This window comes from Mesoplodon bidens (assembly GCF_964165515.1).
Source record: "Mesoplodon bidens genome assembly, chromosome: 1".
Lineage (NCBI taxonomy): Eukaryota > Metazoa > Chordata > Mammalia > Artiodactyla > Ziphiidae > Mesoplodon > Mesoplodon bidens.
The window spans coordinates 125008366-125152544 of NC_138176.1; the positions used below are offsets into that span (position 1 = coordinate 125008366).

General features: G+C 36.9%; 2 protein-coding genes and 1 pseudogene across 3 annotated transcripts; 2 read left to right on the forward strand and 1 right to left on the reverse strand.

The window, feature by feature from the left end:
• Positions 1 to 17050: 17050 nt before the first annotated feature.
• Positions 17051 to 30931, reverse strand: LOC308627405 (vacuolar protein sorting-associated protein 45-like; annotated as a pseudogene). Its single transcript has 2 exons — positions 30923 to 30931; positions 17051 to 18900 (listed from the first exon to the last, which is right to left on the reverse strand). The product of its transcript is annotated as a vacuolar protein sorting-associated protein 45-like (transcript).
• Positions 30932 to 41576: 10645 nt separating this feature from the next.
• LOC308625380 (transmembrane protease serine 11E-like) lies at positions 41577 to 90076 on the forward strand (the record flags this gene model as incomplete). Its single annotated transcript, XM_081249498.1, has 10 exons — positions 41577 to 41659; positions 46821 to 46945; positions 59046 to 59167; positions 61596 to 61663; positions 65142 to 65305; positions 80496 to 80534; positions 82032 to 82209; positions 83053 to 83312; positions 83920 to 84062; positions 89915 to 90076. 10 exons carry the CDS (start codon positions 41577 to 41579, stop codon positions 90074 to 90076), a joined length of 1344 nt encoding a protein of 447 aa, XP_081105624.1.
• A 26232-nt stretch (positions 90077 to 116308) lies between these two features.
• On the forward strand, positions 116309 to 143529 carry LOC308627462 (transmembrane protease serine 11F-like; the record flags this gene model as incomplete). Its single annotated transcript, XM_081253656.1, is given in 8 exon segments — positions 116309 to 116468; positions 118332 to 118451; positions 133254 to 133455; positions 137670 to 137840; positions 137842 to 137927; positions 139151 to 139293; positions 143371 to 143496; positions 143500 to 143529. Coding segments are annotated over 8 exon segments (1038 nt in total).
• Positions 143530 to 144179: the final 650 nt, after the last annotated feature.

Here is a 144179-nt window from a genome sequence, read left to right on the forward strand (position 1 = left end):
CTCACAGATCTTCTGTCTTGAAAGTCACTGCTAATATCCCCTTAGCCTGATCCAGCAATCTCTTTCTGATTCCTTTTATGGACTCAGATCTGTAGCCAGACGGCCTGTGTCTTAATCCAGCTACACTATTTACCAACTGGGAGACTTGTGGTACATTATTTATCTTCTCTAGGCTTCTGTTTCTTTATCTGTAAAATTGGGCTAATACTTGTTGTGAGTGTTAAGTGAGCTAAACATATAAAGAACTAGTATAGTGCTCAGCACACTATAGAAAGTTCTCAGTAATTGGTAACCATTATTGCTGTGGTTGTAAATTTTTCTCATTCATTTATTCAGTAATATTTATTGAATTCCTACTACATGCTAGGCACTGGAGCTATAGAGAAAGGGGTCTAGTCCCTGTGTTAAAGAAGATCATAGTCTAGTTAGGAAAATATACAGGGAAAGAGAAAATAATAATGATGCAAGATGAGAAATACATACAATGAACCACCAAAATTGACATTGGACCTAGATTTACTGATATGGAAAGATATCCATAAAATATTGTTAAATAAAAAATAGATAAAAACCCATTTTTATTACATATTCTATTATTTTTCCTCTAAGCAATGCTGAGCACCTGAAATGTTTCAAGTACATGGTAGGTACTGGGAATACAGAGGTGAGTAAGACAGACATACATATGGAGTTTGTAAATTTGGTGGTGGGGAAACTGATACTGAACACGTAATTCCAAGTAGTATGCCTGTTATGAAGTAGATGTAAGAAATGCTATACCAGCTTTTCCACAGCTAAAGTAGATTAGAAAATCACTTCTCTGAAAATGTAACGTTTAAATTGATATTTGAATGATAAATACAAGGTACTTCCATGAAACGCTGGAGTAAAAGTGGTCACAGTGGAGCGAATAGAATGACAAACTCTAAGGTGGACAGAGCATGGTATGTATAAAGAGGTGAGAACTCCAATGTGGCATGAGGAGAAAGAGGTGGGGAGAGTGGCATATAGTAAATATGGAAAGGTAAGTAGCGACCAGATCTTTCCTGGCTTTACAGGTTAGAGTAAGGGTATAAAATCTTTCCCTAAAGGCAACATGAAATTTTAAAAGACTATTAAGGAGAGGAAAGGTTTGAATAATCTACAGTTTAAAAAAGATCATTGCCCGCATTGTGCAAAGTAAGAAGGGGCACAAACACACATAGGGAGGAGGATATATAGCAAAATGTGTTCACTTGTGGGCACAAAGTGAATATCTGGGATAGTAACAGATTTGACTAATTTGATTCTCTTTAAGCTTGTTTTCTATATTTTTCTGAAATATCCACAATGGATCAGTATCATTTTTTTAATAATAAAAATCAATAAAACATATATTAAAAATGCTAATACAATATAATAGGTGCTAAAGCTAAGGAAAGTACAGATTAGGAAGGACATCTAATCTAGACTAATGGAGAACACCTACCTAGAAAAGGTGAAAGATGAATTAACTGCTGAGGGATGAGTCATTCAGCCAGACCAAGAAAGGGAAAAGAGATCTTCTTAATCAAAAGAAGAGCATTTATAAAGATATGTTGATTAAAGGGAAGGTAGATCAGAGTGCAAAGTATGCCATGACCAATGATGTGGCTGAAGAGGCAGGCAGGGGAAAGGCATTAGATATTATGCTAATAAATTTAAAATTTATTCTTCAACTGGTAAATAGTAATTGAAGAAATTTTAGCAAGAGAGTGACATGGTGAGATTGGCATTTGAGAATGATCATCCTAGCAAGAAGTGGGATAATGTACTGCATGAGAACAAGATCAGATACAGAAAGACCGATTCGGAGTTTGACTCATGTATTCAATAATAATAGTATCAAATGCCTCATAGGTAATAACTATTAGATCAGGCATTGGAGAAACAGTGGTAAAAAAGGGAGCTCCAAGGTGCAGAATGGTTCATCAAGAATGTTTCCTCTACTTCCAAGAAAGCAAGTTAATGACATTTTATAGTACATGCTCTTAACAAAAGATCCTTTTTTCCCCCTTTCTTCTTTTAAAATAAGATATTTTATTATAGGTACTCTGTCTTTGGTGTGTTTTTATTTGCTCTTCTGAATCCACTGTCCATTCTTCACCCCTCTCTACCTTATTCTTATTCTTCTCTATGCCTTATTCTTATTCTACCTTTGTCCTAGGAGGCAGACCTGTTTAGACAACATTAATAGATTCTTACATCTTCTGACTTCCATTTAGTTTCAGCCAATAGGGAGGCATAGCAGTAAATCAGGGATGCGGGAAAGGATGAGGTAAGGGTACTTACCACCTGGATCCCTCCCTGCAAGTTTGCCTTCTGTGTCCCTCAACTGAAGGTCACTGCTCATCTCAAGCCAAATCACTCTATGTGAATCTTTCTCTCCTTTGACTTCTGGCCTAGGAGCTACAGTTTAGCTGCTACAAAACCGCGGGTTCCTACATTATACCTTATAATTCCCCCACATCCACACCTTAGAAAATAGCCCCTTTATAAACAATCCTCCCTGAAAATAATCTATTTAGTTGTGCCATCTATTTCTTCTTGGCACCCTGATTGAAAAAGAGTTAGTTCATTGTCTAATCCATGACTGATATTTTGAAACTTCACAGTAGAGTCTGACTCAGCTGTACTGAAGGATATCGTACAGAAAGCTTGGACTTGAAGAACACTGAGCTCAAAACATTGTATGAGGGAAGGTCTAAAAGACACGACTTTGTGTAGTTTCCCATTGGGCAGGAGGTGGGTGTTTTTGGTGGCACATGAGTTATGCTTGGTGCAGACATCTTTAGAGCTACAAGCATGTCTCTGGATATGTGTTAAGCAATGGAAGAATAGATTGTAGTGAATATCCACTATGGTTCTATTTTATGCCAATAATTTTTCTTTTAATCTTGTATTCATAAAATAATCTGGATTAGGACACTTGCTAATTCAGCAAGACTTTTATTAGAACAAAAGAGTATGATAGGACATAAATTTACCTGTCTGGAGACTTCCCTGGTGACACAGTGGTTGAGAATCCACCTGACAATGCAGGGGACAGGGGTTCAAGCCCTGGTCTGGGAAGATCGCACATGCCACAGAGCAACTAAGCCTGTGTGCCACAACTACTGAACCTGCACTCTAGAGCCCACAAGCCACAACTACTGAGCCCATGCACTGCAACTACTGAAGCCTGCATGCCTAGAGCCCATGCTCCACGACAAGAGAAGCCACTGAAATGAGAAGCCTGCGCACTGCAATGAAGAGTAGCCCCAGCTCGCTGCAACTACAGAAAGCCCATGTGCAGCAATGAAGACCCAACACAGCCCTAAATAAATAAATAAATAAATAAATCTATAAAAAATAAAAAAAAAACACCTGTCTGTGCATGAAATCCAAAATTTTATGAGTAATTGAGTTGTCGTTTTTTTTTTTTTTTTTTTTGCAGTACGCGGGCCTCCCACTGCCATGGCCTCTCCCGTTGCGGAGCACAGGCTCTGGACACGCAGGCTCAGTGGCCATGGCTCACGGGCCCAGCCGCTCCACGGCATGCGGGATCCTCCTGGACCAGGGCACGAACCCGTGTCCCCTGCATCGGCAGGCGGACTCTCAACCACTGCACCACCAGGGAAGGCCAATAATTGAGATTTTGACAACACTCACCTTAAATTAAGGCAAGTAACCAGGGAAGTAGCACAGGTGCATTCAAATTTAGTAGAACACCAATATTTGCAATATTTATGGTTTAATCATGTTCTTTTTATCATGATATGGTATTTGATATGACTATTGAAGCGACTATTCATATTTAAACTATTGCCCCTTTTCACATTTTCTTCACCCATACTAGGAGTCCTTAATAATGAATAAGAATGTTAGAGTTAAAAGAGAAATTATTGTCTAGTCTCTTTAGATAATCCTAATCCTAATGTCGTAATACAATATCCTTTTTTTTGCGGTACGCGGGCCTCTCACTGTTGTGGCCTCTTCTGCTGCGGAGCACAGGCTCCAGACGCGCAGGCCCAGCAGCCATGGCTCACGGGTTCAGCCGCTCCGCGGCATGTGGGATCCTCCCGGACCGGGGCACGAACCCGTGTCCCCTGCATTGGCAGACGGACTCTCAACCACTGCGCCACCAGGGAAGCCCAATATCCTTTTTGAAAAGATTTCACCTAGTCAAAGAATAATTGGTTAACATGACATATCAAGCTTAAAAAACCCTAAATGGGACCTTCTCAATACCTGTCTTTCCCTACAATAAGCAGAGTTTCTTAAGAGGTCACTCTTTTCTGACCCTTCTGAATGATGCATGAGTATACCAGGAAGACAGTCATAACAAATCTCTTGGCACTGAACCTTCCTTTTCCTGCAGCTCAGTGAGAAGGAACTTTGCATAGCATCCTATATGACGTGGCAAAATTGTTCTAGTATTGGGTTATAGTAACCTTTTCCCTGATTAAGAGTGGAAAAGAAGACAGTACCATGTAAAACTTCCCACGGATTCATAAGAAATAACTGCTAGGGCTTCCCTGGTGGCGCAGTGGTTGAGAGTCCGCGTGCCGAAGCAGGGGACACAGGTTCGTGCCCCTGTCCGGGAAGATACCACGTGCCGCGGAGCGGCTGGGCCCGCGAGCCATGGCTGCTGAGCCTGCGCGTCCGGAGCCTGTGCTCCACAATGGGAGAGGCCACAACAGTCAGAGGCCCGCGTACCGCAAAAAAAAAAAAAACAACACACACACACACAAACAAAAATGGAGGGGTAGTCCTGCCTTCAGAAAGGGTACTGATATTTAGATCATGTCCTTAATGGATTCATTGATAAAGAACTTCTGCATTTGATAGTACAAGAAGATTGCAATTAAACTTTGGAAACGTAGGAAGGGTATAAGTGCACAATAGAATACTGTATGGGTATTCAAAATGATGCTGTAAAAATGAATTTGTTGACATGGGCAGATGTTCATGATATATATACTTAAGTAGACAAAAAGACTAAACTGAATGTGTGAGTTAGGATAGCTTTGGCAGCAAGTAACAGAACATCCAACTCAAAATGAAGTTAAAATGATATATTTATTATTATAATTATTAGATGTGTTAATCCAATTGATCTAGTCCAGAGATAGGGCAGGCTTTACGGTTGGTTGATTCAGTAACCTAACAATGTTATCAAGGAAACCACAATAGGCAGAGTTTGTTTCTCTTTGCTCTATCACTCAAAATATCTGCTTTATCCTCCAGCTAGCTCCCCAAATAATTGTAAGATGGATTCCAGGTGCCATTTGGTATAACTACTTGATTCCTTATTAACACTCAGATGGCGAAGAAGAGAATGGCTATCACTTGCTGTAAAGACTGAAGAGGAACCTTTTTAGAAGTCTCTAGCAACCACCTCCTCATTTATCATTGGCTAGAATTGCATCATATTCAGATTTCTAAGCTCATAGTTGGCAAAGGGAATGTGACTCTCTTTAGACTAGTCAGGCTCACTCACTGAGCTAATAATGTGATGAAGTATAATGAGAGGGGAGACAAGGAAGGAGTGGCTTGGCTATATTTGAATGAAAACTTACTCTGGTTCAACCACACAGAATGGTTTCTTAGAAGTAAAGGGATAGTCAAAAGTGGCATTCAGTATGGGAAATTGTTTCCAGGGTTGCTTATTACACTGATCCAGCAAGAAGGCACTAGCACAAAGACTTTGATTACTTAAGAGGAGAAATTAGAAAAAACAATTGTATTCCTTTCAGACTGAACTTTTTTTGTTGACATCTTACAAGTGTATAGTGTATTTTATTCAAGTCTCAGTACTATTTACTCGTGCTGTTTCTTCTTCCGGGGATGAATTTTCTTTGTATCTTGGTGAAATCTTAATCATTGGTGAGTCTTTAGCCTTCCATAAAATCTCTGCCAAGCAGAATCAGTTGCTCCATTCTCTTTCCCCTTAACCCTTTGTTTCATAACACAGGTGGAGCTTCCATCCCTATCTGCCTCTCCTCCTATGCCCTCCTGCTTGCAAAAAGCAATTAATCATTCTACCTTCTAGCCTCAGAACTCTGTATAGTATTTAAACATAATAAATGTTTTAAAGAAATATGTGTATTAAATGGATTAAAATTTAGTTTAATTTTCATAGTCAACTGATTATTTTGATTACTCTATCATTAAGACTATACTCTCTCAGTATTCAAAAGTTTTGTTTATTTTTTCTTTCTTGTTTCTCAACAAAAGAATGAGGTAGTGGTGGTGACATTGGCATTTGTTTTGAAATCATCTTGATTAGGTGAATAGGATGTGAGACTAATTTCCCACTGAGTAATTCAGAAACAAACACACCCAAGCAATGGTGAAATCCTCTAAGGCGGAGATAGAGGGATAGGCCTTGTCCACGCAGTTAATCAGGGCTGAGGAATGGAGTCGAATGAGAAAACAAATGAAGAAAGGCCTGTGCCTACCCTTTCCATGTTCTTCTACAGATGTATAGTCCTGCACCTCAAGTTACTTAAGCAAAAGACTGTCCTATATTTGGACTTTTTCTTTTCCACTGTTAGCCCTCCTTTCTCTTCCATTTCAGGTATATATCAGACACAAAAATGCTGTAGAGTGACTCTTGATACTGGATGTTACCCCTTAAATCTTTTTTAGACCATGAAAAAGTGGCATAGCAGTTCTGACAGACTGTTCAGGTGTTCAATTTTTAATAATTTGTATCTCATACTTCCACATATTCCACACAGAGGGCAGATCTCATTATCACTTGTGTATTTTGTTATAACTTTATTAGGCCCAAACAGAGCCACTAATAGGTAGGAAAACATATTACTGTAATAAATTAGGATTTGGGATGGTGACCGGAAGTTGTGGCTTTCAGAGACCAAAATAGCCTTTTTTGTGATCTTAGAGGAAAACCAATAGTTGTTCACTTAGGGCCAGTTTTAAGCAAGCAGAACATTGTATCTCACAACAATATTTCTGGTAATTTTGTAAATGCTTTTGAGTGATCCTGCTGTACTAGGCACTGTGCTAGATGCTTTGCAGAATAAAAGATAAATAAAACAAAGTTATTTCCTTAAAAGAGACTGCAGTATCAGTTAACTTTTCCATTCACTGTAATCAAAATCATTTGTAACTTCCAAACAGAGACATATGTGCCAAACACAACCTGCTAGAACTTATTTAAATAGCTATTCTAGATTCCACAGTTCAAGTTCAATTAATTTAGCATCACTTAACCTCATTTAATTTGGACACTTCTAGTATTAGAAAATATCTTCTATGCTATCATCCATCAAATTATTAATATTGTTAAATATCTACTCCTATCTCTTTTTTAGAATGAGGCTTACATAAAATTATAGGTAAATTTTAAAAAGAAACCAACTAAGACTTTGTATCTTTGGATGTTGAATAGTGAACTCCTCCTCTAAAGCAATTTAGATAATTTACATATATAAGTATGTGTGTGTGTGTATATATATATATATATATGTATATATATATATATATTCTCCTTATGATTAGCTTTGTAGATTCAAAAATGGCAATACTTTTGGTCTTGAATTTAATGACTTATCAAACATAATTTAAAGCTGGAAAACCACCAATCTAGAAGGTAAAAGTGCACTATTAAATTATGGTAGTTAACTCAGCCTATAAACTAGAACTAGACTCATTTGGCTCAAATCCAAGATTAGACACCAGTGTGTCACCTAGGTTAAGTTACATAAGTCCTGTCAACATAACCAAAAATAAACAAGTGGGACTACATCAAGCTAAAAAGCTTTTGCACAGCAGAAGAAACAATCAACAGAGTTAAAAGGTATGAGAGAAAATATTTTCAAACCATTTATCTGATACAGGGTTAACCTTCAAAATACATAAGGAACTCCTACAACTCAAAAGCAAAAATACTAGTAACCTGATTATAAAAATGGGCTAAGTATTTGCATACATTTCTCTAAAGACATACAAATGGCCAACAGATATACAAGAAAAAAACATCACTAATCATCAGGGGAAAGCAAATCAAAACCACAATGAGATATTAACTCACACCTACCTGGATGGCTATTACAAGAGAAAAATACATTGATTAGAATGTCAGGAAATTGGAACTCTGTGCACTGTTGTGAGAATGCAAAATGTTAAACTGCTATGGAAAAAAGTATGAGGTTCCTCAAAACACTAAAAATAAAACTACCACATGACCCAGCAATCCCATTTCTGGGTATTTATTCAAAAGAATTGAAATCAGGGTCCCAAAGGGATATGAGCACTCTCATATTCATTGAAGCACCATTCACAGTAACCAAGACATGGAAACAACTTAAGTGTCCATAGTCAGATGAATGGGCAAAGAAAAAGTGGTATATAAATACAACTGAATACTATTCACCCTTAAAAAAGAAGGAAATTCTGAAATGTGTGACAGCACGGGTAAACCTTAAGGACATGATGCTAAGTGAAATAATTCAGTCACGGAAAGACAAATACTTTATTATTCCAATTATATGAGGAATCTAAAATAGTCAAATTCATAGAATCAAAGAGAATAGTGTTTTCCAGGGGCTGGAGGAGATAAGAAGTTACTAATCAATTAGCATAAAGTTTCAGTTAAACAGATGAATAGTCTCTAGAGATGTGCTGTACAGTATTGTACCTATAGTAAACAATAATTTATTATACATTTAAAAATTTATTAAGAGGTAAGATCTCACATTAAGTGTTCTTATCATAATAAAATACAATTTCAAAAAATTACATAAATCTTTGTATCTCAGTACCCTTTTCTGCAAAATGGAGATGGTAATAATGCGTATTTTATAGGGTTGTTGTGAAGATTAAATCAATGAATGTGTGAAGTCCTTAGAAGAGGCTATGGCACAGGTAAACATGCCATAAGTGTTACCTATTACTATTTTTACTTGAGTGTGTGGGCCTGCTCCTTAATTATACCAGTAGTCTCCCACTGTCTCCCACTGTGACACAAAGTGGCTTTGTGTCACTTAGGTGGCTTCCATGTCCTGGCTATTGGAAATAGAGCTGCAATGAATATTGTGGTACATGACTCTTTTTGAATTATGTTTTTCTCAGTGTATATGCCCAGTAGTGGGATTGCTGGATCGTATGGCAGTTCTATTTTTAGATTTTTAAGGAACCTTCATACTGTTCTCCATAGTGGCTGTATCAATTTACATTCCCACCAACAGTGCAAGAGGGTTCCCTTTTCTCGACACTCTCTCCAGCTTTTATTGTTTGTAGATTTTTTTGATGATGGCTATTCTGATCAGTGTGAGGTGATACCTCATGGTAGTTTTGATTTGCATTTCTCTAATGATAAGTGATGCTGAGCATCTTTTCATGCGTTTCTTGGAAATCTGTATATCTTGTTTGGAGAAATGTCTACTTAGGTCTTCTGCCCATTTTTGGATTGGGTTGTTTGGGTTTTTTTTATTTTTTTTATTTTTTTATTTTTTGCGGTACGCGGGCCTCTCACTGTTATCCCCTCTCCCGTTGCGGAGCACAGGCTGCGGACGTGCAGGCTCTGTGGCCATGGCTCACGGGCCCAGCTGCTCCGCAGCATGTGGGATCCTCCCGGACCAGGGCACGAACCCGTGTCCCCTGCATTGGCAGGCGGACTCTCAACCACTGCGCCACCAGGGAAGCCCTGTTTGTTTTTTTGATATTGAGCTGCATGAGCTGCTTGTATATTTTGGAGATTAATCCTTTGCAGTTGCTTCATTTGCAAATATTTTCTCCCATTCTGAGGGTTGTCTTTTCATCTTTTTTACAGCTTCCTTTCTTGTGCAAAAGCTTTTAAGGTTTATTAGGTCCCATTTGTCTCTAGGAGGTGGGTCAAAAAGGCACTTGCTGTTATTTATGTCATAGAGTGTTTTGCCTATGTTTTCCTCTGAGTTTTATAGTGTCTGGCCTTATATTTAAGTCTTTAATCCATTTTGAGTTTATTTTTGTGTATGATGTTAGGAAGTGTTCTAATTTCATTCTTTTACATGTAGCTGTCCAGTTTTCCCAGCACCACTTATTGAAGAGGCTGTCTTTTCTCCATTATATACTCTTGCCTCCTTTATCAAAGATAAGGTGACCATATGTGCGTGGGTTTATCTCTGGGCTTTCTATCTTGTTCCATTGATCTATATTTCTGTTTTTGTGCCACTACCATACATACTGTCTTGACTGTAGCTTTGTAGTATAGTATGAAGTCTGGGAGCCTGATTCCTCTAGCTCCGTTTTTCTTTCTCAGGATTGCTTTGGCTATTCAGGGTCTTTTGTGTTTCCATAAAAATTTTGAAATTTTTTGTTCTAGTTCTGTGAAAAATACCATTGGTAGCTTGATAGGGATTGCATTGAATCTGTAGATTGCTTTGGGTAGTATAGTCATTTTCACAATATTGATTCTTCCAATCCAGAAACATGGTATATCTCTCCATCTGTTTTGTATCATCTTTAATTTCTTTCATCAGTGTGTTAAAATTTTTCTGCATACAGGTCTTTTGTCTCCTTAGGTAGGTTCATTCATAGGTATTTTATTCTTTTTGTTGCAATGGTAAATGGGAGTGTTTCCTTAATTTCTCTTTCAGATTTTTCATCATTAGTATATAGGAATGCAAGAGATTTCTGTGCATTAATTTTGTATCCTGCTACTCTACCAAATACATTGATTAGCTCTAGTAGTTTTCTGGTAGCATCTTTAGGATTCTCTATGTATAGTATCATGTCGTCTGCAAACAGTGACAGGTTTACTTCTTCTTTTCCAATTTGTATTCCTTTTATTTCTTTTTCTTCTCTGATTGCTGTGGTTAAAACTTCCAAATCTATGTTGAATAATAGTGGTGAGAGTGGTTAACCTTGTATTGTTCCTGATCTTAGAGGAAATGGTTTCAGTTTTTCATCATTGAGAATGATGTTGGCTGTGGGTTTTGTCATATATGGCCTGTGCTATGTTGAGGTAGGTTCCCTCTATGCCTACTTTATGGAGGTTTTTTGTCATAAATGGGTGCTGAATTTTGTCAAAAGTATTCTCTGCATCTGTTGAGATGATCATATGGTTTTATCCTTCAATTTGTTAATATGGTGTATCACATTGATTGATTTGCATATATTGAAGAATCCTTGCATTCCTGGAATAAACTCCACTTGATCATGGTGTATGATCCTTTTAATGTGTTGTTGGATTCTGTTTGCTAGTATTTTGTTGAGGATTTGTGCATCTATGTTCAGCGGAGATATTGGCCTGTAGTTTTCTTTTTTTTGTGACATCTTTGTCTGGTTTTGGTATCAGGGTGATGGTGGCCTCGTAGAATGAGTTTGGGAGTGCTCCTCCCTCTGCTATATTTTGGAAGAGTTTGAGAAGGATAGCTGTTAGCTCTTCTCTAAATGTTTGATAGAATTCACCTGTGGAGCCATCTGATCCTGGGCTTTTGTTTATTTGAAGATTTTTAATCAGTTTCAATTTCAGTGCTTGTGATTGCTCTGTTTATATTTTCTATTTCTTCCTAGTTCAGTCTCAGAAGTTGTGGTTTTCTAAGAATTTGCCCATTTCTTCCACGTTTTCCATTTTATTGGCTTATAGTTGCCTGTAGTAATTTCTCATTATCCTTTGAATTTCTGCAGTGTAAGTTGTTACTCCTCCTTTTTCATTTCTAATTCTGTTGATTTGAGTCTTCTCCCATTTTTTCTTAGACTAAAATTAGTCTGGCTAATTTTGTTTATCTTCTCAAAGAACCAGCTTTTAGTTTTATTGATCTTTGCTATTGTTTCTTACATTTCTTTTTCATTTATTTCTGATCTGATCTTTATGATTTCTTTCCTTCTGCTAATTTTGGTGGGTTTTTGTTCTTCTTTCTCTACTTGCTTTAGGTGTGAGGTTAGGTTGTTTATTTGAGATTTTTCATGTTTCTTGAGGTAGGATTGTATTGCTATAACCTTCCCTCTTAGAACTGCATTTGCTGCGTTCCATAGGTTTTGGATCATCGTGGTTTTGTTGTCATTTGTTTTTAGGTATTTTTTGATTTCCTCTTTGATTTCTTCAGGCATCTCTTGGTTATTTAGTAGCCTGCTGTTTAGCCTCCATGTTTTTTTATTTCTTACAGTTTTTTTCCTGTAACTGATATCTAGTCTCATAGCATTGTGGTCAGAAAAGACACTTGATATGATTTCAATTTTCTTAAATTTGCCAAGGCTTGATCTGTGACCCAAGATATGCTCTATCCTGGAGAATGTTCCATGAACAGTTGAGAAGAAAGTGTATTCTTTGGTTTTGGATGGAATGTTCTATAAATATCAATTAAGTCCATCTTGTTTAATGTATCATTTAAAGCTTGTGTTTCCTTATTTACTTTCATTTTGGATGATCTCTCCATTGGTGAAAGCAGGGTGTTAAAGTCCCCTACTATTATTATGTTACTGTCGATTTCCCCTTTTATGACTGTTAGCATTTGCCTTATGTATTGAGGTGCTCCTATGTTGGGTGCATAAATATTTACAATTGTTATATCTTCTTCGTAGATTGATCCCTTGATCATTATGTAGTGTGTTTTTTGTCTCTTGTAATAGTCTTTATTTTAAAGTCTATTTTATGTGATATGAGAATTGCTACTCCAGCTTTCTTTTGATTTCCATTTGCATGGAATATCTTTTTCCATCCCCTCACTTTTAGTCTGTATATGTCCCTAGGTCTAAAGTGGGTCTCTTGTAGACAGCATATGTACGCTGTTGTTTTTGTATCCATTCAGCCAGTATATGTCTTTTGGTTGGAGCATATAATTATTCATATGTATGTTCCTATAACCATTTTCTTAATTGTTTTGGACTTGTTATTGTAGGTCTTTTCCTTCTCTTGTGTTTCCTGCCTAGAGGAGTTCCTTTAGCATTTGTTTTAATGCTGGTTTGGTGGTGCTGAATTCTCTTAGCTTTTGCTTCTTTGTAAAGCTTTTAATTTCTCCGTCAAATTTGAACGAGATCCTTGTTGGGTAGAGTAATCTTGGTTGTAGCTTTTTCCTTTTCATCACTTTAAATATGCCCTGCCACTCCCTTCTGGCTTGCAGAGTTTCTGCTGAAAGATCAGCTGTTAACCTTATGGGGATTCCCTTGTGTGTTATTTGTTGCTTTTCCCTTGTTGCTTTCAATCTTTTTTCTTTGTATTTAATTTTTGATAGTTTGGTTAACATGTGTCTCGGCATGTTTCTCTTTGGGTTTATTCTATATGGTACTCTCTGTGCTTCCTGGACTTGATTGACTATTTCCTTTCCCATGTTAGGGAAGTTTTCAACTATAATCTCTTCAAATATCTTCTCAGACCTTTTCTTTTTCTCTTCTTCCTCTGGTACCCCTATAATTCGAATGTTGGTGTGTTTAATGTTGTACCAGAGGTCTCTGAGACTGTCCTCAAGTCATTTCATTCTTTTTTCTTTTTTCTGCTCCCTGGCAGTTATTTCCACCATTTTATCTTCCAGCTCACTTATCTGTTCTTGTTCCTCAGTTATTCTGTTATTGATTCCTTCTAGAATATTTTTAACTTCAGCAATTGTGTTGTTCATCACTGTTTGCTCTTTAGTTCTTCTAGATCCTTGTTAAATGTTTCTTGTATTTTCTCCATTCTTTTTATGAGATTTTGGATCATCTTTACTATCATTACTCTGAATTCTTTTTCAGGTAGTTTGCCTATTTTGTCTTCATTTATTTGGTCTTATAGGTTTTTACCTTGCTCCTTCATCTGTAATACATTTTTTTTTTTAGTTTTTAGTTTTATTTATTTATTTTACATCTTTATTGGAGTATAATCGCTTAACAATGGTGTGTTAGTTTCTGCCTTATAGCAAAATAAATCAGTTATACATATACATATGTTCTTATATCCCCTCCCTCTTGTGTCTCCCTCCCACCCTCCCTATCCCACCCCTCCAGGCGTTCACAAAGCACCTAGCTGATCTCCCTGTGCTATGCGGCTGCTTCCCACTAGCTATCTACCTTACGTTTGGTAGTGTATATATGTCCATGCCTCTCTTTTGCTTTGTCACAGCTTACCCTTCCCCCTCCCCATATCCTCAAGTCCATTCTCTAGTAGGTCTGTTTCTTTATTCCTGTCTTACCCCTAGGTTCTTCATGACATTTTTTTTTCTTCTTAAATTCCATATATATGTGTTAGCATACGGTATTTGTCTTTCTCTTCGTAACAAATTTTTTTGTGCTTTCATTTTTTTTTTTTTGATGGGTGGTGCTGTATTCCTATCTTACTGGTTGTTTGGCCTGAGACATCCACCACTGGAGTTTGTAGGCATTTGGAAAGAGCTGGGTCTTGGTGTTGAGATGAGGACCTCCAGGAGATCCAATTGATATTTCCTGGGATCTGAGTTAGTCCAGCAGTTTGGACTCAGAGCTCTCACCACAGGAGCTCAAGCCTGACCTCCAGCCTGGGAACAATATCCCACAAGCCAGTCGCTGGAGGTTCTCCCCATCCCCTTAGGTGTCCGTGGTCCCCTATCGGTGCCTGGTAGGTGACCTAGTTGTCCAAAAAGTATTTGAGTGCTTATATTTCAGGTGCTCTGTAGGTCCTAGGGATAGAGTCAAAGAGAACAAGATAAAGATTTCAGCTTAAGGGCTTTCATTCTAATGAAAGAAATTGACAATTAAAAAGAAACACATATATAAATAATTTTAACAATTAATAAGTACTTTGAAGAAAAGGCAGGCTAATGGGATGAAGAGTGATGGGGGATATTAATGGGACAGACTGTTCCATATGGAATGGTCAGGACTCTTTTGAGGAGATGATATTTGAGCATAGATATGAGTAAAGTGAGAGAGTAAGTGCTAGGAAAATCAATGAGAAGAAAATTCTAGAAAGTGGGAACAGCAAGTATAAAGGCCATGAGACAGATCTGAATTCAGGGGTTCAAGAGCAAACAGAAGGCCCATGTGGTGGTAACGGGAAATGACATCTATATTTGGAAATGAGGTAGGAGTAGGCAAATAATTTTGGTTTAATAATAGATATATTCAATGAATCAACAAAAATGATGGAACATTTTGATAAAAAATACCTCAAGAAGTATAAAATCTTATAGAAATTAAGGGACATAATAGATATACTTGTAAACAAGATTTTAGCTTTTTGAGTAGGACTTTTTCTGTTGCTTATAATTGAAAAGAAGAGCTAAGTAATACCCTTCATATGAAAACCTCCAAAGAGATGCCAAAAATTGGGGTTAGTCACTGCCCTCCACCAAGGGTAGGCACACTGTGAGGTAAAATAACCTGCTCTCCTAACAAGAACCAGCACTCAACTCCTCATATGTATAAGGAGAAAACTAGGGAGAAGAGTGGTAAGAGCCAGCAACTCCTGAAGATCACAGACCTCAGAGGAAAAGGTTTCTCCTCTTCCCAAGGGAAGAAAAGAGATTATTCTCTTCTATTCCTGAAGCCAAATGATGGCTGCCCATTGGGAGAATCATATGTAAAGAATGTTTGTGTGTGTCTTCAAGAAGCAAGAGAGGTCCACCTGGAGCTGCTATGGCAGAGCCCTGTTGTGAAAGTCTTCTTGGGGAAGTTAAGCATTTGCCATCTGATGTTTAAGCACCACCTGTGAACCAAAGACAGCTGCTCACTTCTAGTCTTCAGATTTTTGAAGAGGAGGAGCTCACTGCATTAGCTCACATTAACAAGGAAGTAAGGGACTATGGTCTGGAGTTTGTTCCTGAGAGGGAATACATAGCCCCCTCTATCCCATGCTGGTGTTCTGTGGCTCTTGGAGGGTTCAGAAGATGATGTCAGTGGTTACCTTGACTATGTGGTTATTTACTTTGAAGCAGCATAGACAAAAGGAAAGGGGTAGGATAGCTGCTCAGTGAGGCGAGGGAGTCAGGAGCAGAATCAGTGTCAAAGCCCAAAGTGGACATGGTTACTTTTCCCTGAGGGATTCCTCAGTGATTGGGAGGCTAGGATAAAGCTGAACACCATCCAAAGAAAATCAAGCACATCATCAGCAAAGAACTCTCAATAACAGAATCTATTAGCGGCAGACACAACTGGATTGAACCAGAGAAAGACCTGGGATGCTTTCCCACACTGACACATAGATGATTATGTAAAATTTCTACTACCCTATCTCCCCTGTTTGACCACAAGCTAGAAGAAATAAGCAGTGAGGAGGAGGAGCCAGACCTCCTTCCAACTTCTTTACTCCAAGCAGCCAGCATCATAGTTTATGCTTGGGTTAAGGGGAAAAGGAGGTGATCATATTTATATCAGATTCACTATTGATGTTTTACACTAGACAAAAGTTTAAAATTAGACTATAATTAATAGAAAATGATCGTATGTACCAAGATTTCTTTAAGAAATATGAAAAGGAGATTTGGCACATCATGGATAGAAGCTTTTATTGGAATAAAGATTAACCTATTGTGCATTTATGCACCTATTGAGATACATTATACAATTCATCAAACTATGAGACATAATAATGCAAACTACACAGGAGCTAATAAGAAGTCAAAGTGCACTAATCTAAAATCATAATCTCATGGGGTTTTATGTTACTTAAAAGTAAAGTTTCCTCCCGCTCCTCAGTTTTGATAAAGTATCGATATTGTCAATTGCCTCTTTGGTGTAACAAAGTAAATTAATCTTCCCTCAATCAGCAATGGATAATCCTAACTCTCCAGACCTTTGTCTAGGGTATGAACTCAGAATCTCCTTTTCTGTTCCTATAAAGATCTTCTGAGAGAAGTGATATTTAGAAATGTTCATCTAAGGAACATAGTATCCCTAGTTAAGGTAATTCAAGTTCTACCTTTGGATCAAGTTAGACCAAAAAGTTTTTTCTTTTCTATAATGAGAATTGTCTAAGTTTCTGTTGTTATCCTTACTGCCAGGAAATTCAAAGCCAAATTGCCAGCTCTATCAAAGCAAGTATAAACAATATAGAGAGATAGCATATTTGCATTTGTAGTTTTTCTTGAATTTGATCCTTATTTTATCAATATATTTATACATCTTGGGGTGTCTATTTGTAAAGACATAGAGTGTAGATAAATAAATTCATATATCAGGAAGAGTTTGTTCAGAAGACTGAAAGGTGATCACTCAACATGAAACTGATAAATCTTTTGTGGGTGTGTGTGTGCTATCAAATACAAGGAATACATTTATTTATTTGATAAAGACAACATGAGAAAAGTAGGTTGGAATGGGCTCAGACTTATTCTCAACTCACCACTGGCGTCTTGGTGTCTGTGCCAACAGTTCAGGAATCAGCAGGCTACCTGGAGATGGTTTGTAACAAGAAGCACAAAACCCAAGTCTCTTCTCCAACACCCCTCTGGTCAGTGGAGAAAGCCTGTAGTGAGGCAAGAGGGGAAGTTGCACCATTCTTCTCACCTCTCCATCACCATTTCATCTTCTGCTTGCTAACCTTGATGTAACTTGAGAGCTGTCCTTGCTTCGGCTGTGCAGTCCAGAAGCCAGAACTTCCTCTAGGAAACTTTTCATGTTATGCACAGTGGGTCCCCCCAGGACAATCCTCACTCCAGGAGTAGTACGGTTCAGGTTATAAACTGTTAGAGCCTCTTCGTAGGTGGCCCCTCCAATTATAAACACAATGATGTCCTGAGGTCTGTCTCTGAGTGTGCTGGGGCCTAGATAAGGATACAGGTTTTCCTTGAGCTTTCCTTTGATGAGATGGTCCAGGGTCTCATGTAAGAAAGGCTGATGCTGAGTATATACATTTTCTACTCCTTTCAATCCTTTGAGGAACTGTTTGGTAATAGCTGCAACATCTTTGGGGCTGAAGAGGTCACTTCCTCTGACCCGTTTACCACCATATTCAACAACTGTAGACACAAGCTTTCGATACTTCTCAGAAACACCTTTATTCCTAAGGTCTATCATAATCCTGGTAGGCTATTGCTTCTGTGTCACTCATAATGTAGAGCATAAAGCATCACCAGGCACACAGCATCAAACTCTGTCACTTTGGGGTTCTGCAGGAGCCTCTTTACATTCTGGAGAGCACTAGAATTGTCATTTTGACAGGCCAGTTCTTGCTCAACCTCCGAAACCTCCAGCAGATTCCACTCACTGACCAAACGAGACAGCTCTCCAACCACTGTCATGTGCTTTGATACAGTCCCAGACATCTTCTTGAATTGTCGGTAATTCGCAACAAAGGTCTTCACATCTGCTATTGATTCTAGTTTTTGCTGTTCTTTTGGTTTCTTCCTCTGAAAGTCTTCCATGAGATTCTTTATGTTGCTACCAATCTCAGCAAAGTTCAGGTACATATTGTTAAGTGTAGAATTCATCATTTTCAGCAGATAGGAACACCTCTCTCAAGTCTTTACTGATCCCTGGCACTCTGGAAAGATCAATCCAATTGTTGTTTATGCCCAGTAGTTCATGGACCATGGCCTGATATGTCCACTGGTTTAGCAATGGGGTGATGGCATCATCGCAGCGATCTAAAATAAGTAACAGTGGAGGAACCTCAGTCCGCCGGAATTCAAACAGTTCATATTCTTTAGTTATCACTTGCTTAACACATTCTGCAAGTCTCTTTGCTGATGAAAGCTGGTAACGAATCATGGGACATTTCTTCAGAGATAAAAGGAGAGCTGTCAGTCCTTGAGTTGCTCTGGATAGTTGGACTGGATCCCAATTTCGACCCTGACAGCAACCCAGAATATTGAGGGAAAACAAATGTGGATTCACAGCAATGTAATCACCATAAAATTCCTGAACCTCAGCCACAACTTCCTGTTCATCAGGTTCAGCTAATGACTTCACATCACTCTTGCTGATCACATTACTGAAATAAATAAAATATATACTGTATTTGGGTCTTTGGAGCTCCTGAATCAGATAATCCACATTCTCCTGCTAGTGTGGGAGGGTCTCCTGCAGAGGCAGAGGGTGGCTGTGGCTCACCATGGGGGCAAGGACACTGGCAGCCTGATAAATCTTAAAAATGTTTTTAAAAGACTAATTAAAAAAATGTTTTAAAATTAAAATGGGTCCAAAAATGTTATCATCATTCACTCACTAGTTTAACGACATTAACTAGTCTATACTGTATATCCCAATACATTAAACAATAAAGATTGTTTTAGCATTGTTATTGTCTGTTAATTGTAAAAACCATATCTCTGGTTTTTGCTATATGTATCACTATGTATTGTAAAACTTAGCAGATCCTCATGTCAATGGCCAGGAAAACTATCCCTAGCATCATGGAGATAGTTATAGCAGGTGCAAAACATCTTATAGAGGACTTTGTTTTCATTTTATAAAACTTTATTTGATTAAAAATTTGCCTTTTCTGTGTACACTGGAATGCTTTATTCCCTATGCATTTTACAGAGTTACAATCTCTCATTTTAAGTATTACCCCAAAAGTAATTTCAGAAAAAAAAAAAGGTTTTGTGAAACTAAACTTGACTTTTAAAAAATCATATGGACAAACAACTCTCAAACAAAACTGGATTAATAATATTTCTTGCCTGTTTAACTACATGACAGATTTCTTGTCCCAGTCCCCTTTCTCAAAAAAAAAAAAAATCATGTGGAAACTAATTTAGAGAAAATATTCTTCCCTAAAGCAGTTAAGGGAAAGGGAAGGGCCAGAAATTTCTTTGGCAAAAAATTCTATCCATAGCCATTTTTGTGTAACTGTTTTGCTTCAATTCAGTACACTCTTTGGAGGGAAGGCGAGATGTTGTTCAGAGTGAGAGTGGTACTCTCCAACTAGCTGAAGTGCAGGAAGTCATCTACAGCCTCTTCCCCATGCTTGCGGCTGCATCCTGGAACCAACTCTGCCAACCCTATGAGTGCAATACCAGGTTAAAAGCCAATGCTAGTTTGGCTGAGATGGTCTCTTCCACTGCAAAACAATGGATAAGATGGGACTGAGAAACAAACACTACATGATGACACTCAATAAAAAAGGTTTAGGGGAGATAAAAAAAGGATTTCAGAGACAGGGACAGGTAGGCTGGTGAAAAACAAATCACATTTTTGCTAAGAAAATTAGATAAAGGAGAGTGACAGAATGGTGATAGCTTGTTCTTCAGAGGAGCTCTGCATGCTCTCATTTTGCTGAAATAGAGGCCAAAGGTCAATTAATTATATTAAGCTTCTGTTTTCTCAGCTTAAACAAACTAAGGTTCATGGGTACCTTCAAAATAATACATGATAGGAGGAAATGGATCCACAAATGACAATACAGCTATGTTTACTCTGATAACTAGCTCATTCACTAGTTTAACATTGGTCTGTTTGTCATGTACAACCCAATAAACTGGCCAATGAAAGGATTGCTTTAGCATTACAGAGATATAATCTAGGTATAACTTTGAGGGTTTCCGTAAATTAATCAGATTACTATCCTTAAGCATCCATGCATTGATATTATCAGGCATAAAAGAACTTGGTTCAAGCCCGGGGACTTGAACCACCCATGACTAGCCACAATGGCACTATACCTCTTTAGCATACTCATCCTTGTGGCCATCAGATGCTTCATTGCTATGACATTGCTAAATATGTAAAGAACTATGGAATAGTTTGTTGGCTGGTAAAACTGCCTGTGGTCTAGTTGCTATTTTACTAGTTATGCAATGTGACATATCTACTGTGGGTTTCTAAGAGACTCGAATCCACAAATATATTCCTCCTGACTCTGCTTCCACATTGCACAGAAGGACACAGGTAAGACAGATTGTCCTATCTCAGAAACAAAGAGGTTGATAGGGCTTCCCTGGTGGCGCAGTGGTTGAGAGTCCGCCTGCCGATGAAGGGGACACGGTTTCGTGCCCCGGTCCGGGAAGATCCCACATGCCGCAGAGCGGCTGGGCCCGTGAGCCATGGCCGCTGAGCCTGCGCATCCGGAGCCTGTGCTCCGCAACGGGAGAGGCCACAACAGTGAGAGGCCCACATACCACAAAAAAAAAAAAAAAAAGAGGTGGATAACCCTGAATATATTTTCTTCACACCATAGTTTAGGGCAAAGGATTGTAGATAAAATTTATGATTTCAGAAAAACAGTATAAAGAAAATAAATATTTGAATGAAAGGCAAAATTTTGCTCTAAGATACTTTTTTTCCCTCTTAGAGATCAATTAATTTAAAACTGATTGACTTTGTTTTTGTATCCCATAACTCTAAGAATAACGTTTTTTTCTTTTTTTTTAATTTTGAATTTAATTTAATTTATTTTTTTTATACAGCAGGTTCTTATTAGTCATCAATTTTATACACATCAGTGTATACATGTCAATCCCAATCGCCCAGTTCAGCACACCACCATCCCCACCCCCCCATGGCTTTCTCCCCTTGGTGTACATACATTTATGCTCTACATTTGTGTCTCAACCTCTGCTCTGCAAACCGGTTCATCTGTACCATTTTTCTAGGTTCCACATACATGCGTTAATATACAATATTTATTTTTCTATTTCTGACTTACTTCACTCTGTATGACAATCTCTAGATCCATTCACATCTCAACAAATAACTCAATTTCGTTCCTTTTTATGGCTGAGTAATATTCCATTGTATATATGTACTACATCTTCTTTATCCATTTGTCTGTCAATGGGCTTTTAGGTTGCTTCCATGACCTGGCTATTGTAAATAGTGCTGCAATGAACATTGGGGTGCATGTGTCTTTTAGAATTATAGTTTTCTCTGGATATATGTCAGTAGTGGGGTTCCTGGATCATATGGTAATTCTATTTTTAGTTTTTTAAGGAACCTCCATACTGTTCTCCATAGTGGCTCTATCAATTTACATTCCCACCAACAGTGCAAGAGGGTTCCCTTTTCTCCACACCCTCTCCAGCATTTGTTGTTTGTAGATTTTCTGATGATGCCCATTCTAACTGGTGTGAGGTGATACCTCATTTTAGTTTTGATTTGCATTTCTCTAATAATTAGTGATGTTGAGCAGCTTTTCATGTACTTCTTGGCCATCTGTATGTCTTCTTTGGAGAAATGTCTATTTAGGTCTTCTGCCCATTTTTGGATTGGGTTATTTGTTTCTTTAATATTGAGCTGCATGAGCTGTTTATATATTTTGGAGATTAATCCTTTGTCTGTTGATTCATTTGCAAATATTTTCTCCCATTCTGAGGGTTGTCTTTTCGTCTTGCTTATGGTTTCCTTTGCTGTGCAAAACTTTTAAGTTTCATTAGGTCCCATTTGTTTATTTTTGTTTTTATTTCCATTACTCTAGGAGATGGATCAAAAAAGATCTTGCCATGATTTATGTCAAAGAGTGTTCTTCCTATGTTTTCCTCTAAGAGTTTTATAGTGTCCGGTCTTACATTTAGGTCTTGAGTCCATTTTGAGTTTATTTTTGTGTATGGTGTTAGGGAGTGTTCTAGTTTCTAAGAATGACTATTAAAGAAATACCTTGAGTGCATGAAAGTTTCCATTCAGTGGATAATTTTGTATAATGTTTCATTCCTCCTTCTTTCCCTGTTATTCTTCAAATTTCTATTAAAAGGTAAGTAATATTATGAAATTTGATGACACACACTGTTAATGCTCTTTGGGTAGGGTGAATGAAGGCCTTTTATATAGGAAGGAAATCGTTATGAAAATATTTTGACTGACATCCACTCATCCTCTATTTACATATCCTTAGTCTCTGGTTTTCTGGGTTTCTATAATTTCTAGCTTATATTCATAGGGTTTTAAAAAAATTCATGAAAGCCCTCTCATTTTTTTCATTTACATGTTCAGGTATAAATAAACTTAAGTAACAGGACCATATGAAGGATTTATTTGAGTTTGGAGTCTGGATTTTGGTAAAGAGAAAGAGTTATGGGGTTCTGTTAAAATAAGTCTGACAAGTCTTGGCCCAAAGTCACTCTGAGGAAGAATATGTCTTCCTTTGAAAGCAAGAGTATAATCAATATTTTCATAAAATATCAATATGAAATAGAATATAGTATGTCAAGCCAGTATTAACATTTCATTAATGAGTATTTCATTTTTTAAAGGCTATATAACAAGAACAGATTAATCTCATAACCTGAAAGTTTTTACTTCATTATTGTTTCTTCTTTATTTCTGGCTAAATTGTACTTTCAAGTGAGTAGACAGAAACATGATGCTATATATTGAATAACTTCAACTAAATATCCATGCTATTCTTCAGTGTTAAGTGATCTCTTAGCTAGAATAAAAAGGGTAGATGTGATGCTCTCTCCAGTCCCAAGTACAGTGTGCCCCAACGTAGAGGTTTCTTGAGTTACTGTTAGAGAATGATTCCAATTCTTAGCAGCCTAATCTCACACTTCAGTATGGATCTCAACTTCTACATCTGTTCAGATGAGCCATTGGCTAAATGGCTGTGTAGTAGTATTCAGCAGTGTTTATTTGTCTTCTTTATGGTGATTTTTAGGACTGGTCATACATACCCCCTTCCTCCTCCCTCTCTATTTTCCATGCATATTTTTGAGAGCCCATATGTCTTAGGAATAAACTTATTGTCTGTTAAGAATTCACAGTCTACTGGGGTTGGGATAAAAATAAAAAAAATTCTAGTACAATATGGTAAGTGTTATGATACCATGAGAACACAGAGGAGAAACACCTAATCTAGTTTATGGGGATTAGGGGAGGCAATTTAAAGATTATACCTGACACAAATACACAGATATTTGCATATACATGTGTCGGCAGACATTTTAAAAAACTAGATTATTATCATTTCAGAAATAAGGTAGTAATGCTTCAGTGTTGGCTGATATGCCTGTCTCTACCATAGTAAAAGAAACACACTGTCTTAATTGGGGGTTAATATTTGCAAACTACTTGACTTTTCTAGTAGAACGGTGGCACATAATTTTGAGGTATTAATGCTTTTCTAATCTCTGCTGTATTTTCAACAGCTGACTTATAGTAAATATCAAAGTAAAACTTTTATAATATGCATGGTAGAGTGGAAAGCATGTCAGATTAGTTTAAAAAAAATAGATGTTAGTCCTACATAGAGGCATTAACTATGTGATTTTGACCAATTTAACTTAATTAAACCTCAGTTTCTTCATTGGAAACATGAAGAAGCTGAGCAAGATGATTTAAAATAATTTTTTTTTCTAGATTTAAACATCTGATTTTATTATAAAAATCTGGTTTATATTAACATTTTGAAATCATTATAATCAGAAGACAATAGATTTTAAGTTCCCACTCCTAGGAAGTGTTTGTATTGTTGATGTTCTCTCCCTCCCTATAAAATTTGACTTTATCTTACTAGTCACACCGTTCCCATCATACTAGCCAAGACCTGTCAGACTGGTTCTAGTTAGATCATCAGTGACTTCTTTCTTCACCTCAATTTAGCCTACAAAGTTGCTGATAGAGCCTGGATACACACACTTGGTGGCAGACCTCGGTCTCCACAGGAACATTCCTTGCTGGTCAGCAATGTATCGGTGAGTTTTCTTCTCTTTTCCTTTGTCTTAAGTTAACTTGTTTAAAATGGCATGAACCACACCAAGGAATGTGTAGATCTCCAATTTATTATTTGCTTAATGTGGGAAACTATTTTTTGATATTTAACATTAAATTATGTCAAGAAATAGGTTTCTCTTCTTTCTATACTAGTGTTCCCTGTCCTCTTGTGACCCATCCCAAACGTTTATGTACTTTCAGAAGAGCTCAACAAAAGATAAAGGCACATGGTGTTTGACAACTGTCTTTTAGTTTGTTTTGTTTTGAGAAAAATAGAATGTGTTTTTAGCTTGGGTTTTTTTTGTCCCAAATTATATTATATTGTATTATATATTATATTTAATACTCAAAATTATACATGAGAAAAAATTCTAAAACCATGAAGATCAAACTTACACTTCTTTCTGTAAGTAAATAGTATAAACTAAAAAAATATATATGTTTTAAAAGAACAAGAAACAATTTAAGAAGACAATGTGATTAAATTATTATAGTTGGATTTTTAAAATAAATCCAATGATGTACCTGGCCACAATCAACTTCTCTAATAGAGAAGTCATAATTATTCTGAGGTTGTTTTCTTTAAAAGTTAGAAACTAAACAGTAACAAGATTTCAGTGTACCAGTTTGGGCTCTGAAAATAATTTTATCTTCATGTTAAAAACTCATTTTCTCTGATTGAGATATTGGCATGCTCTTTTTTGTTAATTTCTGTTTTGAGAAGAAAACAGTTTGAAAAGTATAAAGCTTCTAATGGTATCTTAATAGTGAAAAACACTCAGGCTCTGTAGTTGATAGGAAGAAAGTTCTACATAGTTCTCATGAGAAATTTAATACTCTCTATATTTGTTGATGAATCAACTAAGAGCTACAGACATCACAAATTAAATCAGACTTTTCAAGGCTTCCTGCCTTCTGCAAGTACTTCTCTATAATCCATGATGGTTTTGTGTCCTACCCTTTTTACCTGGATTATCTTTAAGAATATTACTATAGAAAACAGTGCTTTTATTTAAACATATAATTTCTATCAAACTCAAGATTCTAAATTGATTTCAGGCTTTGTCTACACTAAATCTGAGTGAGTCTGGAGTTTGTGTAGGGGAGTTATAATTTGGAGATATTGGAATGAATTTTTCTGAGTATAGTCTCTAATTTGAAGCAAAGATGTTTTCAGTCTTGCTTCAGAATAGATGGAAGATACCTCTCAAGGAAAAACAAACAAACAAAAAACTCCTTCCTGATCTAAAAATTGTATACAAAGTGGAGCATATCGATGTTTGAGTCGGCCTAGGAGATGTTCAGAGAATGGGCTAGAGTGAAAAGGGATTAAATTTATTAGCACATTTGCTGGAATAAGTGTACCAACAAGAATGCTTTGAAAAAAGAGGTATATTGAGATATATAGGCAATTTCTTTTTAAGGCCATTTGCTCATAACTGGGAAGGCATATCAGAAACATGTGGAGAGTTTTATCAAATGGCATGTTCCTTCCTCTTTGACCAAATTTTTGATAGCCCCTTCCTCACTCTACCTGTTCTAAATGAAAACCACTATGTTAGAATTTAAAGGTTAGAAGAAATTTGGACCAGGTAAACATTATTCTTCAGATGCTATCGTTTTCTTCAAACTCTGATTTTATACTATCCTTTGAATATGAAGAAGTCAACACATTAATTTTATAAAAACACATACAACAGAGGGTTAAAGAAGACTTTTTCCAGTATAAGTTTATAGGGAAGAGATTTGAGAAGAGAAGAATATATTTATTAAATAGATTTATTATTGATGGGAACGTCTGCCAACTCTATTCACCAGCAACCACTGAAAACCAGCAACCACTGACAGCAGACCAAATTTGTAGACATTAATATCTACACATGTTTAGATAGATGAAGGTAAACTGAGTAATATTCAAATGAAACAAAATGGACAACTTTAATTTTTAGTTGGTAGGGTAAGTATTATCTCTCAACATGTGACCCATGGACCCCCTCCATTAGATTCACTGGGTACTTATTAAAAACAGAAAAGTCCAGTTCTCATCCAAGAAATTCCCATGAATCTCTGGTTGAGGCATGGGAATTGTATTAAAAGTTACACAAGGTAATTCTTATTTACTGTACAGTTGGAGAAGAACTGATACAGTACAAAGCCATAAAAAAGGAACTTGTAAGATAGAAAGAAATTAAAGTGGAAATGAAATAGGTCAGTTTTTGAAGTGATAGCTCTTTGTTTTATTTAAACTGGTATAATTATACCTCAATGGGAGGTGTTCTCTCGCAGTTTACGTTTTCCTCCAAGGGAGAAGAGTAGTCATTTATGCAACATAGTGATGATTAAGGAAAAGAGGATAATTTCAGAATGTCTGGAAAACTGAAGGGAGGATACAGACATAATTTGGGTAGTTTGTGTAAGACAGGGAGGGTGGTCTTATTTGGATTAAGAATCTATTTGTTTACAGGGAAAAATGTCAATGTAAAATTAATCTATTGTAGCAACCTCTTCCTTTTTGCCCTGAAATTAGTCAATAGATAATGACACTGAAGGGTCCCTCTACTGAGGTGCAGGTCCAGAGTTGCTTTATGATAGTGCTCCAAGTGTTTAATGCTGTGCCTCACTTCTCCTTCAGCTAAGATCAGTCCTGGTCCATGTAACAACTTTTAATGAGTTCTCATTGTGTACTAAGTTCTGTATGGAAGAAAACTTTGTTGAGCACCTATTATGTATTGCACATTTTGTAAAATGCTTTCTGATTGAATTTTGGCAATACTTTGAGAAACCATTATTGTTATCTCTCCTTAAAAAGATGAAATAACTGCAGCTCAGATGGTCCAGGGTTAGTAAGTGTTGGATCTAGAACCTGACCTTGGCATTTCTGGCTTTAAAGTCTATGTTCTTTCTACTGTAACACACTGTCTTATCATGTGTGGGAAGCTAAAAGAAGAGTCTTTGGAAAGTTTGCCCTCTAACAGAGAAATGGAAAACGTGCACACATGCATATACACACACAGAGAAAATGTGTATGTATGTGTAGGCATACATGTTTATATAATGTATAGGCAGAGAAACAGGTCAATACAAGTTAATATGAAAGAATGCACTTATGCTGAAGGAGGAAGGGTGGTGGTATAATTTTACTTTCATTGACAGGTCTTTACAAATGTTTTGAAGAATGCACAGACTGCCATTGTTTAATTTTCTCAAAACTGTCTCTGTTTAAACAAGATAAGAACATGACCTAACTTTTCCACACTATCTCAAAGGTGATCAGTGACTGAGAGTACAGCACTTCAATTTTATCCTCACTGTTTTCTAAAAAAGATCGCAACCTTTGCTATTGTGTGAAAATCAAGTTCATCTTAGTGCAGCATTTCATGGAAGGAATTCATCAGTCTGTAATAATTACAACTGTCTAGTGAACCTTTGTTATTTTTTCATTAGTGTCTGCTTTCCTCCAAAAATATCATTGCTTCAATATAATAAGGGAATAAATAGAGACATTCAAGAAAAAAAGTAACATTATGTGCTTCCTTGTCAGCACTGAGATTTATAATTATGCCTGATGCTTTTGTGCTTGAGGATGGGGCTCTTGGGCAGTTGTGGAGCAGGTCTTCTAAGATGGTCGGTGGTGAAATGAGTGCTCTGTCTGCATTTCATGGCTTTATCGGGGTTAGATTTTAGAGGAACTCTACTAAGTACGTCTCAAAGCACACTCCTCTGGACATATTCTCATCGAAGATGGTGGATAAGAATTGTGAGGAATGTTCTCAGGGTTTCAAGCATAATTTGGTAGGTTTGAAATGAGCGGATTAGAGGGTAGGAAAGTTTTAAGAAGTTGAGAAAAGAAAATGGGCTGCAGAGATACCAGGTCATGCCAGAACCTGCAAGCCGAACCTTCTCCCAGGTACATATATGGCCTGCATGGTTGAGCAATTTCTGAGATTTTTAGAATAGTAATTCTGAGATGATAGAACTAAGTTTAGGGGAATCCAAAGTATCAGTCACCATTAAATTCTATCTTGTAGTCTTTCAACCTTTTATCTGAAGATGTCAGATGATGTCTTTTGTTTGAAGCTGCAAAAGCAGATACAGAAGGATTTAGCACTCTGTTTAAAGTTGAGCTATGAGTCAGTGCAGAACAAATAATAATTGCTATCATTTGTTTCACATGTACTGTGTGCCAACTACTGTTCTAAAATAGCATGTGCATTTAATTTTTATAACAAACAATGGTTATATTATTATACCCATTTCACAGATGAGGAAACTGAGGCTCAGACAGTATTTGCCCAGAGGTGATAATGGCAGAACTGGGAATTAACCCAGGTCTATCTGACTCCCACCCATGCTCTTAATCAATGCTATATCATCCCCACAATTCCTCCTTTATCTACCTAGGTGATGCTACTGCTATGCTGATTTAACTGTCTTATTGTGTTAAAAGATATAAAAGTTATATTTACAAGGAACAAAGTTATTATTCAATGGATAATCTTCTAAGTAGACCTCCGAGGCTTGTAGACAGGAAGTATCTCTGTGTTCTATAAATTAAGGGATACCACAGTCAAAGATTAGGTAGTTTTCATGTGGTCACAGGAATGGGTGAGTCAGTCAATACTAAAGCTCGAATCTGTCCTCCCAGTTCACCTGTGTACCGATTCCAATGTTGTCAAGTAGAAGAGTTAAACCAACACAGGTGTCTACTTGATCCAGGAAATATTATTTTTACTGTTATTACTATTACCATTTGAATTTGTATAGAATTATATGGACGTTTAAAAATTGGTTATTGCACATTAAAAGCTTAGCAGGTCACAGCAAAATTCAGAGAGGGTATATATAGTAGGATATATATGTATATACACATATATAATGTATGTTCTTTACACATAATTCTAACATATATTCTTATTTGATACCTATCAACAACTGTGAAGCAGACAATTTTAATATTATCATGATTTCACAGATAGGAAAACCAAAGATTAGGAAGACTGAGATTTCTAAATCTCTGAGTAAGTGATTGGTAGAACTGGAGTTTGACATACATTTCTAACTCTGGCCCTGAACTTTCTAATACTTCCTACTGCCTCCATTACATCATGATCCCTGGAATCACAAGTGTTCCCCTTGGTTAAGCAGAGATAACTTTCCTTTCTCTTTAAACAATTAGCTTAACCCTTGTGTCTCATCTTTTCCTAGTCCAGAAAATACCAAAGATAATAAATAATACATCTAAAATACTTCAAACCAATCTTTCAAACCTTAGAGTACATTCAAGTTGTAATTAAGCACTTGGATATATATTACTGGATTCAACAGCAAAGCTAGATTTGGGATTCTTTTTTTTTTAACATCTTTATTGGAGTATAATTGCTTTACAATGGTGTGTTAGTTTCTGCTTTATAACAAAGTGAATCAGTTATACATATACATATGTTCCCATATCTCTTCCCTCTTGCATTTCCCTCCCTCCCACCCTCCCTATCCCACCCCTCTAGGTGGTCACAAACCACCAAGCTGATCTCCCTGTGCTATGCAGCTCCTTCCCACTAGCTAGCTATTTTATGTTTGGTAATGTATATATGTCCATGCCACTCTCTCACTTTGTTACAGCTTACCCTTCCCCCTCCCCATATCCTCAAGTCCATTCTCTAGTAGGTCTATGCCTTTATTCCCGTCTTACCCCTAGGTTCTTCATGACCATTTTTTTTCTTTCTTAAATTCCATATATATGTGTTAGCATACGGTATTTATTTTTCTCTTTCTGACTTACTTCACTCTGTATGACAGACTCCAGGTCCATCCACCTCACTACAAATAACTCAATTTCGTTTCTTTTTATGGCTGAGTAATATTCCATTGTATCATCTGACACCAGTCAGAATAGCCGTCATCAAAAATTCTAGAAACAATAAATGCTGGAGAGGGTGTGGAGAAAAGGGAACACTCTTGCACTGTTGGTGGGAATGTAAATTGATACAGCCACTATGGAGAACAGTATGGAGGTTCCTTACAAAACTAAAAATAGAATTACCATACGACCCAGCAATCGCACTACTGGGCATGTACCCTGAGAAAACCATAATTCAAAAAGAGTCATGTACCAAAATGTTCATTGCAGCTCTATTTACAATAGCCAGGACATGGAAGCAACCTAAGTGGCCATCAACAGATGAATGGATAAAGAAGATGTGGCACATATATACAATGGGCTTCTTAAGTAGAGTTCTAAATCTTTGCACAAAACTGTACACATCATGGCTGACCATTGGCTTGATGTATAGATTCTTAGAGCTAGAAAGGTCCAAAGGTGAGTAGTTTTACACATTTTCTTTACCAGTTGAATCCCTTTCACACATAAGGCTAATGCAAACCCCTGCTGTGTGGAGCAGGTTGCTCCGGGTGGAGTGGGAATAAGGCTTGGGAGCCTCACCTGTTCCATCTTCTCCTTATCCCCTCAGTCACATGAGGCAATTTGAGGGATTTTTCAACCTGTTTTGAAAACAAATTAATTCCTCATTATGAAGGAGGAACAATGACAAAGTCAACATTTGCTGTGCATGTACTGTGTACTTGGCATAATGCCAATGGCATAATGCCAATTGCTCTATAAGTGTTATTCCATTTAATCCTTAGAAGAAACCTATAGTTAGGTTCTATCATTATCCCCATTTATGGGAGGGGAAACGTAGATTTAGAGAAGGTGAGTAACTTGCTTGGAGCCATCTAGCTAGTAAGAGGTAGAGCCAGGGCGAAACCCAAGCTATTTGACGCAAAAGCCCAGACCTATATCCACTAAGCAAGAAAATAGAAGTCATTTGCTTAAAGTTGTAGAACTTTTTACAATGAGATCCTCGATGAAAACTTGGTCTCCTTATTTATTAGTATCAGATTTATTACTTGTATCTCTAAATTGTGCAGCTAGAAAATATTAAGTAAAAATATTTTATTAAGTAAATATATTTCTTGAATGTCCTCTTCTCCCAAAGGTAATTACATAAAAAATCACAATTTACCTTGATTGCAACTAATCTGTTTTGCATATTGCAATAGTATCAGCTTAGATATGAGTGGCAGGAAGCTTAGGATAAAGTGGCTTACATAAAATGTCACTTTATTTCAGTTTAATGTAAAACAAGTCTGGAGATAGTCAGGTAGGGGCTGATAGGGAGGTTTACCAAGTAATTAGGAATCTAGGCTTCTACTGCTGTGCTGTCCCATCAATATGAACATATATCCTCCCAATCATGGTTTAGTATGGTTGCCAGAGCTCCAATTAGCACATCAGGATTCTACCCACTGGAATAGAGACTCCATTGGTCAGAACTTATATTCATAGGGAGAGTCATGGATAAAGGACACTATTCTATTTTCCAGGGGGCCATATGCTCAACCAAAAATCAAAGGTTCTATTATTAAGGAAAATATTTGGGACAGGCACCTATGAGTCTGTAGCACAGATATGCTTAGTTTGAATGATGAGAGGTATATCTTGTTGTGATGAACAGTAGGCAGATGAATATATGGGTTGGAAGTTTAGACAAGTGATCTGTATTTATAGATTTGGTAGCCATCAGCATTTAGATATGAATTAAAGACATGGACATTAGTGACTGAAAATATTTAGCCCTTTTGGATAAAATAATACTTTAAAAAATAAATTTATTATTTTTGACTGTGTTGGGTCTTTGTTGCTGCTCATGGGCTTTCTCTAGTTGGGGCGAGAGGGGGCTACTCTTCGTTGTGGTGCGCAGGCTTCTCATTGCGGTGACTTCTCTTGTTGCGGAGCATAGGCTCTAGGCACACGGGCTTTAGTAGATGCTGTGCATGGGTTCAGTAGCTGTGGCTCATGGGCTCTAGAGTGCAGGATCAGTAGTTGTGGTGCATGGGCTTAGTTGCTCCTCGACATGTGGGATCTTCCTGGACCAGGGCTCGAACCCATGTCCCCTGCATTGGCAGGCAGATTCTTAACCACTGCGCCACCTGGGAAGCCCTAGATAAAATAATACTTTTATAATTTTATAGTATTTGCACAGTAAATTCTACCTTATTCTAATATGAATCTGAGCATATTTCACTATGTTATTATTAAAATGCCAATATATTAAAGTATAATTAAGTAAATATATTTATATTAAGTAAATATATAATGATCAACTTCACAAATTTGTGTTCCATCCATAAGTTAAGACTCAATACTTCCATTATATTATAGGTCAGCAACTGAGGCAGGAAATTCATTAATCAAGAAATCCCTCTTGGGCTTCCCTGGTGGCGCAGTGGTTGGGAGTCCGCCTGCCGATGCAGGGGACACGGGTTCGTGCCCCGGTCTGGGAGGATCCCGCATGCCGCAGAGCGGCTGGGCCCGTGAGCCATGGCGCTGGGCCTGCGCGTCCGGAGCCTGTGCTCCGCAGGGGGAGAGGCCACAGCAGTGAGAGGCCCGCCTACCGCAAAAAAAAAAAAAAAAAAAAAAGAAATCCCTCTTTTGGAAGAATAATACAAACACTAACAAGAGTTAATACGTTTCTAGTTGTCCCTCATTGCTAAATTAATTCAGATAGGGTTTTATTATATACAGAAATTTCTAGATTATCTGAGGGATTCTTTGTGTATGGCTTACAGTACTTGCCAGGGAAGCAGCAGCCAGGAGGACACCACACAGTCTAACACATGTTGCAGCTGGCACACTCCAATTTTAAGGCCCATCAGTGGCTTGCACAAAATGCAGTTTTACAAGTCTAGGAATTTTAAAACTGGCTTAGGATGCAAGTAGTCAAGAAACTTAATGACTTCCTCATATGAAACTTGGATTATTTCAAATAACTTGCAGACTCTTAATTTGACCATTCCAAATGATCTGGCATGTAGCCATCGGAAAAATAACATGTGAAAAATTATGTTAAAGTTGATTGTTTAAAAATGCTAAATTTTAATTATAATAATGTTGAGCATTTTTAGGTTATTTGAGGCATGGAAGGCGAGCTTTGGTGGAAACTAAAGAACAGCTAGATCAATTAAAATTCTCATTGTTTTCTAACAAATGAAGAAAATGAGAGCATACTTCACATCATTTAAGTTGGGGGTTACAGGATGCTGGAACTTCCGTGACGTTGAATATGCTCTCAGATTTCTCATCTGAGAAACTTAGGACTTAGATGAAAGGACTTAGTCTTTCAATAAAAGTTCTAAGATGGAGACACAGGTCACTGGTCTTCCAGTTCAGAGTTATTTCCACCATATCATGTCAACTTTCATAAGAGGCATCTAGACAAAGTCATGAGAAAGATTTGGTAGAAAGATATCTAATGTTACAAAAAATTTCTGAAAGGCAGTGTTATACATTAGCAGCTTCAAGAGTGTCTCTAGCTCAGGTTTCTCAACCATTTTTTCTTCTGATACAACAGCCACAACATAGTCACACACTCCCTGTTAATACTTTTTTTTCTTCCACATTTATTTATTTATTTATTTATTTACTTACTTACTTACTTATTTATTTTTGCGGTACGCGGGCCTCTCACTGTTGTGGCCTCTCCCGTTGCGGAGCACAGGCTCCGGATGCGCAGGCTCAGTGGCCATGGCTCACGGGCCCAGCCGCTCGGCGGCATGTGGGATCCTCCCAGAATGGGGTATGAACCCGCGTCCCCTGCATCGGCAGGTGGACTCTCAACCACTGCACCACAAGGGAAGCCCTTCCACATTTTAAAGTGCATACGATTCCCTATGACTAGCTGCAACGGTGTCTCTTGTCAACATTTCTGTGGGAAACTGCTGCTTTTAAAATTGCTTACTCAGATCATTTTGACTTATTATCTTGAACTGCAAAGAGTGTGAAGAAAATAAAGCAAATATGTTAGTGTAATTAAGTGTTAAAGTAGCTCACTTTATAATTCTATAGACCCATACCTAATTACTTAATAATATCTTTAAATTTTTTGCACCCCATCTATCTGTGACTGTAAATTTCTAGACGTCAGGCAGAGTGCCAACCTAAATCTCAGTTTGTAGTTTCCTGTGCTGCATCATATCTGGCTGGGAACTTAACAAAGAGCTAGATGATAACACAGTGGAGATCAGAGACATTCGTTACAGTTGAATTGTCATTAATAGTTATATAACACACGTGTCCAATAAAAGCCTGATGATACCATATTTGTAATCACAAATTCCTTTTAAAGTAGGTGGGATGAAACATATTATCACTTGAGTTTTATTGTTAGTTAAATATAGGAGTCGTTAAGCTATGGGTTTTACCTGGGTTAACAGTCAGTGGTAGGGTTTTCTTTCATTCCCAATATTTATTAAAAACTTACTATTGCACTAAGTAATACTATGCTTATTAAAAACTTATTATGGTACTAAGTAATAACATATTTTTATGTCTATGATTTCAACTTTTAGGTACTTTATAATGTGAAAATGCCACACAGAGCCATTTCAATAATTCACAAAGTGTTGTCAGATATTTAAAAGAATTATCTTCTAGTTTGGAATAAATAATTTCATACTGCTTCCCCCACATAAAATTTCTTTTACTGAATAGTCATTGGTGCCATTTTCCAGTATTGAGGGGCATACTAAGAGTGTTATAAAACAAATTTTTGTTTCTATGCTAAGAATATTGTGGAGAATAGAGTTCATGATATTACACAGTATTCTTTTTATTAGAATCTAAAAGAATTGTATTGCGGCTAAGTAATTGCTCAGTTTTAATCTTATGGGTGATATGAAGAATGTACCTGAATAGAGTTTAGTTGTTTTCTTGTTTAGTTTTGTTTAGTTTTACTTTTGAGTTGGCTGCTAGAAAGCTACAAAGTTTGTTGGCTGACTTAAGGAAATATCTAGATAGGAATTATGATATGTAGTTTTAGTACTATTCTCATTTTGTGTTTTCACTTATGTTTTGCTTTATTCTTGCATCTCTATGTTTAATTTAATACCATATCTATAAATGTAATTTAATACTATATATAATTTAATAATTATGTAAATGTAAATATATATCTTTATAAGCTACCTTAAATCAGTCTAGAACAAGGTAGAATATAAATAAAACATTTAGAATAAAAACAATGGGTTTTCCACCATTTGTCTTGGTGCATTAAAAGAAAATGGAAACAGTTGTCTGGTAATTAGACTACCACCTTGTTATGATTGTAACTTCTCTTTGAGACCTATTCACAGTTATTATGGTAGGGAATGCACACATAATTCGGTCCAAGGGCCTGGCTGATGCTATCAGACACTTTATAGGTATGTTTGTATAACAGTGGACACGACAGCACTAGGTTATTTGTAATTTATTTTTTGAATTGTATTTTATTTATTTTCTTATACAGCAGGTTCTTATTAGTCATCAATTTTATACACTTCAGTGTATACATCTCAATCCCAATCTCCCAATTCATCACACCATCCCCCCACCCCCCGCTGCTTTCCCTGTTTGGGGTCCATACGTTTGTTCTCTACATCTGTGTCTCTATTTCTGCCCTGCAAACCGGTTCATCTGTACCATTTTTCTAGGTTCCACATATATGCATTAATATACGATATTTGTTTTTCTCTTTCTGACTTACTTCACTCTGTATGACAGTCTCTAGATCTATCCACATCTCAACAAATGACCCAATTTCGTTCCTTTTTATGGCTGAGTAATATTCTATTGTATATATGTACCACATCTTCTTTATCCATTCATCTCTCAATGGGCATTTAGGTTGCTTCCATGACCTAGCTATTGTAAATAGTGCTGCAATGAACACTGGGGTGCATGTGTCTTTTTGAATTATGGTTTTCTCTGGATATATGCCCAGTAGTGGGATTGCTGGATCATATGGTAATTCTATTTTTAGTTTTTTTAAGGAACCTCCATACTGTTCTCCATAGTGGCTCTATCAATTTACATTCCCACCAACAGTGCAAGAGGGTTCCCTTTTCTTCACACCCTCTCCAGCATTTGTTGTTTGTAGATTTTCTGATGATGCCCATTCTAACTGGTGTGAGGTAATACCTCATTGTAGTTTTGATTTGCATTTCTCTAATAATTAATGATGTTGAGAAGCTTTTCATGTGCTTCTTGGCTATCTGTATGTCTTCTTTGGAGAAATGTCTATTTAGGTCTTCTGCCCATTTTTGTATTGGGTTTTTTTTTCACACACACACAAACACACACACACACACACTGTATTTTATTTTTACAAGAGATAAACTGACACCAAGCACTGTAAATGGATGACTACAACAAAAGCAACAATGATTGCACTTACCAAACATGAAACATACTCATACTATGTCATAATTGACATTCAGTCCAGTAATCCTCCACTGTAACAGCTCCTTTACTTTGCAGTGAAAATTGAATTGTATATTGAATTGAATTGTATATTTGAATTGTATATTTTTTGCCTCTGAGTCCTTGTGGGCTTTTTTTTTTATTCAAACAGAAAGTCACAAAAATTATAATCATCCTCATCAGTTCACTCAGTCCCATGTAATTTTTTTTCATCTTGATCTTTTGTTAGCACTTTTATGAATTCATCAGTTTTCCATCAGAGTTCTGAAAATGCTTATTCATTCAGTTCAGCAATATAGTCAGTTACCAGAAACCTGTACTGGTCAGAGTCTTTTCCATGAATTCCTTGAAGATGAAACCCTTTTATAGGAAGATATTTGCAAAAGCATCACAGTGGGCTGTTTGTTTTTTTTAATATTGAGCTTCATGAGCTGTTTATATATTTTGGAGACTAATCCTTTGTCCACTGATTAGTTTGCAAATGTTTTCTCCCATTCTGAGGGTTGTCTTCTCATCTTGTTTGTGGTTTCCCTTGCTGTGCAAAAGCTTTGAAGTTTCATTAGTTCCCATTTGTTTATTTTCATTTTTATTTCCATTACTCTAGGAGGTGGATCCAAAAAGATCTTGCTGTGATTTATGTCAAACAGTGTTCTTCCTATGTTTTCCTCTAAGAGTTTTATAGTGTCCAGTCTTACATTTAGGTCTCTAATCCATTTTGAGTTTATTTTTGTGTATGGTGTTAGGGAGTGTTCTAATTTCATTCTTTTACATGTAGCTGTCCAGTTTTCCCAGCACCAATTATTGAAGAGACAGTCTTTTCTCCATTGTATATCCTTGCCTCCTTTGTCATAGATTAGTTTACCATAGGTGTGTGGGTTTATCTCTGGGCTTTCTATATTGTTCCATTGATCTATGTTTCTTTTTTTGTGCCAGTACCATACTGTCTTGATTACTGTAGCTTTATAGTGTAGTCTGAAGTCAGGGAGTCTGATTACTCCAACTCCATCTTTATCCTTCAAGACTGCTTTGGCTATTTGGGGTCTTTTCTGTCTCCCTACAAATTTTAAGATTTTTTGCTCTGATTCTGTAAAAAATGCCCTTTGTAATTTGATAGGGGTTGCACTGAGTCTGTAGATTGCTTTGGGTAGTATAGTCATTTACACAATATTGATTCTTCCAATCCAAGAACATGGCATATCTCTCCATCTGTTGGTATCATATCTAATTTCTTTCATCAGTGTCTTATAGTTTTCTGCATAAAGGTCTTTTGTCTCCCTAGGTAGGTTTATTACTAGGTATTTTATTCTTTTTGTTGCAATGTTAAATGGGAGTGTTTCCTTAATTTCTCTTTCAGATTTTTCATCATTAGTGTATAGGAATGCAAGAGATTTCTGTGCATTAATTCTGTATCCTGCAACTTTACCAAATTCACTGATTAGCTCTAGTAGTTTTCTGGTGGCATCTTTAGGATTCGCTATGTATAGTATCATGCCATCCACAAAGAGTGACAGTTTTACTTCTTCTTTTCCAATTTGTATTCCTTTTATCTCTTTTTCTTCTCTGATTGCCATGGTTAGGACTTCCAAAACTATGTTGAATAATAGTGGTGAGAGCAGACATCATTGTCTTGTTCCTGATATCAGAGGAAATGCTTTCAGTTTTTCACCATTGAGACTGATGTATGCTGTGGGTTTGTCGTATATGGCCTTTATTATGTTGAGGTAGGTTCCCTCTATGCCCACTCTCTGGAGAGTTTTTATCATAAATGGATGTTGAATTTTGTCAAAAGCTTTTTCTGCATTTATTGAGATGATCATATGGTTTTTATTGTTCAATTTGTTAATATGGTGTATCACATTGATTGATTTGCATATATTGAAGAATCCTTGCATCTCTGGGATAAATCCCACTTGATCATGGTGTATGATCCTTTTAATGTGTTGTTGGATTCTGTTTGCTAGTATTTTGTTGAGAATTTTTGCATCTATATTCATGAGTGATATTGCTCTGTAATTTTCTTGTTTTGTAGTATCTTTGTCTTGTTCTGGTATCATGGTGATGGTGGCCTCATAGAATGAGTTGGGAGTGTTCCTTTCTCCACAATTTTTTGGAAGAGTTTGAGAAGGATGGTGTTAGTTCTGTAAATGTTTGATGGAATTCACCTGTGAAGCCATCTGGTCCTGGACTTTTGTTTGTTGGAAGATTTTTAATCACAGTTTCAATTTCATTACTTGTGATTGGTCTGTTCATATTTTCTATTTCTTCTTGGTTCAGTCTTGGAAGGTTATACCTTTCTAAGAATTTGTCCATTTCTTCCAGGTTGTCCATTTTATTGGCATAGAGTTGCTTGTAGTAGTCTCTTAGGATGCTTTGTATTTCTGCAGTGACTGTTGTAACTGTTCTGTTTTCATTTCTAATTTTATTTATTTGTGTCTTCTCCCTCTTTTTCTTGATGCATCTGGCTAGTGGTTTATATCTTCTCAAAGAACCAGCTTTTAGTTTTATTGATCTTTGCTATTGTTTTCATTGTTTCTATTTCATTTATTTCTGCTCTGATCTTTATGATTTCTTTCCTTCTGCTAACTTTGGGTTTTGTTTGTTCCTCTTTCTCTAGTTCCTTTAGGTGTAAGGTTAGACTGTTTATTTGAGGTTTTTCTTGTTTCTTGAGGTAGGCTTGTATAGCTATAAACTTCCCTCTTAGAACTGCTTTTGCTGCATCCCATAGGTTTTGGATCATCGTGTTTTCATTGTCATTTGTCTCTAGGTATTTTTTGATTTCTTCTTTGATTTCTTCAGTGATCTCTTGGTTATTTGGTAATGTATTTTTTAGCCTCCATGTGTTTGTGTTTTTTACGTGTTTTCCCCTGTAATTCATTTCTAATCTCATACCGTTGTGGTCAGAAAAGATGCTTGATATGATTTCAATTTTCTTAAATTTAATGAGGCTTGATTTGTGACCCAAGATGTGATCTATCCTGGAGAATGTTCCATGTGCACTTGAGAAGAAAGTGTAATCTGCTGATTTTGGATGGAATGTCATATAAATATCAGTTAAGTCCACCTTGTTTAATGTGTCATTTAAAGCTTCTATTTCCTTATTTATTTTCATTTTGGATGATCTGTCCATTGGTGTAAGTGAGGTGTTAAAGTCCCCCACTATTATTGTGTTACTGTCAATTTCTTCTTTTATAGCTGTTAGCAGTTGCCTTATGTATTGAGGTGCTCCTATGTTGGGTGCATATATGTTTATAATATTTGTTATATCTTCTTCTTAGATTGATCCCTTGATCATTATGTAGTGTCCTTCCTTGTCTCTTGTAACATTCTTTATTTTAAAGTCTATTTTATCTGCTATGAGTATTGCTACTCCAGCTTTCTTCTGATTTCTATTTGCATGGAATATCTTTTTCCATCCCCCCACTTTCAGTGTGTGTCTCTAGGTTTGAAGTGGGTCTCTTGTAGACAGCATATATATGGGTCTTGTTTTTGTATCCAGTCAGCAAGCCTGTGTCTTTTGGTGGGAGCATTCAGTCCATTTACATTTAATGTAATTATTGATATGTATGTTCCTATTACCATTTTCTTAATTGTTTTGGGTTTGTTTTTGTAGGTCATTTTCTTCTCTTGTGTTTCCCACTTAGAGAAGTTCCTTTAGCATTTGTTGTAGAGCTGGTTTGGTGGTGCTGAATTCTCTTAGCTTTTGCTTGTCTGTAAAGCTTTTGATTTCTCTATTGAATCTGAATGAGATCCTTGCTGGGTAGAGTAATCTTTGTTGTAGGTTCTTCCCTTTCATCACTTAAGTATATCATGCCACTCCCTTCTGGCTTGTAGAGTTTCTGCTGAGAAATCAGCTGTTAACCTTATGGGAGTTCCCTTGTATGTTATTTGTTGTTTTTCCCTTGCTGCTTTCAATAATTTTTCTTTGTCTTTAATTTTTGCCAATTTGATTACTATGTGTCTCAGCATGTTTCTCCTTGGGTTTATCCTGTATGGGACTCTCTGTGCTTCCTGGACTTGGGTGCCTATTTCCTTTCCCATGTTAGGGAAGTTTTCGACTATAATCTCTTCAAATATTTTTTCAGGTCCTTTCTCTCTTCTCCTTCTGGGACCCCTATAATGTGAATGTTGTTGCATTTAATGTTGTCCCAGAGGTCTCTTAGGCTGTCTTCATGTCTTTTCATTCTTTTTTCTTTATTCTGTTCCACAGCAGTGAATTCCACCATTCTGTTTTCAAGGTCAGTTATCCGTTCTTCTGCCTCAGTTATTCTGCTGTTGATTCCTTCTAGTGTAGTTTTCGTTTCAGTTATTGTTTTGTTCATCTCTGTTTGTTTGTTCTTTAATTCTTCTAGGTCTTTGTTAAACATTTCTTGCATCTGCTCGATCTTTGCCTCCATTCTTTTTCCGAGGTCCTGGTCATCTTCATTATCATTATTCTGAATTCTTTTTCTGGAAGGTTGCCTATCTCCACTTCATTTAGTTGTTTTTCTGGGGTTTTATCTTGTTCCTTCATCTGGTACATAGCCCTCTGCTTTTTCATCTTGTCTATCTTTCTGTGAATGTGTTTTTTGTTCCACAGGCTGCAGGATTGTAGTTCTTCTTGCTTCTGCTGTCTTCCCTCTGTATTATTTGTAATTTTGCAAGTAGTAATTTATTTGTATTTCTTTAAAAAACATAGCAATGAAAACAAATGATCCATGAGCATGTATTCAAACTTTTAGTTCCACTCTGGATATTTTAATAGTCTTGTTCTAGACTATAATAAGAATCTAATCTTATAAGATTGAAGATCTCACCAATGCCAGCTGATATGATTCTTCCACAAAGCACAAAGCATCTGAAGTGTTTGTGTGAACAAGACAAGCAGGCACAGTCTATAAGGTTAAGAAATGAGCTAGTGCCAAATACTCAACAAAAACTGAATAAATATTTATTAACTAATATTTTAAAACATAAACACTGGCTTAGTGAATTAGTAATGTCATGAGGTACTATGCTGTTGCTTCATTGTGGTCTCTTTCCTTATACTTTTGTTTGGATATTGTAATTATATACAGACATTCAATGACTGCAAATAAGAAGTGTCTCCTGAAATTAATGTCTCCTTATTTTCATTTATCACTTTCTGAACTATGATAACACTTTACAGTAGATATATAAAATCATAGTTGGAAAACTATATATTTTAAACAGGTGAAATAGACATATTAACCACAAAGCTTGATTATTATATAAAGTGTTTTATGGAAATCAAGCTTTACTTAAATTGTAATTATTCTTCACAATGTGTGAACTTTCTTTTCTTTTTGTAATATTCCAAGTTCTTTTCTAAGACTAAGGCAGAACAGAAGTGTTTTGAGAGAGTTTGAAACCCATATTGTGGTACTGACAAATGGTCAGTTCAATTTGGCTTAATCAACTTCAGTTCAATCCCCTCTGTGAATATATATTGAGCATCAGAGTGGTCAGAGAATAAAGAGATAAGTAAGGCACAGACATTATCCCCAAGGGGCTCAAGATGTATACTATGATGTGATACTTAGGAGTGAATATAGCTTACTGAAATAAAGGGGACTTTTCTGAATTGGCTCTTAAATGCACAAAGGCTTTTATGATGCAAGCAAATTACAGACTCTGAGTTACTCCATATAGGAGGCAGCAGGAACAAAGGCAAAGAGCTAGAAAGCTCATGGGGAAGAGGGGGAATGCCAGGCTAACTGAGGCCAACTTGGGTTTCAAGTGATCTCAGCCATTGGCTCTATCACTTCCAGAAAGCACTTACTGTAATGGACAATGATTCAGAGATTGGGGAGGCAGACGAGAAACCTGTTATCAAGCTGGACGATGAGTTTTAGTGACAATTATCAGAAAAAAGTTAGTGGTGATGGGATTGGAGACACACTAAATTAGATTTGCCATGCAGTTGAGACTAAAAAATGAAAAGACTATTATAACTTCCCAACACAATTATCATTGACTTGTAGGCTATTGCTTATGTCAGCCATCAGTAAACTATGGCCCAAGGGTGAAATCCAGCCCACGACCTGTTTTGAGCTTGAGTTAAGAGTGATTTTTATACTTTCTAAATGGTTGAAACAAATCAAAATAAAAAAAAATATTTCATGACAAGTGAAAATTATACAAAAGTCAAATTTCAGTGTACAGAAATAAAGTTTTATTGGAACACAGCCATGTTCATTTGTATATGTATTGTCTGTAGCTGCTTTTGCAGTACAATGGCAGAACTGACTAATTGCAATAGGGAGTATATGGTCCAGAAAATCTAAAATAGTTACTATCTGGACCTTCACAGAAAACTTTGCTGACCTCTGGCTTAAGTAGTTAATGATGCATTAGCATCACCAGTTTTATAGATATTGTGCACGTGTTCATTCAAAACAGCTCAGGTGGACTGAGCTGGTGAAACATTCCAACTAAGAATATCAGCACTGCTTACCATTACAGAGAATGGGCAATGAGTTGGACATCTACTATTAATCGGTTCATGGTGGTGGTGTTAGGAAAGCGTTTGTTCTGGTAAACTTTCCTCTGAAGCACTGTGAGCCTTGACTTATGGTTCTCCAGTGCTTGCCATGTGGTTTATTTGTGGTAGTATGTTTTTTCCTCTCCTCTTTTTGTTGTTGTTTCTGCTGCTTTTCTTTCTTATACTATTCTAGAAAAAGACACATTAAGAAGTGATAATGATAATGCACCTCTGGACTTGTCTTCTGGCAATTTGGAGCTTATAAAAATATAACCATATTTTAACTGCTATATTCACCTGCTACATTCACCATCTAATTACACATCCTCAATTGAAAAGAAAAATCATAGGAAGAAATCTGATACCACTGAAGCTATTAGAATTTATCCGGTCTGTCTGAAGGTGGTTTTACAAGGGCAGGTTCATATAAGTTTCAACAGGCCCCAATAATGATTGGACAAGTGTTTATGTGCAGGAAGAGGTTAGTTACACAAGTGTCTGTTGATATGTAAAACAGATTTATTCCTCCATTTTACTAATTTTTTTTAGCACACTTCTGCTACATCTAATTTGCAGCAATTCAGTATGGGATCACTTGCTGAGAGAGCAAACAAAAAAAGTAATTTAGAAACAGGGTGAATCAGTTTGAAAAGCAAACTCATACGGACTGGGAAGGGAAGAGATAATGTTTCAAATGAAAAATCTCAGTAATGTGGTCATTACCATTATTATTAATAATTAAAATAATGATGATAATAATAATAGTCCTTACTATTTGTACAATGATTTTCTACTGGGCAGCTCAAAGTAATGAAATACTTCATCATTTTTATCTCTAAGCGCTCATAAAGTTAGGGAGCATCTGGAATTCTTATCCTGTTTTTCATATGGAGAAAATAAGGGAGAGAAGTGAATCTGCTGGTACCACACTATACAGTAGGTTGGTGGTCAGAATCAGAAACATACTCTCTTAACTGTTTATTTGAAGTGTTTTTGATGGATTCTCTTTTTTCTTTATCCAATACTATCCCTATTATTTCCCTCAAAGCCACCAAAGACAGAGCATCCCTAAAGTAGTTTTGAAAGCTGGGAGACAGGAAAAGAAGACACAGCAGTACCTCAAACAAGATAGTGATAGGAACTCCATGAAGAGACATGTATAACAGTCCTCATTACATTCTCTCTCTTTCTCTCTCTCTCATTTAATTCGAAAGCCATGATGTTTCTTTTTTTAAAAAAAATCCATCATAACATAAAAAAGTACATAAACTAAATTAAAGTTGCTCTCTTACTTCTGTTATTCCACTTCTTACTGTTAAAAATTTTGTGTGTCTTTCTATATATTTCACTATGCACCTACACATATAGTTTTATTATGTACAAAAACCGGAACATAGTATGCATATTATTCTGCAATATTTTTTAATTAAAATATATCATTGACATTTTGCATGTTAATACGGGTAGCTCTACCTCATCAATTTTTTTTTTTTTTTTTTCGGTACGCGGGCCTCTCAGTGTTGTGGCCTCTCCCGTTGCGGAGCACAGGCTCCGGACGTGCAGGCTCAGGGACCATGGCTCACGGGCCCAGCCGCTCCGCGGCATGTGGGATCCTCCCGGACCGGGGAACGAAACCACGTCCCCTGCATCGGCAGGCAGACTCTCAACAACTGCGCCACCAGGGAAGCCCTACCTCATCAATTTAATGGCTGCATTGTTTTAATTTTCTGTCTTGATTAAGAGTTATTGTAGAATAAATAGAACTTCTGTCTTATATTTCACAGTTCTACATATTCTTTTGACGATTATATCAATATCAATTGTTTCCTACATTTACAAATTCATATTCTTCATCTGGCATGTGTTGAAACTAGTTGAGAAGCCCTTCCCTCCCCATATTCCCTCCACACTTTTGCTTATGTCTGCTATATGCATCTCCTTTCTTCTGCAACAAATGAATAGCAAGCATTCAGGGATGAAGGAACAGGAGTCAATTTATAAGTTTCTTACGCATGTTTTCGTGTAAGAAATGTGCAGAAGAGAAGTAGCGAAGTCTTTTTATATTACAGTAATTGTCATTCTAGGAACAGGTGCTTGGAATCCCACTCAAGGGAGAACTGGAGATGGAAGAGATTGGGGAGAGAAAGATAGTTTCCTCGGCTACAGCCCCATGGGGATATCACAGAAATAAGGGAGGAGACCAAGTAGAGTCCCTGGAGCCTTCCACTACATTCCAGTGACTTCAGCAGGGCAGAGTCATGTAGCGATGACACCGTTGACTTCTGCAACAGTGTTCCCACCAAACAGGACATTGAGACAAAGCCAAGATGGTATGATGGTGTGCCAGGGACCAGAATGATTATGTCACTTCCTGGTCTTGTATCATCAGAAAACAGAGTTCCCTTGATTTCTGTAAGCAACGATTATTTTTGTGAAATGCTTCACAGTTTCCAAGAAGTTTTCATATTCATGATCTCATTCTGGGTCCCACAGTCAACCATGTGCTTTAAACAGAATGGGTAGGCTGTCTCTTATTGATAGATGGACAAACTTAGTTCAGAGTCTAAATAACTTGTTCAAGCTGGTAAGGAAAGGTCTGGACTTGGAATTCTCTTTATTCTGAAGCAACTCCAGGTGCTCCTTCAGGATAACAATTCCCTTTCCCTCAGTTCTTGTACCAGACTGCTCTGGAGATAAGAACACATGCCTTGATTCTACCAACATGCTAAATACCTCAAGAAATTTAAAATAACAGCATCGTATTTAAACAACTTGGCCAACTCTGACTTATTTCATTTTCTCTAACTTTTGAGTTTGTTTAGCAGCTATTTTAACACAAGGGAACGGCAACTTAACTAATCAAACAAAAATCAGGTTGATCAACATTTTTCAGTAACATGTATTTTTGAAGGCAGAACAAATGGGAGAGGTTGAGGAAGTTTCATGCAGAAGGGATTTCCTGCAGCATTGCTGAAGTTTAGAGGTAAATATTAGCTCAAACACTCAGGTTCTTTAGAAGAGACCTCTGGTTATCTCTTATGTGTATCTTCTAAGTTTGTTTCAGAAAAATAGTAAGAGAATAGAATTAGAAACTCTGTCCTGAACCTAATATGGTTCAAACTGTAACATATATCATAGGCCATTTAAGATTCTATAGTGGAAGTGCCTGACTTGGTATCTTGCACATAGCTGGCTCAGCAAATCATAGCTAACTCTTAAATAGCACTTTCTACATGTGAGGCTCTGTTGTAGGCACTTTACATACAGTAATTCATTTAATCCTTACAATAATCCTATAAGATTGGTACTATCATTATCATCTTCATTTTTTGAACAAGGAAACTGAGATACAGAGAAGTCAAATTACCTGCCTAGGGTCAAGCAACCAGAGCCAGGAATGGCTTCAGCAGCCAGGGATTAGGGTGTGTTCTAAAACAAAACAGTACTCTTCCTTCTAACTGAGTGTCCTGAATTAGTTCCCCAGGAATATCTACTTCACCTAAGGAGTGGGTATGGGTGTGCACTGTAATATAATCCATCGTTTGCTTTGTTTCTCAGGCCAGCTGTGGTGAGGGCCAGGACGAGAGCCAGTTTGGAGCCCTGGGTTATTGGCCTCATCACCTTTATATCCCTGATTGTCATGGCAGTGTGCATCGGACTCATCATTCATTATGTGAGATACAGTAAGTATGGGTTGCCCTGGCATCATGTGATTTACCTCAAATATTTCCTGATTACATACCTGTTTTGATTTGCCTCAAGCTTATTCATTCATTACTATAATTTGTTTGCATAGCTGGTACAAAGAACTCTTCACCTGCCTTTTTACTCATTTAATCCTCACAAGCCAAGGAGGATTCTTTCTTCTATCTTTGATGTAGCAATGCTTTCTGCTGGGAATAGCATGCTAGTTTTCATATTCATTAACAGCAATAATCAAGTCTTAATTAAGAGAAAACCATAGGAAAGCTACAGTCCAATGTTTGGAGTTGTTTGAGGTCATAGGACAATCATCTTGATTTAAAATAACTCCAACTCATTGAAATCCTGACAACTCAATAAATTGTACAATCAAGGATCATAGGGAAGTAGGATCTATTTTGTACTAGTAAGTCGGGGAAATGCTTATAGTAATATATTGTTGAATAAATGCCTATTCGTTATTTTAAAATCATCTTGGTATATATTGAAAATGATTAAAGGAGATAGGATATGCTGAGAATATTAATTACAAAGAGGCTCACTCTATGGTAATCAGGTACCTCCCTGTTAGATGAACCCTGAACACTGCTATGTTATTAGAAAGGTCCCCAGGGTACTTCAGAACTGTTCTTCTAGGGCATAAGAACTCTTCTGAAGTTTCCTTCTTACTCTGTCTCAGGTTTTAATTAGTTGACTCCACTTTGATCTATTTGTTTAATATCTCCCTTAGTGACTAGATAATGCTTTGATGTTCAAGACCCTGTAACCAAAGAAGCTAATCACTCAATGCTAATTGAATTGGGAATTTGCAGCAGTTGCTTTTTTGTAAAGAGAGATGGTGATCTGTAAATTGGTTATCTTCTACTAGCAGACACAAATCCAATCTTAATTTCTTAAACAAGGTGGATTATTCCTGAAAGAAAAAGTATTCAAAGATTTTTTTTGGGGGGTTAGAGTTTGCCCACATGCAGGTCTTTGAATTTGGACTATCTGAATTTTGATAATTTCTCTGGAGCATGTTTTTTAATAAAAAAAGAACAGCTAAAATAACTTTATAATTCTAGAGTTCTGTTCTGAATATATTAGGTCCCATTATGTTGTAAGCATCATTATTCCTCTCCATGGATGCCTATGTTTTACTCATTTTTATATTTCTAGAACTTATTAAAGAACTTATTAGGCACATATTAGATAATTAATGTTTACTGAATACTGAATGATAAAAATAAATGAATCATACCTACGATATTTTCTTGGCGCATATTTTGGTTTGTTTGACTTAACAAGGAATTCCTAGTCATGTTAGGGATCTTATTACTTCAGTGAGAGAAAATGTTCTTACTACTTCTACTTTGCCTTTTCCCAAGCCAAGTATTATAAGGCTTACAAATCTTACTCATATGCATACAATAAAAACCTGGTAAGATTTCAGTAACCTGTTCCTGTGTACCCTATTGTTGGGATGATCAGCTGAGTAATATGGAACACACGATGTCTGCTGCCCACACAGCACACCTGAATAAACAGCAATTGTTTTTTTTTTAAGTTTCTGCTTTATAACAAAGTGAATCAGTCATACATATACATCTGTTCCGACATCCTTTCCCTCTTGCGTCTCCCTCCCTGTCACCCTCCCTATCCCATCCCTCCAGGCGGTCACAAAGCACCGAGTTGATCTCCCTGTGCTATGCGGCTGCTTCCCACTATCTATCTACCTTACGTTCGGTACTGTATATATGTCCATGCCGCTCTTTCACTTTGTCACAGCTTACCCTTCCCCCTCCCCATATCCACAAGTCCATTCTCTAATAGGTCTGTGTCTTTATTCCTGTCTTACCCCTATATTCTTCATGACATTTTTTTCTTAAATTCCATATATATGTGTTAGCATATGGTATTTGTCTTTCTCTTTCTGACTTACTTCACTCTGTAGGACAGACTCTAGGTCTATCCACCTCATTACAAATAGCTCAGTTTCATTTCTTTTTAAGGCTGAGTAATATTCCATTGTATATATGTGCCACATCTTCTTTGTCCATTCATCCAATGATGGACACTTGGGTTGTTTCCATCTCCGGGCTATTGTGAATAGAGCTGCAATGAACATTTTGGTCCATGTCTCTTTTTGAATTATGGTTTTCTCAGGGTATATGCCTAGTAGTGGGATTGCTGGGTCATATGGTAGTTCTATTTTAAGTTTTTGAAGGAACCTCCATACTGTTCTCCATAGTGGCTGTACCAATTCACATTCCCACCAGCAGTGCAAGAGTGTTCCCTTTTCTCCACACCCTCTCCAGCATTTATTGTTTCTAGATTTCTTGATGATGGCCATTCTGACTGGTGTGAGATGATATCTCATTGTAGTTTTGATTTGCATTTCTCTAATGATTAATGATGTTGAGCATTCTTTCATGTGTTTGTTGGCAGTCTGTATATCTTATTTGGAGAAATGTCTATTTAAGTCTTCTTGGACTGGGTTGTTTGTTTTTTGGCTATTGAGCTGCATGAGCTGCTTATAAATTTTGAAGATTAATCCTTTGTCAGTTGCTTCATTTGCAAATATTTTCTCCCATTCTGAGGGTTGTGTCTTGGTCTTGTTTATGGTTTCCTTTGCTGTGCAAAAGCTTTGAAGTTTCATTAGGTCCCATTTGTTTATCCTTGTTTTTATTTCCATTTCTCTAGGAGGTGGGTCCAAAAGGATCTTGCTGTGATTTATGTCAAAGAGTGTTCTGCCTATGTTTTCCTCTAAGAGTTTGATAGTGTCTGGCCTTACATTTAGGTCTTTATTCCATTTTGAGCTTATTTTTGTGTATGGTGTTAGGGAGTGATCTAATCTCATACTTTTACATGTCCCTGTCCAGTTTTCCCAGCACCACTTATTGAAGAGGCTGTCCTTTCCCCACTGTATATTCCTGCCTCCTTTATCAAAGCTAAGTTTACCATATGTGCGTGGGTTTATCTCTGGGCTTTCTATCCTGTTCCATTGATCTATCTTTCTGTTTTTGTGCCAGTACCACACTGTCTTGATTAGTGTAGCTTTGTAGTATAGTCTGAAGTCAGGGAGCCTGATTCCTCCAGCTCCGTTTTTCGTTCCCAAGATTGCTTTGGCTATTCGGGGTCTTTTGTTTTTCCAAACAAATTGTGAAATTTTTTGTTCTAGTTCTGTGAAAAATGCCAGTGGTAGTTTGATAGGGATTGCATTGAATCTGTAGATTGCTTTGGGTAGTAGAGTCATTTTCACAATATTGATTCTTCCAATCCAAGAGCATGGTATATCTCTCCATCTATTTGTATCATCTTTAATTTCTTTCATCAGTGTCTTATAATTTTCTGCATACAGGTCTTTTGTCTCCTTAGGTAGGTTCATTCCTAGATATTTTATTCTTTTTGTTGCAATGGTAAATGGGAGTGTTTTCTTGATTTCATTTTCAGATTTTTCATCATTAGTGTAAAGAAATGCCAAAGATTTCTGTGCATTAATTTTGTATCGTGCCACTTTACCAAATTCATTGATTAGCTCTAGTAGTTTTCTGGTAGCATCTTTAGGATTCTCTATGTATAGTATCATGTCATATGCAAACAGTGACAGTTTTACTTCTTTTCCAATTTGGATTCCTTCTATTTCCTTTTCTTCTCTGATTGCTGTGGCTAAAACTTCCAAAACTAAGTTGAATAAGAGTGGTGAGAGTGGGCAGCCTTGTCTTGTTCCTGATCTTAGAGGAAATGGTTTCAGTTTTTCAACATTGAGGACGATGTTGGCTTGGGTTTGTCATATATGGCCTTTATTATGTTGAGGAAAGTTCCCTCTATGCCTACTTTCTGGAGGGTTTTTATCATAAATGGGTGTTGAATTTTGTCGAAAGCTTTCTCTGCATCTATTGAGATGATCATATGGTTTTTCTTCTTCAGTTTGTTAATATGGTGTATCACATTGATTGATTTGCATATATTGAAGAATCTTTGCATTCCTGGAATAAACCCCACTTGATCATGGTGTATGATCCTTTTAATGTGCTGTTGGATTCTGTTTGCTAGTATTTTGTTGAGGATTTTTGCATCTATGTTCATCAGTGATATTGGCCAGTAGTTTTCTTTCTTTGTGACATCCTTGCCTGGTTTTGGTATCAAGGTGATGGTGGCCTCATAGAATGAGTTTGGGAGTGCTCCTCCTTCTGCTATATATTGGAAGAGTTTGAGAAGGATAGGTGTTAGCTCTTCTCTAAACGTTTGATAGAATTCGCCTGTGAAGCCATCTGGTCCTGGCCTTTTGTTTGTTGGAAGATTTTTAATCACAGTTTCAATTTCAGTGCTTGGGATTGGTCTTTTCATATTTTCTATTTCTTCCTGATTCAGTCTTGGCAGGTTGTGCATTTCTAAGAATTTGTCCATTTCTTCCAGGTTGTCCATTTTATTGGCATAGAGTTGCTTGTAGTAGTCTCTCATGATCTTTTGTATTTCTGCAGTGTCAGTTGTTACTTCTCCTTTTTCATTTCTAATTCTATTGATTTGAGTCTTCTCCCTTTTTGTCTTCATGAGTCTGGCTAATGGCTTATCAATTTTGTTTATCTTCTCAAAGAAACAGCTTTTAGTTTTATTGATCTTTGCTATCGTTTCCTTCATTTCTTTTTCAATTATTTCTGATATGATCTTTATGATTTCTTTCCTTCTGCTAACTTTGGAGGTTTTTTGTTCTTCTTTCTCTAATTGCTTTACGTGCAGGGTCAGGTTGTTTACTCGAGATGTTTCCTGTTTCTTAAGGTGGGATTGTATTGCTATAAACTTCCCCCTTAGAACTGCTTTTGATGCGTCCCATAGGTTTTGGGTCGTCATGTCTCCATTGTCATTTGTTTCTAGGTATTTTTTAATTTCCTCTTTGATTTCTTCAATGATCACTTCGTTATTGAGTCGTGTATTGTTTAGCCTCCATGTGTTTGTATTTTTTACAGATCTTTTCCTGTAATTGATGTCTAGTCTCATAGCATTGTGGTCGGAAAAGATACTTGATACAATTTCAATTTTCTTAAATTTACCAAGGCTTGATTTGTGACCCAAGATATGATCTATCCTGAAGAATGTTCCATGAGCACTTGAGAAAAATGTGTATTCTGTTGTTTTTGGATGGAATGTTCTATAAATATCAATTAAGTCCATCTTGTTTAATGTATCATTTAAAGCTTGTGTTTCCTTATTTATTTTCATTTTGGATGATCTGTCCATTGTTGAAAGTGGGGTGTTAAAGTCCCCTACTATGAGTGTGTTACTGTTGATTTCCCCTTTTATGGCTGTTAGTATTTGCCTTATGTATTGAGGTGCTCCTATGTTGGGTGCATAAATATTTACAATTGTTATATCTTCTTCTTGGATCGATCCCTTTTTCATTATGTAGCGTCCTTCTTTGTCTCTTCTAATAGTCTTTATTTTAAAGTCTATTTTGTTTGATATGAGAATTGCTCTTCCAGCTTTCTTTTGATTTCCATTCGCATGGAATATCTTTTTCCATCCCCTTACTTTCAGTCTGTATATGTCTCTTGGTCTGAAGTGGGTCTCTTGTAGACAGCATATATATGGGTCTTGTTTTTGTTTCCATTGAGCCAATCTGTGTCTTTTGGTGGGAGCATTTAGTCCATTTACATTTAAGGTAATTATTGATATGTATGTTCCTATTCCCATTTCCTTAATTGTTTTGGGTTCGTTATTGTAGGTATTTTCCTCCTGTTGTGTTTCTTGCCTAGAGAAGTTCCTTTAGCATTTGTTGTAAAGCTGGTTTGGTGGTGCTGAACTCTCTCAGCTTTTGCTTGTCTGTAAACGTTTTAATTTCTCCATCAAATCTGAATGAGATCCTTGCTGGGTAGAGTAATCTTGGTTGCAGGTTTTTCTCCTTCATCACTTTAATTATGTCCTGCCACTCCCTTCTGGCTTGTAGAGTTTCTGCTGAGAGATCAGCGGTCAACCTGATGGGGATTCCCTTGTGTGTTATTTGTTGTTTTTCCCTTGCTGCTTTTAATATGATTTCTTTGTGTTTAATTTTTGACAGTTTGATTAATATGTGTCTTGGCATATTTCTCCCTGCATTTATTCTGTATGGGACTCTCTGTGCCTCCTGGACTTGGTTAACTATTTCTTTTCCTATATTAGGGAAGTTTTCAAGTACAATCTCTTCAAATATTTTCTCAGTCCCTTTCTTTTTCTCTTCTTCTTCTGGAACCTCTATAATTCGAATGTTGGTGCATTTAATGTTGTCCCAGAGGTCTCTGAGACTGTCCTCTGTTCTTTTCATTCTTTTTTCTTTATTTTGCTCTGCAGCAGTTATTTCCACTATTTTATCTTCCACTTCACTTATCCGTTCTTCTGCCTCAGTTATTCTGCTATTGATCCCATCTAGAGTATTTTTCATTTCATTTATTGTGTTTTTAATCGATGCTTGATTCATCTTTAGTTCTATCTAGGTCCTTGTTAACTCTTTCTTGCATTTTGTCTTTTCTATTTCCAAGATTTTGGATCATGGAAATACAATCTTGGATCATCTTTACTATCATTATTCTGAATGCTTTTTCAGGTAGACTGCCTATTACTTCTACATTTGTTAGGTCTGGTAGGTTTTTATCTTGCTCCTTCACCTGCTGTGTGTTTTTCTGTCTTCTCATTTTGCTTATCTTCCTGTGTTTGGGGTCTCCTTTTTGCAGGCTGCAGATTCGTAGTTCCCGTTGTTTTTGGTGTCTGTCCCCAGTGGCTAAGGTTGTTTCAGTAGGTTGTGTAGGCTTCCTGGTGGGGAGGACTTGTGCCTGTGTTCTGGTGGTTGAGGCTCGATCTTGTCTTTCTGGTGGACAGGTCCACATCTGGTGGTGTGTTTTGGGGTGCCTGTGGCCTTATTATGTTTTTAGGCAGCCTCTCTGCTAATGGGTGGGGTTGTGTTCCTGACTTGCTAGTTGCTTGGCATAGGGTGACCAGCACTGTAGCTTGCTGGTCATTGACTGAAGCTGGGTGCTGGTGTTGAGATGGAGATCTCTGGGAGATTTTCACTGCTTGATATTATGTGGAGCTGGGAGGTCTCTTGTGGACCCGTGTCCTGAAGTTGGCTCTCCCACTTCAGAGGCACAGCACTGACTCCTGGCTGCCGCACCAAGAGCCTTTCATCTACCCGGCTCAGAATAAAAGGGAGAAAATGTAGAAAGAAATAATTAGTAGAAGAAAGAAAGAGAGAGAGAAAGAAAGGAAGAAGGAAAGAAAGGAAGGAAGGACGGAAAGAAAGAAAGAAAGAAAGGAGGGAGGGAGGGAGGAAAGAAAAAGAAAGAGTGAAAGGAAGAAGGGAGGGAGGGAGGAAGGAAAGAAAGAAGGAAAGAAAGACAGGAGGGAGGGATGGAGGGAGGAAGGAAAGAAAGAGAGAAAGAAAGAAAGGAGGGGCAGGGGGAGGGAGGGAGGAAGGGAAGGTAGGAAAAAAGAAAGAAGATAAAGTAAAATAGAATAAAGTATAAAATATAGTAGCGTTATTAAAATAAAAAAGTAATTATTGAAAAAAAAACGGACAGATAGAACCCTGGGACATATGGTGGATGCAAAGCTATACAGAGAAAATCTCACACAGAAGCATACACATTCACAAAAAGATAACAGGGGGAGAAAAATCGAAAATCTTGCTCCCAAAGTCCACCTCCTCAATTTGGGATAATTCGTTGTAAAAAGAGGAAAAGGGGAAAAAGTGAAATCTTGCTCTCAAAGTCCACCTCCTTAATTTGGGATAATATGTTGTAAAAAGAGGAAAAGGGGAAAAAATCTTAAATCTTGTCCTCAAAGTCCACCTCCTCAATTTGGGATGATTCGCTGTCTATTCATGCACTCCACAGACGCAGGGCACATCAAGCGGACCATGGAGCTTTAATCCGCTGCCACCGAGGCTGCACAGAGAGATTTCCCTGTCTCTTCTCTGCTCCCACAGCTCCCGGGTCTCAGCCTTGGACCTGGCCCCGCCTCTGCGCGTAGGTCGCTGGAGGGCGTCTGTTCTTCGCTTAGACAGGACGGGTTTAAAGGAGCCGCTGATTCGGGGGCTCTGGCTCACTCAGGCTGAGGGGAGGGAGGGGCGCGCAGTGCGGGGCGGGCCTGCGGCGGCAGAGGCTGGCATGACGTTGCACCAGCCTGAGGCGCTCCGTGTGCTTTCCCGGGTAAGACGTCCCTGGGTCCCGGGACCCCGGCAGTGGCGGGCTGCACAGGCTCCCCGGAAGGGGGGGTGGACAGTGACCTGCGCTCGCACACAGGCGTTGTGGCAGCGGCAGCAGCAGCCCCAGCGTCCCACGCCCGTCTCCGGGGTCCGCGCCTTTAGCCGCGGCTCGCGCCCGTCTCTGGAGCTTCTTTAAGCAGCGCTCTTAATGCCCTCTCCTCGCGCACCAGGAAACAAAAGGGAAGTAGAAGTCTCTTGCCTCTTCGGCAGCTCCAGACCCTTTCCCCGGACTCCCTCCGGGCTAGCCGTGGTGCACTAACCCCCTCAGGCTCTCTTCCTGCCGCCAGCCCCAGTCCTCTCCCTGCGCTCCGACTGAAACCCGATACCCGAGCCTCAGCTCCCAGCCCCGCCCGCCCCGGCGGCCGAGCAGACAAGCCTCTCGGGCTGGTGTGTGCCTGAGGGCACCGATCCTCTGTTTCGGAATCTCTCCGCTTTGCCCTCCACACCCCTGTTGCTGTGCTCTCCTTCTCCTCCACTACTCCGAAGCTTTCCCCCTCCGCCACCTGCAGTCTCCGCCCGCGAAGGGGCTTGTAGTGTGTGGAAACCTTTCCTCCTTCACGGCTCCCTCCCACGGGTGCAGGTCCCGTCCCTATCCTTTTGTCTCTGTTTATTCTTTTTTCTTTTGCCCTACCCAGGTATGTGGGGAGTTTCTTGCCTTTTGGGGGGTCTGAGGTCTCCTGTCAGCGTTCAGTATGTGTTCTGTAGGAGTTGCTCCACGTGTAGATGAATTTCTGATGTATCTGTGGGGAGGAAGGTTATCTCCGCGTCTTACTCTTCCGCCATCTTCTTCCGTCTCTCTTCACAAACTCCCGCTTGCGAGATGACCGGAGAAAGTCGGCCGCCCTTTCTACCCATCGGAGATCGTCAGACAGAAGCCGAAGCTGCCTTCAGGCTCAGCAATTGTTATGATATGTGTTATTGTCATATTTGTGGCCTGTCTTTTGTTTAGAGATGTAACTTAAGAACAGAGTAGATATAACACATGAGAATTCAGGTACTGGCACGCCTAGATAACCAAACTGAGCCAAACAAATCTATTGTAGAAACAGGCAGATAAAGATGGAGGTGATCAGACTGCATCATTTTGGCATAAAACCGAGGACAGCATAGAACTGTGTGTTCAGTTTTTATCCAGTGGCCTTTGGGACTGTGTTTCTCTCCCTTTTGTGATTTGAATGACAGCAGGTGAATCTATTATGAACATCACTGTAGGTTATAGAATCACAAAGCTGTTAGAAAATTATCAGCAAACTCATGTTCATCCTTATTTTTCTTTTCTGTTAATATTCTCAATAATATTTTTCAACAACTGCACATGCCATATAATTCTGGTAACTGGAAATATGTTTTGACACCTAGCAAACTATTTGAGTCTATCAGGCAAATTAAAATATTGACTATAGATAAGTTGTTCATTTGGTTGAAGCATATAAAATTGCTGATATTTGACCATTTTTAACCTACATAAATGGCAATTTCAAATAATTCAATCTAATAACTGAAAAGAAACAGGTCTAAGGATGTAGAAGAGTATGTTTTCCTCCTCTTTAGAACCTTACTATTCAACATATGGTTAGGTACCAGCAACATCTGCCTCATCTAGGAGCTTGTTAGAAATGCAGAATCTCAGGCCCAACTTTATTTCTTTAATTAATTTTTATTGGAGTATAGCTGATTTACAGTGTTGTGTAGTTTCTGCTGTACAGCAAAGTGAATCAGTTATACATATTCATATATCCACTCTTTTTAAAATTCTATTCTCATATAGGTCATTACAGAGTATTGAATAGAGTTCCCTGTGCTATACAGTAAGTTCTTATTAGTTATCTATTTTATATCTAGTAGTGATTATATGTCAATCCCAATCTCCCAATTTATCCCTCCCCCCATTTCCCCCTTGGTAACCATAAATTTGTTTTCTACATCTGTGACTCTATTTCTGTTTTGTAAATAGGTTCACTTGTACCATTATTTAAAATTCCACATATAAGCAATATCATATGATATTTGTCATTGTCTGACTTCACTCAGTATGACAATTTCTAGGTCCATCCATGTCACTGCCAATGGCATTATTTCATTCTTTTTTATGGCTTTCTTATTCCACTGTGTATATGTACCACCTCTTCTTTATCCATTCCTCCGTCAATGGACATTTAGGTTGCTTCCATGTATTGTAATAGTAAATTTACAATACAATACAATTTACAATACAACACAATTGCTATTGTAAATAGTACTGCAATGAACATTGGGGTATGTGTATCTTTTTGAATTACGGTTTTCTCTGGATACATGTTGGGCCCAACTTTAAAGCTAAAGTAAACTATTGGTCAATATTTAGATAAATTTAAAATGTTACTTGAAATTGTGTATATTGTGATCTGCTTGCATTTCAGGTCAAACAATCCTCAGGGCAAAGGCAAGGTCATTCAGTGAAAGAGAGGGAGGAAGGCAAATCCTCCCTAGACCCTCACTTAATTGGCTAATGCTCAGGAGACCCTGACCGTTCAGTGTCATCCATCTCCTTCATGATTAACCAACCCCTCCCCAGGCCTTGTCCGAGTCTGACCAGAGGTTTCCCTTTCTGTCCCAACAAATCCTCTGGATGTCTAGAATGTTCTTTTGGAATTTACTGGTAGTTTTTTTTTTTTTTCTTATATAACTCTCATGTAAAACCAGAGATTTCTCTTATAGCCTCAGTGAGTGTATTTGGTTTTTTCCACTCCAAGAAGCAATATATAATGAAAATTTGTGCTTTGGGAGTTAGACCTTAGCTTGAAACCCAGTTCAGTCTTTTCTGGCCATGTCATGTTGAGGTTGGGCAATTTATTTGCACTTCTGAGACAGTAGTCCTTATCTGTTAAATGTGGATAATACTACTTTCTTATGGGAGTTATTTTAAATTGAATGAGATATGCAAATATGCTTGGGACACAGGTGTCTAATGTTAGTTTCCTTTCCCTCCGGGGTTTAAGTGAGGGAAAGGATGAGAAGCAAGAGAGCACCTGAGATTGATGAGGCACACTCCATTTTCCTATCATAACCATACACAACCATCATGTTCCAGATGCTTGGCACAGAATCTCTCACAGAAAAGACAGTCAGCATGAATATTCATGGAATGAATCTTCTGAGCTCTGTGCTTACTTCATGTACAGGAGGGTAGAGGAAAAGCTGTGTTGCACTAATTCTTCAGCAGACCAAAAACATGGGCTGCTTGAACTAGATGCAGAAAGTGGAGACAATGGCTAAAGAAACAGACAAACCAATTCCTATGGCTGGTGGGAGAAAATAAATGGAGTGACAAGGGAACCAGGTGAAACTAAGTAGTGTCTTTGGAGGGTTATGTCCGGTGGCAACTCTACCTCCTTAAACTTCTATATACTGAGCTCCTAGCATTTTAATCCCCACCCTCATCTCCTTATCCAAAATAAATATTCTTACACTAGAGTCCCTATGGCAAGAATTGATGTGTAGTTTATGGAATTGGAAGAAATCTACTTTTAAAATATAAAAATGCATTTACTCTTGGGAAGCTTCTGAATCTATTCCTGTTGATATGCTCAGATGGGGTGACTTACTGCTTCTTGTGGCTTATTCAGGAATGGATAACACATGACTAATTAGCCTACAGGAACACCAAGCATTTCATATGGCTTTTATACTCTAAATCTTATGATGATGAACATTGTTATCTTTTATTTTGAGATAACCATGAAGGTCAGAACAGGATGATGGAGATGATGACCAGGGTAGCACATTGTTTCCTATCTCAGTCTGTCTAGCAACTACCAAATGGGGAAATGATGGTGCTTTACACATATCTGATAAAAAATATGATGAGATTTTTTCCTCTATTCTTGTAGATCAAAGGACAACCTACAATTACTATAGCACATTGTCATTTACAAGTGACAAACTATATGGTGAGTTTGGAAAAGAGGCTTCTAAAAATTTCACAGAAATGAGCCAGAACATTGAATCAATGGTAAGCATTTTATTCCCACTTCTAGGGTATTTGCTATCACATTTTACCATAATTTTTAGTATCCTAGCTTCTCAAACATCCATTCAACTGATCTTGTGTATCTTGAAAAATGGGGAGAGGCCCTACCTGAGAGATATAAGACAAAACTAACAATACATGACTTGCAGGAATATGTCTTACAGGGCTAAACCTAGTGACTTTTAGCCATTTCTTTTTGTACCTCCTACTCACTCTTCCTTAGCTAGTGCTACAGTATTGATCAGCAGAGTCTAGAAATTCTGAGAATGTTAAGGTGACTCAAGATACAGTTGTTGTATCATTGATTTCCTAAAGAAGAGACCTTTAGCAAAAGGACACAAGATTGAAACTATTCAGACACATACTTGAGAAGTATCTCAATATTTAAAAATATCCAACCTTGGGGCTTCCCTGGTGGTGCAGTGGTTGAGAGTCCGCCTGCCAATGCAGGGGACACGGGTTCGTGCCCTGGTCTGGGAAGATCCCACATGCCGTGGAGCGGCTGGGCCCGTGAGCCATGGCCACTGAGCCTGTGCGTCCGGAGCCTGTGCTCTGCAACGGGAGAGGCCACAACAGTGAGAGGCCCGCATACCGCAAAAAATAAATAAATAAATAAATAAAATCCAACCTTGGACAAGTTTTTGGTACATAAGTCTATAGGAAATCCTAGGATATTCATCTTTATCCTTAGGGCATCAACATTCATCCTGAGGAATGAATTGAATATTATAAATAGTGGAAAATTTAGCAGTATAGGCCAAAAGAGCAAGAGCCTGGGTGATGACTTCTCTTCATTGTCAGACTACTTAGAGAATAATTTAGACTTTTCCTGGTAGTCTGTGAAGTAATTAGTGAAATGATGTGATGGAAAGCACCCTAAACTAGGAGTTGGGACACCTAGTTCTAGTACCATTTACTAGCCAGTGATGTGTCATTGACATATCTCTTTATCATTCTGGAAAAATTCTCTTATGTGAAAATTAAGGCACTAGACTAGAAAATTTCCAAATTGTCTTCCAGTTCCAATATCCTGAGTGAGAACAGAATGGCAGTGGCCCACCTGGAAACTGCCTGGTAGACTAGGAGCCTGAGGATTTGGATACTTTGCTGAGGAGAGGGTCAAATCCTGGTTGTATTTGTACTTGTAAACACCAAACCAGGGAAATATCAAATAAGCTCTTTTTAAGGAGCTATATTTTAGTATATATATATATATGTATATATATCTCCTTAAAATATAACATATATTAAAGGAAAAGAAATGGAACTAAAGAGATCAAGTAAAGATGCAACTATTTTCATTGTTTTTTGTGCCATTCACTAAAATTTTTATAAGATCCAGACTGACTTAAATATATAGGAATATAAATAGGACTCTAATACTCTTAAAAATTAATAATTTTGAAATTGTTTGATAAAAAAATAAACCTTTAAATAAATATTTCCAAGTGAATGCTGTCATTAGATAACTCATTTGAATTGTGCTGATTTGTCTCATAATTGAAGTAACTTTCCTTGGGCACAAAGACTCAGAGGTCAAACAAAATGTAAGAAAGAATAAAAAGGCTCATTTTTTTCTGTCAGTCAATTACCAGCTTGTAGTATCTGTGTTTGGTAAATATCCATACAATGAAAACAAGAAACACTTGATGTGTTTATCTTGACTTTTAAATTTAATTGACTTTTTAAATCTAAAAATTTAAGTTGGCTAGAATTCTTATTTGTAGTAGTAAGAAATACCTCCACAAAATACATTCTTCCACCCTATTAGAATAAACCTTATAGGAGGTATTAGGCTATGTATCCCAGTTCACCTGGGCCTTCCTAAAAGCATCTTGAGTGCTGAATTGAGTGCAGATTATAACAGGATATTTGATAACGTTTTCACCAGGTTTGAGAACCATGTGACACCATTATGCATTCATTTCCCCCTTCCAAGTACTAATCAAGCCCGACCCTGCTTAGCTTCTGAGATTAGATGAGATCCAGGATGTTCAGGATGGTGTGGCCATAGATTGTCCTTATTTTTATGATCTACCACTTGACAGAGTTTTTTCATTTCCTTTGTTTATCTACGGTAAAAGTCTGTGTCTCATGGTGTGGATGCTTACTCTTACTTTTCAAAACCCAATCTGCTTATTTTCTTTTGTCTCTTTCTGAGTGTAATATAGAAGATGTCACTCCTGGCCCCCCTACTATGGTTCCCCAGCTCCTATAATTCCTAAGGCAGAGTTCAGTTGAAATCACTGAGTAGAATACAAAAAGAGATTCCTCAAGTTCAGCACATTGTGAAATGTCAGTCAATGTGTTTTGTTTTTAAGTTTTTAAAAAATGTTTTTAAGCTTTGAATCAATTTGCAGAATTTCAGAAAATTATCCTTGCTGACGTATTTTGAATATTTTTGGAACAGGTGAATGATGCACTTCATAAATCTTCATTGAAGCAAGCTTTTGTCAAGTCTCACATTATCAAGTTCAGGTATGTAGATCTAAAATGCTGACTTTTGAATATAATTTAAAGCTAAAGCTGTTAACCTGGTCAGTAATAAATACTGTCTGAAGTGTTAATGATATGATATAATTCAATTCAACAGACATTAATTTGGTACCTGCTCTGTATAAGTCATGGGTTACAATGTGCCTTACTCATTCTTTTAAATCAAAATAAGGCATTTGCAAGATGATTTTGAGGGACAGAAATGTTATTGGTGGCTATGTTATAGAACTGTTTTTTTTGTTTGGTTTTTTTGTGTGTTTTTTGGAAACCCTAATTAGCACAAATAGGGACCTAAGCCACATCCCTCGGTTTAATAGCAAATAAGTGTCCTATGTAAAATAGTGTAGTAGATGAGATTTTTCTTCTCCTCTTCGTTCTCCTTCCTACCAATTTTCTTTCCTTTCTTTCATTCCACTCATTTTTTTCTACAAATACTTAAGATCTCAGATCTGATCACCAACCATCAATAAATAGAATCCAGAACATAACATTTTAAGCAAAATACTATACGAGGATCTTAAGTAATGTATTGTCTTAATACAAATTCTTTGTATTTTTCAAAATAAACCAGAGCTATTTCCAACATTATTTCAATGACAAAAAATCCAAGTTACTTCTCAGTCTATTACTTAGTTGACATCTCTGAGGTGTTAGTTTGCTCACTTTCTCCTGAAAATTCCATATTGTTTGATGTTTGAAATTTTACTTTTTCTTAGATCTGCTTCTCCAGTTCTTAAATTTTCACTCTCTCAAGGGGAATTCATCCACCCACATCATGGTTTCATGTGCTATTGAAACTCAAGTTTCTATTTCTAGTCTAAACTGTTGTCCTGATTTTTAGAACTATACGCCTGCCCACGCACACCTCCACATGGAGGTTCCACAGAAAATTCTTAAACTCAAGAAAAACCCAATCACACTAATGAGAAACCTGGAAGTCATCCCACACTCCTCCCTTTCCTGGGCCCCTCGCACTTTATAACTAAGTTCTACCAATTCTGTTTTCCAAATAACTTTCTATTTTATTTATGCCTTCATCCCAGAATTGTTGCTACTCATTATTCTTTCTTCTATTACTACAATATGAAAAAGTGTAATTTGTTGGAAAGATATAGTCAGTCTTAGAGATGTTGATTTGAGGTACTAAGGGACCTTACGAGGCTGAAATATGTGTCTGACATAGGGAGAAAATGGAAACTGATCTGAAGACATAAATTTGACCAACATCAACTCAAAGTATTAGAAAGTATGGGTGTCAACAGAATTTCTCAGAAAAGGGGTAATGCAAGAAAAAAAAGGATGATGAAGAAAGCTTGAAGAACGACAGTATTTAAGGAAATAGAAGAAAAATAGGAACCTAGCAAATAGGGAAGGAACAGGAAAAATGAAGAAACAAGAGAGGCACCACTGAAGCTAACAACAGAACGTTTCAGGGAGTGAGTGGTCAGCATAGACAAGACTCCTGAGACGCCAAATAATGTGACTAGAAAGAATCCATTGGAAATTTCAATGAGGAAGTCATTAGTGTTCAAGCAGAGAAACAACTCAGTGGTACAAAAGGGGAGGATGCAGACTGCAATGAAGTAAATATGAGGCAGAATGTAATTTATCCATTTAAGAAGGTTTTCTGTGATATGAAGGTGTGAGATAAATTGTATAGCTGGGGTAGAGGGAGAGTTTTGTCTCTATTAGCCAGCCAGTATAGGAATAGTTTAAGAGAAAGAATAAAGAGTAAGTAATAGATTATAGGGTTGCTGAGGCAGTGAAATGGGATGAGATATATAACAATAATCTCTTTAAAGTCCTGTTTGTTTTATTCAGATTACAAAAACAATAGAAAATCTTATAAAATTCAAATAACACAGTATTATAAAAAATAGAAAGCAAAAGCCCCCTCTCCAATAATTTCACACCCAGAAATGATACGTTTTGTTAACAACTTATATTTAACATTTTCCCAATGACTGCATATAGATCTATTTCATTCTTTAGCTGGCTGTATAGTATTTCACTACAAGTATATGTCAAGATTGATTTAGCCAATGCCCTTTTGATGAACACTTGGGTTGTTACATATTTTTCTGATTTAAAAATAAGGTTATGACAACATATGTGTACATATCTCCTTGCACACAAAAGAGTATATTTGAAGATTAAACTTCTAAAAGCAGAAATGCTGCATCAAAGAAGATGGATAGTCAAATTTATAACAGATAAACTGCCTTCCAAAAATGAGATTCTAATTTATATTCACACTTACAGTTTGGGAGCATAGGAGTTGATGCAGTATACAGTGAGGAGTAAAATTGTTTGGGATTCTGGTTCAAGATGGTGAAGTAGGAAGAACTGAACTCACATTCTCCCATGGACACACTGAGTCTGCAGCTACATAAAAAACAATTTTCTCTTAAAAAAAAAGTTGGCTGAGTAAATACTACACATTGGGCAAATGAGAAGAAAACCACATTGAAGCAGGCTGGAGACAATGGGACACAATTTTGTCATAAACTCCACCCCAGCAGAGCAACCCACACCAGAAGAAAACTCAAAACCCAGAGATTCTCCCTGGTGACTGAAGGGTTCCAACCCCATACCAGGCACCTCAACTTTTAGGATGTGCACCTGAGAGATGAGCCTCCAAAACATCTAACTTTGAAAATGAACAGGGTTTGAGTCCTGAGAACCACAAAACTGTAGCCATCTGGGAGATGGCTCTTAAAGGGTCCATGCACTTGGGCTCACCCATCCTAGGGCCCAGTACTGAGGCAGCTTATTGCACCCAGACTAAAAGGGAACTGATTGCATTTGAAAAGAAGGGGTAGAGTAACTGACAGAGAATGAGAAAGTGTAATCAAGGATGATTCAAAAAACAAAAAGGATGATTCCAAAGTAGTAATTCATTCAAATAATGCTAAAGCTAGTTAACACTCTATCTTGGAAATATAATCACATGAAGTCAAAACAACTTGCTCAAGCTTTCTAATGTCCTTAGGATTGGGAGTTGTTTAGGATAGCCTGAAGGCTGCTTAGGAGAAATCACTGGATTTAATTAAGCCACTGGAAATTAAGCCTGAAAGCCAAAGCCAGAGTTGATTTCATATTTACCATACATTTTATTTGATAATTTCGAATGGTTAACAAGAGAATTGTTTTTTATATTAATAACCCAAGTATTTAACTAGATCCTGTGGTGGTAAGGGAGATCATGAGCATACTAGTTGCTTATCAGAGAGGCTGAGATGGGAGTTCTATATATGGCAAAAAATAGGAGTATAGAAGAAAACAAATTAGATCTTTTAAAATTGCAATTATGGATTTGTTTTGTGTGTGTGTTTATGCTTCAAATGAATGATAAAGAAAAAAGTTTGATATTATCATAAATCTTATTTGGAACTTTATCTTTAAAAATCATCTTTCTCTCTCTCTCTCTTTTTTTTTTTTTTTCCTTTTTGGTCCATAGTCAAGAGGAACATGGAGTATTGGCTCATATGCTGCTGATTTTTAGATTTCCCTCTACTGAGGATCCTGAAACCATAAATAAAATTATTCAACATACTCTACATGAAAAGCTGAAAGATGCTGTAAGACCCCTTAAATTAAATCCTGAATTAGTTGAAATTAAAAGTAAGTTTATTTCCTGTTATGTAGTTCAATTCTCTTACATAGAATAGCTCCATGTTAAGTTTGGTCTTGGGCACTGATTTTTTAAAAAGTTTTTGGATGTCTTTCATTGTAGGGATCTTGCCACCAACAGAATATTTCTTTGGGACTAAATTGGTTCTAATGAAGTTTTAAATTTTTTAGTACTACCTTAAACTTACACCACCCATGCAAATCTGTCATTAACCCCTGAGCCTGTGTTCTTTTTCTATATTGGGGCTTACACTTTAGCTATAGAATCCAATGATAAATGGAGAAAATGGCTTTGTGCGTTTATTCCTCTTCTTTTTCTTGTTGCTTACTTTTTATGTTCTGAGTGTGATGGATTGAAAGGTTCATGCCATCCACATATTTGCTTTCAAATGTCATTAATAGACCTTGTTAGCTTCTTTACTTAGGCCCTTTACTGATGAAAAGTTTATAATTTAGTTTTTGGTATAAATTATTTTTGGTATATTTTACAACTAATTTGAAAAATCTGAGGTTTTTGTTTTTGTCAGGGCAGGGGGACAAGATAAACAGTGATAGGTCCTCATTACTAGAAAGTAAAAAAAAATAGGAGATCCTTAGGGGAAATAAAAGACTGGCTAAAGCTAAGTCATGTGCTATAGAACAATGTTAGTCTGTAGAAATAGTGTACCAGCCACATTTATGATCTTAAACTTTCTAGTAGCCACATTAAAAAAGTAAAAGTAAACATGTGAAATGTATTTAAATAATTTATATATTTAACCCAATATATCCAAAGTAGTACTATTTTAGCAAGTAGTCCATGTAACTGACTACTGGTTGAAATGCTAATGTAATTTACATTGTATTCACAATATAATTTATATTGACAAATAGCCCATGTAAATATTATTCATGAGATTTTTTTTGTAATAAGGTTTTGAAATCCATTGTATATTTTATATTTACAGCGCATTTCAGTCACATTTCAAGAGCTCACTAGGCGCATGTGGCTAGTGAATAGAATATTGGATATGGCAGCACTAGAAACTACAGAATAAGGGACAAGTAGAAAGAATGAATACAAGTGCTGATATAAAAGCTGACAGATGTAACTAGAGGCCTAACCTGGTGGTCAGCCCCTCTACTTGCTTAGAAAAGGAGGCTCACTTGTCAGGGCCAGCTACATAATTTGTGGGGCCCAGTGCAAAGTGAAAGTGTAGGACTCTTTGAAAAGCAATTAAACAATGCTGTTAAAGGTACTAAGATATAAGACTTTGCTTTCTTTCATGGTCTCTCTCGACTTATCATAGCATTTTTATTTGTTAATTAATGATATTCTAATTGAAAAAATCCAAACTTTAAATTACTAGCATGAGTTCTGCTATTCACCTTTATATTGTGAAATGTCAATTTCAAATGTAAATATAAAAGCATTTAACTTTTATGTGGAATCATGAAAATTATACAACTGTATTTCATAGCAAATCCATGCATGTATTTTGGCTCCATGCAATGGAAACACTACAGAAGTCTAGCTCAACATTTTTTTATTTCCCTTCTTTTTTTTTTTTTATTAGTCTCTGCTTTACAACAAAGTGAATCAGTCATACATATACATCTGTTCCCACATCCCCTCCTTCCTGCGTCTCCCTCCCTCCCACCCTCCCCATCCCACCACTCCAGGCGGCCACAAAGCACCGGGCCAATCCCCCCGCACCACGCGGGAACCCCCAACATCCATCCACCCCATGCCCGGAGGTGTATACACGTCCATGCCTCTCCCCCACCCGGTCACAGCCCTCCCCCCTCCCCATATCCCCAAGCCCACCCCCAGTAGGTTTGTGTCTCTATTCCTGCTTTACCCCTAAGTTCTTCATGACATTTTTTTTCTTAAATTCCATATATATGTGTTATCATACGGTATTTGTCTCTCTCTTTCTGACTTACTTCACTCTGTATGACAGACTCTAGGTCTATCCACCTCATTACAAATAGCTCAGTTTCGTTTCTTTTTATGGCTGAGTAATATTCCATTGTATATATGTGCCACATCTTCTTTATCCATTCATCCGATGATGGACACTTGGGTTGTTTCCATCTCCAGGCTATTGTGAATACAGCTGCAATGAACATTTTGGTCCATGTCTCTTTTTGAATTATGGTTTTCTCAGGGTATATGCCTAGTAGTGGGATTGCTGGGTCATATGGTAGTTCTATTTTAAGTTTTTGAAGGAACCTCCATACTGTTCTCCATAGTGGCTGTACCAATTCACATTCCCACCAGCAGTGCAAGAGTGTTCCCTTTTCTCCACACCCTCTCCAGCATTTATTGTTTCTAGATTTCTTGATGATGGCCATTCTGACCGGTGTGAGATGATATCTCATTGTAGTTTTGATTTGCATTTCTCTAATGATTAATGATGTTGAGCATTCTTTCATGTGTTTGTTGGCAGTCTGTATATCTTCTTTGGAGAAATGCCTATTTAAGTCTTCTGCCCATTTTTAGATTGGGTTGTTTGTTTTTTTGCTATTGAGGTGCATGAGCTGCTTATAAATTTTGGAGATTAATCCTTTGTCAATTGCTTCATTTGCAAATATTTTCTCCCATTCTGAGGGTTGTCTTTTGGTCTTATTTATGGTTTCCTTGGTTGTGCAAAAGCTTTGAAGTTTCATTAGATCCCATTTGTTAATCTTTCTTTTTATTTCCATTTCTCTAGGAGGTGGGTCCAAAAGGATCTTGCTGTGATTTATGTCATAGAGTGTTCTGCCTATGTTTACCTCTAAGAGTTTGATAGTATCTGGCCTTACATTTAGGTCTTTAATCCATTTTGAGCTTATTTTTGTGTATGGTGTTAGGAAATGATCTAATCTCATACTATTACATGTCCCTGTCCAGTTTTCCCAGCACCACTTATTGAAGAGCCTGTCCTTTCTCCATTGTACATTCCTGCCTCCTTTATCAAAGATAAGTTTACCATATGTGTGTGGGTTTTTCTCTGGGCTTTCTATCCTGGTCCATTGTTCTATCTTTCTGTTTTTGTGCCAGTACCACACTGTCTTGATTAGTGTAGCTTTGTAGTATAGTCTGAAGTCAGGGAGCCTGATTCCTCCAGCTCCGTTTTTCGTTCTCAAGATTGCTTTGGCTATTCGGGGTCTTTTGTTTTTCCAAACAAATTGTGAAATTTTTTGTTCTAGTTCTGTGAAAAATGCCAGTGGTAGTTTGATAGGGATTGCATTGAACCTGTAGATTGCTTTGGGTAGTAGAGTCATTTTCACAATATTGATTCTTCCAATCCAGGAGCATGGTATATCTCTCCATATATTTGTATCATCTTTAATTTCTTTCATCAATGTCTTATAATTTTCTGCATACAGGTCTTTTGTCTCCTTAGGTAGGTTTATTCCTAGATATTTTATTCTTTTTGTTGCAATGGTAAATGGGAGTGTTTTCTTGATTTCACTTTCAGATTTTTCATCATTAGTGAAGAGGATGCCAGAGATTTCTGTGCATTAATTTTGTATCCTGCTACTTTACCAAATTCATTGATTAGCTCTAGTAGTTTTCTGGTAGCATCTTTAGGATTCTCTATGTATGGTATCATGTCATCTGCAAAGAGTGACAGCTTTACTTCTTCTTTTCCAATTTGGATTCCTTTTATTTCCTTTTCTTCTCTGATTGCTATGGCTAAAACTTCCAAAACTAAGTTGAATAAGAGTGGTGAGAGTGGGCAGCCTTGTCTTGTTCCTGATCTTAGTGGAAATGGTTTCAGTTTTTCACCATTCAGGATGATGTTGGCTTGGGTTTGTCATATATGGCCTTTATTATGTTGAGGAAAGTTCCCTCTATGCCTACTTTCTGCAGGGTTTTTATCATAAATCGGTGTTGAATTTTGTCAAAAGCTTTCTCTGCATCTATTGAGATGATCATATGGTTTTTCTTCTTCAGTTTGTTAATATGGTGTATCACATTGATTGATTTGCATATATTGAAGAATCCTTGCATTCCTGGAATAAACCCCACTTGATCATGGTGTAGGATCCTTTTAATGTGTTGTTGGATTCTGTTTGCTAGTATTTTGTTGAGGATTTTTGCATCTATGTTCATCAGTGATATTGGCCTGTAGTTTTCTTTCTTTGTGACATCCTTGCCTGGTTTTCGTACCAAGGTGATGGTGGCCTCATAGAATGAGTTTGGGAGTGCTCCTCCTTCTGCTATATTTTGGAAGAGTTTGAGAAGGATAGGTGTTAGCTCTTCTCTAAATGTTTGATAGAATTCGCCTGTGAAGCCATCTGGTCCTGGGCTTTTGTTTGTTGGAAGATTTTTAATCACAGTTTCAATTTCAGTGCTTGGGATTGGTCTTTTCATATTTTCTATTTCTTCCTGATTCAGTCTTGGCAGGTTTTGCATTTCTAATAATTTGTCCATTTCTTCCAGGTTGTCCATTTTATTGGCATAGTGTTTCTTGTAGTAATCTCTCATGATCTTTTGTATTTCTGCAGTGTCAGTTGTTACTTCTCCTTTTTCATTTCTAATTCTACTGATTTGAGTCTTCTCCCTTTTTGTCTTCATGAGTCTGGCTAATGGTTTATCAATTTTGTTTATCTTTTCAAAGAACCAGCTTTTAGTTTTATTGATCTTTGTTATCATTTCCTTCATTTCTTTTTCATTTATTTCTGATCTGATCTTTATGATTTCTTTCCTTCTGCTATCTTTGGGTGTTTTTTGTTCTTCTTTCTCTAATTGCCTTAGGTGCAGGATCAGGTTGTTTACCCGAGATCTTTCCTGTTTCTTAAGGTGGGATTGTATTGCTATAAATTTCCCCCTTAGAACTGCTTTTGCTGCGTCCCATAGGTTTTGGGTCATCGTGTCTCCATTGTCATTTGTTTCTAGGTACTTTTTTATTTCCTCTTTGATTTCTTCAGTGATCATTTCGTTATTGAGTAGTGTATTGTTTAGCCTCCATGTGTTTGTATTTTTTACAGATCTTTTCCTGTAATTGATGTCTAGTCTCATAGCATTGTGGTCGGAAAAGATACTTGATACAATTTCAATTTTCTTAAATTTACCAAGGCTTGATTTGTGACCCAAGATATGATCTATCCTGGAGAATGTTCCCTGAGCACTTGAGAAAAATGTGTATTCTGTTGTTTTTGGATGGAATGTTCTATAAATATCAATTAAGTCCATCTTGTTTAATGTATCATTTAAAGCTTGTGTTTCCTTATTTATTTTCATTTTGTATGATCTGTCCATTGGTGAAAGTGGGGTGTTAAAGTCCCCTATTATGAGTGTATTACTGTTGATTTCTCCTTTTATGGCTGTTAGTATTTGCCTTATGTATTGAGGTGCTCCTATGTTGGGTGCATAAATATTTACAATTGTTATATCTTCTTCTTGGATCAATCCCTTTTTCATTATGTAGTGTCCTTCTTTGTCTCTTCTAATAGTCTTTATTTTAAAGTCTATTTTGTCTGATATAAGAATTGCTACTACAGCTTTCTTTTGATTTCCATTCGCATGGAATAAGTTTTTCCATCTCCTTACTTTCAGTCTGTATGTGTCTCTAGTTCTGAAGTGGGTCTCTTGTAGACAGCATATATATGGGTCTTGTTTTTGTATCCATTGAGCCAATCTGTGTCTTTTGGTGGGAGCATTTAGTCCATTTACATTTAAGGTAATTATTGATATGTATGTTCCTATTCCCATTTCCTTAATTGTTTTGGGTTCGTTATTGTAGGTATTTTCCTCCTGTTGTGTTTCTTGCCTAGAGAAGTTCCTTTAGCATTTGTTGTAAAGCTGGTTTGGTGGTGCTGAACTCTCTCAGCTTTTGCTTGTCTGTAAACGTTTTAATTTCTCCATCAAATCTGAATGAGATCCTTGCTGGGTAGAGTAATCTTGGTTGCAGGTTTTTCTCCTTCATCACTTTAATTATGTCCTGCCACTCCCTTCTGGCTTGTAGAGTTTCTGCTGAGAGATCAGCCGTTAACCTGATGGGGATTCCCTTGTGTGTTATTTGTTGTTTTTCCCTTGCTGCTTTTAATATGATTTCTTTGTGTTTAATTTTTGACAGTTTGATTAATATGTGTCTTGGCATATTTCTCCCTGCATTTATTCTGTATGGGACTCTCTGTGCCTCCTGGACTTGGTTAACTATTTCCTTTACTATATTAGGGAAGTTTTCAAGTATAATCTCTTCAAATATTTTTTCAGTCCCTTTCTTTTTCTCTTCTTCTTCTGGAACCTCTATAATTCGAATGTTGGTGCGTTTAATGTTGTCCCAGAGGTCTCTGAGACTGTCCTCTGTTCTTTTCATTCTTTTTTCTTTATTTTGCTGTGCAGCAGTTATTTCCACTATTTTATCTTCCACTTCACTTATCCGTTCTTCTGCCTCAATTATTCTGCTATTGATCCCATCTAGAGTATTTTTCATTTCATTTATTGTGTTTTTAATCGATGCTTGATTCATCTTTAGTTCTTCTAGGTCCTTGTTAACTCTTTCTTGCATTTTGTCTATTCTGTTTCCAAGATTTTGGATCATGGAAATAGAATCTTGGATCATCTTTATTATCTTTATTCTGAATTCTTTTTCAGGTAGACTGCCTATTACCTCTACATTTGTTAGGTCTGGTAGGTTTTTATCTTGCTCCTTCACCTGCTGTGTGTTTTTCTGTCTTCTTATTTTGCTTATCTTCCTGTGTTTGGGGTCTCCTTTTTGCAGGCTGCAGATTCGTAGTTCCCGTTGTTTTTGGTGTCTGTCCCCAGTGGCTAAGGTTATTTCAGTAGGTTGTGTAGGCTTCCTGGTGGGGGGGACTAGTGCCTGTGTTCTGGTGGTTGAGGCTTGATCTTGTCTTTCTGGTGGACAGGTCCACGTCTGGTGGTGTGTTTTGGGGTGCCTGTGGCCTTATTATGTTTTTAGGCAGCCTCTGCTAATGGATGGGGTTGTGTTCCTGTCTTGCTAGTTTCTTGGCATAGGGTGACCAGCACTGTAGCTTGCTGGTCGTTGACTGAATCTGGGTGCTGGTGTTGAGATGGAGATCTCTGGGAGATTTTTCCCCCTTGATATTATGTGGAGCTGGGAGGTCTCTTTTGGACCCGTGTCCTGAAGTTGGCTCTCCCACTTCATAGGCACAGCACTGACTCCTGGCTGCAGCACCAAGAGCCTTTCATCTACCTGGCTCAGAATAAAAGGGAGAAAAAGTAGAAAGAAAGAATTAGTAGAAGAAAGAAAGAGAGAGAGAAAGAAAGGAAGAAGGAAAGAAAAAAAGGAAGGAAGGAAGGAAGGAAGAAAGAAAGAAAGGAGGGAGGGAGGGAGGACGGACGGAAAGAGTGAAAGGAAGAAAGGAGGGAGGGAGGAAGGAAAGAAAAAGAAAGAGTGAGAGGAAGAAGTGAGGGAGAGAGGGAGGAAGGAAAGAAAGAAAGAAAGAAAAGGGAGGAGGGAAGGAGGGAGGAAGGGAAGGTAGGAAAAAAAGAAAGAGAGCAGATAAAGTAAAATAGAATAAAGTATAAAATATAGTAGCGTTATTAAAAATAAAAAAGTAATTATTGAAAAAATAAATGTACAGATAGATCCCTGTGACCTATGGTGGAAGCAAAGCCATACGGAGAAAATCTCACACAGAAGTATACACATACACATTCACAAAAAGAGAACAGGGGGGAAAAATTCGAAAATCTTGCTCTCAAAGTCCACCTCCTCAAGTTGGGATAATTCGTTGTAAAAAGAGGAAAAGGCGAAAAAGTCTGAAATCTTGCTCTCAAATCCACCTGCTTAATTTGGGATAATTCGTTGTAAAAAGAGGAAAAGGGGAAAAAATCTTAAATCTTGTCCTCAAAGTCCACCTCCTCAATTTGGGATAATTCGTTGTAAAAAGAGGAAAAGGCGAAAAAATCTTAAATCTTGTCCTCAAAGTCCACCTCCTCAATTTGGGATGATTCACTGTCCATTCATGCACTCCAGAGACGCAGGGCACATCAAGCGGACCGTGAAGCTTTAATCCGCTGCCTCCAAGGCTGCACAGAGAGATTTCCCTGTCTCTTCTCTGCTCTCACAGCTCTCGGGTCTCAGCCTTGAACCTGGCCCTGCCTCTGCACATAGGTCGCCAGAGGGCGTCCGTTCTTCCCCCACACAGGACGGGTTTAAAGGAGCCGCTGATTTGGGGGCTCTGGCTCACTTAGCCCGAGGGGAGGGAGGGGCGCGCAGTGCGGGGTGGGCCTGCGGCCGCAAAGGCCGGCATGACGTTGCACCAGCCCGAGGCGCTCCGTGCGCTTTCCCAGGGAAGCTGTCCCTGGGTCCCGGGACCCCGGCAGTGGCGGGCTGCACAGGCTCCCCGGAAGGGGGGGTGGACAGTGACCTGCGCTCACACAGAGGTCTTGTGGCGGTGGCAGCAGCATCCGCAGTGTCCCACGCCCGTCTCTGTGGTCCGTGCCTTCAGCCGCTGCTCGCACCCGTCTCTGGAGCTTCTTTAAGCAGCGCTCTTAATGCCCTCTCCTTGCGCACCTGGAAATAAAAGGGAAGAAGAAGTCTCTTGCCTCTTCGGCAGCTCCAGACTTTTTCCCCGGACTCCCTCCAGGCTAGCCGTGGCGCACCAACCCCTTCAGGCTCTCTTCCTGCCACCAGCCCCATTCCTCTCCCTGCGCTCCGACTGAAAGCTGATACCCAAGCCTCAGCTCCCAGCCCCGCCCGCCCCGGCGGCCGAGCAGACAAGCCTCTCGGGCTGGTGAGTGCCGGTCAGCACCGATCCTCTGTGCCAGAATCTCTCTGCTTTGCCCTCCACACCCCTGTTGCTGTGCTCTCCTCGGCTACTCCGAAGCTTTCCCCCTCCGCCACCCACAGTCTCTGCCTGCGAAGGGGCTTCTAGTGTGTGGAAACCTTTCCTCCTTCATGGCTCCCTCCCACTTGTGCAGGTCCCGTCCCTATCCTTTTGTCTCTGTTTATTCTTTTTTCTTTTGCCCTACCTATGTATGTGGGGTGTTTCTTGCCTTTTGGGGGGTCTGAGGTCTTCTGTCAGCGTTCAGTAGGTGTTCTGTAGGAGTTGCACCACGTGTAGATGAATTTCTGATGTATCTGTGGGGAGGAAGGTGATCTCCACGTCTTACTCTTCCGCCATCTTCCTCCGGATCCCTATTTCCCTTCTTGATACAGGCACATTTTACCAATGTTCTCTACCTTCAGCTTATGTGAGAAAGAACCAAAAGATCCTTCTATGTCATTATTTTCAGCTGAAGCTTTTGGCTAATACAAAGAAATAACGGGAGCAAGAAAGGATATGAGAGGGTCCCTTAGTCATTCATGTTTATTAGAATGCCATTGCCTTCTTTTGTGTTCTAAGCAAGTTCTGGTTCAAACAGAAAACAGCCTCCTGAGACTGTCACTGCCCTTTGCTTACACAGTGGTAGACATCACACACTTATAGTCACTTTGAGATTGCTAAACATTGTGGGTCGACTGGAATTCTTAGTTTGTAAGATATTGTGCATGATATATACAAATGGGGTAGCAAGAATCCATGGGCACACCTATTGTGTATATCTCCTCTGCCCATGCCATCTCTATTATCCTGTCAAACTTCACTTCCAAACATGTTATGAGATAACATTATTATGAATTTCAAGACAGTGAACATTAAACCAAGTGAGATGTCATGCTGAGAGCAGGACTCAGTGCAGATACACAAGTCACACACCCATGAAGTCAGCCCTGTTAGTAGTATTGTAAAAAAAAAAAAAAGAAAAGAAATTCAACTAAATAAATTTAAAGATTTAATTGTCTTTATTTAATGATTCACAAATTGTGCAGCATTCCGCCTTAGCAGATAGATAGAAGCTCTGAGGAGCTGTACAAAATGGAAGATTTTTATAGCCAGAAGGAGGTGAGACAAGGAAGCTTTCTAACAGAGTGGACTGTGTCATGAAAGGACAACTTCAATTGGGAGTAGGTGAGGTCTAGCAGACAGATTACTTCACTGGTGCCGACCAGGTAATTCCAGATTGACTGATTAAAGGTCACATTCCTGAGACACGCTGAAACTGCAATTAGGCTAGGTATTAGGTGGTTTGCTGATGTAGGACTTAGTACAAGTCACTCCATTTTGAGTCTCCTTATTTCTTTTTTTAACAGTATCAACATGCAAAGCCATTTAAAGCTTGTGTTTCTATATTTATTTTCTGTTTGGATGATCTGTCCATACTGTAGGTGGGGTGTTAAATTCCCCTACTATTATTGTGTTACTGTCAATTTCCCCTTTTATTGTTGTTAACATTTGCCTTATGTATTGAGGTGCCCCTATGTTGGATACATAAATATTTATAACTGTTACATCTTCTTCTTGGATTGATCCCTTGATCATTATGTAGTGTCCTTCCTTATCTCTTGTAACAGTCTTTATTTTAAAGTCTATTTTATCTGATGTGAGTATTGTTACTCCAGCTTTCTTTTGATTTCCATTTGCATGGAATATCTTTTTCCATCCCCTCACTTTCAGTCTGTATGTGTCCCTATGTCTGAAATGGGTCTCTTGTAGACAGAATATATATGGGTCTTGCTAAATGATACAATAGACCAGATAGATTTAATTGATAGCTATAGGACATTCCACCCGAAAGTAGCAGAATACAGTTTCTTCTGAAGTGCGCATGGAACATTCTCCAGGATATATCACATCTTGGGTCACAAATCAAGTGGTGGAAAAATTTAAGAAAATTGAAATTGTACCAAGCATCTTTTACAACCAAAATGCTATGAGGTTAGAAATCAATTACTGGAAAAGAAACTGTAAAAAAACAAACACATAGAGGCTAAAAAATATGTCACTAAATAATCAAGATATCACTGAAGAAATCAAAAAGGAAATAGAAAAATACCTACGAACAAATGACAATGAAAATGCAATGACCCAAACCTGTGGGATGTAGCAAGAGGGAAGTTTATAGCAATACAGTGCTACATCAAGAAACAAGAAAAATCTCAAACAAACAATCTAATCTTACACCTAAAGCAACTAGAGAAAGAAGAAAAAAGAAAACCCAAACAGTAGAAGGAAAGTAATCATAAAGATCAGAGCAGAAATAAATGAAATAGAACTGAATAAAACAATAGCAAAGATCAATAAAACTAAAGGTTGGTTCTTTGAGAAGATAAACAAAATTGATAAACCTTTAGCCAGACGCATCAAGAAAAAAAGGGAGAGGACTCAAATCAATAAAATTAGAAATGAAAAAGGAGAAATTACAACTGACACCACAGAAATACAAAGGATTATAAGAGAACACTACAAAAAACTATATACCAATAAAATGGACAACCTCAAAGAGGTGGACAAGTTCTTAGAAAGGTACAATTTTCCAAGACTGAACCAGGAAGAATTAGAAAATATAAACAACCTATCACAAGTAATGAAATTGAAACTGTGATTAAAAATCTTTGAACAAACAAAAGTCCAGGACCAGATGGCTTCACAGTCGAATTCTATCAAACATTTAGAGAAGAGCTAGTACCATCCTTCTCAAACTCTTCCAAAAAATTGTAGAAGGAGGAACACCCTCAAAGTCATTCTATGAGGTCACCATCACCCTGATACCAAAACCAGAAAAGGTATCAGAAAAAAGAAAATTACAGACTACTATCACTGATGAATATAAATACAAAAATCCTCAACAAAATACTAGCAAACAGAATCCAACAACACATTAAAAGGATCATACACCATGATCAAGTGGGATTTGTCCCAGGAATGCAAGGATTCTTCAGTATATGCGAATCAATCAATGTGATACATCATATTAAAAAATTAAGGAATAAAAACCATATGATCATCTCAATAGATGCAGAAAAAGCTTTTGACAAAATTCAATGCCCATTTATGATAAAAATTCTCCAGAATGGGCATAGAAGAAACCTACCTCAACATAATAAAGGCCATATATGATAAACCCACAGCAAATATTCTCAATGGTGAAAAACTGAAAGCATTTCCTCTAAGATCAGGAAGGAGACAAGGAAGTCCACCCTCACCAATATTATTCAACACAGTTTTGGAAGTCCTAACCACGGCAATCAGAGAAGAAAAAGAAATAAAAGGAATCCAAATTAGAAAAGAAGAAGTAAAACTCTCACTGTTTGCACATGTCATGATACTATACATAGAAAATCTTAAGATGCCACCAGAAAACTATTAGAACTACTTGATGAATTTGATAAGGCTGCAGGACACAAAATTAGTGCACAGAAATCTCTTGCATTCCTATAAATGAACCACAAAGGATAAGAAAGAAAAATTAAAGAAACAATCTCATTTACCATTGCAACAAAAATAATAAAATACCTAGGAATAAACCTTCCTAAGGAGGCAAAAGACCTGTCTGTACTCAGGAAACTATAAAACAATGATGAAAGAAATCAAAGATAACATAAACAGATGGAGAAGTATACCATGTTCTTGGATTGAAAGAATCAATATTGTGAAAATGCCTATACTACCCAAAGCAAACTACAGATTCAGTGCAATCCATATCAAATTACCAATGACTTTCTTCACAGAATTAGAAGAAAAAGTTTTACAATTTGTATGGAAGCACAAAAGACCCCAAAGAGCCAAAGCAATCTTGAGTAAGAAAAACTGAGCTGGAGGTATCAGGCTCCCTGACTTCAAAGTATACTACAAAGCTATAGTAATCAAGATAGGATGGTACTGGCTCAAAAATAGACATATAGGTCAATGGTACAGGATAGAAAGCCCAGAGATAGACCCATGCACATATAGTTATCTAATTTATGATGAAGGAAGCAAGAACATACAATGGAGAAAAGACAGCCTCTTCAATAAATGGTGTTGGGAAAACTGGACAGCTACATGTAAAAGAATGAAATTAGAACACTCCTTAACACCATATACAAAAATAAACCCCAAATGGATTAAAGACCTAAATGTAAGACTGGAGACTCTAAAACTCTTGGAGGAAAACATAGGAAAAACACTCTTTGACATAAACCACAGCAAGATCTTTTTTGACCCACCTCCTTGAGTAATGGAAATAAAAACAAAAATAAACAAATGGGACCTAATGAAACTTCAAAGTTTTTGCACAGCAAAGGAAATCATAAACAAGATGAAAAGACAACCATCAGAATGGGAGAAAATGTTTGCAAATGAAGCAACTGACCAAGGATTAATCTCCCAAATATACAAACAGCTCATGGAGCTCAAATCAAAAAAACAAACAACCCAATCCAAAAATGGGCAGAAGACTTAAACAGACATTTCACCAAAGAAGACATACAGATAGCAGTGAGGCACATGAAAAGATGCTCAACATCACTAATTATTAGAGAAATACAAATCAAAACTACAACGAGGTATTACCTCACACTGGTCACAATGGCCATCATCACAAAATCTACGAACAATAAATGCTGGAGAGGGTGTGGAGAAAAGGGAGCACTCTTGCACTTTTGGTGGGAATGTAAATTGATATAGCCACTATGGAGAACAGTATGGAGGTTCCTTAAAAAACTAAAAATAGAACTACAGTATGACCCAGCAATTCTAGTACTGGGCATATACCCTGAGAAAACCATAATGCAAAAAGACACATGCACCCCAATGTTCATTGCAGCACTATTTACAATAGGCAGGCCATGGAAACAACCTAAATGTCCAATGACAGGTGAATGGGTAAAGAAGATGTGGTACATATGTACAGTGGAATATTTCTCAGCCATAAAAAGGAATGAAATTTGGTCATTTGTAGAGATGTGGATGGACCTAGAGTCTGTCATACAGAGTGAAATAAGCTAGAAAGATAAAAACAAGTATCATATATTAACGCATATATGTGGAATCTAGAAAAATGTTACAGATGAACCTATATGCAGGGAAGGAATAGAAACATAGATGTAGAGAACAGATATTTAGACACAGGTAAGGAAGGGGAGGGTGGGACGAACTGATAGATTAGGATTGACATATGTACACTACCATGTGTAAAATAGCTAGTAGAAACATGCTATAAAGCACAGAAATCTCGGTGCTCTGTGATGACCTAGATGGTTGGGATGTGGGGTGAGTGGGGTGTGAAAGAGGTCTAAGAGGGAGGGGATATATGTATACATATAGCTGATTCACGTCGCTGTACAGCAGAAACTAACACAACATTGTAAAGAAAATATACTCCAATTAAAAAAAAATGCAAAGCCATAATTTTCTCTAGGAAAAGCTTGAAATAAAGAGCAGGTTATTGAAATAGGGAGACTAGTGGTGGTGTTTTATTTACTGAGAATAAATGGTCACTTCTTCCTCATTTTTGTCCTTTTCCCCAAATATAGCCAGAATAGAGAAAGTCAGAAAGAAGCCTCTCAAGAATACAGATTTTTTTTTGTGGTAAATCAATACTATTAAATACTAAAAGAAAAATTAACTTTAAATTTTTTTGCATTTAGAACTCCCATCTTACCATGTTCTAAGAAAATAGGTTGGGCCATTGGAAATCTACTGAGTCAGGAAATTTGAGTTCTTAAAGTTTTATGTATCTGTCGGTTGGTTTAGTGTTTGGATAGGATTAGGGCCTGATTGTTGACAAGTCAACAAACTAAGGAGCCACTGGCTAGAGTTGAATGACAATTTGAGGGCAAACCATCTTGCTAAAACTTCAGCTGAAAGAAGACCTGGAAAAAGATAACATTTGCTTTTATATGGGAGTAAGGACAAATTTATGGCCACTGGAATATGTTATACGGATGGAACTATGCCTATGAGTTTGGTAAAAAAAAAAAATCTGAAATAATGGTCAATAAAAATACCATCGCATCTGGGGAATCGATACTCTGGTTTAGAATAGTATGTCCCCCCCAAAAGGCTGAACTACCTGCACCTTATTTCCGGCTATAAAATTCAGATTCCTGGGTTTCAGCACAAAACTACTGAGTCAGAATCACTGGGAAGAGGAACAGGAATTGACAGTATAAAGATGCACTCTAGGTGACTTTAGCCACACTAAAGTTTAAGAAACACTGTTCAAATCTCCCTTCTCCCCAAGACAATGAACGTATTCTATCTATGATAAACTAACTGTGTTGCTTTTTTTTAACAACATAGAGATACTATCCAATAATGGAATTGAGCAACCTTTAGTATTTGAAGTACTCAGAGGCATTATGAAATTCTGATGTGCAGACCCTGTTCTATTCACCATTTCTGTGTGTTTCAGAAATCAACAATACAGAAACAGACAACTTTCTGAACAATTGTAAGTTTAATATATTTATTAAAATTGCATTACCTGAATGAAAAACTTTAACTCTGGATTATTTAGGCTTACTTTGTTGGTATTATAGGGTCAGAATAAAGTTTGATCTGTGCACAGCTCATGGTATTTTATCTTATTTCTGAGGCACATTTTATTGCAAAAGGATAAAAACTGGGAGGACTTTGGAATGGATGTATGGGGCTTGTGGCAGATGTGTAGTGGAAGAGAGTAATACGGTTGTTAAAGAAAAGGCAAAAATACTTCTCAATGTTCTAATTGCAGATATCTACAATATACTCTCATGAACATTTTCTAAAGATTATATAAAAGTAATCTGTATGTTGCTATTAGTCAGCTAGAGGCAGAAATTTAGTGTTACTCTACACTAAATAAAATCTTGATGTTATTAATCCCTATTGTAAAAATTACAGACAATTATGGGGTTGGAGTATAGACTGATGAAATTATTGAAGGCCCAGATAATATCTTCACCCATATTTAAAAAAAATACTGACTCAAGGCTTAGTGTTTCCTTTCCCCTATAGCAGAGTACCCTACCACAATTTAGAGAATACATTTGATATTTAACAGAATTAGTACACAATACATTTATGTTAAAAGATGAAAGGAACTGTGTTATTCACCAGCTCAGAATGTTGGTTAATTCAAACTTAACTAAACATAAAACCAAAGGATAATCCCATTACCTAAATGGCATATATTTTTGTCACCAATATTTAGTTGGAACTTGCTATGTGCTAGTGCTGTGTTAGTCAATAGGGATATAAAATAGATAAGATTTACTCCTTGCTTAAGGCAGCTCATACTCAAATGAGACTAGATATATGAGACTACTGCATAAACAGAGTTCTAAAATAATAGTTCTCAAACAGGGGCAATTTGGCCCCCAAGTGACTCTGTCTTATTGTGGCATTTTGGTTATCATGATTGTGTGTGTGGGGGGGATGCTATTGGTACTAGTGTATATAGGCCAGGGATCCTTTAAACATCCTATTATGCATGAGACGGCCCCACACACAAGGAATTATCCATCTAACAGTGTCAATAGTGCCAAGATTGAGACATCCTGTTATAAACAATATCCTCATACTAATATTATATATATATATATACATACAATAATATAAACTAATATATATTAATCTATTATATAGAGATATATATACACACAGAGTATTATTATTGTTACTATTATTGTTATTATTATTTTGATGTAAGCATCAAGAAAGTCATAAGTAATCCAGTGTGGAATCAAGGGAATTATTAGGGAAGGCATCCTAGAGAAGGTAATGACTGATTTAAATCTTGCAAGATGAAAAGGAGTTAAATAAATGGAACACTACAGTTTAAGCAAAGGTAAGAACAAGAGAAAATATTTGATACTGTTGGAGCACAAAGTATAAGAAATTTGAGACACAGTAACACAATTTGATACTTAAAAAACAACTGCTAACTAACGTATCATCTCTTTTGCAGGCTGTGGGACAAGAAGGAACAAAACTACAAGACAGAGTCTGAGGATTGTTGGTGGGACAGAGGTACAAGAGGGTGAATGGCCATGGCAAGCTAGTCTGCAATGGAACGGGATCCATCGCTGTGGAGCAACTTTGATTAATGACACATGGCTTGTGAGTGCTGCTCACTGCTTTAGAACGTAAGTCCTGAACCTTGAGAATGACTAAGGGTAAGCAAAGTGCACTAGGGCTTGGCAGGAAGGAAATATCTCATGAGAGATGAGTTTAATACAAATTAAAGATCATATACATATGAGAGTGGGAAACTCATAAATCTTAGTAAGAGGTTTTATAGTTTAGAAATGGAAATGGTACCAAAGTACATGTAGATAAATTATCCATTGACAACTACACAATAATTTATCAAAGGAAGCAGGAATTTGAGAGTCATCTATCAGAGATGGAGGCCAGGTGGATTGTAGGTTTGAGGCTGATAGGGAAATTCCACGTTGTATGAAAAAATTAAATATGAAGAAATTTGGTAGTTACAAATTATACAACTGAATAGGTCGACTAGTTATATTTCAAGGAATTTCAATTCAATCTTCCAACCCAGTGCAAAATGCCTACAGTATACAGGATAAGTAATGCTTTCTTAAATTACTGTATAACATTTTCGATTTTCAGAGAAATGTGTGGATAGGCAACATGGTGCACATAGAATACATTCAGTTCTCTCATTCTGTACAGGATATGCTTTCCATATGTACCCTGGAGTCAACTGATGCCCAGAAATGTCAAAAGGTCCTAGGATCTGGAGTGGGTGACTAGTGGCGTGCATATCCTAAGAACCATGCCAAGGTGGAATTTCCACCTGATCTGACACCTGAGCCTTAGATTGGAAAAAGTTTGTATCTATGCATATAAACCATCATTTTAAAAAGAAAACTTACATTGATACTTTTACACTAACTTATTTAATATAAATAGTTATATTGGTAAAAATGGTAAAGTAGGATTTGTTCCTCATACTTTCTCCTCAGGTATAAGGACCCAGCCAGATGGACTGCTTCCTTTGGAGTAAAAATAAAGCCTCCAAAAATGAAACAAGGCCTCCGGAGGATAATTGTGCATGAAAAATATAAATATCCATCACATGACTATGATATTTCAGTTGCAGAGCTTTCTAACCCTGTTTCCTACACAAATGCAGTACACAGAATTTGTCTCCCTGATGCATCCCGTGAATTCCACCCTGGTGATGAGATGTTTGTGACAGGATTTGGAGCACTGCAAAATGATGGTGCGCATCTGAGGAGAAAGTCAAATCATAGTAATTTAATTTGGTATTCTAAGGCATTTAAAAAATGGAATGCCATTATGCCAAAATATGTTTGTGGGTTGGTCATATTGACTGGGGCCAAGTCAGGACCTACTTGTGAACTAAGTCATTTAGAAGACACATAAATTCCTTCAGGCCTTAAGTTACTATCAAATACATCACTACCACTATAGTAATTGTGCTTGGTAAAGTGTCTGTAAGAGTAAATATGTCTGAAATTTTTACTAGGGTATTAACCACATAAGAGATTAGGGATCATTAATACATACACCCAGTTGTGAAGATCAGAGAATCATAAAGCCACCATTCTCCCCTGCTGAAATTATCTTCTAAGCTTAACAATGACAGAGAAATTACTTAAACAACTGGAGCTTCTTTCCTAGGCACCTAACTTCATTTAAAATAGTTAGAAAAGAATTCATTTCCCAAATTTTACTGTATCTGAAAAAAATACATATCCTAAGATTCTATGCCACCATCTTATCTAATAATTAATTATAAAAGACTTTCTTCAGGTTTATAGAATATATGTAGATTTATAAATATGAAGTCTATTTTTTTCCTTTAGGAAGCAGTCAAAATCAGCTTCGGCAAGTACAAGTGGATCTCATAGACACTAAAATCTGTAATGAAGAGAAAGCTTACAATAATGCCATAACTCCTAGAATGTTATGTGCTGGCTTCTTGAAAGGAAAGAGAGATGCGTGCCAGGTAAGTGGTTTGCTACATAATTTTTTGTTCACCTTTTATTTTAAAATAATTACAGCTTTACAGGAAGTTGCAAAGATAGTACAGAGGGGTCTCATCTTCTATCATCACAGAGGTCCGTCTCCCTTTATAATAACATCTATTTCCCTCCCCCAACACTTTACCATCACTAACACCTGGCAATCACCAATCTGTTTGCCCTCTATAATTTTGTAATTTTGAGAGTGTAGCATCATACAGTAACCTTTTTTTAGAATTCCATTTTGATTTATTTATTAGTGTTTTTGACCAGACTCTCTCTTTGTAAGAAAATTGTGTGGTTCCTCTAAGTTAAATACACATAACTTATCACTGGCATTGAGATTTTACTAGTTTGAGTTGGGTTTAGAATAGAAAATGTACCTCCCTTTAAGTCTCTTTAACCCTCCCTCATTTATAATATTAAATATTAATAAATACAAATATTAAATATTTCCTCTCTATATGCTGAGAGCCACATCAAACAATGTTTCTGCTTCAAGTGCCAAATGTAACTTAGAAAACTCAAGAGGAGAAGGGAAGTCTATTTATTCATAATTTGTTCTTTCTATCCTTCTGGTTTTCTAAGATTCTTTTTATATCATTTCTCTTCTGTTTCAGAAACTTCCTTTAGCCATTCTTTTAGTGTAGATCTGTTAGTGACAAATTCCCTTAGATTTTGTTTGCAAAATTCTCTATTTCCTATTCATTTCTAAATCATAATTTTGCCAGATATAGAATTTAGGATTGACAATTTTTTCCCCAGCACTTAAATCATGGCCTCTGTGATCTCTGATGAGGAATCTGCTGTTATTAGAATTGTTGTTCCCTAAAAGATGAGGTGTCATTTCTCTCTTGCTGTGTTCAAGGTTTTTTCTTTGTCTTTAGTTTTCAGAAGTCTGATTATGTATCTTGTCATGGATTTCTCTGGGTTATACTGTTTAGGGCTTGCTCAGCTTTTTAAAATGCAGGTTTATGTCCTTTGACAAATTTGGGAAATTTCCAGCCATTATTTCTTTGAAAACTTTTTCAGCCTTACTTTCTTTTTTGTCTCTTTCTGGAACTCTAATAACAGGTATGTTAGCTCTTCCATTATGGTCTCAGAGATCTCTAAGCTTCTGTTCTTTTTTTTTTTTCCACTCCTCTTTCTCTCTGTTCAAATTGAGTAATTTCTATCATTCTGTCTTCAAGTTCATTGACTTTTTTCTTCCATCATCCCCATTGTTCTGTTAAGTACTTCTAGTGAGGTGGTCTTTTTTTTTTTTTTTTGTAGATTATTGTATTTTTCAGTTCTGAGATTTCCATTTGATCCTTTGTGTATGCTATTTCTTTACTGAAACTTCTAAATTTTTTCATTTATTTCAAACATGGTGGTAGTTGCTCATTAAGACATTTTTGTGATGGCTGCTTTAAAATCTTTGTCAGATAACTCCAACATCTGTGTCATCTCAGTGTCAGTGTCTATTGATTGCCTTTTCTCACTCAAGTCAAAATATTCCTGGTTCTTGGTATTGAGTGATTTTCAGACATATCCTGGACATTTTGGGTATTATGAGTCCCTGTATCTTCTGTTTTAACAGGGTTCCTCTGACATGACACCAGAGAGGGTAGGGAAGTGCTATCTTATTCCCACTCATTGTCCTCTGACACCAGGGTGGTGAATAGTGCTTTGTTACTGCTGGATGGAGGTGGAATTTCAGGCTCCTCACTAGGCGTGGGTTTTTTTGGTTGTTGTTGCTTTTTCTTTTAAAGGTTAGAGAAACTTATTAAATATAATTTTCATTAAATAGTTTCTTTTTCCCATCCTCACCAACTTGTTGGATGAACAGAAAAACCCCCACCCCTTCCATTGGAGGGATTCCACATGTAAAGCCTGAGATAGTGAGGATGAAGTATCAATATAAAAATACCACTCTGGATGGGGGTGTCTTTTTACTGCTCCTCTTGTGGTCTCCACTGACCTCATGGGGTAGTGGCCTCATCACTGCTTGGCTCTCCACTAAGTCTCTTCTGACATCACCCTAGTGGGAGAGAAAGTTATGCCTCCTTACCATTGGGTAGTAGTCCATGCTCCCCAGCTAGTCACCACAGAGGAGGCAGAGGAGGGCTTCATCATCACCTGGCAGGGATGAAAGAGTGGCTCCCCACTCAGCCTTCTCTGACATAAGTCTGATGGGGGATTGGGTCTCATTAGATCCTGGTAAGGCTGGAAGTCTAAGCTCCCCAATTGGCCTTTGCTTATGGGGGTTGGAATGGGGCCACAGTTTTTTGTGTTATAGGCTGGAGTGTGTACTCATCAACCAGCTTCAACATTATCAACTCATGGTCGATCTTATTTCATTCCTATATATTTTAACCCCCCAACCTTCTTCTCCCCACCCTAAACTCTAGATCTATTTTGAAGTAAATCAAAGATGTATATGATTTCACTTGAAAATATGTCACCTATTCTACAATGCCATTTTGATAACAGTATTAGATGTGAATGTCTCATAAATTTGGGGAATTAAAGAGGAGGAACAAAGTTTAGCCTTGGTTATAATTATAATATCCTGCTTTTCTATTTCAGGGGGGACTGGGCACTCATTTTCCCCCCTCTTTTATGTCTACTCTCCACAATTTTTGCCACTTTACTGCCTCCATATATTTTAATATTTCAAAAATCATTAATAACTTTATATGCAAAAACCTTTACTTGGGTGTCCTACTCCTTCCCATCTCAGTGGCATGTGGCTACCTCCTCTTAAAATATGATCTTCCTTTGGGTTCTATGATCCTGAAATATGGTGATTTTCCCCTCCCTCCTTCTCCAACAACTCATTCCTGGTTCCTTATTTTGGTTTCTCTTTCTCTTCCTCTCTCCCTCTCTCTAAGCCTGGCTGCTCCTCAACACTCATTTTTTGTCCTCTCTGTATACTCACTCAAAGAAATGATCTTTTCTTTAAGTCAGCTGTCACTTTAATGACCTCCAACTCTACATCTCCAAAATTAACCTCTTGCCCAAATTCAGTCTCACATTTTCATGTACTCCAAAACCGTTTCCATTTATGTTTTAAGTTGTTAGTATAAGACTAAAATTTATGTACTTGCCCTCTTAAACTCAACAGGCGTCACAAAATGTTACCTGTTTTTTTCATTTCAAGTTTCTCATTTATGTGGTTGGCTTTCATTATTCTTGGAATCTTCTTTTACTATTAAATATCCTTCACATGTAATCAATTAAGTCATGAAATATTTTTCCTCTTTACTATTTCTTCCAAATTTATCTCTTTGTCTTTATTCTTTCTGTTAAGATCCTACTCTATTCCTTCATTACTTCATATCTTGATCACTAACATTGGTTTCTAGTTTGGCTTCTTCTAGGTTAAAAGTCTCTGTTGTGATATATATATATATATATATATATATATATATATATATATATATATATATATATATATATATATATATATTCTTTCAAAAATTTTTTTTATTGGAGTATAGTTGATTTACAATGTTGTGTTAGTTTCTGCTGTACAGCATAGTGAATCAATTATACATACACATATTCTTTTATTTTTTCTTTGGCTATGTTGGGTCTTCCTTGTGGCGAGCTGGCTTTCTCTAGTTGCAGTGAGCAGGGGCTACTCTTCATTGTGGTTCATGAGCTTCTCATTGTGGTGGCTTCTCTTGTTGTGGAGCTTGGGCTCTAGGCGTGCAGCCTCAGTAGCTGAGGCTCACGGGTCCTAGAGCACAGGCTTAGTAGTTGTGGTACATGGGCTTTGTTGCTCCACCACATATGGGACCTTCCCGGGCCAGGGATGAAAACTGTGTCCCCTGCATTGCCAGGCAGATTCTTAACCACTGTGCCACCAGGGAAGTCTCATACATATATTCTTGAATAAACTTCCTGTTATGTTTTTCACTAAACCACTCACTAAAAATAACTGAATTTATGGTAAAAATAGGGTTAGATACAGACCAACAGACCCCTCAAAGGCTATGTAACTTTGTAACCAGAGAATTAACAACATCGACAACAACAAAAATAATTGTACCTTGAAAAATAACTTAGACAATGTAGGTAGACAGAATGCCCAAGGTGGCTGGTGGCTGACTTAAGGGAAGTTAAAAATGCACAGAAACAATAGAGTAGAAATACTGACTTGCTGAGGCTGAGACAATGCACATGGGAGTATAGCTCTGGGCAGAGGAGGAACTCCGACCTGCCAGGACCCAAGAATTAAGCAAGCCTGGGCTGTGCCACTCTGGACGGGGAGAGGTGTTCCTCGGCACAGACACTCTTAACATTTTCTTAAAATAGAGCCTCAAAGGCTTCCACCTGTGCAATAGCTGAGCTGAGGCCTCTTGTTCTGAAGATTGCAATTCTACTCCCATTATTCTGGCTCCACTGCCTAAGACAAAAACACATATAAGCCATGAAAACTTCCACCTTATCCTGATATAACTCTCCTATTCACCAATCGCATGTGAGTTAACTAATGTTAACAGAACCCACTATATCTTTCTCTATTTGATACTTGCTGGCATTACCTTAATTTTCAACTTGTAATGCTGTTAGACTCACTGCTCTCTTTTTTTCCTTAATTACCTTATTCTCAGACTCATTCACTCTTGTCTCTTAAACAAATTTAAGTTTTATTGTCTCTGGAATCTTCTATTTCTTTTTCCTAATCTGCTACGTCTTCACATATGCCTGGGTTTCAATTATCAAAATGATTTGTTATCAAATAGCTTCATATAATACATTTTATTTCTATAAGCAGATTGTACACTGCTTGAGAGGAGGGCTCATGTGTTTATACTCTTTTTACATCTCCTACCACATATGAGAGTATAAGTAAATACTTATTGGTTAATGGATTTAAAAATTACAAACACATTATTTCTAATTGAGTTATTATTACTATTAGTTAATATTTTTATATGGACAAAAGAAAATTCACAAGGAAGTTAGTATAATGTAGGGAAAAATGCATAGTTTTCTGAGTTAGATCACTCTGGATATTGAATAGCATATGATATCAGGAAAATTGCTTAACTTCTGTTGGCTTCAGTTTCTTCACTGCTAAAATGGAGAAAATGAAACCTAACTCCATTTTTTGTTGCCAGAATTACATGGGTTAATGAAATAATATATTAATTAATAGTGCTGAACTCTTAATGGGTGGTCAGTAACTAGAGATCCCAGGATTTTTCGGGAAGATCAGTCAGCACCTTGTTTTTATGACCTGTATAAAGAAACAGCCTGTTGGCTGTTTTTCACAAGGCACAAACAATTGGAATTTGTGGTTATATATAATATTTACTAAGTTCTGTTTTGTGCCAGGCTCTACGCTGAGCACATTGCATACACTGTCTTGCATAATCTTCAAAATTATCATTGAAAGTAGGTATTATTAGGAGCATTACAAATAAGCAAATTAAAGGTCTTAGCCAGCTTGGAAGGGCCAGAATTGAGATTTAAACCCAGGTGTCTGACCCTAATGTTCATATTCTTTATCAGTAATAAATTCTTCACCCTTCTTTTGGGAGCTGTATCAAACTGATAAAGAGTATGGGCAGTTATTTTGTCAGATGTATCAGACTAGTACTGTCCTGCCAAGAGATGGAGTCTTTAATCTCTGTGTACTGAACCCTGAGTCTAAGCTGTTCTCCAGGTAGGGGAGTGCCTCCTTTATGTGAATTACTGGCATAGTTAAAAAGCATTGCTTCTCATTTGAGCACACTGAAGATTTTTGAAAACCGCCCCTTTCATTAAACTCATGTTAGAAAAACAGCACATTTCTCTGTGATAAACTGAAATACTAATTGCCAATCTCTCCCTTCTCCTTTAGGGTGACTCCGGAGGACCACTGGTTAGTGCAGATGCTAGAGATATCTGGTACCTCGCTGGAATAGTGAGCTGGGGAGACGACTGTGGGCAACCCAATAAACCCGGTGTTTATGCTAGAGTGACTGCCTTCCGGGACTGGATCGCTTCCAAAACTGGTGTCTGAGAGAGAACAACCTAGAAGAATGGAACACATTTTTGTGTAGAGGCCATTCTTAGAGATATAGAATTGCAGAAGAAGTCATGCAGATCACCTGGATGTGACCGATCGAACTAAACTATCTGCTATTTCCTTCCTAGCTCTGCTTCACATAGCATCCTGTTTCTGCCAGATGGATTCTGTCCCAACTTGCAGTCACTTGTTTTCTAGGAGTTTTCTGTCATCAAATTTTGGCTTGTTGACATAAATTTCTCATGCATACGTACGATTTGAAGTGATCCCCTCCTTCATTTCCCCAGCTTCTCTCATCTCGGTAAATTTCCACTTTCACGGTGCAGGACAAAGAGTAAAAGAAAGTATGAAAAGGAAAGAACTACATTTTTACATACAGAAAAATATTAGGTGCTTTTTTTCTTAATGGAATGAGGAAAGTGATCTTAATCATTATGAAAGCTCAAGCACACAGACAGCAGAATACCAAACACTTCATGACGGCAAAAGAATGGGAACTAACGTTAAGGAAACAAAGAGAAACCGAAATACAACTTTATTTTCATGTCCAGCAAACAACAGAGATAAGTGTAGGGAAGATTCTGTTTTCTTGTGGCCTATAATAATTATACAAACTCTATATAATGTACTTATTCTAAGTTAAAGCAAATAATATTTATTTAACATTGAACTAATGAGAATGTCAATATATAATAATAAAAAATAAATATCATCAATTTGCTTGATATTATAATATAATAATCCAGGAGGAAGGGGAAGATGGGGAAGATGTCACCAATCAATTTATTGCAAATTCTTTTAAAGTCTGAGGCTAGAATGAAAATTCACTTAAGAACCACCAGCATACCTTATGTGGTAAGATTTTTGTATGGTTAGACAGGAGGAAATAAAAACAGAATCAGTACAAACTACTGAATGAAATGGAATTATCACCAAGTGCTTGTATATTTGTATTTAAAGCTTTTCCAAAGCTTTTCGTGTGTAGCTGTAGTTGTGCAAATGAAGCTAGAGGTCAGACCTTTATTTTGAAATGACTGCAGATTCCCTTTCTTACCACTCCCTCACCCTCCTCCACATTTCCAGTCCGTGCTTGGACCATGAGCCTCTTAGACCCTTCTGGGCTCAGAGGGAAGACATCATTGCGAAAGCTGCTTCCTGCTACCTCTAGCATGACACTGAATTGCTCACTGCCTAGATATAAAGTTGACGAGAAAAAGCCTAATATCAACCACCTTCATAATTTCAGCTTTGGTAAATTATTACTGAGTTGTTAGATACACAACATTCAAGTGATCTAGGCACTATGAAGTTAGGATCGGTGCCATGGCATACACAGGCCTGTTGGTGGTGATACTTCACAGAATCTTTCCATTACCCTTTCCTCACTGTGTTTAGCTACTCGTGTGAGTTCTGTATTGTACCGTAACCACTTTGAAAGAAACGTTAGAAGAAAAAAATTGACTTTTATCAACCTAAATAACACTTGTATATGAACTGATAAAATTTCGGGACTTGGCTAAAATAAGGTAGGAAATCTGATATGAATTGACAGCATTAAATATTTTGCAAAAACATATTTCACTTAATGAAGTCTTTTGAAAAAAATTGAGGAAAATGTTGAATTTTAAACAAAGACTTAAGTACATTTCAAACTTAATTTCTCTCAGTGTTCTGTTAAAAATTGGTTCCCCTTGTTTGAGTATGTTTTGCAGTTGGGACTCTAGGTCCAGGTAGATACAGGGAAGCAAGCCCTTGGGATGTTCAAGTAATAATGAAAACTGTAGTAAAACCAAAAGAATACAATTCATCTTTGCAAAGGCATTTAAAAATGAATCCATATAAATTGACACCATGAGTAGTATTTTCCAGATTTCTGGACATGACTTTCCAAATTAAAATAAATTTTATAATGTGATAATGAGGAATTTCTTTGGCAAACAAACTTGAAGAGATTTAAATTAAGGAGAAATTTTAGAAGTTTAATTTCACAATGGCATCATATTTCTCAGAGAAATATTTTTGATATTTTCTTTTACAAAAGATTTGAGAAATAGAGGTTAGGCCATAGTGAAAATATGAGCAATAGTTCAAATTTTATATGCACAGAGAAATAGATAATACAGTATCATATTTTTAAAATAACTTTCTCTGAAAGATAACTTATAAAGGGCTTCAGCATTTCTGGACATGTTTGTTTTAACCATCTCATTGGAAAAAGTTAAGAAGTCATGACTGAAATAATATTTATTAACTTTGCAAGAGGGTAGGCCATTTCTCAGCTACATCTTTTATCTCTCTTTCCACAGTACCTAATAAAGTGCTCTGTGTATAATAGTCTTTCAATAAGTGTTGTTGGACTGACCTTTTATTTTTGTATTATGCAGAAAATATAGCTTTGTTATTATTTACACATTGATTTATCACATTTTTGACTGGAGACATATTACGGACCCAGGCGTTAGTTTCTGCAAAAATCCCCTGGTTAATAATGTGTTAAGAAGTAATCCCAGATTTTATATTGTGTAACTTAAGCCAGTTATTTAAACACACTAAGCCTCAATATACTCACTTATAAAACAGGGATAATAATATTTACCTCAAACACCATTGTAGAGATTAAAATGAGATATTTCAAAGTGCTTAGCAAAGTTCTTGGAACATAGTAGGTACTCAAGAAACAGTGCTATTATAACTGTTGCTGTAACTACAGTCTTATTTTATATGATTGCTACTTGATCACAATAGCTTGAATAAGTATTTTCACAATGAAGTGATGAGTAGGTCAACAGAATGCGCTGACTTCTCATTTAATTCTAATTCTACAAAAGAAGTTTTATTGGGATCATTCCAAAAGAGATTGTCAAGTTGTTCTCTGTTATTCTAATTTTTCATTTCAACATTTAAAAATGATAAACCTTATTAACCATAGAGTTACTGCATTACATGAAGATCTACAGTCTAGTTCAAACGATGCCTCCTCCATGAAACCTTGCTTGACTCCCTCAAGTGGAGATAACATTCTTTTTTCTGAAATTTCTTACCACTTAAAAACAACACTTTTTAGGGGCTTCCCTGGTGGCGCAGTGGTTGAGAGTCCGCCTGCCGATGCAGGGGACACGGGTTTGTGCTCCGGTCCGGGAAGATCCCACATGCCGCAGAGCGGCTAGGAGGCGTGAGCCATGGCCGCGGAGCCTGTGCTCCGCAACGGGAGAGGCCACAACAGTGAGAGGCCCGCGTACCACAAAAAAAAAAAAAAAAAAAAAAAAAAACATTTTTATTTTCAGATAATCATAGACTCACACAGAGTTGTAAAATGTAATACAGAGAGTTCCCGTGTATCCAGTTTCTGGCAAAGGTAATATCTTGCTTAGTTATAGTACAATATCACAACCAGGAAGTTGACATTGAGACAATCTATTAACCTTTTGACATTTTATGTTTTTAAAACATGCAGTTATTTGCATGTGTGTGTGTATTTAGTTCCATGTAGTTTTTCATCTCATGTATGGATTTGTGGGCCATCACCACAGTCAAAATGCAGAATAGTTTGATCACAAGGACCCCTCATGCTACCCACAGCCATCTGGCTCCATCCCTACCCCTGTTCCCAGTCTTTAACCCCTGGCAAACATTAATCTGTTCTCCATCTGTATAATTTTGTCATTTCAAGAATGGTATATAAATGGAATCATATGATATGTAAACTTTGGAGGTTGGCTTCTTCACTCAGCATAATTCCCTTGAGATCAATCCAAGTTGTGCATGTCACACACACACAATTATTCATTCTTATTTTATTGCTGTGTAGTATTCCACAGTATGGAAGCACTGCAGTTTGTTTAACTATTCATACATTGAAGGGTATTCAAGTTGTTTATAGTTTTTGGCTACTATGAATAAAGCTACTATAACATTTGTATGTGTGTGTGTAGGTTTTTGTGTGAACCTAAGTTTTCATTGTATCTTCCCTTTTTTTTTCTCAATCTTATATAAAGTACTATGCAAACACACATCAATTGTCAACCCTAACCTCCTTTGGTGTACAAATTTTACATTTACCACTGTTCCTGGTGCATCATCCTATGTACTTACACACTTAGAAACTTTGCAGGACCAATTATATGTTCAAATACAATAAGACTATATCTTAATAATAGTGTTATTATCTTAATATCTTTTCACATAAACATAGGGAATTTAATTATTAAATTCTGTGACATTCAAGAAATTCACAAAACGTTTTCAAAGAAACAACTTTTAGCAGAAAGCCAGTGCAACAATGATTTTTTTTTAACTCTAGAATATTTCTCTTGTTAGTTCTAGCACTTCTGGTGGTGTAAATTAACAAACGTTACTGATGTTCAGGTTTCTTCCTGCAAAATGAAGCAGCCATACTGTGGATTGGGTGACTTTAATAAACAACATAAATGTGTTTCTTGCAGTTCTGGAGGTTGGGAAGCCCAAGATCAAGGTGCCAGTTATAAGATAAATAAGTACTAGAGATTTAATGTACAATATTATTAATATAGTTAACAATAAAAGTAATTTCATATTTAAAAATAAATATGAGGACAGTATTAAATAAATTGCACTCAGGGTGCCATTAAAAATGGATTTTTTTGACCTAAACAGACACTCCTCCAAAGAAGACATACAGATGGCCAAGAGGCACATGAAAAGATGCTCAACATCACTAATTATTAGAAAAATGCAAATGAAAATGACAATGAGATACCACTTCACACCAGTCAGAATGGCCATCATCAAAAAGTCTACAAACAATAAATGCTGGAGAGGGTGTGGAGAAAAGGGAACCCTCTTACACTGTTGTGGGAACGTAAGTTAGTACAACTACTATGGAGAACAGTAGGGAGGTTACTTAAAAAACTAAAAATAGAGCTACCATATGATCTAATAATCTCACTCCTGGGCACATATCCAGAGAAACCTATGGTTCAAAAGGATATGGGCTTCCCTGGTGGCGCAGTGGTTGAGAGTCCGCCTGCCGATGCAGGGGACAGAGGTTCGTGCCCCGGTCCGGGAAGATCCCACATGCCGCGGAGCGGCTGGGCCCGTGAGACATGGCCACTGAGCCTGCGTGTACAGAACCTGTGCTCTGCAATGGGATAGGCCACAACAGTGAGAGGTCCGTGTACCACACACACAAAAAAAGAAAAAAAAATTGTGAATAATGTAGTCACCATCATTTTTTAACATTATTGTAATTTGATTAAGGTGAATGGTTGATTATACCAGAATAACAATGAGCTGCTCTTTGAAGTAAATTCAATCCAAAAGTGAGTCAGGTATAGTTTAGTTAAGCATATGGAGTTGGTTAAATTCATTGAAGATTAATTTTTAACCTATTCTCTTTGTTAAATGAGGGGTTCATCCAAGAACTCAAATTCCTACCTTTTAAAAAAATTATGGCCAAAATTTTTTTTGATAGATGAGAGAGTAAATTGTTTCATGAATGGACTTTTTTGGATATTTAGAACATGATTTTAACAATTTCAGCTATTATTAAAAAGTAATAATCAATTTTTAGAGTCCATACATCCTATTTACTAGAGGAGAAATTGAATAAATCATAAACTCTCGTGATCTTTTAGATATAAAAAATCTCCTTAATTGTTTTTGACAGGAAGAAATTCACAATGAAGGGGAAAAAGCAATATCAGTGCTATAGTCAACAATATGTATTCTTTAGAACTTTCAAGAACGTCTAAAAGGGGTCTTCCAAGAAAAGCATTTTATAAGCTGTAATATAGTGATTATTTGTATAGAAACCATCTCAGCTACTTTCTGTACTATGTACATAATTTAGGCTACATAGTGTTTGAGTCCCTCAAACTAATATTCATGTCTCAGAAAGACTAAGCTACCAGGCTAAGTTACAACCAGCTAATCCAAAACAAATTTGAGACTTCACTATCACAGTAAATTTTTCTACTCATTAGAAGACACATATGATCAGATATTAATAAGGTTATAAATATTGTTATTATTTACTTTAATTGTATACTCCTTTTAAAGTGTGATTTATCTAGTATAAGATGATGAGATGAAACAAATGAATTCCAGTATAAAAGCATACATGGCATGTGGGGAGTTTCTTTGAAGAGTTTTGACAATGTTGGCTCAGGGAAACATTAATTAACAAGTCATCAAAAGAGATAGAAGGAAGAGTAGGATTAAGAACTGAGAACAGAACAGAGAGGAATAAGACTGGGTGGAGTTGCACAGGTGTGGCATAAGTACTTATTACTCATTTTTAAAGGATCTACTCTACCTAAAAGTTAATTAGTCCTGGAGGGATAAGAACAAAAATGTTCTCCTGCTTATAGGAAATATCTAATTTGCCAAATATATACACTGCTTACAAACTCTTCTGTTTTGTAAGTTTTATTTAGGATAATGCAGAGATTGAAGAGACTGACGAACAAGTTGAGGCTATTTTGAAACTTGAAATCAGATTTGTGTGTGTGTGTTACAGCTCTTTGTCCAAATGGACTATTTCATGACATCATATCTTTCAAGATATGAAGAATAACTAATGTCCAAACCTTATAAAAATTAGACTAAGGGTGGCCATATGACCTAACTCTAACCCTAGACCACTCTATCTGTATGATGCCAAGTCACAATATTTTCTGATTATTTTTAATCTAATTAATTGGTTTTGATGATGAAATGTATCTGTTAAATTATGTTATACAAATAATCCTTGTTTATTGTCGAAACATTAGAAAGTATAGTTAAAGAAAAAGTAAACAAAAAGAAAAAAGTCTACCCATAATCTTATAACATGGGAAAGTTGCAATTGACATCATGTTTTCTTACACATTTAATTAAACATATAAATTATGTTATATATTTGTGTTTATAAATCTATATATGTCCATGTAGATGATGTGGCTATAGTTTGCAAAGATAAAATCAGATCACATGTAATGTTTTGTAACTTTCTTTGGATAAATAAAAAAAGCAAATCAATTTATCCTCATCAACATGAGTACACAAACCATGCTATTTTGCTCACTGTTGTATCCCTAGCAGTTAACATAGTACTCCAGGATGATTTGTTAAATGAATGAGCATTAGGGTCTATCCTCTTTGACATATTTGAGGCTTCTATGTTTTAAACTAATATAAAGACCTGATGCATAAGTTATAGATTGTGTTGTATGAGTTGGCAGAGAGACAGGTAGATTTAGAATATTTATCATCTGATTTGAGCCACTTTCCTCCTTTCGTAGGTACAACATACCTTCCCAGAGAAGATCTTGGCCACTGTGGATGACAATCCTTATTTCTCTTGGAGTGATGACAATTTTGGCAGTAACTTTGGTCTCCTTGTCCATTTTCTGGCAGTTGGTCAGTATTGACACGTCAATTTTCACCCTTACTACTAAATCTCTTTTAACTCTTAGAAATTGACAAGAAACAACAAGAATATTAAATTTCTTTATGGAAACTTTCTCATCTACTTACTACTTTATTTCAACATAATAACTTTTTATTATTTGACACCAAAGTTTATAATATTTTGGAATCAGATGCCTCTTTGATCCAGTCTATAAGTTATATCAACAGTTATGGGAGTATGGGCAAGACTGAAATGCTCAATACTTTGATGCCAATATTCATTGTCAATAAAAGTGCTTATATAGTAGGTTTGTAGTTAAGTTGTACATCTTTTAGTAAATATATCTCAAACTTTGGAGATCTCTACTCTTCTTGGCTCATTTCTGATATTGGTTGTTAAGATATAATTGATAAGCAGCAATGGATAATCCACTAATGGCTCTTCTAATAGTGGATAGTCAAGAGTGGTTAAATGGCTGAATGCTCATACTAACTTGCTTATTTTTAATAACTTTTATTAACCCTACATCCAGAAAAAACATGTTTTTCCAGCTTATTTTTACCTTTCAGAAAAGTAAACCCTTAAATCTGTGTAATCATTTAATGTTTTTAAAGAAATTTGATATCCATCATTCTGCTTGATCCTCATACTAATCCTTTGAGCCTGGGAGGGCAGGTTTTACTATTATCCTTATTCTCATATGCAAGAAACTGAGGCTCAGTAAAGTCAAGTGACTTCCTAGATATCACAGGCTTTTAAGTGGCATAGCTGATCACAAACCCACATCTTAATACTTTAAGTGTATTATTCTATTGACTTTATCGTGATTTTTCTGTTTTATTCCTCTGAAATATATCACCCTATACAATAATGCAGTGTGGTTACATTTTGCTTGATTCAATGAAAATTCCAGTTCTCTTCCAACCTAACCTCTTCTCCTTTGCTTCTCCCCAACCATCTTAGTTTCAAATTTAAAAACTTATCCTTCAGAAGCATAGTGGTTGCTCATTCTCTTGCCTGCCATGTCTATCCATGAACTCTCTGTAGACTGAATCTTTCTATCCTCTTCTTGGCTCTACTCATTAAAAAATAACTTTATTCACATAACTTCCTTATGTATAGTGCTCTGAGTTTTCCAAATCAAACCCTCATAAAGAAGCCCTGTCAGCATGTTAATGGACCAGTAGCTTAATTAACTATCCTTCCAAAATATAGTTTACATTTAACATTGTTTCTTCTTCTGGGGAAACAATGACTTAGTGGAAAGGAGTGATGCAAAAGGGAGAACTACAGGCATCCTGGCTTGAGCAGGAAGTGTGTGGATGAGAATTTACTCTTGAATTTCTCTATATGATCAACTATCTACAATTTCAGATACAAGGCTGGACGAGCTTATATTACCTGAAGTTAAATCAGTTGATCTGGGCTTCTTGAAGTAAAAATAGACACTGAAACTCTGTTGTGAAGGTTGTTTGAAGTCATTTTGGAAGATGGGTTTACTCTAGGATTCTGGCTTAGGAGCTAACACAATCTTTGTTAATGTTGAGAGTAACTAGAGTTGGATGAGAGCTAGGGGAATCTCTTATTCAAGTGGTAGTAAATTAATTTCCCTGTCTGAGTATATCCATTGAATATTAATTTTGAGATAAAGACATGGAGAGACTTGAGGTCACTTCCTATTTTAAAATTTTCTAAGTATTTCTTTATTTCACTTAATATTACCAAGACTTAATATTACCAAGGTGATTTTCATATTTCTGGAGTCATATACAATGATAATTGTGAAAAAGCAGTTTCACAAGTCAGCACAGATCTCAGCAAATATATTGAGACTAAGGTAAGTCAGAGATTTACCTTACTAATTTTACTATAAATTTGATTGAAACATGTGGTGGCTTTGTTTTTTTCTCTTGACAGATGTCTGATGCATTTCAAAATTCTGGTGTATACAAAGAGTATATCAACTCTCAAGTCATCAGACTTCTATAAGTACAAATTCATTCAAGATCTTATGGAACAAAAATAATTTAAAAAAAAAGATCTTATGGAACGAGAAGTAGGTAATATGTCATATCAGCTCCAGTTTTAAATAAAAACAACAGCAAGAAACAGAAAGAGAGATAGATGGAGAAAGAGAGAAGGAAGGAAGGGAAGAAGGAAGGGAGGAAGGAAAGAAGGGAGGAAGGGAGGGAAGGAGGGAAGGGATAAAGAGCTCCCCATAAATTAAAGTATCACTGTATTTAACAAATTTCTATTCACTGTAGTAAGTGTTCTGTACATATCTTTAATCTCTGTACTTGAAGGAGAATTGTAAGGTTTTTGGTGGCAGTCTGCCCTAACTGATTTCTATGATAAAAGATAACTGTAACTATGCAAAACAAGGAGTCTGATCTGATTGTTTTGCTACCTATATACTAGCCATCTCTTCTCCCATACATACCCATCTGGCCATATCTTTTCTAAAATAATCCTCTTTTGGTCTCTTTAATAATTACCATCACTGTAATGCCTCTGGACAAAAGTGAATCTTTTGAGATAACATTTGTCTAAATATGTATTGTAAGTGTTCTTGATGGTGGTAGTGGTAAGGGCTGCAGGTAGACAGGTATCACAGGGCATAGGGGATGAGTGATAAAAGGAGAGAGCACTTGTAATTTGGCAACTGGCAATATGTATTCTGGGGAAGTCTGAACTCTCCAAACAAAACAAAACAAAAAATCCAGCTAGCCAACCAACCAACCAACCAATCTACTTACCTACAGACAATATCTTTTGAATGCTTCCTGGCCCTGCATTTAAGTTCTCATTTATCTCTTTCTCTAAAATAAAGTTATTAGAAAATATTTGTACAAGAACACTTTTTTTTTTACTGCATTATTATAAAATCTCAAGTCAATTATTTGTTGGTCAGTACTCAGTTTCTCAAATGTGTTTGAAATATTCTGATTTCTACTTTGTGGTTCATATCTTCTTTCATGAACAATACCTCTTAACCAGTTAAATTTTTAGGGACCATTTCACTTTATTTATACTGGGACAATATCTGTGTATTTTTTAAAATATGTATGTGAAGGCAATATAATAATTAAAATGTAGCAAATCCAATGTGGTCATGAAACATCTAAAAAATCAAGAAACACACTAGAACATTTCTCTTGCTTTTAGTTCTTATCCCAGTGGTTCGAGTGTACAGTTACAGTTGACATTCAAGTTTCCTCCAGCAAAAAAGAATAGCATGAGTACTAAAATCAAGGCTATCTTACATCTGATGTTGAAGGACAACATGGTATCCTGGAATGCAGTTCCCACTTCCATCAAACTTATAGGTATTTCACTTATTTTCTACTACTTAATTATCTAGACTATTTAAAAAAGTACTGGAAAAAAATGAACCAAGAGTTTCAGGAATTTGCTTAGGAACAACTAGTCTTCCCAACTGTGGCACTCCTATCATTGAGGTGGTAATGGAGAGGGCAGTGCTATAGGATCTTTGTCTGCACAGTGATAGAAATAAGTGTTAAGCTACAGGTATGCTTGTGAGTTTGGATGGGTTGGCTGTAATGGATGGAAAGGGGGTGAAAAATAATAATCGAAGCATTATTCCTCCCTACTTCTACTTTTGTCAGGAACTCATTATAGGAAACAGACAGGGTTTCCTTGATCATTAAGCGTGAAGATTGCAGAAGTCAGTGTGAAGTTGAGGACAGGGAGTTCTCATTGTTTCTTGTGGAAGAATGGAAGTAATACTATTAAAGATAAAATTTGTCTGAAATAATTCCCTAGAAAACAAGGGAAGAAAATGATAGGATTTTGCCCCAGTATAGAAAGTAAAGTCTGTAAACATTCAAAGGTCCTATGAAGTTCTTCAAACGTTAACTTGGATTGTTAAAAGGTCTATTAGGTGATAAGCTTGTGTTTCCAGAGCCCAGTTTTGTGCTTCCTCCAGACTGACAGTTGATCCTAGTGTCCTTGAAAGCTCTGATGGCTGGCAGCTGCCAGTTACAGCTCTTTTGCCTCAGAATACAGTCCCTGTCTCCAATGGGCCACTCATGAGAAGTGAGCTTGAGGTAGAGGTTCTGAAAGGAGCGATACGATTCCCTTATGGGTAGTCATTGGGAAAGAAGGCTGTACCAGTTACTGCCCCTCTGCATCCCAGGGATTCAGAGTCAGCACTTTCTGATGTGTCTTTTTTTAGTTCTCTCTTCTCTTTCTCCCTAAAGCCTCTTCCCAATAGAAAAGAGACTTGAATTTAAGTTAAATTCTCAAAATTTCATAATTCAGTCTTAGTAATGAGATGACTTCTAAAGAGCAGGATAGGTCCAATGAAATGTAATTGTAATTTTTTTTTCTTTAAAATATAGATAACTACATTTCAGAGTAATGAGAATTATCATAGGGGAAAAAAAAGCCAAAGATTATGCCCAGTGCTGTTTTTAGTAAGAGTGTCAGCTTCTTACTTCACTAAATATTTTACTTCAACCATCATAAAACTGAGAGCTTTGCTTTTTTATTTCCTTTTCCCTTTTCCTATACTACCTGGTAGAGATGTGGAGAGATGGCCAAAATATAACAAGTAGAAGTGAGAGGGGTTGATAGACAATACATGAACTAGTCTGAATAGTTAAATGTTGGGAGTAACTGGGTTAGAAAATTTAGTCCTTGGGCTGAAGAGAATTGCTTGGTGATATTTTATCAACCTTATGTTTTTTTTTTTAATTTCAGAAATCAGCAAGGCTAATGCTGAAATGCTTACCAATAACTGTAAGTTTAGAAACTTTATTACAAATTTAACACATTCACAAATAGTTCCCCATCATTTTGCTAAAAAGGATCTAGAAGTACTTCATGTTGGAAATCTATAGTAGTTTTTCAAAATTATTGGATATACCACATATCTATCTGGCATTTCTTTTTGAAAAACACTGACTATTTATAATGGGTTGTCCAAAAGGGTGAAATGAGAACTGCTTCTAAAGAATGGAATCATGAAGAATATCATGTCTGAATTAGTTTAAAAAAATAAGTGAAGGAAGAAAGAACAACTTAGGATAATAAGAAAATGCAAAACTAGGCTATATCAAATATATTTATTATAAGGTGAATAATAGTTCTGTACCTTTTAAGCAAATTCTCTTTAGAGTATCATGAGGCCTACAGCGTGATACATCCATGTATTCATTCATTCAGTGGATATTTTTGGAATTATCTCTTGTCTATATGGGGCTTTACAGACAGCATTGCATATGCTATGCGAGATACAGACCTTAATGAAGCAAAGTCTCCACCTTCAAGAATTATGCAATCTACTTGGGGAGACTAGAATTATAACAGATAGATACAACAAAAATCAGTAGTTGAAAAATGCTTGAAACTGGAAAAGAGGAAAAGTAAAAGTCACCCAAACAAGGATGGAGTGGGCTATTGTGATAAGGGTACATCCCAGGAAAAAAACAACATTGATTAGGAGATGCTGGACAATCATTGAAGGGTTTCAAATAATGTTTTAAAATATATTTCTTATAAAATATAATGAAAGATACGTGCTCTTATATAAATAAATCCTTTCTTCAGGTTATGGGGAACGACTGACCAATAGTATCACAGCAGGCAACCGAACTGTGAATGGGGAAAATGCCCTGATGGGGGCCTGGCCATGGCAGGCAAGCATGCAGTGGAAAGGCCAACACCACTGTGGTGCTTCTCTGAGCAGCAGTAGATGGCTCCTATAGGCAGCTCACTGCTTTGCTAAGTAAGTTTGAAAGTCTGACTAAATGCAGGATTCTGGTTGCAGGCCTATTTGGGAGGTCTGTGGGGTTAACCTAAATGTGTGAGGTTCGTCAAGACCATATGAAATTTACAACCACTTACATAATTGAAGGGCAGCAAAGACATTTAAATTGGGCAACTAAGGGAAAACTGAGTGGAAGCAATTAACATTTTCCAAATAGGGGCTTTGCCTGATTTAAGTACTTTACTTACATCATTTTATTTAATCATAACAATAATTCCATATGAAAGGTATACTTTAACCTATTTAAAGATGAGGAAACTAGGGTTTAGAAATGGTGATGTAACTTGGCCAAGATCATACAGCTCTTAAATTAAAGAAACTGAGTGTGAACTTGGGTATGTCTGACTCCAGTTACAGGGTGCTTATTTGTCTTGCCCTCTGGGGGTTTACAATCTAGTTGAAGAAATTTAAACGTGATTTATTAAAGGTATAAGGCAGCATAGTGTAGTAAGTGTCACAGGTACAACACAGATAGCACGTGCTATGGAAACTTGGTGAAGAAAGAGAACACAATCTAGCTGAGGTACTCAGTTGTAAGATTTGATCTAGACTCTAAAGATATAAGCTTTGATTGATTGGGGTAGGTAGATCAGAAAAAATAATATTCATTTAGAGTTGGAAAAATAGCCTTCTTCAAATGTGTTGAGATGGAGCAACACAAGTTGTATTCTATGGACAGCAAACACAAAGAACTATTTGAAGTAGAGAAGATTTGTAAAAGGAAACATTAGAAAATATGCTTAGATAACATAGTTTTATTTATTGGGGACACCTCTAAATGACAAGATGCTTACTTACTGGAGAAACACAGCTATTGAATGTGTGGAGTCACTGAATATTTCAGGAGAGAAGGACTGAAGAGGGTCACAGTTACATGAAGGTCTTGAAACCTTAAAAAAAAAAAAGGCACCTGACATTTTGAGGAAGTGACAATAGTTAAATAGGATCTTAGGGCCTAAACTGAGAAAGAATCTCAGGGGAACTGGAGAAACTGGTCAGAAAATCTAAATTAGAAGCCAAGATGCATTGACTTTGGTAAGTATAATAGGGTGATTGGGTGAGAACAAATGCAATTTTTTATGTATGCAGACAGATGCCCAGAGCCTGCCACAGGCTCCTGGAGCCCAGGGTATATGGTAGTATGAGTGATTCTGGACTCCATCCACTGAGACTGCTTATATGATTCCTACTCAACTCAAATGCATAGAAATCAGATGGGGCTGAACTAGCAGGAGACATCAGTGACTCTAGTTAGGGGATTTGAAGAAGGCTGACAGCTCTACTAGTCCTTAGCACTATTTTTATGTGTCTGCAGCATTTATGACATACCCACATCAAAGACATTTTAAAAATAAGAATTTAAGTGCTTTATAGTGTTGTTTGGGAAACTCACACCTTAAAGTGATAAGATAACCACTGTGAATACCGTTTTGGCCCCCATACTGAGTGTATTTCAATTAAGTTGTGTCCTCCAGGAAAAATAATTCAGAAGATTGGACTGTCAACTTTGGAACTGTAGTAAATAAACCATATATGACGCAGAAAGTCCAAAACTCTTTTTCATGAAAATTATAGCAGAGCTGGGGTTCATGATGTTATTGCCCTTGTGCAGCTTGCTGAAGAAGTCTCTTTTATGAAGTACATTCATAAGATTTGTTTTCCTGAAGCCAAAATGAAGCTCTCAGAAAATGACAGTGTTGTAGTTACAGAATGGGGAACACTTTATATAAATGGTAAGTTTTTCCGTAAATAAGTAATAGCTTCATAGGAATAATTATTTGATCAATCAATCAATCAATCATTCTTTCACACAATTAACAAGTCCATAAATATACTGAAAAGAAAACCAAGTGATGGGACCAAAGGCATAGTGTTGTCTTCAATTTCTGAAATATCTCTGGGAATAAGAATTGGAAAATTTGGAATTTATGTGCGAGGGAGTCAGATCTAATACACATTAGAAAGAAACCAATGTAGCCTGGGACTGGTCTGGCTCTTGGTGACCGAGAGAATCTGCTTTATTCCATAGATGTTCTTTGTCTCAACAAACAAGGTTAAGATATCCATAATACGCAGAATTTATTGCCCTAAGGTACTCTTCCAGTGATACTTAAGCAGGCTTTTTTGAAGATTATTGATAACAAAGTTTGCAATGCTCCACATGCATTGTCTGGCTTGGCGACTGATACAATGCTGTGTCCTGGATTTATGTCAGGAGAAGCTGATGCCTGTCAAATACTTCTAGATACATTATCAAATCATTTTTTCCCAAGTACTAATTCAATGGAAGTTTTTATCACCATAATATTTTTGTCTTAATGATTTTCACAGAGTAGCTTCTTATTTCAATCCACATAACAAGTATTTATTAATCTCATTAATGTACCAGAACCCAGCTCATAAGCTGGAGATGCAGTGGTGAACACAATCCCTTTTCTCATGGAGTTTTCAGTCTAGGAATCCATAGTTACAAGGTAATAAAATAAATTTGGCCCTATTTTCTGGGCAACCTGCAGAACTAGAATGCTTGCCTCTCTCTTATCAGGAGATGCAGCAGGAGGCTTTACATGTGCACATGTCATGCATTCCTCAGAGGCTTCATCATGGAGCCCCTGAGTCACTTTCTCCATAGTTAAGTTTGGACTCATTACAAAGTCAGCTTCTAGTCTTCCCAATCCACTCCAGTCCAGCTGTAGGTAATAAACTCTGGTTTGTAGTTGCCCTGGGTTTTGAAGAAATTCAGGAGTCCCACAGTTCTAAGCCCAAAGAGGGTGGGTTGTCTCACTGCCTAGGGGCTGTTGACAACTCCAGAGGAGAGATAGAAAGAAATGTTTCAGGACAAGAAACATTTTTTTCTCCTTTTATTCTAGAATGATTCTGGTGGACCACTAGCTTTACCCCAACTCTAGGAATATTGGCACCGTGTTGGAATAGTAATCATACTGGGGTGAAGGATGAGGTAAAAAAATAAACCAGGTGTCTATACTCGAATGACTGCTTATTGTGGATGGATTACCTCCAAGACAGCACTCTGAAAGAGAAGTAACTTAGAAATGTAAAAAAAAGACAGTATAGGGTATTATTATTCATTGCTTCAAAATCTTTTTCTTTTGATTGTTGGTATACCAACCATTTTCTTATATACAAATGCATAAAGGTCTTTTTATTTAAAAAAAATTTTCTTTCTTTCTTTATTTATTTTTTGCTTTATAACAAGTTTAATCAGTTATACATATACATATGTTCCCATATCCCCTCCCTTTTGCGTCTCCCTCCCACCCTCCCTATCCCACCCCTCCAGGCGGTCACAAAGCACCGAGCTGATCTCCCTGTGCTATGCGGCTGCTTCCCACTAGCTATCTACCTTACGTTTGGTAGTGTATATATGTCCATGCCGCTCTTTCACTTTGTCACAGCTTACCCTTCCCCCTCCCCATATCCTCAAGTCCATTCTCTAGTAGATCTGTGTCTTTATTCCTGTCTTACCCCTATGTTCTTCATGACATTTTTTTCTTAAATTCCATATATTTGTGTCAGCATACAGTATTTGTCTTTCTCTTTCTGACTTACTTCACTCTGTATGACAGACTCTAGGTCCATCCACCTCATTACAAATAGCTCAATTTCGTTTCTTTTTATGGCTGAGAAATATTCCATTGTATATATGTGCCACATCTTCTTTACCCATTCATCCGATGATGGACACTTAGGTTGTTTCCATCTCTGGGCTATTGTAAATAGGGCTGCTATGAACATTTTGATACATGTCTCTTTTTGAATTATGGTTTTCTCAGGGTATATGCCCAGTAGTGGGATTGCTGGGTCATATGGTAGTTCTATTTGTAGTTTTTTAAGGAACCTCCATACCGTTCTCCATAGTGGCTGTACCAATTCACATTCCCACCAGCAGTGCAAGAGTGTTCCCTTTTCTCCACACCCTCTCCAGCATTTATTGTTTCTAGATTTTTTGATGATGGTCATTCTGACTGGTGTGAGATGATATCTCATTGTAGTTTTGATTTGCATTTCTCTAATGAGTAAAGATGTTGAGCATCCTTTCATGTGTTTGTTGGCAGTGTGTATGTCTTCTGTGGAGAAATGGCTATTTAGGTCTTCTGCCCATTTTTGGATTGGGTTGTTTGTTTTTTTGTTATTGAGCTGCATGAGCTGCTTATAAATTTTGGAGATTAATCCTTTGTCAGTTGCTTCATTTGCAAATATTTTCTCCCATTCTGAGGGTTCTCTTTTCATCTTGTTTATGGTTTCCTTTGCTGTGCAAAAGCTTTTAAGTTTCATTAGGTCCCATGTGTTTATTTTTGTCTTTATTTCCATTTCTCTAGGAGGTGGGTCAAAAGGGATCTTGCTGTGATTTATGTCATAGAGTGTTCTGCCTATGTTTTCCTCTAAGAGTTTGATAGTGTCTGGCCTTACATTTAGGTCTTTAATCCATTTTGAGCTTATTTTTGTGTATGGTGTTAGGGAATGATCTAATCTCATACTTTTACATGTCCCTATCCAGTTTTTCCAGCACCACTTATTGAAGAGACTGTCCTTTCTCCACTGTACATTCCTGCCTCCTTTATCAAAAATAAGTTGACCATATGTGTGTGGGTTTATCTCTGGGCTTTCTATCCTGTTCCATTGATCTATCTTTCTGTTTTTGTGCCAGTACCATACTGTCTTGATTACAGTAGCTTTGTAGTATAGTCTGAAGTCAGGGAGCCTGATTCCTCCAGGTCCATTTTTCGTTCTCAAGATTGCTTCGGCTATTCGGGGTCTTTTGTGTTTCCATACAAATTGTGAAATTTTTTGTTCTAGTTCTGTGAAAAATGCCAGTGGTAGTTTGATAGGGATTGCATTGAATCTGTAGATGCTTTGGGTAGTAGAGTCATTTTTACAATGTTGATTCTTCCAATCCAAGAACATGGTACATCTCTCCATCTATTTGTATCATCTTTAATTTCTTTCATCAGTGTCTTATAATTTTCTGCATACAGGTCTTTTGTCTCCTTAGGTAGGTTTATTCCTAGATATTTTATTCTTTTTGTTGCAATGGTAAATGGGAGGGTTTCCTTGATTTCACTTTCAGATTTTTCATCATTAGTATATAGGAATGCCAGAGATTTCTGTGCATTAATTTTGTATCCTGCTGCATAAAGGTCTTGATTAATGTTTTATTTTATCTAAAACACTATCCATTTATTTATCTATTTAACTAATATAGAAAACAGAAAGAAAAAAAAGGCCAAAATATTTTTATTCATAGCCTAGTTCTGATTTATCATACCTTTGTATTTGGAATAGACCTTAATTTATTTTTCAGAATTTAAAACAAATACATATTTTGTTAGTATGAGAACATGAATGCTGGATCTAACAAATAAATTATTTTTAATTCTATAAATTATAAATTCATTTTGTTAAACTGGAATATGTAAGGCAAATAATGTACATACACATTGTATTTATATTTGAGATAGTTTGTGTATGTAAAATCATATAATCTTGGAATGGAGAAGGGGTAACATAGGTTCAGTTAGACCAAGTCTCTTAATTTACAGAGTGAGGAACACTAAGAGGAACAACTATTTGCTTAAAGTCATTCTTCAGCCTCTCTGATAAGCTGTAACCCTCACATGAATTTTCCCTCATAGAATTTAAATCCAAAATTAGTCAGGAATTTAGAAAAGATTTTTAAGTGGCAATTATTTATATAATATTTTCTTCATGTCCTTCTTTTGTCATCTGTTTGTATTTTCTTGCAGCAAAATAATGTGAGGTCCTCAAGGGGAGAGGACGTTGTGGCATCTATTGCAGTAGCTCTCCTGAAAGTGCATGTGCAATTGTATGGAGGGCTGATTTTTTAATCTCTGCAAATAATTCACTTTCAAATCACCTAAAAATAAAAGAAGTACCTTAAAATTTCAAAAACAGCTAAAATAAACTAAAAATTATCTTCCTTCAATTGTTTGTGTCATTACATTTATTTTTTCTTTATTATAAATTATTGACTCAGAGTAGAAGCAAGAAGAACTACAAACCTGCAGCCTGTGGATCAAAAACCACATTCACAGAAAGATAGACAAGATGAAAATGCAGAGGGCTATGTACCAGATGAATGAACAAAATAAAACCCCAGAAAAACAACTAAATGAAGTGGAGATAGGCAAACATCCAGAAAAAGAATTCAGAATAATGATAGTGAAGATGATCCAGGACCTTGGAAAAAGAAGGGAGGCAAGATCGAGCAGATCCAAGAAATGTTTAACAAAGACCTAGAAGAATTAAAGAACAAACTAACAGAGATGAACAATACAATAACTGAAATGAAAACTACACTAGAAGGAATCAATAGCAGAATAACTGAGGCAGAAGAATGGATAAGTGACCTGGAAGACAGAATGATGGAATTCACTGCTGCGGAACAGAATAAAGAAAAAAAGAATGAAAAGAAATAAGGACAGCCTAAGAAACTTCTGGGACAACATTAAATGAAACAACATTCACATTACAGGGGTCCCAGAAGGAGAAGAGAGAGAGAAAGCACCCAAGAAAATATGTGAAGAGATAGTCGAAAACTTCCCTAATATGTGAAAGGAAATAGTTAATCAAGTCCAGGAAACACAGAGAGTCCCATACAGGAGAAATCCAAGGAGAACCACACCAAGACACATATTAATCAAACTATCAAAAATTAAATACAAAGAAAAAATATTAAAAGCAGCAAGGGAAAAACAACAAATAACATACAAGAGAATCCCCATAAGGTGAACAGCTGATCTTTCAGCAGAAACTCTGCAAGCCAGAAGGGAGTGGCAGGACATATTTAAAGTGATGAAAGGGAAAACCCTACAACCAAGATTACTCTACCCAGCAAGGATCTTATTCAGATTTGATGGAGAAATTAAAACATTTACAGACAAGCAAAAGCTAAGAGAAGTCAGCACCAACAAACCAGCTTTACAACAAATGTTAAAGGAATTTCTCTAGGCAGGAAACACAAGAGAAGGAAAAGACCTACAATAACAAACCGAAAACAATTAATAAATGGTAATAAGAACATACATTTCGATAATTACCTTAAGTGTAAATGGATTAAATGTTCCAACCAAAAGACATAGACTGGCTGAATGGATAAAAAAAAAAAAGACCTGTATATTTGCTGTCTACAAGAGACCCACTTCAGACCTAGAGACACATACAGACTGAAAGTGAGGGGATGGAAAAAATATTCCATGCCAATGAAAATCAAAAGAAAGCTGGAGTAGCAATTCTCATATCAGACAAAATAGACTTTAAAACAAAGACTATTACAAGAGATGAAGAAGGACACTACATAATGATCAAGGGATCAACCTAAGAAGACGATATAACAATTGGAAATTCTTAGGCACCCAACATAGAAGCACGGCAATACATAAGGCAAATACTAACAGCCATAAAAATGGAAAATGAGAGTAACACAATCATAGTAGGGCAATATAACACCCCACTTTCACCAATAGACAGATCATCCAAAATGAAAATAAATAAGGAAACACAAGCTTTTAATGATACATTAAACAAGATGGACTTAATTAATATTTATAGGACATTCCATCTAAAAACAACAGAAAAAAAATTCTTCTCAAGTGCTCATGGAACATTCTCCAGGATAGATCATATCTTGGGTCACAAATCAAGCCTTGGAAAATTAAGAAAATTGAAATCATATCAAGTATCTTTTCTGACCACAACGCTATGACACTAGAAATTAATTACAGGAAAAAATCTGTAAAAAAATACAAACACATGGAGGCTAAACAATACACTACTTAATAACCAAGAGACCACTGAATAGATCAAAGAGGAAATCAAAAAATACCTAGAAACAAATGACAGTGAAAACACAATGATCCAAAACCTATGGGATGCAGCAAAAGCGGTTCTAACAGGGAAGTTTATAGCAAAATAATCCTACCTTAAGAAAAAAGAAACATCTCAAATAAACAACCTAACCTTACACCTAAGGCAATTACACAAAGAGGAACAAAAACCCCAAAGCTAGCAGAAGGAAAGAAATCATAAAGATCAGAGCAGAAATAAATGAAAAACAAAAGAAGGAAACTATAGCAAAGATCAATAAAACTAAAAGCTGGTTCTCTGAGAAGCTAAACAAAATTGATAAACCATTAGCCAGACTCACCAAAAAAAAAAAAAAAAAAAAAGGAAGAAGACTCAAGTCAATAGAATTAGAAACGAAAAGAAGTAACAACTGACACTGCAAAAATACAAAGGATCATGAGAGATTACTACAAGCAACAATATGCCAATAAAATGGACAACCTGGAAGAAATGGAAAAATTCTTAGAAATGCACAACTTCCGAGACTGAACCAGGAAGAAATAGAAAATATGAATAGACCAATCACAAGCACTGAAATTGAAACTGTGATTAAAAATTATCCAACAAATAAAAGCCCAGGACCAGATGGCTTCACAGGAAAATTCTATCAAACATTTAGAGAAGAGTTAACACCTTTCCTTCTTAAACTCTTCCAAAATATAGCAGAGGGAGGAACACTCCCAAACTTATTCGACGAGGTCACCATCACCCTGATACCAAAACCAGACAAAGATGTCAGAAAGAAAGAAAACTACTGGCCAATATCACTGATGAACAGAGATGCAAAAATCCTCAACAAAATACTAGCAAAAATAATCGAACAGCACATTTAAAAGGATCATACACTATGATCAAGTGGGGTTTATCCCAGGAATGCAAGGATTCTTCAATATATGCAAATCAATCAATGTGACACACCATATTAACAAATAGAAGGAGAAAAACCATATGATCATCTCAGTAGATGCATAGAAGGCTTTCAACAACATTCAACATCCATTTATGATAAAAATCCTCCAGAAAGCAGGCATAGAGGCAACTTACCTCAACATAATAAAGGCCATATATGACAAACCCACAGCCAACATCATCCTCAAAGGTGAAAAACTGAAACCATTTCCACTAAGATTAGGAACAAGACAAGGTTGCCCACTCTCACCACTATTATTCAACATAGTTTTGGAAGTTTTAGCCACAGCAATCAGAGAAGGAAAAGAAATAAAAGAAATACAAATTGGAAAAGAAGAAGGAAAGCTGTCACTGTATGCAGATGACATGATACTATACATAGAGAATCCTAAAGATGCTACTAGAAAAGTACTAGAGCTAATCAATGAATTTGGTAAGTAGCAGGATACAAAATTAATGAACAGAAATCTCTTACATTACTACAAACTAATGATGAAAAATCTGAAAGTGAAACTTAGAAAACACTCCCATTTACCATTGCAAAAAAGAATAAAATACCTAGGAATAAACCTACCTAAGGAGACAAAAGACCTCTATGAAGAATATTATAAGACATTGATGAAAGAAACTAAAGATGATACAAATAGATGGAGAGATATACCATGTTCTTGGATTGGAAGAATTAACACTGTGAAAATGACTATACTACCCAAAGCAATCTACAGATTCAATGCAATCCTTATCAAACTACCACTGGCATTTATCACAGAACTAGAACAAAAAATTTCACAATTTGTATGGAAACAGAAAAGACCCCGAATAGCCAAAGCAATCTTGAGAAAGAAAGAAGGAACTGAAGCAATCAGGCTCCCAGACTTTAGACTATACTACAAAGCTACTGTAATCAAGACAGTATGGTACTGGCACAAAAACAGAAAGATAGATCAATGGAACAGGATAGAAAGCCCAGAGATAAACCCACGCACATATGGTCACCTTATCTTTGATAAAGGATGCAAGAATATACAGGGGAGAAAAGACAGCCTCTTCAATAAGTGGTGCTGGGAAAACTGGACAGCTATATGTTAAAGAATGAAATTAGAACACTCCCTAACACCATACACAAAAATAAGCTCAAAATGGATTAAAGACCTAAATGTAAGGCCAAACACTATCAAACTCTTAGAGGAAAGCATAGGAAGAACCCTCTATGACATAAATCTCAGCAAGATCCTTTTTGACCCACCTTCTAGAGAAATGGAAATAAAAACAAAAATAAACAAATGGGACCTAATGAAACTTAAAAGCTTTTGCACAGCAAAGGAAACCATAAACAAGATGAAAAGAGAACCCTCAGAATGGGAGAAAATATTTGCAAATGAAGCAACTGACAAAGGATTAATGTCCAAAATTTACAAGCAGCCCATGCAGCTCAATATCAAGAAAACAACGCAATCCACTAAAGGGCCGAAGACCTAAATAGACATTTCTCCAAAGAAGATATACAGATTGCCAAGAAACACATGAAAGAATGCTCAACATCATTAATCATTAGAGAAATGCAAATCAAAGCTACAATGAGATACCTTCTCAAACTGGTCAGAATGGCCATCATCAAAAAGTCTACTAACAGTAAATGCTGGAGAGGGTGTGGAGAAAAGGGAACACTCTTGCACTGTTGGTGGGAATGTAAATTGATATAGCCACTATGAGAACAGTATGGAGATTCTTTAAAAAACTAAAAATAGAACTATCATAAGACCCAGCAATCCCACTACTGGGCATATACCGAGGGAACCGTAGTTCAAAAAGAGTCATATACCACAATGTTCATTGCAACTCTATTTACAAGAGCCAGGACATGGAAGCAACCTAAGTGTCCATTAACAGATGAATGGATAAAGAAAATGTGGCACATATAAACAATGGACTATTACTGAGCCATAAAAGGAAACGAAATTGAGTTATTTGTAGTGAGGTGGATGGACCTAGAGTCTGTTATACAGAGTGAAGTAAGTCAGAAAGAGAAAAACAAATACCGTATGCTAACACATATATATGGAATCTAAAAAGTAAAACAAAAAATGGTCATGAAGAACCTAAGGGCAAGATGGGAATAAAGACACAGACCTACTAGAGAATGGACTCGAGGATACAGGGAGGGGGAAGAGTAAGCTGGGACAAAGGGAGAGAGTGGCATGGACATATATACACTACCAAATATAAAACAGATAATTAGTGGGAAGCAGCTGCCTAGCACAGGGAGATCAGCTCGGCGCTTTGTGTCCACCTAGAGGGGTGGGATAGGGAGGGTGGGAGGGAGACACAGAGGGAAGAGATATGGGGATATATGTTTATGTATAGCTGATTCACTTTGTTATAAAGCAGAAAGTAACATACCATTGTAAAGCAATTATACTCCAATAAAGATGTTTAAAAAAAAAAAAAGGAATGTATAAATGAGTTGCATGAGGCCTGTGAGCTTGAGGGTGTTTATCTCTACTCTAAAGTCTTTTGTCTGCACTCTTGTAGTCAGCCTACTATGTTAGCTTTGCCAGATGCATATCCTTGATCTTAAATTATCTATAGCAGTGGTTCTCAAACTGTGAGCTCTTAGGTTCGATTTATATTCTTCAACATTATTAAGAATCCCAAAGAGCTTTTGCTTATATAGGCTATAACTACTGATATTTATCATATTAAAAGTTAAAAGAGAAAAATATTTAAAATAGTTAATCCACTTATAATAACAATAATAAACTCATTACATGTTAATATAACAGAATTTTTATTTAAAAAATAGCTCGATTTTCCAAGACAAAAATATGAGAAAATGGCATTGCTTTATAGTTTTGCCAATGTCTTTAATATATAGCTTAATAGAAGACAGCTGGATTCTCATATCTGCTTTTCTATCAAATTGTTGTTTTGGTTAAAGTATATGAAGAAAATCTGACATTTACACAGGTATGCAGTTGAAAAAGGGAAGAGTATGGCAATAATATTTCTAGATATTCTACATTGAAAATACCACCCAACAAGTGGTAGTTTCTTCCAATGTGGAATTTAACCTTATCAATGAACTTTTGGTGCTGTTCCAAGTATTGACAGCTTTCATTATATAATACCAAAAAGATCATATTCATCAATATCAGAACCAACCTCATCATAAAGTCGTTCATTATCTGGGGGCTGTCAAGTTCACCGGGGCACATATACATTTACCACAATTCTAATTTTTCACAATAAATCTCAAATATTATCACTAACAACAAATAGTGTTAGTTGTTTTCTTTGTTTACTTTATACATTTTCAAGATAATGTCTACCAAATACTGATTCTAAATAACCATAGTTTTCAGTCATTCTTTTCAAATAAAATGTTGTTGCATGACAAAAGTGGTGACTTCAGCTTATAAACTGTACAATTGCTCAAGTGCTGTCACTCAAGATAGCCGTTATAATTTAGTATGCAGCAAAAGTGCTTATGTGTACTTCTCATTTTGTCATTTAGAATATTACAAAGACAGATACTCAGTGTCAAGATTTTATACAATTCATAATTTTTAATGTTTCATTCAGGGCATTCTTGATGAAACTTGACATTTTCCCCTGTGAATATGTGACAGTGAAAAATACTATGATACAATGACTCCTATTATAGTTTGGTTCCACTAACTTGATTTGCTAAAGTACTAGCAGTTTTAGCAGTTACTGCTTTCACACCATTGGCTTGATTACACAGACCTCTTGAAAGGATCTTAGAGACCCTCAGGGGTTAACAGATCAGACTTTTAAAACCACTGATCTATGCTAATTGGTCTCAAGGGAAGTGTACATAACCAACATCCAAAATAATCTTATCAATCCATACAAAACCAAAAATCACTAATCTGTATACTCATGTATGACAGGAGCATGTGGAAGAGGCAATTAACCCAGAAAGGGGGATGAGGGCAAAGCTTTATCAGAGGAAGTGCCCCTGAGATGAACAAGAAGATGAACAAGAAAAATCCAGGAAAAGACTTCCTGGTAAAGGGGTAGAGGTGCTTGGGAATGGCACCCAAAACAGAGAAAACACATTGTCAAACACCGTGACTGGACATAGCATTGTGTATTAGTCAAGATAGGTTAGATTATATTGTGCTAATACAAACCTAAATCTCCATAGTTCAGCACATTAAAATTTATTTCTCCCTCATTGACTATTACCAGTAGGACAACTCTCTAAGGCAACTGGATCAGCAACCCAGTCTTCCTTTGTGTTGTGGCTATGCCATATGAACATGTGGCTCCAGAATCCATGGCAGAGGAGGAGAAAGCTGCTAATAATAGCTCCACTAATAGAACTGAACGAATATCCACTAATGCTCCTAGACCACTAGCCATAACCCCTCAAATGGCCCCTTCTAACTTTAAGGAGGCTGAGAAATGTGAGAGAGGGCTTGGATATTTGGAGAGCCTTACATTTCTATGGCTTAACCTATTTCCTTAAAACAGATCCCTGGCACACATAATTTCTAAGAGTAAAGAGTTAAGGGCTCTGTTAATCAACCAGAATGATGACTAGTAGGAAGACCCACACTGCAGTTTCAGACCAAAAAGGAGTATAAGTAGAGGAGAGGAGATCAGATAAAAAGCGAGAGATTCTTTATGGTATAAAGATCAAAATCTCCCTCTGATATTGGAGAGCTAACTTTTTTCTTTAAATGGGTAAAAGAGGGAAAGAGAAACAGGTACTATGTAGAGAGAAGTCTAGAATTGCACAAAGTTATATCATAATGCTAATAGAAACAAAGTTATACTAAACTACTATGTAGTTTGTCCCTACTGTGTAAAATATGCATAAAAAGACTAAAAGGAAATACAGGATGATTTTAACAATTAATTCTGGTGATATTTCTATTTTCCATAATGAGCATGTTCACATTGTAACCAAGGGAAAAACTTAAGTTTCATTTTAAAAATGCCAATCTAAATGATACATTTTCTACAAATAAGTCTGATATTGAGATGAGATATTCATTAATACAGTGAACATGCTTTCCCCCACATTAAATTGGGATGTGTGGCTTGATATAAATTTGACAAGATTGAAAATTTTTCATTAAACAGTCTTGGAAAATCATATGGCTGCATAGCCACAAAGAACTGAAAAGCTATAATTATTCTTCTTTAAGCGCAAATGGGACATATTTACATATATGTATATATACATAATATACATATAATGTATATATACATATACATATGTATATATGTACATAATGTACATATATATATTTTAACATACATCCTTTTTCTCCACAGAGGTGTTACTGAAATTTGTGTTAATCCAATTTCTGTAAACTGAATTATGTTTTAAATTACCAAAATAGCTTGGTATTTAAATAATGCATTTTGAATTATTTTTCTGTAAAAGATATATATATATATATATATATATATATATATATATATATATATATATATATATATACACACATACACGCACATATTTGCTTAAAGGATAATAAGCATCTAATTTTTACCTCTGAAATCTGGGCTCTTTTTTTTTCTTTTTCTTTTTCTTTTGCAAACAGGACAGAACACCTATGTTCTATCATTTCTCCCAGCTGAGGGCACTACAACCCAAGCATCATGCTTCACAAATTCAATCTTTATTTTGGGTAAACGAGGAATATAAGCTGAGGTGATTTGTGCATATTCTTATCAATTTGTGCCAGACGTCAAGTGTGTGGAGACAGCTAACAGCCCAGAGGGCAAACAGTTTTTAATGAGGGTGTCATCACATGTAGGGAAGGTTAAAAATGGTTCTGGGAAGAAGCAGAGGTTAAGTTCATTTTTAAAAATCCACTCTTGCAAAGGACAATATAAAGTTCCATGATTATAAGGATATATCTATTAAGTAATGGATTCTGTTCTAAAAAACACATGATCTAGTGAAGATAAAATATAAATACCCAGCAAACTCAGATGCAAGATAGCTGTAATAACTGCCAGTTTTAGACCTCTAAATACCATTTCATATCTCTGGACATCCCTGAGGCAGACGTCCCTGCAGGAGAAGACAGGGCACAGCGGTGTGTTTTTCTTCTTGCACTTCATGCCCAGGGGACAGCAATCTTTGAGGAAGTCGGTGCAGACCTCTGCCTGAGGGACACGTAGACATGCCTATAGGGACAGTAGCTGTTACTGCAAATCCCCTGAGGCAGGGGCAGTGCTCTCCTCAGTTGCACCTGCTTAAGTGGAGGTAGTAAGTGCAATACTCCTCCTTCTTCTGCCTGGCCTACCAGACGATGGCCAGGCTGCACTGGCTGGCCTGGCTAGCCAGGGAGCAGCTGCAGGTGCTGGTAGAATCCAACCCACCTGTGTGCAGGAAGGGCCTGCTGCCCCCATTGCAGGTGGACCACCAAGTATTTTCTGAATTTATATTTGTTCAGAACCATAAACATTGTTATTGAATCTGTTGAAGAAGTACAAAATATGTTTGTTGCCTACAAACTTGGGGAGTATAAACTAAATACTATATGAAATACTAGTGGACAAAGCAAGGCAGAACAAAGTTGAGAAGTGTACTTTCTGTCAGCATTCTAAGATGGTAAAATCATATCAAGATGGAATAGTTGTCCCAGAATGATTTAAAGCATGGATGTCAGAATCATCAGACCTGAACTGGAATTCTGTCCCTGCTGCCCAGCTGTATGAATGTGGCAATTTTCTTAAGCTCCACAAGTCCCCATGTCCTTGTCTACAAAGTAGGAATGATAATAGTACCAAGGCTCATAAATAACATAATGAATGTAAAGTATTTAACACAGTGCCTAGTGCCCCACCATATGTGTACGCACACACACACACACACACACGCCCCAGATGGTGATCTATTGTTAGAGAAGCTTTAGGGAAGCTTAGGCCTTGATGGAAAGGGAGAATCTGGACAGGTAGAAACTGTGGGAAAAGGCTGGCATTTTGGGTGAGGGGAATAATGAACTTGAACAAAGCAACGATGGTGGCACATTTGAGCACACTAGGAAAGAAATGCACATTAGGGAGCATAGGGATGGGATCTGGCATATGGGGTTAATCTAGAGAAGGGCTTCTCAGCTTTGGATCCCTAAAGGAGGGAGTGGGATGTGTAGCTATTATAAGGAATCCTCAAATGTATTAGTGCTCCAAACAATGCCTTAAAGTGAATAATATGTATTACTTCCCACTTCCAAATATGTATAGATGCTATTGAAATTCATATTTAAAAGAACTGTTGAATTAAAGCTATTTTAACATTTATCAAAGAATACCATTCTTTAGGTCTCAACTTAAATCTCACATCCTCAGAGATTTTTCTCCTCATTCCACTACTTGAAATAGTGCCAGGTCCTCATCACTTTCTGCCCTCATTTGCTTTAATTTGTTTTTTAGCATCAAAACCAACCTGGAATTATGTGTTTATTTGTTTACTCCTTGTCTCCTCTCTTTGTAAGCTACCATGAAGGCAAGGAGTTTGTTGTATTCACTACTAAAACACCAACACCCAGAACAGTGTCTCTACATGGTGGGCCTCCAGTAAATATTTGCTGAATAAATGAACAAGTCTACAAAATACTAGATTCAAATGCATGCTACAAGGCAAATAAATTATGTTATATGCATCAACTTTGTCTTCTCAATGAATAATTTAAATTAAAATAGCAGAAGAAGACTCTTCACTTCCTCTTTATAGTCATCATCAGCTCTTTGCATGAAATGACAATTTCTTATTAATATAAGAGATGCCACAGAAGAATTGGCCCAATTATGACACACATAAGAGGGAAATGAGTCTGTTCTAAGAGGCTGCAGCTTAATCATGTGAAAGAATATTGCTTTTGAGATATAAGTATATGACCTAACTATTCATTTCAGTGTTCAAACGATAAAGACATTAATCAGAGTTTCCCCTAACCTCACACAGGTTAAACCTCTACCATATTATTTAAAATTAGGTAATATGTATTGTCACTTGGATGCCTAGTCGTCTCTTACCAATACATTTCGAACTCCTGCAACCCCAGACACCTTAAGAAAATGATTGTATGTCATGATATTGTTTAAAGGCGTGATAGAAAAAAGATCTGTTATTATATATTAAACAAGCAGGTCATCAAAGGATATACTGAACATTTGATGAGAAATTTGGTGTGATCCAAAGTACTCAATATATAGTAATATGTCAGGAGGCATCTGAATTTTTAATATCAATGTCATATTATTGTTCCCTGGTCATGTTTATTCATTTCCCTGACCTTTATTCTGACATAATTAGATTACCGTTAATTGTAGGGCAAAAGTTGATAGTTCCGTTAAAGTATTTTATGTTACTGAGCTTCCTCTCCCAAGAATTTGACAGGATTGTTTTCACTTCATTGTCTTCCTATGAGATGAATGTGAAAATAGTGGTCATGCTGTGCTCTTTTCTTCTCTCTAGTCTGGCTGTTATTATTTAAACACATTACATTAGCAAATTTGCTCTGGTTATTTGGCCACAAATGAATGGTATGCATTAATATAAATCAAATAGTAATCAAATAAACAATTACACATGGGATAACCTGTTTATCTATATACTCACCTATTACTACATCAGAGTTTCTGATATGTCTGTCCCTATAACATCCTAAACTCTACCTCTTGCAAATCAAGTAAGATTTTTTACAGTGCTAATGACTTGAATAGTTGCACATATAACTCCCTTCCACCTACTAAACCACCTGTTAACCTATGAAATTTGTCATGGTTCTCCTAGTAGGACAATGTCATCTACTTTCTTGGAGCCCAGTAAATATGATTCTTCTGTTCCTCTTTTATCTCTCAATAAATTAACTTTAGGTAAGTCCACAAAGATTCTGTTTCTGCAATTTAAAACTATTGCTGATCTTTTTTAATAAGGTGAATAGGACTTGACTCTAGGCAGAAACCCTAATCACAGGGGATCTTAGGGTCACCAACTATCTTAGTCTGGATTTCTTAGAAAACAGAGCCTGAAGCAGAGAGCCTCACTTTGGGGGGGTTGCAATTCTAGGGAAGAAAGAGTGAGGGAAAGGGGCCAATGAGCAGGGAGGTATGGAAAACAAATGCAATGAGGAAGATTACTAGTCTGGCTAGAGCTTTATATCAAGCTAATACAATATCTTCAGAATATCTATATGGGCTACTGTGTTTCTGCATAGACTGACCAGGGAGAGAGAGGAAGAAGAGTTTATCCACCTTCTCCTATCTGCCTTTGAACAAAGTTCACCATATAGTGAATCAACAGTGACACACTTTTAGGTTGTACCACCTGGTCCTTCCAGTAGCCATGGGAAATCTAAATCCCAAGACAGCAGTGACAGCATTCATAACACCAGTCACACTGCATGAGGTGAACTAGTGAGCAGAAGCAAGTCAGTGATACTGCCTGCCTGCCCATGTATAGGCTTCAATCTCACAGACCCAGCTGGACAAGCCAGTGCACCTCCTGTGTGTCTCAGGCAAAGGAAGAGTCCAAATGGGAGGCATGAGGTGTAGTGTAAAGAATGAGACAACATGTTGTCAGTCTTGCTTGAGAACCCCATGAACGAGGGACTGGGAGCAGTCACCCCAATGTGATTGCCTGGCCAAGCAAGCAGAATACCATGAAAACATGGCTCCCCCCATAAAGACATCAGCAAGCTTTCCTCCAACAAAGTCTGAAATTCCTCTTCTATGGTCTATGCTAATGTGTAGGTGCCAGGAAATCTGGAGGATTATTAGGACCGACCAGAGAAAACTATGATCTAGAATCCAAAGGTTGAACAAAAACTGGGTCTAGTCATAACCCAACAGAGCTGGAGGGGAGTGAGCTCATGAAAGAGTATTGTGAACATTATAAGAAAAAAACCCACTATTTATGGAAATTAAGTTTATAAAAGAAGTAGGGGAATAAGCTACTCTTAATTCTTACCTGTTCAAACTAAGTTCATTAAAGATATCCAACGATTTTGCAGTATTCACTAAAATGAGGCAATGTAAACCAAAGCAAGTAGTACCCCAAAGAATACATACAGATGGCCAACAGGCACATGAAAAAATGCTCAGCATCACTAATCAGAAGAGAAAGGCAAATCAAAACCACAATGAGATATTACCTCACACCTGTCAGAATGGCTATCATCAAAAAGACCACAAATAATAAATGCTGGTGGGGATGTGAAGAAAGGGGAACCCTTGTACACTGCTGGTGGGAATGCAAATTGATGCAACTACTGTGGAAAGCAGTATGGAGGTTCCTCATAAAACTAAAAATAGAACCACCATATGATCCAGCAATTCCACTCCTGGGTATATATATCTGAAAAAATAAAAATAAAAACATTAATTTGGGAGGATATATGTACCCCAATGTTTATAACAATATTATTTATGGTAGCCAAGATATGGAAGAAGCCTAGGTGTCCATCAACCGATGGATGGGTAAAGAAGATGTGGTATATATTATATATTATATATATATATATATATATATATATATATATATATATATATATATATATAAATATAATATACTCACACACGTGCGTGCATGCACACACACACACACACACAATGGAATACTACTCAGCCATAAAAATGAATGAAAATTTTCCATTTGCAACATCATGGATGGACTTGAAGGGTATTATGCTTAATAAAGTAAGTCAGAGGAAGACAAGTACTGTAGGATATCACTTATATGTGAAATCTAAAAAATAAAACAAACTAGGGCATATAGCAAAAAAAACCCAAAAAACAGACTCAGATATAGAGAAAAAAACTAGTGGTTATGAGTGAGGAGAGGGAAAAGGGGAGGGGCAAGACAGGAGTTTGAGAGGATTGAGAGGTACATACTACTATGTATAAAATAAAAGAGCTACAAAGATATATTGTAAAGCACAGGGAATATAGCTAATATTTTATAATAACAACAAATGGAGTATAACCTTTAAAAATTGTGACTCACTATGTTGTACACCTGAAACTTATAGAATACTGTAAGTCAACTATACCTCAAAAAAAAAGAAAACAGTACCTGCACCATGGGAAACGTAAGGCACTGTGAGGTGATGAAAAGAAAACTACTTGGAAGTAAGAAAAACTGGATTCCAGTCCCAATTCTGTTACTCATATTGTGGCTTGAGAAGTTTACTCAACTTCCCTGATCTCAGTTTGCTTTCCAGCTTTGTGCTGTACACTTCACAGTGATGTGAGGATTAAAGGAAACGAAGTACTGAAAATGTTCATTACAGCAAAAGGAAATCAGCAAATCTTGTTTAAATCAGAAACTACTCCTGAACTATATTTTGTCACAAATTTTTTTCTTCTCCAATATTTAAGTTTACATGCAAATATGTATACTAGTACCTCTCACCATCTATGTGACATTAATTGGTTGGATCTTGCTATGAATTAGTTAGTTTGCTTTGAATTAATGAATTAGTGAAAAATTCAACTGAGGTGTTACAAACATTCTCTGAAGAATGGTTGTTCTCGGGCATCAATATCTGGGCACTGACAATAACTCCTCGATAACAATACTTAACTATTTATTGGGCACTTCTTGTGTAACAGGTGGTAACCTAAATGCTTAATATAGGTAATCTCATTTAACTTCCTAGTAGCCCTATGATGTAGAAACAGGTCAGCTACATAATTTGTAGGGCCTAATGAAATGTGAAAGTTTGAGGTTCCTTAAGTTTTTTCCTCTAAAAACATTTTATTACTGATAAAACATAATAGGGATATTGGTGTTGCATAACATTATAAAATAATAAATGGAAAAATATATAATTATTGCTATCACAATAAAGAGCAATACTTTGTAATATATTTGTTATAAAAATTTGGGGTTTACTTTTATAAAAACTCATTTGTTAGCTTATTAAAATTTATACTTTTATCAACCTTGTTTTCAATTGGTATAATTAAATTTTATGTCAGTAGCTCTTGGCAAGGTCACATTGTTTTTTCTTTTTTAAGACGTAAACAATTTAGTTAAAAGTTTATTTTAAATAAACATAATTTTTGACAGTTGTACATTTACAGAAAAGTGCAGTGTCCATGTCCCCACACAGTTCTCTCTATTGTTACCATCTTACATTAATATGGTTTATTTGTTATAACTATTGAACCAATATTAATACATTATTATTAAATAAAGTCCACACTTTACTCATATTACTTCAGTTTTTTTTCCTAATGTCCCTTTTCTTTTCTTGGACCCCATCCCAGCTACCATAGTATATTTAATTGTCATGTCTCCTTAGGATCATTTTGTCTGTGACAGTTTCTCAAACTTACCTTATTTTGATGACCTTGATAATTTTGAAGAGTACTGGTCAGGTATTTTGTAGAATGTCCCTCTACTAGGGTTTGTCTAATGTTTTTCTCATGATTAGATTGGGGTCACAGGTTTGGGGTAAGAATACCACAGAGGTACAATGTCATTTTCATTACATCATTATGTGTCATTAACATCATTTATTACCGTTGATGTTGACCTTGTTCAACTGGCTGAGGTAGTGATCGTGTGGTTTCTCCACTGTAAAGATACTCTTCCTCCTCACCTTCCCAAAGGGAAGGAAGTCACTCTTTGCAGCCTCCCTTAAGGAGTGGAGAGTTATATTCCACTTCCTTGAGAATGGAGTATCTACATAAATTATTAGGAATTCTTCTACATGAGAGATTTGTCTCTTCTCCCCTTTTTTCCCCCAAGCATTTACTTATATCAGTATACACTCATGGGTATTTATTTTGTACACTGAGTTATAATCCAACACTTTGTTGCTCAAATTGTTCCAAACTTAACCTTCGACGCTCTTTTTTTTTCTTTTTTAGTTTATTTATTTATTTATTTATGGCTGTGTTGGGTCTTCGTTGCTGAACACGGGCTTTCTTTAGTTGTGGCGAGCGGGGGCTACTCTTCGTTGCCGTGCGTGGGCGTTTCATTGCAGTGGCTTCTCTTGTTGCAGAGCACGGGCTCTAGGTGCACGGGCTTCAGTAGTTGTGGCATGTGGGCTCAGTAGTTATGGCTCAGGGGCTCTAGAGCACAAGCTTGGTAGTTGTGGCACACGGGCTTTAGTAGCTGTGGCATGTGGGCTCAGTAGTTGTGGCTCGTGGGCTCTAGAGCGCAGGCTCAGTAGTTGTGGTGCACAGGCTTAGTTGCTCTGTGGCATGTGGGATCTTCCTGGACCAGGGCTTGAACCCGTGTCCCCTGCATTGGCAGGTGGATTCTTAATCACTGTGCCACCAGGGAAGTCCTAGAAGCTCTTTTAGTTGCCTCTTGTGTCCAAACTAGGTGACATACTACCATCACGTTTTTTTGTTTTGTTTTTTTGGGGGGGTTTATTTGTTTGTTAGCACTTTCTTTCTGGAACGACAAGGTACTGTGGGCTCATCTCATGTATTTCCTGTCCCAGTCCTAAACTCAGCCGTTTCTCCATGGAGCCCTGGTGCCTTTTATTGGAGAATGGCATTAGAAATCAAGATCTGGGAGCTAAGTGTGTTTGTGGCTACTGTGTTTCCTTGCTTCTAAATCCTCTCAGCTGAAAGAAGGAGGAAATATGCCTACATATAAACATACATAGTATATACATAGTAAATAGATGTTTGTATACATGTGTTATACACTATGTATACATATTTACAAGCATAGTAAATATATGGGTGTATATGTATATATATATCCAGTGTATATGTGTCTACAAATATCTCTCTGTGTAGCAATTTGTATCCATATTAAACTAAACATGAATTCATACTTATGTCTCTAAATCTAATCCATTACATGGATCTTTCTAGTCTTAAAATTTTTGAGAATTTTTAATTTTGAGAAAGCTCTTTTCACTGATGCGACTGCTACTGGACCTCTTAAGAGTATTTTATACAATCTGACATCATTTAGATAAATTTCTAATAAATTATTTAAAAATATAAGTTTTAGTATCTCTAGAGCTGATGATTCTCACATAACTAAAAAGATTTTTCTAAAAAGAGTTAACTTTTCATAGAAATCAGTTCTGAGTAAGTCTGAAATTAATTTTAAATTCAAATTTATACAATGAAATTTTAATGTTTCTTCAGACATTTCTTGTAACTTGTGGAGGCCATACAAAAAATTGAAAGTGGCATCATAATTTGTATATAATTCAAAGTGCCTATACAAAGAAAACTTAATTAAAAAAATTTTTTTTCATTAATAATCACTTCATTCAAAGTACCATGTGAAAATAGTTTTCTTTTCCATTGAATGCAATGATCTTTAAAGACAATTTCTATTTCTAAGACTATAGGTATTTGTTTTGCAATGGTGGAGCAGTTTTCAAAATTGGAGACTCTATACCTTTTTAAGAATTCTAATAACTCCCTGATATACTTTATTGCAAGGTCCATGTGTATGACTTTATTTTGTAATAATTTACTGGGAAAGTTTATTGATTGAATGCTTGCAGTCCTTCTGATGAAGCTCAGGCTAGAGAGTTAATATTTGTGCAGACTTTGCAGGGAGAGCTCTGGAACAGAAGGATGAGCTGGTCTTCTACCACTGTCTCATCCCTGCGTCCATGTGAGGACCTTTCTTAGGCAATGGCCACTACCACTGCTACTGCTACTGCTACCTCTATTGCTGCTGCCACAACTGTCACAACCAACCTGAACCAAGGTCCCATTCTGGCAGCCCGCTCAGACATGCACATGTGCTCCGGACAGTGAGGCCCACAGCTTGTCACCTATACTACCCGTGGTGCCTTGGGACTTGAGCCTACAGATATGGGCACTACTGCTTGATCACAATCATATGTGCTCACTGTTACCCAGTGTATTGCCTCTGCTCATGCACATGTTCACAGTTAAAATAACTAAGAATTTCAAGATGGCACAGTAGAACATTAAACCAAGTGGAAGCCCTCCTGGTAGGAAGTGTCCTGTAAGACTATATAAGTTGTACTCTCATGAACCTGTCAGTAGGATAGAGACTCTTAGTAGTCTTGTTAAAAAAAATTAGAAAACTAAGGTTTGAAAAGTCACCTGTTCAAGGTTATATAGCTAGTAAACAGCAGAGCTAGGGATTAAACACAAATATATCTAATCCAAAAATTAAATTCTTAGTTATGTGCTGAACCATATAGAAAAACTCACTCCATCTTAAACTTCTGGTTGGTCACAGAAACTGCTGATGGCTTATTCTGTTGAAGCAGTAGCACTGTCTTTCTATAGGGTAATGTCTTATTCCTAATTTCAAATAAAAATAAAAATTAAAATATAGGTCTGTGGTACTGACACCTTTAGTAGATTAAATGTTATAAAATGAATGAATGGTTGTGGATGTGGCTTATTCCTTCAATTACAGTGGTGGAGGAACCATATGAACCACACTCCAGGGGTGCACTAATCAGATTTGAATCCCAGTGGGACCACTAACTTACTAGGTGACCTTGGACAAGTTGCTTACTTTCTCTTTGCCTTTTTCTCTCACCTGTAAAATGGTAGGAACAATAATACCTACCTCACAGGGTTTTCACTGAGAATTTAGTGAGTTAATTCCCATGAAGCACTTAGTAAGCTTCCTGGCATATATATTTAGGTACTTAATAAATGTTAGCATTTGTATATCTTTAAATTTTTATAATAATTTTATATTTGTAGGTATGAGGAGTGAAGAGAAAGAAAAATTCGGGCATAAGTCAAAATTTTAACAGTGATTACCTCCAGGTGATGAGATTGTGGATTTAAAATTTTTCTTTATACTCTTATGTATTTTCAAAATTTTGTGTAACATATATACCAATATTATTATAATACAAAGAAAAATAAATTCTATTTTAGAAACATAAAATAATATTTCTTACACTTATTCCACCTGGAGTCATCTACATTTCATCCCTGTCTCTCTCCACACAAGCACACACACACATACACACACACACACATACTCATGACAATACACATCCAGAGAAATATATTCACAGATCAATCACAGTCTGTTTAATTTGAATTTCAGTAAACAAAAAATAGTTTTTTAGGATAAGTATGTTTTAACTATTGCTTGTCCTTGCAAATAAATGGCTCAGCTGGGTTTCAAACTGGGGCTGTGCAGCTGTGGAATGTGGGAGGCTGTCAAATATGGCATAAAATATACTTACACTAAAAAAAAAATTGTTTATACGAATTTCAAATTTAACCAGGTATCCAACATTTTATCTGTCAACTTAATTTCTTAGGCCCCATTGATAGACTAATTCTGATTTTCCTCCGTGTTTCTAACCAGATCTAAATATAACCAATGGAATGATTTTTTTTCAAATCTTTTGATTAGAGTTGGCAGCTCAATATTACTCAAAAATAAAACAAAATGCTTCAAGATTCAAACATATAATTTTTGCTTCCCCTCCATCCCTGAGTTCTTGTTCTATCATATACACAAACACACATAAAACCACAAACTCAGGAACATTTCCCTCCTTCTCCACCACCTCATCATCTCCTCATCTCTTCCTCATCATAATGACCCACCATTTCCATTCTTGTGGTCTATAATATTTTTTTAAGGGAGTGAAGGAAACAGAACTAAAACTTCACACTAAGGAAGTAAAGTAAAATAGTTTAAATCAGAGTAACATATCCTGTTTTTCTTGTCCGTTGTGTCTGTGAGGTGTTTTTTCAACTACTTTGTGAGTCATGGTCCTTCCTATGCTTTGTTGAATCACAGATAGTCATTAAGTAAATGCTATAGTGTCAGTTGTTATACTGATAAAGAACTTTTTTTTTTTTTGAGAGCTAAATGAGCCCTGAGCTGAGTTCTTCATTCCTTTGCTGCTTGTTTCTTTGCTTATCATTTTCACTGGTTTCTTTTCAGCTGAAGACTCATGGGCATTGTTATGGGTTTTAAATTTCCCCCCATATATGTATTATCATGTTGGGTCTTTTCAAAAACATGAAAGGGTAGGTATTATTTCCACCATTTTAAGGAAACTAGACTCAAGTAAGATGTCAGACATGGGACTAGCAAGCCTTGGGGGAAGAATTAAAGTACAGGTATCCTGACTCCCAGAGGTGTTTACTGGTCAGTTATGGGGGTTAGTTTCTATAGTATCAAAGAAAGAGACATCTTTATGAAGGTTAAACCCTGTTGGAAGAACCATTGACATGAACTATAAAGAGGTTCTCTAGTTTATTTCCAATTTAAAACAGTTTCTTATTCATCTCCTCATTGATTCCTCACAACACAAACTCAGAAGAGTTCTCGTTTTATTTTCCCCCAAAAGTGGAAGAAAATGAAGTTCAAAAGGTTATGAAACTAAAACTACCTCACAACTGGTTAGAAACCAAACTGAGAGACATTTCTATTTTTCTATGCCAACATATAATTAGAGAAAGTAAAATAATGTGTTTCAAGTAAGATTGTAAGTGCCAAGGTAAGGGACTGTGTCTTTTTATTTTCTTACTCCTCCCCCCTGAACTCTAGTATACGTCTTACAGGCATTAGGTGTTCCAGCTCTGTTCATTGCTTCCAATTAAGTATTTCCAAGTGTAGTTACTTCTGATTTAATACCAAAAAATAAGGCTTGTCCTTTGGACCTACAGTCTTTTCCCCTCCCAGCAGCCATGAATTGAAGAAACAGATCATCTAAAGTGAATTTCTCTATTGTTAGACATCAGGAAAATCCTTTAAATACATTCTGAGATAGAGTCTCCACACATAATAGTGACAACTTCTTCCTGAAGTAATTAGAAATGATGAAGAGTATGGTATCCACATTTATTTTTAATCAATTATATTCCAAACAAAAATATGACATTTTCCAGCACTCTATAAATGGCAATCTCAAACTAAATCTCAATTCCTAATAATATAATTTCCCTAATACATGATTATATAAGCTAAAGTAAAATATCCACCATAAAAATGTTAAAATTGTAGAGTTTCTTATTTTACAATTTTTAAAAATCATTTTTCAGCCTTCTTGGTCATGTATACTGACTTTTTACTATAAAGGTTGTTTTAATATCAAAATAACAATATTCTATGACCATCCTCAATAACCAAAATTCTACCACATATATTTTCTTCTGCCACATACATATCTCTCATTAAATGAATGGAAGTGAAATGTCCAGGAAATCTATTAATCTATTAATATTCTTTTTCAAAATATCATGTTCCATTTTATCCCAATATTACAATTATTTACCCATCACTAAAGACTCGTTATATTTTTACTGTTTCTCATTCTTGAGTCTTGATTTAAATTCACCTTTTTGCTTGCTAAACTCTATCTTCAAGTTATTTTTTTGTTTCTTTTTTTAACATCTTTATTGGAGTATAATTGCTTTACAATTGTGTGTTAGTTTCTGCTTTATAACAAAGTGAATCAGCTATATTCAAGTTATTTTTAAACAAGAAAATTATACAGATGGTATATTTTCTGAGAACTCCATATGTCAGAATCTTTTTCTACTTCCTTTTTCTCATTTTATAGGATTATTGGACCATAAACTTTCCCAAATAATTGTATATACATTATTGCCTTTTATTCTAGTGTTTTTGTTATAGAGTAGAAGTCTAAGGCTGGTGTGATTTTTATTCTTATATAGGTTACCTTTTGGTTTCTGGATGAAGGTAGGAAATCTTTATCCTATAACTTTTTTTTTTTGCCAAGAGATCTAGATGTGGTTGTACTTGGCACTAAACTTTGGGAAATTATGAGAATTTTCAATGTGTACACTATTTTTTTCTCATTCTGGAAAAATGTTCTTCCTCTATAAATTTGATGATTGACTCTGTTCCAATTGTTCTTTTTTTTTCTTCCTCAGGAACACAAATGCTTTATTACCTGAATGTCCATTTTCTGCTCTCCATGTCAATCATTATTTCTAGTTCCAGCTCAGGTTACTTTCCTCTGCATTCTGAAAGATCTCATCAGATCTATACTCCCCAAAACTACTTATCTCTGTTATTTGGTGTCACTTTTTCTTTTTACTACTTCTATGTGGATTTTATATCTGTTATGACATTTCTGTGATATTTTGAATTTTCTTTAGTGATAGACAACTCTTTCGTTATGTGTACTCTTATCACAGCATATTTTCCCCTTATGTTTGGCCACTTTTTTCAATAAGATCATGTCTTCTTGCATATCTTTGCTGGTACCAAGCACATGTCCTAAAATTTTTTGATGAAAACTTTCTGAGATATGTCTGTCTTCTGAGTTTATATATCATCTGATTTAGCAGATCTTAACCATGCCGTACAATTAGATGCAGGATTAATTTCTGATCTTACAAATAGAGTATATGAAAACTATATCAACCACCCATTTTAGAGTACCAGCAGCTCCAGCATTCACTGGTGCCAGTGCTCTTTCTTTCTCTGTTTAAATTGCTTTTCATTAGTCCATTCCTTGTGTGATAACAAAATACCATAGATTGGGTAGTTTATAAATGGCAGAAATATATTTCTCACAGTTCTGAAGGCTAGAAGTCTGAGATCAGAGTGCCAGTATGGTCCGGTGAGGGCCCTCTTCTGACTCAGACATCTTGCTGTATAGTCAAATGGTGGAAGAGGCTAGGGAACCCTGGGCATACTCTTCCGTAAGGCCCTAATCCTATTCATGAGAGCTCCACCCTCATGACTTCACCTACTAATACCACCACCTTTAAGGGTTAGGATTTCAACTATAAATTTTGAGATACATGTTCAGACCATTTAATAAAATAACTACATTTTCATAGAACTTTTAATCTTTCCTGTGTCTCTAGATAGGATGGTGTGCTGGACAGTGTGGTTTCTTTTGAACACACACAGAGAGAAAAGACTTTATGGGTCACAATTGGTTGGTTCAAACTATAGTTTCTATTTGGCTAGCTTTATTCCCTGGGCTGGGGAATCACAATAGCAGTGGCTTTGTCGGAATTGTTGGGGTCTCCACACAATTCTGGTTCAGGGATATAGCTTGGGTCATCTAAGAAGTTGCTTTTTAAACCAACCAACTGAATACTGCAGTTACTGAAAATTACTACCAGAATTTATAATTTTTCTTATCCTTCCTTAATTTCTGGTGATTTTGCTCCTTTTGCCTTTGAACAATACCATAGACTCAATTTTTTTCATCTGCAATATGAGGATAATAACATCTAACATAGAGGGTTGTTATAAAAATTAGGGAAAATATATGTAACACTATGTACAGGGCCTGGCTCATAACTAGTAGATATTATATTTATTATTATTATCTTCATGCTTACTTTAAGGGGAAGTTGGGAGAGGAAGTATTAGGCACTACTGATATGGCACCATATTAAGCTAGACACTCTATTTGTTCAATTTTATGGTCACCTTAAGCTAAAGCTATTTAACACTAAGGGAGTTATGATAAATTTGTAAATATGATTTCAGGCAACTATTTTTACCTGTTTTTGAATAAAACCCCTTTTTGTAAAAAAAAAAACTTGTATTCTTAACAAAATATAAATAATTAAAAAGCACATTAATAAAGTATGCTAATATACTTTCAAGTATTACTTAAGGTTGATTTGAAGTCTAATCAATTGAGGGTTTGCTATCAGGGAATCAGAATTTTTTTAAAAAACTAGTCTTTTAAATTTTAGAAAAGCAAAAAAGTCATTGTATTTAAGACTTAAATATCAGGGCTTGTCAAAGACAGTCTACAGATTCATGTCAAGGCAGAATCATGACCGACACTCAGTGTTGGGTTCTCTCTCAGTAGTAAGAATACAAGCTTTGATGTGGATCCTTCTAATTTTATGTACAACTCTGTCACTTACCAGCTGGGTGACCTCCAGTAGTTTATGTTCCCCTCCCGAGCTGAGTTTTCTCATTTGAAAAGTATTTTGCTATAAATGTATCTGAAACCCTTAGCAGAGGATCTATACATTTTTATGCTCAGTATTTTATCTACCTACCTATTTATTCATCCATATATGCTTTATATGGAGACCGAAGTTAATTCCTGGTTTGGATGCCTTGAAATGGTGGTAAATATTTCTTCTGAACCTCAATAGGATTAGTAGGACCCCTACAGAATAACCCCAGAGACTGAGTGCTAGGAATGGGTTAAAGAATGGCAGGTTCAATGGACTGTCTAACCATCTGCACGCAGTGCAAATCAGGATGTGCTTTTTTTCCACTCCTTTTCATGAAAACAGACTAACGCATGTTTCTTTGACAGACTGTGGAATAAGGATGACATCTTCATACATGCCATTACCAGCATCCTCTTCTACTGAAACGGTTGTCCAAGGAAGTGAAACAGCTATGGAAGAGGAGTGGCCATGGCAGGCCAGCCTCCAGCTCATAGGGGCAGGCCATCAATGCAGAGCTAGCCTCATTAGTAACACTTGGTTGCTCACGGCGGCTCACTGCTTCCGCAAGCAAGTTTATTAGAGCTGTTGCTAGTCTTCCTTACTCAGTTATTAATTACCGTCAATTTAGTGCTGGGAAGAGTCCAATCTCACCAGCTTATCCTCTACTCCATTCTGGATGGACCCTGTCCCCTAAATACATTATGGTTGCTCTATGCCCCAATCATACTCATCCCCTCACCCTTCTCTCCATATCTATCGTGTTTGGTTTGCATCATTCTTATGGCTCTTACCACATATTCTCTTGTAGCATCATGACACCAGTGTGATCTTTTCTACTATGCCATAAATTATTTTAGTTTAAAGACTATTATACATGTAACAAATTTAAACTCTTCTACTTATTTAAAGAGAAAATTCAGCCACTTTAAAAAATATTATTCCATCTATCCTCCAACTATCAACAACCACCATCACTAAAGAAAAAAATCAAAGTTATCACTCTTGAAGCTCTCCCTTCCAATTGCATTATCCAAGAACTGTGTGAGCTTTTATGGATCAAAGAGGTGTGTGGTTGGTGAGAGAGACCAGCCAGCCTTTATCACTGCCCTCATAGTATGTAAGACCGGTCATACACAACCCAAAAGGAGCTCTCTGAGTGGGATTTCACAGTTGTAGCTCTTAACACTCAGCTATATCACTTCACATACACAGACATGCACAGGCACGCTATTGCACCAAGACCAGGGACACACTACATTTTCTCCCTGAGGTTTCACCATCAGGGTACAGAAAGTTTTTCCTTTTAAACCCTCAAAACACAAAAGCTCTGAGTAAAGCCCTGGTCAGTGGCACTGTTCACACACCCTTTCAGAGGAAACTATCCTTGGTGTGTCTAGGAGGTGCTTGATCATCCTTCTGCGGTAACACCCAAATTGTTTCAAGATGCCTACACCTTTAGTTATGGAGCAGATGTGCAATGAGAATAACCTAATGAATTTAAGGTGACTGTCACTCTCTCAGGAAAGAAGAGAAAAGGGACTCACACAAATTAACAACCCCCAAAATAACTAGCATCATGCCTTAGGTAAACTTGAGTCTCACTAATTTTTCAAGGCTTTCTGATTTTTTTTTAATGTTTACAGAATCCTCCAATCTTCACACTTGTGTTTGGGAGTGTCACCTATTTTGCTTTATAACTGATCTTTGCTTATATAAATTAAAAATAAATAAGCCCAGAATGTCAATGCATTTAGTGAAGAATATAAGCTATCATGACTGAGATATATTTTCGGCAGGTCCAGTGCTATCTCTGTGTGTTGGCAGACCTACATGGGGATCGGCCATTGAGTTTGATAAAATAGAGGTAACTGGTGACCTTGATAAAAGACACTGTGATTATATGATGGGGGTGGGCATGAATTCAAGAGAGAAAAGGAGAAGGACTGGATGCAGTGAGTTTAGATGCCACTTTCAAGGAGTTTTTAAATGAATGGGAGCAGAGAAATTTGACAGTTGGGAGTGGTTGTGGACTCAAAGGAAGGATTTTTTTTTGTTGTTGTTGTTGTTTTGTTTTTTTGCGGTACGCGGGCCTCTCACTGTTGTGGCCTCTCCCGTTACGGGGCACAGGCTCTGGACGTGCAGGCCCAACGGTCATGGCTCACAGGCCCAGCCTCTCCACGGCACGTGGGATCCTCCCGGACCGGGGCACGAACCCGCGTCCCCTGCATTGGCAGGTGGACTCTCAACCACTGCGCCACCAGGGAAGCCCCTGGAAGGATTTTTTAAAATATGAGAAATGTAATAGCATATTTTATGCCCGTAATAATAATAATATAAAAGAGTTGGGAAAGGTAATGATCCTGGAGAGACAGGGTTCCATTTTGCAGGTGATATAATTTCATGTAACTGCATAATGCAGTGTACTGTTGTGAAGGAAAAATAAGGATTCTTTGAAGACAATATCACAATTATCCAAATACTTTTAAAATTTTAATTTTTTTTTCCCTACAGAATTAGTGTATTTTTTTTTTTTTTTTTTTTTTTTTGATACGCGGGCCTCTCTCTGTTGTGGCTTCTCCCGTTGCGGAGCACAGGCTCCGGACGCACAGGCTCAGCAGCCATGGCTCACGGGTCCAGCTGCTCCGCGGCATGTGGGATCTTCCCGGACCGGGGCACGAACCCGTGGCCCCTGCATCAGCAGGCGGACTCCCAACCACCGCGCCACAAGGGAAGCCCCAGAATTAGTGTATTTTTTAAAATTTTGTTTAAGACAAATGTTAGTACATTTATGTCCATGAAAAATGATCCCAGTCTTTGTGAAACAAGAGTGTGTAGGGAAAAAGTTCTTGACAGGATATCATGAGACCTAGGCCATCTCTCTCTGACAGTAACCAGGTGGATACGTGACTTACCTGGGCAAGCCATTTAACTTCTTAGTGAGTCTTACTGTTCTTATCCACAAAACATATTGAACTGTGCCTATGACTGGAGACTCCCTTTCTGGTTGATGATGCATGAAGAGATGGGTATTCCTGTTTTGTCCACTCCATTAGCTTACAAGCTCCTTAAGGACTGAAGTAACATATGTCTTCGTAGCTTCCAGAATTCTAGTTTTCAAATGAATGCTTCAGCCCTAAGATTTCTGCTTTGAATAAAATCTTCCTTTAAAGTGTAAATAAGTAAAACCGATGAGAGGCACTTCCCTGGTGGCGCAGTGGTTAAGAATCCGCCTGCCAATACAGAGGACACAGGTTCAATCCCTGGTCTGGGAAGATCCCATATGCCATGGAGCAACTAAGCCCATGTGCCACAAGTACCGAGCCTGCGATCTAGAGCCCATGAGCCACAACCACTGAGCCCACGTGCCACAACTACTGAAGCCTGCATGCCCTAGCCCGTGCACCACAACTACTGAAGCCCCCACGCTCTAGGGCTCGCATGCCGCAACTACTGAAGCCCGCACGCTTAGAGCCTGTGCTCTGCAGCAAGAGAAGCTGCCCCAATGAGAAGCCTGCACACTGCAGTGAAGGGTAGCCCCCGCTCACCACAACTAGAGAAAATCCGCGTGCAGCAATGAAGACCCAACGCAGACAAAAAAAAAAAAAAGATTATATACATAACCAAGTGGAAATTAAAAAAGAAACAACAACAGATAAGAGAGGAGCCCTCCCCATATCCCAATCCCTCTGCCCCTAGGCTCTGCCTGCTCATCCCTGGGGCAGTGCTGCGTACTCTGAAAACTACTGATCTTTCAGGTTTTTCATTACACTTAAAAGTTTATGATTCACCAACACAGTAATCCTGCATGAACAAGGAAATCCTCTTTCTGAATTCACTTCTGTGTGATTTCCTTTTAAATAATTTTCTTCTACATAGAGAATTTCAAGTTTCTATATATTTCTAGTCATTCTTGAAAGGGATAATTAGACAAAGAGGGAACTGGGCTTTATATTAGAATAGGGAGGTAAAGAGATGATAGGAGTAGACAGAATTTGCTTATTATGTAATCTTGTGGTAGAGAAAAGCATCTGTGTTAAGGAAGAGCCTCAAAAATAGTAAGAGGGACTGACTAGGCCAGGTCAAAGGTGGTGGGAGCACTAACAACATGACACTGAATAGGGTTGCTTAGCTCTTGAGTACTGGGGCAGGGTATGGGCCTTGGGTGGAGAAACAATCCTGTGTACATATGAGGGTTTGTGAAGCAGACAAATTACACTTTATCTCAAAGATCAAGGTAAGACCCAGTAAACAAGAACTGACAGGTGAGTCATAAAATAAGAATCAAGGGGATTGTGAGATAAAATAATACACTAAAAATATTTGTTGATCAAAAAAAAAAAGAATGGATAGAGTGTCTCATATGGAAGGAAAATATCTTTTATGGTGCATAATATCTAAAACAAATCAAAATTAATTTGTACATACTTCACTGAAATTAAAGAAGAAATCAAATTTGAAGAGTTTCTAATAAACAAGGAATTAAAATGTTTGAAACTAATTGTATAGTACCCATTACTATTATTATTCCAAACATAGCATGGAATTCCATTTAGTTACTGTACTCTCTTTCATTTTAGAGTATGTAAAATATTTTAAGGGCTTTCATACTCTCATTTGTATCAATATTTTAACCTCTTTTTTCCATAAGGTCATCAACTGCAAATTCTCTCACCATAGGGATTTTTTAGGAGCTTAATTCCAATAGTTGGGGAGAATATGGTCTCAATCTTTTTTAAAGGATACAGTTAAGCATCACACATCTTACCCTTTATATTTTGCAGACATAAAGACCCAAGTCAATGGATTGCTACTTCTGGCACAACTATAACACCACCCGCAGTGCAACGAACTGTGAGGAAAATTACCTTTCATGAGAATTACCATAGAGAAACAAATGAAAATGACATTGCTTTGGCTCAGCTTGCTACCCGAGTTGAGTTTTCACATGTAGTTCAGAGTTTGCCTCCCAGATTCATCCATAAAGTTGTCATCTAAAACAAGTGTATTCATCACAGGGTTTGGACCCATTGTAGATGATGGTGAGCTGTTCAACATAATTTACTTAGTACAATTTTATCTTGGGATCTAATGAGGCATCTAGGGGATACCTCTTTAGACTCTTCATTAAAATGTAGATGTTTCTAATGTGTATGGCTCTGAGAAGAACAAGGTACTGTGGGTTAAAAAGTAAAAGGAATCAGATACCTGTCCTTGAGGAGTTCACAATTAACTGGAGCAGTGGTGAGGAAAGGGAGAGGTCAATAACATGATGAACAGAACAGACTGTCTTAGATACTATAAGAAGGAACAAAATGCTATGGGAGTACAAGGGAGTAAAGGATTACAAATTGTATATTTGCCAGATGTAAAAACTCCCGGCTAGCATATATTTCATATACTTTTTTTGGTTTAAATTCTTCCTAATTTTAATGAGGATATATAATGATCATAAACATGAAAGTGTTTTGTGAATGTTTTGAGACTCAGTTGTGCAGTATTCTCTCCTCCTAGCCACTGGCCTTGCTCTCTGCTGGTGTCATATTGTTGGTGTATCTTGGGCATTTGTTTTGTTTCTCATGTTTTGAAACACCTGAAATAAGATGCAGGGGTCCCCAACCCCCAGGCCGTGGCCCAGTAGTGGTCTGCAGCCTGTTAGGAACTGGGCCACACAGCAGGAGGTGAGCGGTGGGCAAGTGAGAGAAGCTTCATCTGCTGCCCCCCATCGCTCGCATTACCAACTGAACCAATGCTCACACCCACTGGTCCATGGAAAAATTGTCTTCCATGAAAACGGTCCCTGGTGCCAAAAATGTTGGGGACAGCTGCTATACAGCATAGAGTAGGACAAATAGACCTGTGCAGCTTGTATCCTGGTTTCTTCTTGAGTAGCTTTTGGAAAATCAATGAACTTCTCTGAGTCTCAATTCCCTTACATGGAAAAATGTGAAGTTGGACAAGATCAGTGTGATGAACCCTCTTCTCATAAAAAAAAAGGGCATACACACAAAGTATTGCATGTAGTTTTGAGGGTTCCAATAACTCTTGAAGAGTCACAAATATGATATAATGTTGGGTCATGTATGTGTATTGTTCCTTGCATGTAGATATTTATGACTCAGAAAATAAAATTAGGCAATAATTAAATAATAAAATAATCAATGCTTTTCCTCCTAGGAATATACAATTTATGTGTCTTCTGAGTCTTAGATGTAGCTCTATTCAAAGGACATGTTTTTCATTTTTACATTTGTTTGTGTAATAGGACCAACACAAAAGAGACTTCAGCAAGCCAGGGTGGAAACCATAAGCACCGATGTGTGTAACAGAAAGGATGTGTATGATGGCCTGATAACTTCAGGAATGTTATGTGCTGGATTCATGGATGGAAAAGTAGATGCATGTAAGGTAAGTCCAAAGTCAAAGTCAAAACTTTAAGAGGAAAGTTTCCATTAACTATTTTTAATTTGGGCATATAGTTTACCTGGGAGAAAAAAATGACATGAATTTTACCAAAGACTCAGTTTGCTTAAATAAACATGGTAACAAAAATGATTGTACTGAGTGTCTACTATGCCGAAACAATGCTAAGCATGTTCTATACATTATTTCATTTAATATAATGAGACTGAAGCATTACTATAATTATCCCTATTTTACAAATTAGGAAATTAAAGTCAACTGCTCCAAATTTCTGTTTCACACAATAACTCATGTTCTATTGTTATTTTCTTAAACAAATTTGGAATCAAAAGACAGAGAAACCTCTCCTCTGAAGACCACTTTATTCAGCTCTATCATCATCTCTCATCATCTTGTTTTTATTCCCCCACCTCCAAATCTCTCTACTTTGTCCCTTTCATTCTTTCATGACTGACACCTGAAACAGATTTCATCTCCATCCCAAGGCCTGCAATATTAACGTCAACTCATTTAAATGCTGGATTCTTAGCTCCTAGATCTCCTAACCTCCAGTGATCTTCACTCCTCCTCAGTCACCTATTCTTAGGGTCACACCTTGAGCTTTGTCACCAAAAACTATTCCATTTCCAGCAACACTGAATCCCCAAGTCATCCTATTTAACAACAATCTTCAATCCTTCTGCCTGCTTTTCAACTACTTCTGTTTCTTTGGCCACACTCTGTTACACCCCAAACTTCCAACCCTCACCCCCCAACATACACAACTTACACATATGTTCTTTGTGTCCCTTCTCTGTTTTATTTTTATCTTTAGCTCTTGCACCATTCAGCACACAATATATTTTATTTAACTGGCTTATTATCTGTCTCTTTCACTAACCTAGAATGTGAGCTCCATGAAGGCATACATTTTAGAGCATCCATTTTATTTTACTGTTGTATTACCAACACCTAAAACAGTGCCTGGCACAAATATCTGTTGGCTGAATATCATCCTTCTTCAATTTCATAGAGACCTGTAGAGAACAGCTTCTCTGCTATTTCACATTCCATTAATCCTTTCTTTTCTTCCACCATCCACTTGTCCAATTTAGATTGCACTGTGATCATTTATTTTTTTGGCCACGCCTTGCAGCATGTGGGATCTTAGTTCCCCCACCAGGGATCAAACCCCTGCCCCCTGCAGTGGAAGCATAGAGTCTTAACAACTGGACCACCAGGGAAGTCCCTGTGATCATTTTTTAAACACTTTTGCTAATACCCCAAGTCCACCTGATGCTCTCTCTTCCCAGTATTTCTGTCTGACAAAGTCCCAAACCTGGAAGGACACAATTATTTAGTCTCTCTCTCTCTCTCTGCCTGTATCTGGAAAGTCAAATGCTCCTGGAAAAAATACAAGAGAACCCATGGTTCCACTATAGGTTCCAGATAACAAAACTGACAACCTTACTCTTTTTGTTAGTTTGTTTTTTCCTAAATCTACCTTTCTCCGAATTCTTCCACCATTTTCTACTTTCCTTAACTTTCAGTTTCGCCTGCCTGTTTATTCTCAACTGATGATTTTGTTTCCCAATTTTCAAAGAAAAATACAAGTCAAAAGAGGGGAGTTTCCCCATCTTCCCAGCACCAAGCATACAGACATGCCTTCATCCGGACCCTTGTCATCCACCTTCAGCTTAGATCACAACAGAGAAGCTGCCTCTTCACTAAGGCTGGTCCCTTCTCCTTTGCTCCATTTCTTCTTCTTGCTGGCCTCTGGGGAAGTTTACACTGGCAATTATGTCCTCTCTCTCTCTTTTCAGACTCAACATTTCTCTTGTAACTAGATCCTTCTCTATTCAGATCTCTTAAGTTAGGGAAAAAAAGAAATAGCCGATTCTTTTTAGACCCATAATGCCTCCAACTAGTGTCTCATCTTATCTCTTCTCTTTACCACCAAATATTTGCGAAAATGTCTCTACCCATGGTCTCAATTTCCTCACCTCCCACTAACTCCTCAAACCATTTCAATATGGTTTCTGCCCTATTACTTCATCAAAATCTCTCTTCCTAATGTTTTCAATGAACCACTAATGACGTTATACAAATTTTTTGGTCTTCTTTTTTTTTTAACCTCTTAACAGCATTTAATAATGCTTACCACTCCCCCTTTCTTGAAATATCGTCTTCCTTTAGCTTGTAATGATTTTCATCCTACATCTGTCTGCTCCTTCTCTGTCTCCTTTTCAGGCTCATTCTCTTAATTCCATCTAATACATGTTAATCTATTCTATGCCTGTTTCTTTTTCACTCTATACTTTCTCTCCAGAGAATCTAATTCTCTTTCATAGCTTCAATTATGATCTTTTTGTTGATGTTTCATACATTTATACTTTTAGTCTTAACCTCCCTTTTGATATCCAGACTTTTATATTCTATTCCTACTTGGCAGCTCCAGTTGGATGTTTCAAAGGCATCTCAGATTCATATGTTGTACCTGATTCTGTTCTTATTCCCCTCCCCACCTGATCTTCTTCCTATGTTTTGTATCTCTATGAATGGCATCCCCTTTCATTATGCTAAATAAGCCAGAGTCTAGAAATCATTCTAATTTCTCTCTTTATCCCATATCCAATTGATTACCTAAACCCATGGGTTCTACCTCCTTAAATCTCTCTTCACCAATTCTTGCCTTTCTCTCTTCTCTCAACCTCTCTCTCCTCCCCTTCCCTTCCCTCCACCCCCCAACCACATTTAACCATCTAGTTTATCTCCCTTATATTCATTCTTATGCTCTTTTAGTGCATTAGTAAAATGAATGCCCGGACAGTTTCTAACAAGATGTAATCTGATCATGTCAACACCCTCCTTAAAACACATAAAACTTCAGTGGTTTACCTTTGCTTTTATCTTATGATAAAAACCAAAACCGTCTGTAAAAGAGCCACAGGACTCCATATAGACTAGTCTCTCCTTACCTCTATGGCCTCATTTTGTACCAATTGCCCCCTTGCTGTCTTCTCTCCAGTCCCCCTTTCTACAGGCCTTTGCATATGCCAGGCTCCTTCATGCCTAGAGCATTTGTCATGCTGTTCCCTCTGTCTAGAACACATTTCATCCACACCTTTCTTTTCATGATTTACTCCTCTTCCTTTAGATATCAGCTCAATTACATCTCATCAAGGCAAATATCCCTTTCCTCCCTGACTAGTCGAATCCCCCATTGTATGTTTCCATAGCACTTATCACAGTTGTCATTTTGCATATTTGTAGGCTTATTTAATATTGTGGGTTTTTTAACCTAAATGTCAAGCTCTATGAGCATAGGGACCGTTCATTTTTGGTCATCGTTTTATCTTCAATGTCCACCAGAATGTCTGAGACACATAATAGAAATTCAATAAATAGCTGATAAAAGAAAAAATAAATGAACGAGGTGGAAGAGGCACAAAGAGGTTACCCTGTGTATCTTACCTCAGGTCACACAACCAGTAATTAATAGAACTAGACCTGAAACTTGGGCAGTTCAACTACTGAGACCACAATTTTAACCTCTACACTTACAACTGTTTATTTACTTAATCTTCCTTGATCCAAAAGAGATTTAAGAGATTTAATCTATATAAAATTCAGAAAGCAAACATAAATTAGAACTAGGTGAGTAACAGAAAAGGAGACCAAGATTAGGTCCATAAAATACAGTCAAGCTAAGACATTCAGAAGAGATCACAGAAAATTTCTGCCTATGCACAAATACCAACCTCATGTTAAATATTTTAGATAAATGCTTACTAAACCCCATGCTTAAAGGGTCTAATAAAACTAGCAAAAAATCTAGGGATGCTGAACCAGAAATAATGTAACCATTCCATATGAATGAGTGTTAGTCTTTCTAGAAAACAATTCACTTTAAAGATTAGCACAAAATTTTAACTCAGTTGAGAGAAACATCATATAATCTATCTCTAGTTTGGCTGCATGTTCTGTGTACCAGTTTCCATTTTTCCTGTGGAAGAGAGATGATTGCAGTGACCTTCCTACTGAATTAAATGTTAACAATTTTAAATATATTTTCTTCTCTAGGGAGATTCTGGTGGACCTCTGGTTTATGATAATCATGACATCTGGTACCTTGTCGGTATAGTAGGTTGGGGACAATCATGTGCTCTTCCCAAAAAACCGGGGATCTACACAAGAATGAGTCAGTATTGAGGCTGGATTGCCTCAAAGACTGGTATCTAGTGTGAATTGACCATGAATTTTGTCCATGGCACACAGAGCTAAAACTCCTGCATATTGTGTATTATTTATATTCTTGTGGTTTGAATCAGTGCTTGTACTGGATGTCAAGAAGTTCTTCTGAGTCAGACCAATCTAATATCATGAAGTGAACTTTGTGTACATGTGACAGAAGTATTTCTCTACCCTAAGTGAAGAAGACACAGCAAATGACAAGTAGCACCAACTCCTCACTCACAAGAGAAACTGTGATCTTATTAATCAGATGAATATTTATAAGTGGTTTCCCCCAAGTGAAGATGGGGAGCATCACTTTCCACAGGATATGAAGAGCTGCCGGGGCTGTCAAAGTCTTACCTCATACAGTATTTGGAGCACTTGGGATTCATATAGCAAAATATCAGACAGCAATCATCCCTGAGGATTCAGGGCTTCAACATTCTAGGACTGATGACTGGACATGCAATGGCTAGAATGGAGAAGTGTGGGATTTGTAATATAATTTGAACTCTAACCTGGGTTTATAAATAGTAATACAGATCATTATCATTAACCACAAGAGTCGCCATTTAAAAGATGTTTAAATGTATCTGAACTTGCTGTTAACATTGGGTTATACACATAAGCACTAGCTTCAGGATGCATGTTGTATT